This window comes from Neomonachus schauinslandi, chromosome X (genome assembly GCF_002201575.2).
Source record: "Neomonachus schauinslandi chromosome X, ASM220157v2, whole genome shotgun sequence".
In the NCBI taxonomy this organism is placed as follows: domain Eukaryota; kingdom Metazoa; phylum Chordata; class Mammalia; order Carnivora; family Phocidae; genus Neomonachus; species Neomonachus schauinslandi.
The window spans coordinates 100,593,771-100,737,949 of NC_058419.1; the positions used below are offsets into that span (position 1 = coordinate 100,593,771).

The 144,179-nt window shown below is 40.8% G+C and overlaps 1 protein-coding gene and 1 non-coding gene across 6 annotated transcripts; one reads left to right on the top strand and one right to left on the bottom strand.

Moving 5' to 3' along the window:
• Nucleotides 1-34,160: 34,160 nt before the first annotated feature.
• On the bottom strand, nt 34,161-110,927 carry GK (glycerol kinase). 5 transcript variants are annotated; one of them, XM_044911962.1, is made up of 20 exons: nt 110,707-110,927; nt 100,057-100,130; nt 97,881-97,987; nt 88,379-88,456; nt 75,043-75,119; nt 72,956-73,093; nt 69,801-69,910; nt 69,284-69,350; nt 68,189-68,206; nt 66,456-66,491; nt 66,010-66,077; nt 60,772-60,814; nt 60,219-60,299; nt 47,053-47,131; nt 46,156-46,252; nt 45,551-45,635; nt 44,674-44,794; nt 44,419-44,562; nt 42,014-42,094; nt 37,612-38,187 (listed from the first exon to the last, which is right to left on the bottom strand). In XM_044911962.1, the coding sequence occupies exons 1-20, from the start codon at nt 110,782-110,784 to the stop codon at nt 38,063-38,065; spliced, it is 1,707 nt and encodes a 568-aa protein (XP_044767897.1). In that variant the 5' UTR covers nt 110,785-110,927; the 3' UTR covers nt 37,612-38,062. The 5 variants fall into 5 exon arrangements, with proteins under 5 accessions (XP_021533608.1, XP_044767897.1, XP_044767898.1 ...); XM_021677933.1 differs by lacking the exons at nt 37,612-38,187; nt 68,189-68,206 and adding an exon at nt 34,161-36,220; XM_044911963.1 differs by lacking the exon at nt 68,189-68,206.
• A 32,105-nt stretch (nt 110,928-143,032) lies between these two features.
• LOC123323491 lies at nt 143,033-143,136 on the top strand. The gene has a single exon (XR_006539432.1). It is a non-coding gene; the product is annotated as a U6 spliceosomal RNA (small nuclear RNA).
• Nucleotides 143,137-144,179: the final 1,043 nt, after the last annotated feature.

Genomic DNA, 144,179 nt, shown 5'->3' on the forward strand with positions numbered 1-144,179 from the left:
CACAGGGAGAAGTATCAAATTCATGTTTGGTCACTATATCTTTTTTTTTTTTAAGTATAGATCCACACCCAATGTGGGGCTTCAACTCACAACCCTGCGATCAAGAGTCGCATGCTCTACCGATTGAGCCCGGCACCCCAAGTCATTCTATCAGCTTTTGTTGTGTAACAAACAATCCTCAAATCTTCATCATTTTTTAAAAGATGAGCTTCTATTTTTTCCTCACAATTCTGTGGAGCTGCTGGATAGCTATGGTGGGGCTGACTCACTGGCTGTCTGCAATCAGCCCCAAGTTCTGTTCAACGGGAGGGCCTAAGATGGCCGTGCGTGTCCGGCTGTTGTCAGAGTAGCTTGGGTAACAGGCATCAGCGGGGCAATCCCAGCCCTGCTCTCCATGTTGGCTTCTCTACCACTAGGTTAGCCCAAGCTTCTTCCCACGGTAGACTCAGGTTCCAAAGAGCAGCAGAGGATAAGCCGCATTGTACAACCGCCTTTCAAGCCTCTGATTGTTTCTCTGCTCATGTCCCATAGGGCCCAGCAACTCTCAAGGCCTAGAGTCAATGTGGATCAAAGGAGATAATGTTTTTTTGGTGCCAATACTGCAACAATCTAGCCCAGCCACTTAACTGGTTATGTGACATTAGTCAAGTCATTTACCCCACTGAACCTGAGTTTCTTTAATCACTAAAATACATGTACTATTTCTATCAGGGGACGCCTGGCTGGTGCAGTCGGTGGAGCATGTGACTCTTGAACTTGGGGTGGTAAAGGTCCAGCCCCATGCTGGGTGTAGAGCTTACTTTTAAAAGTTAAAAATAAATAAAATTTAAAAAATTTTTTTAAGTAATCTCTACACCCAATGTGGGTCTTGAACTCATAACCCTGAGATCAAGAGTCACATGCTCTTTCGGCTGAGCGGCCAGGCGCCCCAATAAAATTTAAAAATTAACTATATCCAAGTCCTTGTAAATATGAATAGTTCAATTCTTTACCAGTATTTACATGTTAATTCTTTCTCTAGAAGTGCTTTATTCCTGTGCCTTATACTTAAACGCTTTCTCAGGCTACTTTAGGACCTATGGTGAATATAAACAAAGGGTGTCAATAAATATCTGTTTTTTTTTTTTTTTTTAAAGATTTTATTTAGTTGTCATAGAGAGAGACAGACAGAGAGCACAAGCAGGGGGAGCAGGAGAGGGAGAAGCAGGCTTCCCACTGAACAGGAGCCCGATGTGGGGCTCGATCCCAGGACCCTGAGATCATGACCTGAGCAGAAGGCAGACACTTAACCGACTGAGTGCACTCAGGTGCCCCTAAGTATCTATTTTTATAAATGAAATGATTGCTCTGAGATAGGGACTGGTTTAAATATGGCCTTTATCAAAGATATTTTCCATTTTACCATCTTTTTCTTCTAATTTCAAAATTTACCTTCATGGTAGAAAAATGTGAGTATAAAGAGCAAAGTAAAATTAGCTGAATCCCATTTGTGAAAGAAGCACTCAACATCTCAGACTCCAGTTCAACCTGGTTTTCTGTGAATATTTTCCTATAGATTTCAATCTTGTTAACTTTTAAGTTAAAATGTCTTCTGATAAGAGCAAACAGATTTAACTATTCCCCACTTTAAAAACTTATTAAAAACATTTGTGTGTTGAAATAAAAACAAACTTACTGACATACCATTTAATTTTTGTTAATAGGGTTCCAGGAATGGTGACAGAGATCACCAGGAGACAGAAAAAACATACTTGGTTGGCAGCTAACAAGAAGTCAGCGCCATAAAACTCATAGTTACTGACAAGTTATAAATAAGTATGCCCTATTTTCTTTCTTAAAAAAAAAATTCCTCATATAATCAAAAACATTTCCTTTACTTGACTCATTACAAGGGCCTTTAGCCAAGAGTACCTCTTGTATTCAAGACAGAAAAGCAGCTTCACTTTTTATAAGAGATTAAAAAGAAAACAACAGGCTATATTCTATTCTTTCAGCAATTTTAGTTTTTTCAAGCGCACCTATTTCAGCTCTTGGTTGTCCTGATCACCTTCCAATGCACTTTCTTAGTGAACTGTTACCAAGTGCATCGGTCTGTCCTTGGGGTCTTTCGCATTTAAAATTGCTACAAATACACATGAGCCACACAAATCCAATTCAAATGGTCTCAATTTACCAGATTTCTACTTCATTACAGAAACCTTACACATGGTTAAAAAAAAGTGTTATGGGCAAAAAGAACTTTAATTACAAATCCATCATTGAGGTAGTGACCCACTGCTTACCTAACAATAGCAAAGGCATTACATTTGTTACTTACGGGAAGGGAAGATTTAATGAAAGGAGAAGAGAAGGAAGGACTAGTAAGTGAATTCTAACCTTTGTATCGTGAGATTCCAGGTCATCTCTCTATATCATCTATGTCAATAAGCAGCTTTTTGCTATCAATTCTCAAAAGTAAGCCAGTGAGCGAAGACTCTTCAATTTTAGTGTAATAATCATCACAGAATGAGTCCAAGGAGTTCAGACAGGCTAAGGTGTAGGATCATAGGTCAGATTGATTTTAGAAAGCATGGAGAAAAAATTGGGGTGGGGGTGGCCACCATATGTATTATTTGGATGGGGCAAAGTTAGGCATAAACTTTCATAACACAAAGACATTTGCCAAATAGTCACCAAATCTTCACTTTAAGTTAATCAATTTCCCCCATCAAGAGATCTGTGAGGAAGTGAGGAGCATTCCCCAAAGCTTTTGTGCATTGTTGTTTTTAAAAACCAGTTTGAAGTGAAAACCCATATGCTATTTCCTTCCTCCAAGTTTTAATCCCATCCAAAATATACTGATTTGGTTCACTCTTTGGAGCTTTTTGGTAGGTTTTCCCCCCTCCTATTTTGTCGTGAGTTTTTAGTTTTCTTTTGAAGGGTCACTTTATGATGAGCCTACTTAGCAACAGGGGATGTGAACTCCTGCTCAACTACACTTGCTCAAAAACCAGGACCTCCATGATTCTGATTTTTGGGTTATGTTGGTATTTGTTTTACAGACCAGTTTTTTGGACCCATTTTTATAAATTTTGTATTTGAAAAAATGTACTTTACCCCTACTGAGTGTACTATTTCTATTAGATCAAATGTGATTGCATGGCTCAAATTGTCTTTTTTTTTTTTTTAAGATTTATTTGACAGAGAAAGACACAGTGAGAGAGGGAATACAAGCAGGCAGGGGGAGAGGGAAAAGCAGGCTTCCTGAGGAGCAGGGAGCCCGATGTGGGGCTCCATCCCAGGATCCTGGGATCATGACCCGGGCCGAAGGCAGACGCTTAACGACTGAGCCACCCAGGTGCCCCCACATTGTCTGTATCCTTAATGATTTTTATCTTCTTGATATATTAAACTAGAATAAGTTAATATCTCCCACTATGCATGTGGATTTGACTATGAGCTTTTTATTTCTGTCAATTTTTGCTTTATGTATTTGGATTCTATTAATAAATGCATATAAATTATAGTGATGACTCCTTAGCATGCCAAAACTTATAAAGATCATTTAAAAAAAAAAAAGCCACCTTTGGGGGACAGCTGGCTGGCTCCGTCGGTAGAACATGTGACTCTTGATTTCAAGGTCAGGAGTTCAAGCTCCACACAGGGCATGGAGCCCACTTAAATCTTTGGAAAGGTGGGGGTTTTTTTGTTTTTTTGTTTTTTTTTTGGGGGGGGGGAGGTTTGCATTATACTCTGTTCTGTGAGTTTAGATCTCTTGGCTCACAACTACACCATAGATAATAAATGTATTCCAGATCAAATCTATATTGCTAGAACAAGGATCATTTTGGGGAGGTGCTCCTCCCTCAGTAAATCCAGGTGTTTCTAAACCTGCCAACTGTAGTCTCTCCTTCCCCTTGTCCACACTTGGGAGTCTGACGGAGAGGCAAATGGCCCCAGCTGGGGTAAAGTTCCTCTCCATACTTTTTGGATGGCAACTGAAGAGGAAGTTTCCTCCCCTGCTAGTCAAAACACTGTACAGATGGGTGGCTAGGACTGCTCTGTCCGGTAGTTCCTTTTGTGGAGAATTCATTCTCATAGCAGAGAATGAGACAAGCAGGAAGAGAGCAGCAACATAAGGGTGCACGTGCACATGCGTGTGTGCAGGTGGGAAGGCCCACCTCACTCATGTCTACTCACTCATGTCTATGTGTCCGTGAATCTGGCTCCACTGTTGCTTGGTTACAGGAGATGAATTTCTGCTCCACCTCTCCGCGCCCTCCCCCCCCCCCCCCCAGTAAGGTAGTTTGTCGGGCTCCACGCTCAGTGCACAGTCAGCTTGGGATTCTCTCTCTCCCTCTCCGTCTGCCTCGCGACTGACCCCCCACCCCCACTCAAGCACACAAGCTCTCTAAATCAAGAAATAACATCTTTAAAAAAAAAAAAAAAGATTTTTCTTTTTAACACACAATAGCAAAATCAAGAATAAGTTACTAAAGGAAATGAAGACTCCTTGGTAAATGTGTGGTAGAAAGATATTTTCTTATTCTTATCTATGGTCATGGTATAGGACCACAGATTTATGAGCTTGGTTGTCATATTCTAATGATTCTTGCTTATAATCCCATTCTCCCTGCCCTTTTTTGAGGAGCCTTCTATTTTATCTCAATTCAAGAGAAAGGAGATCCAGAGAAGCAAGTTGCTAGACTAGAGCTAGAGTGGAGTATTGCTTTGAGTTTAGTCAAATACATGACCTAGAAGGGCTTCTAAACCTGGTCATTTCCATCCATTTAGTCCTTTTAAGTAAACTGAAACCAATGAAATACAGGTAATTTGGTATTTATAGTCCATTTAAAGCAACACCTGCATTAAGTTATTCAAATCTTAAATGTATGAAATCAAACTTTTTTTTGTGTGTGAGCTTCCAGATACAGGCACACCTTTTTTTTTTTTTTACAGTAACCTCTATGCCCAGCATGGGGCTCAAACACTCAACTCCAAGATTAAGAGTCGCATGCTCCACCGACTGAGCCAGCCAGGCACCCCAGGTACACCTTGTTTTAGTGTGCTTCCCTTTATTTTGTTTAGCAGAAATTACATTTTGTTTTTGTTTCTTTTACAACTTGCAATTTTATGGCAACCCTCCATCAATCGAGCTTATCAGTGAGATTTTTCCAACAGCATTTTTCTCTTTGTGTCTGTTACGTTTGGTAATTGTAGCAATATTTTTAACTTCCACCATCACTTTTTTTATGGTAGTCTATGTTGAATGATTACAAAATTCAGATAACGTTCAGCATTGCTTAGCAATAATTAAGTATGCACATTTTTTAGACCTAATGCTATTACACACTTAACAGATGACCATATAGTATAAATATAACTTTCATATGCACTGAGAAGCCAAAAAAATTGAACTAGCATTTTTCCATTATTTGCTTTATTGCAGAGGTCTTGGAAACAAACCCACAGTATCTGAAGTTTGCCTTTACTGTTTTGTTTTTTTTTTAATATTTTATTTATTTATTTGACACAGAGAGACACAGTGAGAGGGAACACAAGCAGGGGGAGTGGGAGAGGGAGAAGCAGGCTCCCTCTGAGCAGGGAGCCCGATGCGGGGCTTGATCCCAGGACCCTGGGACCATGACCTGAACCGAAGGTAGACGCCTAACGACTGAGCCACCCAGGCGCCCCTTCCTGTACTGTTTTTTAATAGGCAAGAAAATGCTCTAGAAATAATATTCTATAAACAAGAAAACTCATTTTCAAAAAGAGATTGTTTTTCCTTTTACCAGTTTTCAGCTAATTCTACTTCTGAGTTTGCTATTCACAGCATCAGGATCAGTAAGAAAGTAAGCTTTGATATAAAGGACTTTTTTTTGGGGAGGGGGGGCTAAGTTCTCTTTTCCAAACTTGCTCATGCGCTTCTATCATCAAAGGCTAAGGAGAGGATCTACAAAGGCTGTGACTCGCAAAGGTATTATTAGCCAGGACGGCTTAGGTTACGATGTGCTGACAAGCCCTACATGGTAGCAGCTCAACACAACCCAAGTTCACTTCCAGCCTCTACTGAGGCTGAGCGATGCTTCCTCAGGATGCTCGGTTCTACAGTCACTACAGCAGGGGCAGAATAGGGATTCATTTAATGGCTGGTGGTAGACACTGTAACCTAAAACCTGGGCATTGCCGGTAGTCCTCATTTACACCCCCGGAATTCGAAGTGATGATATGCAGTGTTCTTTGACTACAGAGGTATGAAAGAGCCACCAACTGCTGAGGGTGATCCAGGTTTGGCAACAACATAACCCTAAGGCTGAAATACCTTCCAGTCCTTGGGGTCCAAGATAGAACTTAAGGTTCTCTCAATAAATACATTTTTTCCTCTTGGCACAGCCAGTTTCTGTTGCTTACAACCGAAAGCTTTCACACTGAGTCCAAGTGTCGCCTTCCCAGCTATCCTAGGTTCAGGCGGGTCCATTACTGAGGTAGACACAGTCATTTCACTCCAAAGGAAATAAAGCACAGAGAAATGCAGCTACCTTTTTCTCTGAAATACCTTAACGTATATTCTTGTAGACTAGGTTTCCTTGTTACTTAATTTCAAAGACCAAAACTTCCTTTATGAATGCCCTAATTACAACAGTAGCTCAATGTACCGGGTATCTACTGTTTCAGGGCCTTCTGCTAAGTACCTTACAGTTTGCCTATAGCCAGTTAAGTACAAGGCCCAGGGTTGCAGAATTTGACAGTACCACAAGTCATCTTCAGCCTTATCTGACTTTAGAGCCTATACTTGAATTATCGTCTTCTAAATAGCAACCTAACCTAGACCGGTCTATCTCCAAACTGAAGACAAACGCCTTTTTTTTTTTTTTTTTTTTTCCAGATTTTTAAGCAATGTCTACACCCAAAGTGGGGCTTGAACTCACCATCTCTGGATCAAGAGTCGCATGCTCTACCAACTGAGCCAGCCAGGTGCCTGACAAATGCATTTCTAAATTTTATTTACTTATTTTTAAAAGATTTTATTTATTTATTTTGACACAGAGAGGGAACACAAGCAGGGGGAGTGGGAGAGGGAGAAGCAGGCTCTCCGCTGAGCAGAGAGCCCGATGTGGGGCTCGATCCCAGGACCCTGGGATCATGACCCGAGCCGAAGGCAGCCGCTTAACGACTGAGCCACCCAGGCGCCCCGACAAATGCATTTCTATGTTCTCCCCAGTTAGACTAATTTTTATAAGGGATTTCAAAGCCTGACAACTAGCTAAGATGTTGCCCTTTTCCAAGAAGTCGATGTGCATCCGTGAACACACTGTGCCGTTGTGCGAGTTGCGCGATCCGGCACCACACCCCAAGGGCCGAGGACAACTCTTCCCCACCTGCACGTCCGGGACTAGGAAGACACACCTCAGTACTGGCTGTCGAACAAGGGGAACAGCCCAGTTGCCACAATTCCTCTCATTGCAGTTCCGGAAAACCACCCAGAATGCTGACCCAGGCAGATTCCTACAGACAAGAGAGAAGTTGTGGAGATTCCCGCATGCCACTGGAGAGGAAAAAAACCAAACAAGACCAGTTTGGATCAGGGGAACCAGTAAGAGCTTCACCAGTGCCCTCCCTCCCCCTAGCCCTCCCACTGCTCCCAGGCAACACTCCACAGGGCTCAACTATCAGGCAAACCTTCCTCTCCCCACCTCTCATGGGGGAGGGGAGTGGTGATGTGGTGCCCAGGTGTTCCAGTGGCACGGGAGGCAGATGGAAAATCGGGGGCTCTCCAGCAGTACTGAGGGTCCGCAAGCAGAACCTCCCCGCCTGAGAGCAAGGTAAATATAGCAAAGAAGCGGGTAAGAGGGGAGCCCGGGTGGCTCGGCCAGTTAAGTGTCTGCCTTCCGTTCAGGTCATGGTCCCAGGATCCTGGGATTGAGCCCCATGTGGGGCTCCCTGCTCTGCGGGGAGTCTGCTTCTCCCTCTGCCTGACGCACCCCCCCTGCTCTCTCTCTGACCAATAAATAAAATCTTAAAAAAAAAAAAAAAAAAGGCAGGTAAGAATATCTGAAAGCATCAAAGAGACACTGTTTCTACGGACTACATTCATCAGAAGTGCGCGCCTGAGCCTCTGGGATTTTCACACCTGGGGGGTCTCCCTACCAGGTCAGGATACCCCCAATGTCCTGAGAGCCAAACACACACCTTCCCCCACTCTGCAACTGACTTTGTGTGCAGTCCGGAGTGCAGTAGTGCTAGAGAGCTGTGGTAGATAGGGAGTGTGCTCCGAGAACAGGTCCAGGTCAATGCGTGAGGGAGAAACCACAAACCTGAACTACAGTGCCACCTTCTGGGAAACCAGGGGGATTACCAATCGTCAGCCTAGTGAGTTCTAAGAACACAAGACAGGAAAACTTAACAATTCTGCTATAAGAAGGAGCAAGAATAGGGCGCCTGGGTGGCTCAGTCGTTAAGCGTCTGCCTTCGGCTCAGGTCATGATCCCAGGGTCCTGGGATTGAGCCCCGCATCCGGCTCCCTGCTTGGCAGGAAGCCTGCTTTTCTCTCTCCCACTCCCCCTGCTTGTGTTCCCTCTCTCGCTGTGTCTCTGTCAAATAAATAAAATCTTAAAAAAAAAAAAAAAAAGAGTATACAGCACAACCAAGGGGGATTTATTGCTGGGATGCAACGCTAGTTCGACATACACAAATAAATGTGATTCAGCACAATAGAATGAAAGGTAAAAATCCAATCATTTTAATACCAACATAAAAACCATTTCACAAAATACACTGTCCTTTCATGATAAAAACCCTCCACGGACTGATTATAGGAGGAACATCAAGGACATGAAAGACAAAACCCATAGCTCCTCATACTGCAAGGGTAAGGGACTAAAAGCTTGTCCTCTAAGATCAGGAGCACAACGCGGACGCCCCCCCCCCCCTCCTGCACCGGTCTTACTGCATACAGTACTGGGAGTTTCAACTTGAGTAACTAGTCAAGACAGGGAAATAAAAGGGAGGCAGGGGGAGATGGCAGAGGATCCTGAGCTCACCTCCTCCCACAGAGCCAACAACTGCACATAATTCAGTTCCCTCTGCAGATGACTGAAGACTGACCCGACAGCTCTCCTACAGCTGAGGACATCAAGAGAAGGCCCCAGTGGTAAGGGCAGAAGGGGCAGAGGTGCAGTGGGGAACCAAACCTCGGCACAGCAACCCACCAGCAGGAGGGGGGTGGGAGGCGGACATCCCAAGTGCAGAAGACCAAGGGGTCAGGCCTGCACACCAGGATCCCTCGGCCCTGGGGGTCTTGTACCAGGCACATGTGGCCCTGTCAGTCTGGCTTTGAGAATCAGTGGCGCTGAACTCCGGGAGACCTGCAGAGCTGTAGGAAAGGGCATGTGCCCACTTAAAGAACCAGTATACTCTAGGAGCTGGTCCAAGACGCGGCACAGAAGGAGCAGTCTGAAGAGAACCTGGGTTATATGTGAAGGAGACTTAGGGACCCATTTTAGGATGTTTGCTGGAGGAAAAGAGATGTGCAGCAGCTTTATCTAGGAACAGAAGTGCTGACAGATGGCGCTTCTCCTGCCCGATTTCAGCCTAGCTGGCCAGACACAAGCACCAGGTGACACCTTCGTTCCACCTTGCTTACACTGCTTGCCCCACCCCAGCATTCTCCTGTGGCCCTACCCCACCCAACCCTCCCACTCTCTAAAGCAGCTTCTGCACCACCATACCCGGTCTCTGTCACTACAAGTGTCTCCTCCTCGTCCCCCCAGTGACTACCGCCCCACCACACCTAGCAGGTGTTGGATTAGGTTGTACCCCCAAAACTAATATCACACTGTAGGTTAATTATATTTCACTGAAGAAAATAAAATAATAAAGGGTTGAGGAACTGAATAGACTTTTTTTTTTTTTTTCCAAAGAAGACATAGATGGCCAGCATAGGCACATGAAAAAATGCTCAGTATTACTTACCAGAAAAATGTACACTGGGGCGCCTGGGTGGCTCAGTCGGTTAAGCATCTGCCTTCGGCTTGGGTCTTGATGGCGGGGTCCTGGGATCAAGCCCCCCATCGGGCTCCTTGCTCAGCGGGGAGCCTGCTTGGGATTCTCTCTCTCCCTCTGCCCCTCAGACACATGCAAGTATACTCTCTCTCAAATAAATAAATCTTTTGAAAAAAAAAAATCACAATTAGCTATCACCATATACCCATCAAGATGGCTACTATCAAAGAGGCAAGAAATAACAAGGGCTAGCAAGGATGTGGACAAAAGGGAGTGCTCATGCCCTGTTGGTGGGAATGTAAACTGGTACAGCCGCTGCCGAAGACAGTATGGAGGGTCCCAAAAGTTAAAAATAGAAATACCACATGACCCAGCAATTCCACTTCCGGGTATTTACCTAAAATAAACCTAACACTGTGAGAAGATTTATGAACCCCTATGTTAACTGCCACATTATTTACAATAGCCAAGATATGGAAGCAACCCAAGTGTTTATCAATAGATGAATAAAGATGTAGTATACATACAGAATGTGGGATTACTCATCCATTAAAAAAAAAAATGAAATCTTGTCATTTGCAACAACATAGGTGGACTTGGAGGGTATTATACTAAATGAAGTCAGAGAAAGAAATACTGTATGATTTTACTTCTTTGTCAGATCTAAAACACACACACACACACACACACACACACACAGACAGACCCCAACACAGAGAACGAACTAGTGGTTTTCCGAGGGGTGGAGGGTGAGTGGGGGGGATAGGTCAAATAGGTGAAGGAGATTAAGAGGTACAAACTTCCAGTTATAAAGTCAGTCACAGGGATGAAAAAATACAGCCTAGAGAATACAGTCAATAATGTTGTTCTAACTGCATGGTAACAGATGATAACTGTCCTTACCACGATGAGTAGTTCATAATGTATAGAAATGTTCCATCACTATGACATACAGCTGAAACTAATTCTACATTAACTATACTTCAATTATAAAAGAAATAAAAATCATGCAAATAGCAAAGTAAGTAAAATGGTCATTATTTGCAGAGGAGAGACCAGATAACCTTCAAGATGCAACAAAAAAAATGGTTGGAACGAATCAATTCCAGCGGAGCTGCACAACACATCTATAGAATATTACATGATATATATTATTTATATATAAAAGTTAAAAAAAAATCAGTTATGTTTCCATAAACTAACAGTGAAACATCAGAAAATAAAACTAACCCATTTACAAAAGCATCAAAAACAATACTTAGGAATACACCTAACTAAAGGAAGTTAAAAATTTGTGCCATGAGAACTGTAAGACTTTGATCAAAGAAATTTTAGATAAGCAAATGCCAAGAAAGATACCAGAATTCATGGATTGGAAAAATATGGTCACTATGTCCATACTACCCCAAACCACCTATAACTGCAGTATAATCCCTATTAAAATGCCAATGGCATTTTTCAAAAAAGAGTTAACTTCACTAAAATTTGTTGAGAGCCACAAAAGACCCCAAGTAGTCAAAGCAATCATGCCCAAGAACCAAACTGTAAACTTCACATGTCCTGATTTTTTTTTTTTTTTTAAAGATTTTATTTATTCATTTGACAGAGATAGACACAGCGAGAGAGGGAACACAAGCAGGGGGAGTGGGAGAGGGAGAAGCAGGCTTCCCGCGGAGCAGGGAGCCCGATGCGGGGCTCGATCCCAGGACTCTGAGATCATGACCTGAGCCGAAGGCAGACGCTTAACGACTGAGCCACCCAGGCGCCCCGCACATGTCCTGATTTCTAACTATATTATAAAGTTATGGCCATTTTAACAGTATGGTGCCAGCTGTAAAAAACAAAACAAAACAACAAAAAAACCAGATACATGGTAAACGAGGGGGTTTATTTCTGGGTACTATTTATCAGTCAACTAATACTTCACAAGGGACCCAAGAACACTTAACAGTTTTTTCAACAAATGGTATTAGGAAAACCAGATAACCACATGTCGAAAATTTAAGTTGGACCCCTATCTTGCCCCAGTCACAAAAATTAACTCAAAATGGATTAAGAACTTACAACTAAGACTAATACTGTACAACCCCCTAGAAGAAAACAAAGGGGAAAAGCTTCTTGACATTGGTTTTGGCAATGATTTTTTTCAGGTAAGACACCAAAAGCAACAAGCACCACTACCACCAAGTGAGACTGTATCAAATAAAAACAATTTCAGCTCAGCAAAAGAAACAAAAAAATGAAAAGGCAGCCTACACTTAGCATTATACCCTCTAGGTCTATCCACGTTGTGGTAAATGGCAAGATTTATTTTTTTATGGCTAATATTTCATTGTACATAATATGTGTATGTGTATACATTTATGTACACATACACAATACATCTTTATCCATTCATCTACTGATAGACACTTGGGTGGCTTTCATATCTTGGCTACTGAGCTAGAGATTATTAGGCTGACTGAAATAAGTCAGAGAAAGACAAATACCATGTGATTTCACTCATTGTGAAATTGAAGAAACAAAGAGAAAGACAAACCCATTAAGAGATTATTTTTTTTAAAGATTTATTTATCTATTTAAGAGAGCGAGAGAGAATGAGAGAGGACAAGCAGGGAGAGCAGCAAAGGGAGAGGGAGAAGCAGACTCCCCACTAAGCAGGAAGCCTGATGTGGGGCTTGATCCCAGGACCCTGAGATCATGACCCGAGTCAAAGGCAGACACTTAACCGACTGAGCCACCCAGGTGCCCCAAGAGATTCTTAAATACAGAAAACAAACTGGTGGTTGCCAGAGGGGAGGCAGATAGAGGGATGAGTGAGATAAATAAAGGGGATTAAGAGTACATTTATCCTGATGAGCAAATGTATGGAATTCCTGAATTCTTATATTGTACACCTAAAACTAACAACACTTTACGTTAATTATATTTGAGTAACAAAACAAGGCGACCTACTGAGAGAAAATATTGCAAACCGTTGATCAGATTAGGATTTCATATCCAAAATATATCAAGAACTCATAGAACTCAACACCCCCAAAAAATTCAATTTCAAAAACGGAGGGGCACCTGGGTGGCTCAGTCAGTTAAGGGTCTGACTCTTGTTATCAGCTCAGGTCTTGACCTCAGGGTCTTGAGTTCACACTCCCCTGGGTGTGGAGCCTACTTAAAAAATAATTAAAATACGTAATAAAAAAATGGGTAGAGGACCTAAATAGACATTTTTCCCAAAGATGTACAGGTTGCCAACAGATACATGAAAAGATGAGTATCACTCATCAGGGAAATGCAAATCAAAACCACAATGAGCTATCATCACTTCATACCTGCTGGAAAGGTGATCATCGATGAGAAATAGATGTTGGCAAACATTTGCAGAAAAGGGAAGCCTTGCACACAATTGCTGGAAACATAAATTGGTGCAACCACTGCAGAAAACCATATGGTAGTTCCTCAAAAAATTAAAAATACAACTAACCCGTGATCCAGCAATCCCACTCCTGGGTAAAAATCCAAGCAAAATGAAAACATCTTGCTAAGAGACTAGAACTTAACTGTTCTGACCACTAAAATGAAAAAGTATGTAATGTGACAGTTAATTATTGCTACAATTAGAGTCCAATTTCAATATGTAAATTTATCAAATTGCCATGTTATACACCTTACATTTACACATTGCTGTAGGTCAAATATATTCAGTACTAAAGGAAGAACATTGGAGGGATGCCCAGCTGGCTTAGTCAGTAGAGCATGTAACTCTTGATCTCGGGGTCAAGAGTTCAAGCCCCATATTGGGCATAGAGCTTACCCCCTCCCAAAAAGCATTCAAAATGGAAGTAAAAACACTTTTTCTTAAAAATACACAAAAACAGTATCTAAGAATTACCTGCACTCACATGTTCATTGCAGCACTATTCAAGATAATCAAAATTTGACAACACCTTACCTTTCTATAATGGGATGAACGCATAAAGAGGATGCGATGTATATATACACAATAGATTATTCAGCCATGACAAAGAAATCCTACCACTTAGGACAACAAGGACAGACCTTGAGGACATCAGAGAGAGTAAGTCAGATCAAAAACAAATGATGTACGGTATCACTTGAATAAGAAATCTAAAAAACCCTAATTTTTTTTTTTTTTTAAAGATTTTTCTTTTATTTATTTGACAGAGACACAGCGAGAGAGGGAACACAAGCAGGGGGAGTGGGAGAGGGAGAAGCAGGCTTCCCGCGGAGCAGGGAACCCGATGCGGGGCTCGATCCCAGGACCCTGGGATCATGACCTGGGCAGACGCTTAACGACTGAGCCACCCAAGTGCCCCAAGCCTAACTTGTAAAATCAGAGTAGAACAGTGTTTATCAGGGGTGCGGGTGGGGGAGTGGAATTCGGGGAGACGGTGTTTAAGGGTACAAGGCAACTGGTAGCGATTACACTCATCCATGTCACGTTATAACTCTAAGTTACTAGACTAGCTCTTCATTGTTCCCACCACCAAAGAGTTATGTGACATGATCAAGAAGTTAGCTAATACTATCGTGTTATTCATATTGCAATATATAAATGTATGAAATCAATACATTGTATACCTTAAACATACACTGTTGTATCAATTATATCTCAATAAAAATATACTTTAAAAAATACAGGAGCCTTCACTCTTCAAAACATTCACATTTATTACTAACATAAGTTTTATTTTTCCATTGAGACCTTTTTTTTTTTTTTTTTTTTTAGCAGCCTACATGGCACATGTAGTGACGGATACTTAGTAATAAAGATCCAGAGGGAACATTCTGATGGGCCAACAGCTTCTGCACCTACCATGTATTTGCCTTTGATGAAAACCCAGGCCAACATCAGGACCCCAGAGTGGTTAAAGTTGCAAATGCTTGCTTGCTCTTCTCAGGCAGTTCCTGCATTAAAGCAAAGTGTTTCTTTTGCTGTAGTCAAGCAGGGAATGTTTTTGAAGATTTTATTTGACAAAGAGAAAGCATGAGCGAGGTGGGGAGAGGGAGAGGGAGGAGGAGAAGCAGACTCCCTGCTAAGCAGGGAACCTAATGAGGGGCTCGACTCGGGGCTGAATCCCAGGTTGCGGAGATCTCGACCTGAGCTGAAGGCAGATGTTTAAGGGACTGAGCCACCCAGGCGCCGCAGGCAGAGAATGTTTTTAAAGGTGGATCTGGAGTTCTATTTGGGTAAACACTGGACAGCTTTTTAAAAAATTAATATTGCTTACCAGCTACATGCACCTTTGAAAGTTCTCTTCATCCCAGATGGCAGTCAGTTTTATTTTGTGTTGATATTCAAGTCCTTGGTACGGGATGGGTTGTTCTTGAGGCTCAAGTTTATCTTGTCCTTTCCTCAACTTCCTTCAGCCTCAAAACACACAAGGGTCTTCCAATGAATCTTTTCTGGCTGAAGCTATGTAGCAGTTAGCTTTTACTGCTTAACTGCTGCCAAAGTCAGCAGCTTAAAACCAGCATTTATGAGCTCACGGGACCACGGGTGAGCCGGCAGACTCTGGGTGAGGCTTCTTGTGTTGACGTCACTTGCTTTCACGCATGGACCACTCCCGCGGTCAACTGGATGATGTAGACGATGAGCCCCTTATGTCTGGCAGGTTGGTGGCTGTTGGCCGGGGTGCTGTGTTAGTGACAGGGCCACGTGGCTCCTTGTCCTCTGCAGGACAGTTGGAGTTCTTCACATGGCATTCACCATGAGGTGCACGAGAGGGCAAACCCAAACTGTACAAACACTTCTCCAAACTGTGGTTGCATCGCATTTTTAGTGTCCCATTGGCCAAAGCAAGTCACATAGCCAACCCACATTCAAGGGGCGGATAAATCAGCTACAGGCTGGGAACGAAGGCTAAGATTTTGGCCATGTTTGCCATCTCCCGCAGTTAGTTCACATTGTTTCCAGCATCTAAATTGGGTTCCTAGCTATCACTGGTGTGGTCGAGTGCCAATAGAAGCTTGTTTTTATTAAGCTGTAATGTGGAATAACGCTTACAATCTTATCTCCTTGACGCAACCATCACATAACTAATCCGAGGACATCCTTTGGAGGAAGTGTATTTCAAGTTGAAGAACCAACAGTGACTTCCAAGCAATCGCCTACTAGCATTTTATCAGCGTAATCCCGTTTCCAAAATCTTTAGTGAAGGTATTTAATCATCTTAGAGACCTAGAGATACATAGTCCTGAAACTATTTCTTTTGTAAAGTTAGTAATACTCCCAAGTGCGATTCTTCTAGGAAGCAAAGAGGGACAGTTCTAGCCAATTGTTGTCAAACAGACACTCACAGCTCACTCATCCTGTTGCAAGAGAAAGCAGTTTTGATTACTCGGTTACACTTGGTGTGCGTTTCACCAGAAATGCCTGTGGCTTCAATTTAAAACCCGCCCAAAGCGGTAGAAGTGGCTCAGCTCGTATTATTTAATCTTCCAGCTCAACAAAACATTCCTATTTCCTCAAGCACTGATGAGGCCATCTGGAGCCCAGAATGACCAGACAAATGGCAACACTGGTTACTATTGCTTCTCCTCAAGGAACATTAACTAAAATGTCCTTTTAAAGTAAAGCATCTGGACCTATTTATCACTGTTTTAACAATGTGAAGAGCATTGCATCCTAGCCGGAGTACCGCATTAAGATGCTGTGTGTGCATTAGAAAGAAATTCAACAAGGACTGCTGACATCTCTCCTTCCCTAAGACTTAAAGCTCTCAGTCAGTGTCATGTGTGGCCAAAGATCCCCTATCCAGGATTCCTAATTTTAGAGTTGGTGAAATTTCAAAATACACTGAGAAGTGGCTCCTAAATCAGACTCTACAGAAGTGTATGTAATTCCACGGACACTGGGCCTTTTTCTGATCCACTGAAAGACAGAAACAGACACACAGACACACACACTCCTGAATCAATCTTTTTTTAAAGATTTTATTTGAGAGAGAGAGAGAGAGAGAGAGAGAGAAAAAGAGAGGGGACATGGTGGGGGAGGGGCAGAGGGAGAGGGAGAAGCAGACTCCCTGCTGAGCAGGGAGCCTGATGCAGGGCTCAATCCCAGGACCCTGGGATCATGACCTGAGCAAAAAACAAACAAAACAAAACAAAACAAAAAAAATCAAGAGACACTTAACCAACTGAGCCACCCAGGTGCACCTCCTCAATGAATCTTGACTTTTCTTCTGAGAAGCCTTCTCATCCAGCACCTGACTCCTCAGAGTTGAGGACTCCTTCCTCAAGGCCATTACTGAATTTTTTTTTTTTTTTTTAAGTTTTATTTAAGTTATCTCTACACCCAACAGGGGGCTCGAACTCATGACCCTGAGATCAAGAGCTGCCTGCTCTTCCAACTGAGCCAGCCAGGTGCCCCAAGGCCACTTCTGAATCTTGAAGGCCTGCAAGTAGTGGACTGACAGATCAGGCTCATGTTTAGAAAACTGTTAGAGTAGCAAGACTGGGGCCACTAGCTTTAGCTGTGTAAAAACAAAAACAAAAACAACCCCCTAACACAGGCTTAAATAGCCATCATTTTATGCTCTTCATTCTGTAGGTGAGGCAAGTCACATGGCCAAGCACTCAGTCTGTGCACACGGGGTCCACCGGTGTGCATACGGAAAGGCGTGAGCAACTTGGGGACCATTCCTGCAGCTATGTACTGCGGGAGGTCGTTTCATCTGTGAGGCACTTCAGAACCTGTGGATTTTCTAGGACACCACTTTTTTTTTTTTATATACTTGTATACATTTGAGATGAAGAGGCTTTCAAGAAGGTTAATAAGGAGGATGATCAGAGGACAAAATAATATATATCTTCTGTTCTGATTGCTACTTATGTTTAAGAAAAGTGGACTTGAATTTAGGCTCATTTTGCTACTGGTAAGAGTTTAGGGTTATACAAACCAAGAGAAATCTTTTTACAGACTGTACAGAGATGTTCAGTAATTGTGATCACAAGGTATTATCCATAGAACTTCACCACTGTTTATAGATGTACATCCATGGAAATACTCATGTAAATTCTGTTTACAAATTAGTGCCATAGCTACAGAAAGGAAGCCACATAATTGATTATTACAAGTATAAAGGAAACATTGTTGGTTTTTTGTCCATAGTCTTATTTACCTCTTCAAAATCCTCTAATTAGATTACTCATTCATTCCAAAAACACTTAGCTTATGACGCGCAAAAAACACAATTCGGGTCAAATAGGGTTTTCCCATTTGCTATGCCCTTCCTGTCCCAGGCTTATGCGTTCAGGAGTTCCTCATTCAGGGACTATCTGGTGATTTCATATGCCAAATGCAATCATAATTCTGCCTAGCGGAGTCATCCAATCAACAAATACATTCGGGGTGTCAGTTATGTGTCAGGCACTGTGCTAAGTCCTTGGGGTGCCAAGAGTGAGCAAAGCTCAGCACTTCTTACTTCCTGGCGTTTATAGTGCAGTTGGGAATACAGACATTCATCTTAGGCACCACACGACCATGGCCATACTCACCCACCAAATGGGACAGGAGGTCAGTACAGACAAGGAGGGTAGAACCTGCCCTAAGACAGTGGGAAAGCCTTCCCTCAGCAGGCGATGCCGGAAAAGAAAGGAGAAGGTTGGAAAAAAGTCCACGGGGGTCAAACAGAGCACAATTCGTGGTCAAAGCGACAGCAACCTGAAGGAAGAGCTCGGGCAGAGAGAGGGCTGTGGAGGTGAGGCCAGAAGTGGGGGATGGAGCGGCCCAGGCCGGGAAAGGGAAAAACAGGGGCTTTTCCATTAAGGTAAATGAGAGCGACTGAAGGAGGGGAAGTGGAAGGGCGGGGCATGGTCACATTTGCCTGAAAATGCTCATTCTCTTACATTGGACAGATCTGAATGGGGCCAGGGGCGAAGCAGGGAGAGGAGGAGGACATATCCCCATTTCCTCTGAGAGAGAGCCTAGACTAAGGTGCAACCTCTGTAAACACAGAACAGGGGAGGGATTTCAGATTTCTAGGAAGTAAAAACAAGAGACTTTGATGATGGATATATGCAGGCTGAGGGAGAGGAAGGCATCAAAGCTGACGCACAGCTCCCCAAACGGTTCAATAATACCTGTAATAAGGATTCTACTTGTGATACTGCACCCAATTCCCATGTGTGGGTTATCCCCCCCAACACACCACCAAGCAGTTCTACGACACCAGCTGGGCATCCTACAATTCAACTCAATTCTGACACCATCTACCTGGAGAGTGCAGGACGTACCCCAGGTAAAGGGCTCAATCCCACAAGACTGTCATCCCCCGACCCCAACCCCCCCCACTCAGATGCCAATCACAAATCCAAGTCGCCACAGAGCTTCTCACGGACCAGCTATAGATCAGAAGTTTTTAGAGTCCCCTCCTCAGGTTCAATTCATTTGCTAGAGCGGCTCACAAAACCCACAGAAACAATTTACTTACCAGGTCACTGGTGAATCAGAAGACGATGTAACTCAGGAACAGCCATATGGAAGAGACAGGCAGGGCCAACTATGTGGGAAGGGGCACAGGGCCCCCAGGCTCTTGGAGCGCGCCTCTCGCCCCGCACCTCCAACTGTTCGCCACCTCAGAAGCTCTCCCAGTGCCTGGCTTTTGGGTTTTTGTGGAGGCTTCAGGACCCAGGTGGGATTGATTAAATCATTGGCCATTGGTGATGGAGCTCAATCTCCAGTCCGCCCCCCTCCCCGAGGTCTGGGGGTGGGGCTGGAGCTCCAACCCTCTAAGAACATGATTGGTTCCACTGGCAACCCCATCTTCAAGCGTTTTCCCCCAAATTGCCTCATTAACATTACAAAAGACACTTGACCACTCTCCTCACAGCAAGGGTTTGAGGAGCTCTGTGCCAGGAACCAAACATATTTGTCTTATTATAAATCACAATATCACACTACTGACTTGTGAGAGAGGGAAACAAGACACTTTCTTTCACATAAGACTTGCCAAGGCAATCCAGGAGGTGGCTGACGTGGTGTATCTGTTAGCTTTTGCTGGGTCATAAACCATCCCCCCCCCCCCCAACATAATGGCTTAAAACAACAATCGTGTATGGACTCACAATTCTGAAGTTTGGCAGTCTGGGCTATGCTCAGATGGGTGGCTCCTCTCCTGCTGGGGTCTGGGCTGTCGCTGGTCAGCTAACTAAGAGCCCTCAGCTGAGGTGACTTACTAACAGTCCCACGTGCTCTCCTCTCCTATAGGCGAGCCCGCCTTGTTGACATGGTAGTCTCAGGGCTCCAAGCCAAAACAAGAGAAGATATCCCAAGGTGCTATCAGTTTGGGAGCTTTTACTTGCTCCCCATTTACTCTTGTCTCATGGGTGAAAGAAGTGACATATCAAGCCCAGAGTCATGGTCCAAGAGGATCACTCAGGGGCGTGGATAGAGGGAGCTGGAACCAAGCTGGTGGCAAGGCCTGAAACAGACAGCTACACGCGGTTTGGAAGGGAATGAGAAATTCTTTCTCTACCCTCAAGGTCTTCCAGCTGTAGTAAGAATTAAATGCACACGACATGCATTAACAGGGGAAAAAAACCCCAAGTTTTATTAAGTGTGCACGGAGGCCCAAGAATGAAATTGAGACCTAAATAAATGACCAAGGCAGGCAGTTTTTATACTTTGTAGAGAAAGACACAATCTGTGAGAAATTGACAGAACAAAGAAAGCTTAACTTTGGGAGTGTCAATTAGCCAGGAATTCCAAACAGAATTTGGACTGCCGCAGTAAATTAGTACAAAGTAACCACGGTTGTTTATACAGCCTTTGGGCTCTAAATTCCCCATGTCTGGCACCTTTCACATGGGAGACTTATTTCCTGCTTTCCTGGGACAGAGGAGGGTCTGAGTGTCCTTCTTGCATAGGCTGTCTCTTCAGTAACTTTTATTTAAAATCGTCAAGGGGCACCTGGGTGGCTCAGTCAGTTAAGTGCCTGCCTCTGGCTTGAGTTATGGTCTCGAGGTCCTGAGATCGAGCCCCTGTCGGGCTCCCTGCTCAGGGGGGAGTCTGCTTCTCCCTCTCCCTCTGCCTCTCCCCATGCTTGCTCTCTCTGTCTCTCTCTCTGAAATAAATAAATAAAATCTTAAAAAAAAAAAAAAAAAAGAGACACTCAACTGACTGATCCTCTCAGGTGCCCCTGCTTGTTTTTTCATTTGCTTCTCTATCTCCCACTTTCTTTCTCAATCTCTGTCTCTCCTTCCCTCTCTTCCCTTCTGTGTTTAAAATGTGGTTTTTAAAGTCTTAAGACACAGTAAATTATTTCTTTGGCTTTTTATTTTCATTTTTTTCCCTGAATGATTGTTGTTTATCTGAGATGCTTTTTTTGATCCATTCTTATGTTTATGAAATTCATAGAGATATTTTAGCTTGTTTATTATTTCCACACTCGTCACTTGCCAGAACAGGTGGGTAAGAAATTTGTACACCAAACTAAGTTATCAAGTGGATCACTCACTGTGCCCTTTTTATCCCCAGTATATCAAGACATTCTTTCCTTTTCTGGTATTATTATTCACAGAGGAATGATCACCTTCTGTCCTTAACTTGAAATGAAAGTTCTAGACATTTATCAAATATCCAGCACTTTCAAAGGCTGCTCAGGCTATTTTGCCAGTTATCTGAGAAGCAATGGCCATGAAAAGAGGCTCTGAAATCCCCCCAGAGAATCAGTGATAAAAAAAATGAATTACTCCTGGAACCAATAAATCTGCAGTTGATGGGCTAGGAATTTGCTAACTTAGGGTCACCTACTTAGGTCTAATTATGTGTGCTTTATGGATTAATAAATATTAATGGCAGAGGTTACTGAAGTAGAAAATAAACGCTTGCAAGTAAATACACTTGAAAATAGTCATCATGGCGACTTTATAGAGTGAAAGTGGAAACAAGCCTGTGTCATAGATTAGAATGTGGAATCAAAGCTAACCCAGTAGGAGTTCAGGGCAGACAGCAGAATTGCACATGACTGTCTCCTGTCCCACTACCATTTCTTGGTACCATTTCTTGAATGTATACATTAACCAGTTTGGGGGTCCAGAAATGCATATGGCAGGACAGCAGTTCATCATGACCGGAAGAAAGTCAACAATGTTAAGAAGTCTGGTAGAGTGGTGAAGAGCTTTGGCTTTGCAGCCTGACACATTTGGGCTTGAATCTCAGTTCTTTTTTTTAAAGAAGTGAATGCATTTCTTTTACAGTTTATTTATTTATTTGTCAGAGAGAAAGCACACGAGCGGGGGGAGGGGCAGAAGGAGAAGCAGGCTCCCCGCTGAGCAAGGAGCTGGATGCAGGACTTGATCCCAGGATCCTGGAATCACGACCCGAGCCGGAGGCAGACACCCAACAAACTGAGCCACCCAGGCGTCCCTTGAATCTCAGTTCTGTTACACATTTGCTCTTTGACCTTGGGCAAAGCATTCAACATCTCTGGCTGCCTCTAGGGATTTGGGAAGCTTGTCTCTTCCCGAGGAAGATTCTAGTCCTAAGATCAGCCTCCCTGAGCACCACCTCACTACCTGCTCCTTGCCACACCTGCTCACCTACAAGGCTTGTGAAATTTTCTCCCCGTCTTGGTAGGGAGAAGAGCCTGAGTCTCCCCTCTTGTGGAGATTCGGGGCTTGGCCCCCTAGGTTTCCTTTCTTTCCTCACTGGCCTTAGAAGCACTTAGATCTTTCTCCTCCTCCCGAGCCTAAAGCCCTCCAATCATTAAAAGGAAAAAAGCATACAGCAGGGAGGAAACACACTCTGATAGCTCAATAAATTATCTAGTAGAATGGAAGTAGTATATATTAACTTAAAGAGTATTTTTGAGACTTAAATGTGATAATGTATGCTAAAAGATGTAAAGCACTTATTAAGCTGGATATATAGTAACAACTCAATCATCATCATCATCATCCCATGTGAGCAACATTTTATAAACCAGGTCAATATTTTATATTAAACCTCTTAGGCATTTTGCCTTAAAGGAAGACAGATCTAGATTCAAATTCTGGCTCCTCTTTTTTTTAAGGACATGCAATATTTTTCAGGCTTTGGTGACCCACCTTCCAAGAGCATCTGAATTTAAAGTAGTCTATTCTTAGGTCCCCGGTGTCTCTTTCATGTGAGTCGGATTATGCTGATGAAGATATTGCAACAGGGGCTGTCGATTCCCCTATGGCAGCAACCCCCATTCAGGCAACGTCCGTAGTCTTTCTACAGAGCTCTGTCTTTCCCAGCTTGCTTTCCTTGTTCCCTCTTTATATTTCTTGCCTGGCCTCTGCGGACATTTGACATTTTGAGATGGGCACAGGGCATGAAGGGACCCTCTTCTCTTGTAGACCCTCCTGCTTGTGTAACATCTTATCATTACTATTTTCCCTTTAAAAATAAATGATCATACCAGTTAACATTTATTGTGCAGTCGTTCTGTGACACCCTTGTTCTAAGCAATGTGTATGTATTATTTAACTTAATCCTCATAACTCTAGGAAGTGGGGATTGTTATCTTTATTTTCTAGATGAGGGAATGATGCAAACAAGTTAGACAACGAGACGAAGGCCACACGACTCATTACTGTTCGTCAAACCCAGGCAGAGAGCCCAAGACCTTAGCCGCTATGTTCTTTCCCCCATTGATTTCCTCTGATGTTTTCAGAATGTATTTTCTTTTTCTTCAAGATTCCTGCAAATTTTGGGCGCCTGGGTGGCTCAGTTGGTTAAGCGACTGCCTTCGGCTCAGGTCATGATCCTGGAGTCCCGGGATCGAGTCCCGCATCAGGCTCCCTGCTCGGCAGGGAGCCTGCTTCTGCCTCTGACCCTCCCCCCGCTCATGTGCTCTCTCTCTCTCATTCTCTCTGTCTCAAATAAATAAATAAAATCTTTAAAAAAAAAAGATTCCTGCAAATTTTGATTTGCTTTCAATTTGTTCTCTGTAGCTGTAATTCTTTACTAAACCTTTTTAAAAAGTCTAACAATAGGGGGCGCCTGGGTGGCTCAGTCGTTGAGCGTCTGCCTTAGGCTCGGGTCATGATCCCGGGGTCCTGGGATCGAGTCCCGAATCGGGCTCCCTGCTCAGTGGGGAGTCTGCTTCTCCCTCTGCCCCCACCCCCGCTCATGTCCCGCCCAAATAAATAAAATCTTAAAAAATTATTAAAAAATAGTGTAGTGTAAACCTTTCCTAGGAACCTCAATAGTATTCTCACATGGTCACAGCAGGAGAAAATCAGTAGCATGGAGTTTATAAGAGGATAACTGTAATATGCTGGAGCTATGTCCCAGAATTGCTCTGAGTTGTGGTAATTTCTGTTAACCTTTCTCACTTTACCTCAACCTTTAAGGAAAATGCATAAGCAGAAAAGTGACAGCAAAGGCAACTCCTAGGATATAAAATGGCCAACGGGCCGTCCTTCTCACCAAACTCCATGGGAAGCTCAACACTCCAGTGACTGATCACCAGATACATGATGAAAAATCATTATCTAAGCCACCAGGAGGCCCATCATTCATAAAGTGGCATTCTAAAATGGCCATTCACAAACCACCAGAACAGTCTCTCTTGCAGCAAAAGGTTAATTCTTAGAATGCTATTCATTCATTCACTGATTCAACACATACATATTCAGCACCCATCATGTGCTACACACTTCCAGGAACGGAGGATTAAAAAGTAAACAAATAAAAAAAATCCTGTGTTCATGAAAAATACATTCCAGATGCAGGTAAGGGAACTAGACGACAAAGTCATTTCATAGAATCCATAATGTGTCAGATGGTGGACGAAACATAGCAGGGAAGAGAGTGAGAGTGTTGGATAGGCTTGTGATTTTGCTCTTGTACTTTTCTTCCTCATTTAAGATATTTCCATCCACGGTCTCTGTTAGATATTTTATATGTTTAGCCCGTTTTATTGTGAGATATGATTTATATGCAGAAGAGTATATAAAACATAATATGTAGTTGAAGTAGCTACGTATTATTATAAAGTGAACACCCATGTACCCATCATGAGCTAGAATGGCCATCATCCTGTAAGCTTCCCGTATCATACCATCTGCCATACACTGAATGCTTGTGTCCCTCCCAAATTTATAGGTTGAAGCCTGCCCCCCAGTGTGATGGTGTTTGGACGAGGGACTTTGGGGAGGTGATTAGGTCCTGAGGGTAGAGCCTTCATGAACGGGATTAGTGCCCTCATAAAAGAGATCCAGGAGCTTCCTTGCCCCTTCTGCCCTTTGAAGACACAGTGAGAAGTATCTAGGAACCAGGAAGCAGGCCCTCTCCAGACACCGATTGGCCAGTGAGTGCCTTGATCTTGGACTTCCCGGCCTCCAGAACTGTGAGAAATGGATGTTTGTTGTTGAAGTCACCAGTCTATGATATTTTTGTTATAGCAGCCTGAATGAACTAAAGACATTGCTCAACCATACCCTCTCCACACGCTCCCAGAAGTAACCACTAATCTGACCTCTATGGTAATCATTCCCTTGCATTTTTAAGTTTTACTACCTTTATATGCTTCCCTAAAAAAGAGAGTATAGCTTTTTGGATTTCCTCTTCAGTAGTCTCCCATGCAGCCATGGATAACTGATATACCCAGCTCACTATCAAAACCTGCAACTACCCTAAACTGAAATATTCACACTGAAAACATCACTAACTGAATTGTTATTCATGATTTTGAGAAGATATTCATGTACATTTTGGTAATAATCTAAGTATATTTTACATTAGTAATCAAATATTTAATGGCAGAATTGGATTTGAATTCTTTCTTCCCTTTGATGTCAGAAACATCTTTCAGCCTATGTGGTTAGAATGGCCAAGTTCACCTGCTTATTCTAAAGTCAGTAGATGACTCAAGCCTGGTAGGAAAAACCATACCTGCCTTTCTCTACACCTTTCCCCAAGGGTACTAAAGTGAGCTCCACTAAAAACAATTTTAGAAACAAAACTCATTATTCCTTAACCTAGAAACCTGAGTGCAGAGTAGGAATAACATAGCTCTAAGGCCATTCACTTTATTTCAAGTTAACATTCTACTCACCTGGTTTGGATTAAAACCTTTTTAATGTCTTTCTATAGCAGAGCTCCAAAAAAGAGTGCTGGCGTCAGTCTTTTGTTATGTTTTCCTGCTTATGCATTTTTAGCATCTATACATCCCCAACTAAGTTTCTAATAGGACAACGCAAAGCAAAATACCATTACTTCTCGAAGCTAAAAATTAATTTGGATTATGTGATTCCAAAGTTGTTTATGATTCTTCTTAGAGTAGTATATTCACAGAAATTTCTTTTAAAAATGTCTTATTTTAGGGGCACTTAGCTGATTCAGTCAGTAGAGCATGTGACTTTTTTTTTAGCATTAGACTTTTAATCTCAGGGTTGTGAGTTCAAGCCCCATGTTGTGTGTGCATCCTACTAAAAAAAATTAAAAATGCCTTATTTTATATAAAAATATTTCAATTTAAAATATACTTTACTCGGGACACCTGGCTGGCTCAGTCAGTGGAACATGAGACTCTTGATCTCAGGGTCCTGAGTTCAAGCCTCACACTGGGTGCAGAGATTACTTAAATAAATAAAACTTAAAACAACAACAAAAAAATACACTTTACCAAAAGATGTCAAGGAATTAGGATGCTAAAATTGTTGGCTCGGGGCGCCTGGGTGGCTCAGATGGTTAAGTGTCTGCCTTCAGCTCAGGTCGTGATCCCAGAGTCCTGGGACTGAGCCCCACGTCAGGCTCCCAACTCAGCAGGGAGTCTGTTTCTTCCTCTGCCTCTCTCCCCTGCTCATGCCCTCTCTCTCTCCCAAATGAATAAAATCTTAAAAAAAATAAGATTGTTGGCTCAATAAATGTTTTGTGATTAAAGGAATTTAATCCTATTTGTAGCTGATTAACATTGATATGAATCTACTGTGATTTTTTCTTTGTCTCATACAACTTGGGAAAGTTTTTTTTTTTGCTACAAAATACTCTATAAATTAGATTTTTCACAATTTTCTAAATTACTTGTTTTATTTTATTTGGATGCTAAAGTGCTTATGGTGCTTAGGACATATGATCTAAATGCTGATGGACTGTAGTAAGATTATTTTCTTCATAAGTTTGTAAAGCTCAATATGTAAAAAGCTAATGACAACCATAAGAGTTAAAAAAGATTTCTTTGGTATTGAGACAATAATCATATCAACATATGGCACAATTTTGTCTTGATTTGATCATGTTTGTGGATCGTTGTGTGATTATTTCTTTATACTTTTCTAGAACCGGGGTGGCTCAGTCAGTTAGGCGACCTACTCTTTGTTTCTGTTCAGGTCATGATCTTAGGGTCCTGAGATCGAGCCCCGTGTTGGCTCCACACTCAGCGGGGAGTCTGCTTGAGATTCTCTCTCCCTCTCCCTCTGCCCCTACCCCCCTACTAAAGCTTGGGCTCTCTCTAAAATAAATACATAAATCTAAAAAAAAAAAAATACCTTTAAAGAAAACAGGCTGTAACCTAAGATCTTTTTCGAATAAATTTAGGAAAGCATATAATGTGTAATTACCAGAGCTATTCCAGTTTTTAAATAATTGATAAATGTTAAAGTATAGATTGTGAAGGGAATTATAAATCTAATTTTATGATGACCTGAAAAAACTAAGGAAAATCAAAACTGCAGGCAAGTGTAAATGGATTTATGGCTTCGTTTAAGCCTTTGGTTTTTATGATCCTTGCATGAAGGCATCATGGACATCTCCCGAGGTCACCACAATGCTTTTATTTAACTAGGATTACGAGCAACGAGCAATGAGCAACGAGTACCCCAGCAACTTGGGCAGTACATTACAACAGAGGGGAAAGATGCCGGAGAAGACAGAAAAGCCTGACTGTGGATAGCAGCGCCACCTAGTGGTTAAATTTATTTCTAAAAAGAAACCAGCTTTGCAAGAGATAGCCAGGTTACTGGATCCTGTTCTACATGGTTTTTAGCAACATGATGAAAGACGTGACTACAAGTGATGGACTTGGAAGAGATAAAGGAATCTTGTATGGTACATATGGCTTCGTAAATTGTGATTGGATGTTTGAAACATTTCAGCAGAAATGGTTCAGCCTCTATCCGTGTTAGAATCACTTAATGTTGGCATTATGGTGTCTAAAATATAACTCAGTAAAAACTCGTTATATTTGAAATCCTGTCTACTAAGATCAGGTGAAACACTTGTAGCCTCACCAGTTCTTATTCCAGCTGTGGTAAACAAATCTTTGGCTTGAACTGAACAATTGCTTGGCGCAACCAAAGAACCTGGGGTTGCCTATGAAGACAGGATTTTCTTCCCTTGGTTTTGAAAGGCAACCTTTCTGGGATGCCCATGCAGTTACCAGGGAGTGCAGTTCAATTAGCCAGAGTCACTGAAGTTAATTAGGAAGCAGTAATAAGCTGCCACAGGCTTCAGAGCATACAAAGCCCCGTGTACTATACTCACGGCCCTGTCCAGGCCTGGCGTATATTTGTGCTTCTCTCCGAGGGAAGAAAAGGGCTTGGAATAGTTGTGCCAGAAGATCAGTAAGACTTCAGCCCTTTTAAGTGGGAAGTCTTCCAGGATAAACAAAATTGTACTAACACGGTGAGGGATGGGCTTAAGCATGCACAATTAGGAGAGCGATATGCCTTATCTTTCTATTATGAAATATTTCAAGCACAGAGAAGATAGTAAATACATGTGTATCACCATTCAGAAGTGTCAGATCTTAAGACTTTGCTATATTGGCTTTAGCTCTTTTAATTTTTTGAAGAAACACAACTTTTCAGGTTCTCTGATTGCACTGTCTCCCTTCCAGAGGTGACCACCATCCTAAACTTGGTATTTATCATCCCTATGCAAGTGTTATACTTCTAGTTCACCTGTATGTGTCCATACACATGACACCTCATGTTGTTTTGTGTGTTAACGTTTTTACATCAAGTTTATGAACATTCAAGATCTATGAAAACACTCCCTTAAAGTTTGGGAAAAAAATTAAAATAACCACAGACATCAGTACAGGATTATGTATTAGTTTCTACTCTTCTTTCTAAGCTATTTTCCAATTTTTCTAAGAGCAGTATTATTCTCTTTTTTTCTTAAGATTTTATTTATTTATTTGACAGAGAGAGAGACAGCGAGAGAGGGAACACAAGCAGGGGGAGTAGGAGAGGGAGAAGCAGGCTCCCCGCAGAGCAGGGAGCCCGATGTGGGATTCGATCCCAGGACCCTGGGATCATGACCTGAGCCGAAGGCAGTCGCTTAACTGACTGAGCCACCCAGGTGCCCCAGAGCAGTATTATTCTTACCTATTTCCAAAAATAACTATTTGATCTGAAAAAAAAAAAAAAAGCACAGGAATGCTCGGGTTTTTTTGTTTTTTAAGATTTTATTTATTTGAGAGAGAGAGCGAGAGCACGCATGAGAGCGCACAAGCAGGGGGAGTGGCAGAGGGAGAGGGAGAAGCAGGCTCTCCACTGAGCAGGGAGCCTGACAGCCTGATGCAGGGCTCAATCCCAGGAACTTGGGATCATGACCTGAGCCGAAGGCAGACGCTTAAACAACTGAGCCACCCAGGCACCTGTTTTTGTTTTGTTTTTAAAAGCAAGTACTAGGCTCAACTTAGAGCTTGAACTTGGGACCCTGAGATCAAGAGTCGCATGCTCTACCAACTGAGTCAGCCAGGCACCCCAAGTAATGGTCATTTTAAAAAGAGCTCCCTGGGAGGTACCTGGCTGGCTGAGTCAGTAGAGGACGTGACTCTTGATCTCAAGGGTCATGAGTTTGAGCCCCACGTTGGGCGTAGAGTTTAGTTTAAAAAAAAAAAAAAAAAAAAAGAGCTCCCTGAGCTGGGAAACCAGTGATGTAGACTGTGAAGTGGCAAATATTCACTGTCCTTTGAATTTGATTTACAATTAATTGAAGAGGTAGATTACAAACAGACCTATTGTTTCTTCCTTTAAGAAAAATGTGGTGGTAAATTAGTAAAGGGCTGAAGCTTTAAAATTTGCAGAGAAAGAGGATAATGAACATATGAAATTAAACTGTGTAGAAGCTGGGGCTCATGGGTGGCACAATCGGTTGAGTATCCGACTCTTAGTTTCCTCTCAGGTCATGATCTCAGGGCCATGAGGTTGGGCTCTGAGCTCAGTGCAGAGTCTGCTTAAGACTCTCCCTCCCCGCTTCCCCTCCCCTCTGCACTCTTTCTCTTTCTCGAATAAACCTTTTTTTTTTTTTTTAAAGAACTATTTAGAACCTTAAGAAATGACACAAAGGGTTCCACTTAGAGAAAAATCAAGTTACTGATAATTATGGTAATATATTTTGGGTAACACTTTTGAAAGACTGCTTTGGGAGAAACAGGTTAGATGCATCCTTTAATATTAGTATAGAGTATATTCTATTGGACAGACCATGGAAACCTCTGGGAAGGTCAATGGAAGGCCAGATCTTTCGTTCCATCATAGTCTTTTATGTATTAGTGACTAAAGCATTTCCCTTATTTCCAGTATTAGATGCTTAAAAAAAGTTAATGAAAGTGGAATAAAAAGGAGTTAAATTTATTAATCTCCATTTTTTCAAGGAGCCTTCCTTCCAAGGGTTCATTTCAGAGATTACAAACTCACATGCCATCAGGGACTGGTCATAGGCTGACTTTACATTAATGCAAATTAAAAATAATATTGTTATTTTAAACAAGCCTGTGGGCTGAATTTGGCCTCTGGGTAACTAACTTATGACATCTGAGTTCTTAAAGTTATATATTTTATTGAGATATAATACATATGCCATAAATGCACCCCTTTAAAGTGTATAATTCAGTGGTTTTTAGTATGTTCACAAAGTTGTACAACCATTACCACTAATTCCAGAACATTTTAATTACCACCCCCAAAAACCTCATATCCATTAGCAGTTACTTCTCATTTCCCCTCTCCCCCCAGCCTAGACTCAAGCAAACATCTTTTCCTCTATGAATTTGCCTATTCTGGGCATTTCCGATAAATGGAATCATACAATATGCGGCTTTTGTGTCTATCTTTTTCACTTTGTATAGTTTCCAAGGTTCAGTCATGTTACAACATGGATGTATCAGTGCTTTATTCATTTTTATAGCTAAATAATATTCCACTGTATGGATATACCACTTTTGGTTTGTCCATTCATCAACATAGACATTTGATCGTTTCCTCTTTTTGGCTATTATGAATAATGCTGCCATGAACATTCATGTACAATGACCTTTGAATTTAAATTCAAAAATTTTAAATTAGATTTTTTTAGGTAGGCTCCACACCCAGCATGGAGCCCAATGCGGGGCCTAAACTCACCACCCCAAGATTAAGACCTGAGCTGAGATCAGGCACCCCTAAAATTAGATTTATAAACAGCTAATACATTAACACGGTTCAAGATTACATACGCTAACAATTAATGTAGTTTAAATATATATAAACAGTGAAAAGGTTTTTCTCACCCTTGTCTCCCATATGCCCAATTATCACTGCTTTCTGTCCCACTAAGTAAACACTATTAACAGCTCCTTAGGTGTCCTCGTAGCATAGGCAAACATCCTAGTTTTCTTTTTTATTTTAAATAGAAAGAGAGCACACTTAGGCACTCCTCTGCACCTTGCTCTTTCATTTTTCCTAGATAGGTTTCCATGTTTCTACAGTATTCTTTTCTAAAGCCACACATCTTCTGTTATGTGGTTGTACCAGTTTATTTATTTATTTTTAAACATTTTAAAGTAATTTTTATACCCAACGTGGGGCTCGAACTCACAGCCCTAACATTAAGAGATGCACACTCCACCAACTGAGCCAGCCAGGCACCCCTTGAGCAACTTGTTTTGAACCTACCTTCTGCTTCTCAAGAGTATTTATCTTTATAGTCCCCACATGTAATGTAATGGGTCATTTTCACTAAATGTGATGAAAGGAAAACTTCAGGAAATACTTTTGAGTTTTTTCTCTATGGTGTTTGGCACATCTAATATTTTATCATAAAACCAGAATTAAGATACATACCTACAGGGGCGCCTGGGTGGCTCAGTCGTTAAGCGTCTGCCTTCGGCTCAGGTCATGATCCCAGGGTCCAAGGGTCGAGCCCTGCATCGGGCTCCCTGCTCAGCGGGAAGCCTGCTTCTCCCTCTCCTTGGTTCCCTTGTGTTCCCTCTCTGCTTGTGTTCCCTCTCTCGCTATGTCTCTGTCAAATAAATAAGTAAAATCTTAAAAAAAAAAAAAAGATATGTACCTATATAAAGTACAGGCCAAGTAGCAATGAAGTTGATTTAAAGGTCCATTTTCAGGGTGCCTGGATGGCTCAGTCAGTGAATCATGTGACTCTTGATCTCAGGGTTGTGAGTTTGAGCCTCACGTCGGGTGTACAGATTACTTAAAAAAAATACAATCTTTAAAAAAAGGGTTTTTTTTTTACAATTTTTTTTTTTTTAAGTAAGCTCTCTGCCCAACGTGGGGCTCAAACTCATAACCCCGAGATCAAGAGCTGCATGCTCTGCCAACTGAGCCAGCCAGGCACCCTGAAAGTCACCCAGTTTTCTAACTATTATGTGACCTTATGAAAGTTGTCAGGAAAAAAAAAGTTATTAGGTTGCAAAATAAAGGATCAAGTAGACTTCATTATTTAAATATTTTTAGTCAAAATAAGCTATTAAAATTAGTCAAGAAATAATTTTGGGAACCCCTGTACACTGTTGGTAGGAATGTAAAATGGTACAGTCACTACAGAAAACAGTATGGAGATTCCTTAAAAAATTAAAAACAATTACTACATGACTCAATAATCCCACTTCTGGGTATTTATACAGAAGAATGGAAATCAGGATCTCAAAGAAGTATCTACACTCCCATGTTCACGGCAGCACTATTCACAACATCCAAGATATGGAAACAAACCAAAAGTCCATCGACAGATGAATGGATTAAAAAAATGTGGTACATACATACAATGAAATAGGTCTCAAAAAAGGAAGAAACCCTACCATTTGCAACAACATCACTGGACCTGGAAGATATTATGCTAAGTGAAATAAGCCAGACACAGAAAGACAAATACTACATGATCTCACTTATATGTGGAATCTAAAAAAGAAACAAAAATGTCAAACTCGTAGTAACAAAGAGTAGATTGGTGGTTACTAGGGGTTGAGGAAATGGGGAGTTGCTGTTCAATGGGTTTAGTTATACAAGAAAAATAAGTTCAAGAGATCTGCTGTCTAATGTACTGCCTATGGTTAACAACATGGTACTGTGCACTTAAAAATTTGTTGAGAGGGTAGATCTCATGTTAAGCATTCTTACCACACACACACACACACACAAAGCTAAGGGACACAAGGAAACGTGTGGAGGGGATGGCTATGTTTATTACCATGATTGTGGTGATGGTATAATGGGTGTTTGTATATGTCCCAGCTCCTCTAAGTGTTTACATTAAATATGTGCAGTTTTCTGTGTATCAATTTTATACCTCATTAAAGCTGTAAAAAAATAATTTCTGCACTTCTATTTACTATTAGGTAGACACTATGAGTTAAACACTACCTACCATCAATGCTGTTAGTTTCTGTGCTATGACATCTTCTTCTTTTGCTGGTTTCTCATAAATAGCCATCATTCTTCATTCCCAACATGATACAAAACACTCAGAAACCAAAGACTTAAGTTTGGGCGCTTCAAAAGAAACACTAAAAATTCTAAGATATTATTACAGAAGCAAAGATGCATTTACTTCTTAACCAACTGAGCCAGCCAGGCACCCCTAAATGCATTTACTTCTTTTACTGATTAACTAAAGAACAAAAGATTGAGGTACTGGCATGAAATTGAGAGAACAATGGCACACTTGACTCCACCAGCCAACCCAGATAGAAAGAACAGAGAGAAACCAGTAGAAAGGCATGGTTAGCCATGAGAGACCCTAATTGATCATGATTTCTGACCTCAGCGGGTATTTTCTGGATGCTGAGATGGAACAGTGTAGTCTTATCCAATAGAATGATTAAGGTGCTCATCATTTCAGAAACTACTTCTTAGGCTCTTGGTTAATTCTTCAGAGTGTGCCTGATCAAGTGCTAACAGCTGAGTTACACCCTTCTGGATTTAACTTTGATCTTAAGTTCTAGTCTATAAATGAGAAATGCAAGTAAGAATGAGGGGTCAATTTATTTTAAGTCAATTTATCATTAAATACCAATGTGCACAGTTTCAAACATTTATAAATATCGCAATTTATAGAAAATTAATGGAATCTTAAAATTATTTTGAACAGTGATTTAACAATTATTTACAATTAACTCAACCTACTTTTGTAGAAACATAATTATGTTTAAAAGTACCCTCAACACAAAGTAATAATTTCACAGTACCTTTCTGTAATATTTTTGTCACGCAAGCGGCAGCTGCATCAATAAAACCCAAGTAGACTGAATAATTTAGAAACAGCACAATCAGAATTGCAAATGCAAGCTACCATTAATTCCAAACAAAACAACACCTTTTATAATAATATATAAATATTTTCCATTGTCAGCCCTGGTTGAAGAAAATATTAGGAGGCAGTATTTTCTTACTTGTAGTAAACAGAAATTAATTTTAAGATTTAAAAAAATTGACATTAAGATGCTAGATTAGGTAGGTTTTTATAACATGTAATACTAACCATTTTGAGAAATTCTTGGTTTCACTGGAAGCCATTTCTAATTACAAACCTTTCTTCAGTTGTACTAGGACAGTAAGTGGAGAGAATTGTCTGTGATCCCAAATAGAAATTATACTTGCTTACCAGCAATTAATAACATATTTGGATAGAAAGAGATTCTTGGCTTTATTCCTAAGGTTTTCTTCTACTTAAGTGTTTAACCTTTTTTGCTATTCCCTCAAAAGGATCCCTAATATGTCTAAATTATGTCAAAGGAAGGCAACTTTATATGGACTAGTGCTTGTTTGAAAACAGTATTTACCATAGTATTCCACAGTTTTGTCTTTTTCCTTTTTTTTAAAGACATATATCCAGCTAAAACAATTAAATAAAAAGATAAGGTATAAGAAATATAGTTGAAGTCACAATAAAGTACATTTTCTTTTATTGACATGGAACATATACTTAAGCTTTAAATGCTGGCTCTTTAAGAAAAAGTTTCTCCTTGTAAATATGCATAACCGTTGCCCAAAAATGTATACAGTGTTTTCCCCAAAATATTTATACACTTAGTGGTCCAGTTAAGACCAGCCCCATTATAACCTACTGAATACAATGTGCTCTGAATTTATAAACGGGCTACCCTCTGTATATAAAATATATAGGCATGTATGTTATACATACAAAGTAAGAAATATAAAAAGGAGAGGTGAAAAGAAAAAGGGTTCTTCCCTGTAAGATCCAGACAGAAATTCAGTGTAATTAGTGAGATCATGTAAAATGTACTCTTAATTTATAAATGGGTTGCCCTCAGTATATAAAATATATATATAGCCATGTATGTTATACATACAAAGTGAAAAATATAAAAAGGAGAGATGAAAAAGAAAGGAAAAAGCGTCCTTCCCTAGAAGACCCAGACAGCAATTCAGTGAATTAGTGAGACCATGTAAAATGTCCGACGAATTTCAGTTTTGGCAAATACCTTTCTGGAAAATATCTAAGTTTGAGAGTACTAAATTTCCATTTCAAGGATTTAGTAGAGGTGTCCATTTAAACATTCAGGGAAGATGTTGTGGTCTCCTTAATATGCAGAAAAGAGGACTTTTAAGGTCTGTTAAAGAGAAACAAAAAGCCACTCATTTTTAGCTGGTTAGTAATCACCCCTTAGTCAAGTGTGTGCAGTGCAGAGAATCAAATCCTAGACCATCAGCGTTTGAGTGTGTTTGATGAAAGATTCCAATGAAGGACCTGAATTCTTCCTAGATCTCAGAGGGAATGGGGCAGGACGCGATGGCAAAGGAGGGGTCAGCCCCCAAGGTGGCTGGTCCAATCTTAACTCTTGATGTTAAAAAACACACCAAATGTTTCTATAGCATTCTTTCTGCTGCATTTTCTTTATTTCAAGCCACAGGTCTACTTGGAGGGTCATGCAGCAAGTGGCTTATAAATAAAATCAGAGTCTACGAACAGTGTCATCACATTAAGAGACAATCGCTGGATTCTTTCATTAGGCAAAGAGTTTGCATCTTTGGAATCCATGAGTTGGTATCATTTATGGGATACCTAAAACGGGGGACAAAAACCACATATATGAGCAACAACATACACACAATTTAGGAGTTAAGGCAACGAAGACTATTTAATCATTTGAGCTACACATTCCACATGATTTCTAAATACTGCTTCACAGTTAAAATGCAACAAATATAACTAGGCCAATCCCAAAATTAGCAAATATTAACACTATTGCTAATTGTTTACCAAGGCAAGTGACTCCCACTGTTCTCAAATCTCAGCATATGTTACCAAGAGAGAGAACCTAAAGATGGTAACCATATCCCTTTGGGAGCCTAGGAATTCAGACAAATAATGTATCCCTTAGCTTAGAGATAAGCTGTATGTCTCATTTTGATAGAGAGTAGGCCTCTTCCTCCTTCACAGTACCAAGGGGGAAACAGGAGAAAAAAAAAATCAATGAAAACATTCAGGTGCAGTATTTTCCCTCCTTTTCCAAATCATCGTCATGCAGCCAAAACAACAACAACAAAAAACACCTCAGGATAATGAAAAAATGATATAACTTTTCCTAAAACAACTCAAAGTTTCTTTATAAATCTAAATGACTTATTTTTGGATTATCACAATATTTGGAAAATATTTTTGGATACCCATTTTGGATATTTTGGAAAATTATAATATTTGGACTTTTCCACCAAACATTCCCAAGAAGCAGAAAGAAAACAGACATCTGTGAATTCTGTATAGACTTGTGTATACAGAAGCCCTTCATAAGGTGGAAAGCACTAATACCAAGATAAGGTATTGTTTTTATGAAAGCAGATTTGAATAAACATCCCAAATATGAAGGATACGGAAAATGGTAGCCTAGTTTTAAGTTCTCGTGCAAGTAACTCATATTTTATCATTAAAAGATAATCTAATGTTCTGCTGATGTAAACACTTTTCATTCCATATTTATATATAGTGCTAAGCTAATGACGTCAAGCTGAGGTAAGGCTTGTTGGATTTCTATAATCAGATGCTCCCTCCATATCAATAAAGTTTACATTTTACATGTTAAAGCCAGGTCAACATCTGATTAATTACAAGAAATAATTTAACTCTTTCCCTTGTTATGAAGATTTAAAAAAAATTTCACTTTCTTGGTAACATATGGAACAAGTCATTGCCATGTAGTCCCTTAAGCCTCAATTGGAAGAAAAATCGAGCTGTCATCAGGAATAGCTCCCCAAAACGATTATTACATTTAAATCATCACAGGTTATGCAATGTATTTCATAACATGCTGAGCAGTTTTATTTTTCTAAGAATAAGCAGAAGTTAATGTGCAAAAAAATAATTCGGTTTTAAGTTTGACTCCCCTTATTTTAGCAGTAATTTTTAAAACTTCATCTCACAAAATATATTCTTTTAACTAAAATAAAAGCGACTATACATGTTCCCCAATTTTAGAGTTTTTCCAGAGACTCTGCTAACATACTCTGGTGGAAACTCTTACCAGAACTGAAATATTTAGACCCACGTGGCACGTTTTCTTGAGTATGAAGAACTTATGTACGTTTGAAAGCCAATTGAATTACTGTCAAAAATTAGACTTTAGTGTCCACCTGTCACCCTGAAAGTCCTCTCATGGAAGCTTTCACAGCACGCTACTTTCACTTCTGCTTCCTGCTGCGGCTGACAGCAGAACGCGGCCCCTCAAAGAAACTGTCATCTACCAACAATAAGAGAATTAAGCAGAGCCACAGTCCTCAATTCTGACTGCTCTGAAAGATTAACTGGTCTCACAAATTAGACCTTTCATGGATTTGCCAGGTTCCTCAGCACAGGAAGAATGAAAAACTCTAAACATTTTCTGCCAAGTTATACACAAATACATTAGTGCTAACTAATAAAATTGTCTAATTTAAAGAGTAACTGACCTGAGATGTACCTTGCTCCGATTAACATTACCATGCTACTCACTATAAAAAAGCCCAAGGGTAGACTACAGAAGATACTAGGGTCACCTGTGGTCATCCAAGTAGAAGGGAATTCCAGTCAAGCAAACCAAAAGAGAGACACATAATTACAATATTTGTGTTAAGAATCACATGACAGCAAAACAAAATTAAGTTATAAAAATAGTATATTCATAAAAGCTAGCAGAGTTATTACTTCAAATCAAAAATATAATCAATATTGAAGGCTTATGACAGTTAACGAACAATATGGGTAGCATGCCACAGGTAGCCAAGAACATAATACATATATAAACCCACATAAGCCTTCCACTGGCAAAGCTGAAGAGAGTTGATGGAGAACTTTTTGGGAGGCTGTTGATTTTAGCTTTTTTGATTCTTACCCCAAAGATACTAAATGAGCAATCCAATTCCCCCAAGATTCAAGGTAGAGATCCTTTAGTAATCAGAGAAGAGTTACACTGGTCTACTAAAAATGAACTTCAAACCCTATTTTTGCTAAGATACTGGTTTTGTTTTCTTTTTTAAACAGAATTTGCTATGTAAGGAAATGCACCTCCCAATCAATATTACTTTAATTTAAAAACTAAATTGTAAAGGGGCACCTGACTGGCTCAATCCGTGGAGCGTGGGACTTTTGATCTCAGGGTTGTGAGTTTGAGCCCCATGCTAAGTGCAGAGGTTACTTAAAAATAAAATCTTGAATAAACTGTATAAATCCATATGTTTTTTAAAAGATTTTATTTATTTGAGAGAGAGAGCACAAGCGGGGGTGAGCAGAGGAAGAGGGAGAAGCAGATTCCCCGGCTGAGCCCACGTGGAGTCCCATGCAGGGCTCCATCCTAGGACCCCGAGATCATGACCTGAGCCGAAGTCAGACGCTTAAATGACTGAGCCACCCAGGCAGCCCCATATTTTTTTAAATCTATATATGTATGTATGTATGTATGTATGTATGTATGTATGTAAACTCTACACCCAACATGGGGCTCAAACTCATGACCCCAAGATCAAGAGTCGCAAGCTCTACCAACTAAGCTAGCCAGGTGCCCTGTGAATCCACATTTTTAAAAAACTGCCTGAGAATATGGTTGTGTTGGTATTTTCTAACTAATTTCTGTCAAAATCCCTTCCTTTAAAGAAAATTCTTTATTTACATACGCTTTTCTTGAATTTAAAAATTATGTATCTCTATTATTTAATGCTCATTTAAAAAGAAACATATTCAAAATTAACCTCCAAGTTTTAAGAATATGCAACCACTGGATGAAAGGGCTTCATTGAAATGCAGCTAGTTAAATATTTGCTATGGGCATAGTTTTTGATATAATAAACTGACAACAGTCATTTATTTGCCTTTTTGGGAAAGGATTGTTTTTTTTTTTCCCTGCACCATACATTTCTTTCCCTTAGAAGGTAGATTAAAAGAGGGGTACAAACCATTTTCCTCCATTTTACCACTGCTTATGTTATTTTTCAGATAAAACCAAGGTTTCTTTTTGTTTCCATATTTGTGGAGACCACATTTTAATTTGATTTTAGGAAAGGGAACATATATTCTTGTTCTTTTAGAGCAAGCCATCAGTTACACTAAGTTCTTTTTTTTTTTCAGTTCGGCTAAGTTCTAATCACTAATTTCCTGATACGGCTACAGTGAGTTCTAGTTTGCAAAGAAGACCCTGAGGACTATCTGCATTTACAAGTCCTTACCAATTTAGGTGGCATTTATTTATTTATTTTTAAATTTATATTTTATTTATTTATTTTTTTATTATGTTCAGTTAGCCAACAGGTGGCATTTATTTAACGAAAATATATCCCTTTTGGTCACACACACACACACACACACACACACACACACACACTTACTTGTTATTTGATAGCTGTGCATTTTAAACCAATTTGACCTGTTTTCAAAATGTTGTTTCGGTGTGTTTGGAGTGCAAAGCTAAGCTTATCGTTTATGATAAGCTCTCTCTAAAAAGTATCAAACTCCCAATCACTTCTACAACATTTTAAACACATGTCAAAATGTATATTAAAAATTATTTATAATATATTCAAATATAGTTAGAAACAAGAAAATAAATATGACTGCTTCAAAAGTGCCAAACTGCTTTGGAGATGAAGCTAACATATATTTCCCCCATAAACTAAAGCAATTTAAAGAGCATAAAAGACCAGGTAGCAATTCTAATATCCTTTCAAGATTATTAAAATAGGATTCTATCTGTACTGCGACTATTATAGAGCTTATTGATATATAGTCATATATAGTTTATACTGCTTAAATAAATACAATTGGCATGTCACTAACTGAATATAATTCTGAGTTTATTACACAGCTTAGAGACTCAGTATTATACATTAGAGTGTGTTTCATAAATCTACTGAAAATCATCTTCAAACTCTTAAATGCATTGCAGTCTGAAACAAAAACAGAATGAAAAATCTAAACCTCTCAATAGCAGAAACTAAAGAAATCATGCAATTTTCTTTCATCAACTTTTTCTTATGTTTTAAATTCACTGACAGTGAGGTATTCAAACAAAGTGAAAATGATCAGTTGGTTTTATGGGAACTTTGCAATTAAAATTTGATCTTCAACTGCTAGCTAGTAAGGTGTGTGTGTGTCTGTGCGGTGCAGGGAGGGACAAACGGACGATTGTGCCATTTAAAAAAATCCAACAAGTCAACGAAAACATGGGACTCAACTGCTCATTAGCCATTGATTAAGGGCAACCAGAAAATAAATCAGGGTCCATGTTGTTATATCTTGCATAGCAACTAGCACCGGGCTAGGAAAACACTTATGATCGAGAAGTTTTGTTATAAAGGGTCTCAAAATCACAAAAGGTCTTAGTAAGAAAAGCTTTGCCACCATTTTGGAAAGAAAACGGAGTCTCAGAACAAAAGATTTAAAGAAAAAGGATATTAAGCTTATTTAGGAGGTAAAAAAGCTTCAGGTAGGAACATCCAGGACTGAAAATACAGATCAGTGATCTGTGGTAATGGATGGTTCCAGAAGTGTCTCCTAAAAGCCAGATACATTAAAAGTAATTTTATATTCACTTTTGGGTTGGAAGGCAGGTAATATTTCATTTATAAACTCTTCTCCATTAAAGTGTATGCTTCAATATATTATTGAACATTGTTCTATTTATTATGTTCTAAATCTTCATTTAGCAAAGAATTAATATATTATGGCATATTAAAGGCACGTTTAAGTCTGCTTAATTATCAAGTGCATAGTAAAGGCAGCTTAAGTCTGTCTATGACTGAATGGCTTACTTAAGCCCAATACCTTCTTACTTAAGTTTTCTATTTTCTGCCAAGAGCATTTCCCAATCGATTCTGACACTTCTAATTTACTATTTGGTACATTTCTTCCTCTTTGATTCCAATGAGCTCTTAAAATGTACATTCACTAAGAACTTGGAATCAGCCTAGGAAGTAGAGAAACAGATTCTGAAATTAACATAAGTTTTGGTTGGTTCAGGCCATGAAGACAGCCCCCCAAAAAGGTAAAAGGAGACACTTAAAAAAAATAAAGAAAAGGAAGACTCTAGTTGATTTTCTTTTTCATTGAGAAGAAAGAAATAATTTTACTTTTAGAAAGCTCAGTTACCCACTGAAGTACCAGGAAAAAACTAATAAGGAAAAGAGAGGGCAGGATAGAATTAAGTACGTTATCTATCTGATAATTTACATTTTATGTTTAGAACTTTAAAGTGTTTTCAAGATGTTAGAAACTCTGGACATATGATAATGCTTTTCTTCAGAGCAGCCTTGCTAAGTGTAAATAGTTAGATACTTAAATTAAGTTATTTAACATACTAAGGCAAAGCGGCAAGAAGAATAAAAACATTTTTACCACTTTCTGAAGACTGAGTTGTAACCCAACCCACTGACTTCATCACAGCTTTCTTCCATGTAGAGTAACGAATTTCACTTTCTAGAAATAGAAGGTAGGAAAAACACACATCTGAAAAGTAGTTTATGGAGATAGTCTAAGCACTGTACTTATGTTCGCTCAGCATTTTCAACAAATTGTGACACATATTCAACTGGCATGGGGCTTTACCAGAACTTGGATTTGGGTGAGATACCTGCTGGAAGGTGGAGGGGAAATTCAGCATGGTGTTCAGGGTGAAGGGAGACTGGGAGCCAGGCTACCTATGAAGACCAGGCCATTCACAAACAAGTGGTGATGAATTAGAAAGGGATTCCCATTGGATCTGTTCTCTCTTTCTTGTGGGGAGGAAGCGGGGGAAGCTTTGGATATAGGGAAGGGGTGTACTGTAATGTGGAAAGACTAGAAGGAGAACTGTTAGTCAGTCTAGCCAAAGGATTTAACAAGTATTGATTCTTCATAAGATTCAAATTGCATTCCTGTGATACAGGATTTTTTTTACGATGGAAATCCACAGTAAGAGGACTAAACAAAAATGGGCACCACTGGTGCGTCCACCCACACGCACTCCTCCTAGTAATGGGGAGGCTTGTAGGAAGGTGTCCCTGTCAGGCCTCCTGGCCTTGCCACAGCACCTGAAGCCTGTGACACCTGAGTGACACTGCTCAAGCATCACTTGCTTCAGAAAGCTTTCCAGGGCCCCACTTATGCCCCTCCTCCATCTTCCCACACCACTTCCCACACATCTCAGGCGACCAGCCACCACAGTGAACTGTCATGGCTTTGTCTGCCTCTCCCAACATACGTGAGTCTCCTGAGGGGCAAGGACTTCGTCTTAATCATCTCTATATCCCCACATCAGGACAATTTCTGGCCTGTACTCAGCTCTAAAAAAAGTCTGCTGGAGAATGAACTATTTATACCTAGATGCCTGTTACACATGTGCGCACGTCTGTGTTGTGTGGGGAGGCGTGGGGTTGGGGAAGGGAAGGACAGCTGATATAACCGACCAACTCTGGGCTGAGGCCTTAAAAAATGGCAAAGAAGGCTGTCCTCAGAAAACAGGAAACGCTTTGCACAGAACTTCCTTGCTTTAAGAGTGGGATTAGCATCTCGAGATCATATACTCACTCTGAACGTTATTTGTTTATTAAAAAATTGATTTTTTTCAGATGTAGAAATTTTTTCGAGCCCCCACTTAATCCAATATTAACAAATAAAAATTACCTACAGATAGAATATCAGATTTTGAAACACATTTCTATATCAAGTTACGTGGTATACTGTCTGACTATAAAATTACTAGTGTTACAATCCATTTTCTTGTACGTGGGAAGGAATAAAATTAAGAAGTGCTGGCTTAGTCTTCCAGAAAATTAAAGAGAAATGCATTTGAAAGCTTATTTCCCAGTAGTGCAAAATCTACTTTGATGCGATTTTTGAAAGGCTATAAAATAAAATTCAATATATATAAAGCCTTATTTTTGTACTCACATTTATTTCAATTTAAGAGATGCACCACTGTATTTTATAAAGGTGTCGGTCAGAGCCTGTGGCTTAGCTTAGCTGGTTAGGACAGTGAATCAGGTATTTGAGGCTCGCTTATTTACTGTTGCCGCTTTTGTCAGGCTAGCTCTGCTGGGCTTAAAAGTTACCAGGATGTCCCTTAGGCCAGCTAATCATGTCCTAAAACTGGACCACTGGCACCACAGATGGTCAGCTCCATGGCTGATCTATCTCCCTTCTTACTTTTATTTTTTATTTATTTTTTTTAAAAGATTTTATTTATTTATTTGAGAGAGAGAATGAGAGAGAGAGAGCATGAGAAGGGGGAGGGTCAGAGGGAGAAGCAGACTCCCTGCTGAGCAGGGAGCCCGACGCGGAACTCGATCCCGGGACTCCAGGATCATGACCTGAGCCGAAGGCAGTCGCTTAACCAACTGAGCCACCCAGGCGCCCTCCCTTCTTACTTTTAAAAAAGGCTATGTTAGCAAGTTAGAAGCAGTGTTATCCTTTTGCATGAAAGGACTGTGAACAGTAGAAGTGGATGGCAAAAAAAAGTGATTTTGGAAGGTTTTTTTCTTATAATAAGGAACTTTTTCCCTCATTCAGACTCAGTGCACCCCAACATGCTTAGTAGCCAATCTAAAACAGTAGCATTTGCTATTTTGCTTAGTTTCTGAACTTACAAATAAACAGAAAGGCAAACTCTCTTTTCCATGGTATACCATTAAAGAAATTTTATTTTTAAGTAATCTCTACACCCAACGTGGAACTCAAACCAATGCCCGCAAGATCAAGAGTCATGTGTGCTCTACTGACTGAGCCAGCCGGACGCCCCTAAATTTTCATTTTTTTAAACATACCCTCAGCATTGATCTGGGGTTCAAAGCGCTCCATTGTGACCGCAGACAGATCCTCGGGTTCGAGACTCCAAACACCAACTCCTTCTGCGGCCCCTGCGGCCATGGCAGCTCCCAGGGCGGTTGTTTCGGGCATCGAGGGCTTCACTGAGGGAAGACGGCAACATCAAGATCTTTGCAGTTACATATGCCTAAAAATACCAGTTCTTCAGAAAGAAATATTCCTCTCAGAATGCAAAGGAAGGAAGGCTTACTGACCTACTGGTATATACAGAATGTCTGCTTGCAACTGCATAAGAATTTTGTTGTTGGTCATTCCTCCGTCTACCTGCAAATGACTGAGCGGAATTCCACAGTCGCGGTTCATGGCATCCAAAATCTTAAATGAACCAATGCAATGCACGTAATTAAACTACTACTCCATAATGACATCTTTGAAAATGGCAGTCTTCTACTCAAAAACCCTCAAGAGCTTCCCAAAGCCTACAGAATCAAACTTAGATTTCTTTTTTTTAATGCCTTTTTAAAGATGTTATTTATTTATTTATTTGACACAGAGAGAGAGAGAGAGGGAGAGCACAAGTAGGCAGAGTGGCAGGCAGAGGGAGAGGGAGAAGTAGGCTCCCTGCTGAGCTGGGAGCTCTATGCGGGGCTCGATCCCAGGACCCCGGGATCATGACCTGAGCTGAAGGCAGAAGCTTAACCGACTGAGCCACCCAGGCGCCCCTCAAATTTAGATTTCTTATTCTCATCTTCCAAGCCTTCCTTCATGGATCACACCAACCTTTCTTCTCACTACACCTCTGCCCTCACCCGAAGAACCAGCCATGCCAAATACCCCAACTTTGCACCCTGGTTTCCTGCCCTGATGCCTATGCTTTACCTAACATGTTCTACTCAACATCTTCCCAACTGTAAAACACTCAGCGCCTGGCGGATGACAGGAACTCAGAAGGTAATAACAATTAACAAAAAGAGGAGAAACTTGTACTTATTAGAAGAGAGCTTAGGCAGGCTTAATTTTTGATTAGGTATTTAATAATGAAGCATTTAATAAATTTTCAGCATTAATATATAATTTGTTTGAAAGTGATAAAAGCGGACGAAGTACAAGAAAAAAAGCCCTTATTATTACCTCCCGGGTTTGGAAACAAACAGCTTCCAACGCAGCAAAAGCAATATGGCATTTATTGGTGAACTGAGTGAGCCCACAGATGATCCTAAAAACACACACAAAGATTTTTAAGATTAGAGTGGAGTACACGAGTCAATCTGAAATGTCCTGAATATGGAAAGGTTGACCTTGGTAGACAGAGAAGTTCAGGGAAAAAATGTGTATTAAAAAAAAAAACTGGACATAAACAATGAGCAGCTTGGAAAGTCCTTATGGTCCACAATCCTGCATCCACATAGGGAAAAGTCCAGGATCCAAATGAACAGATGACAATAATGTAACACCAAATCAGAATTCATCTAGACGATGTCCCCTGGATATATAATTGGCAGAGGCCTTGAAGATAAAAGATCCTAACACTGACATGGATGTGGCAGGGGCTTATTGTCAGATGATTTACAACTTCTTGCAATTTAAAGGTTCTGAAATTAATACTCTCCAAACAGAAAAGGTTTCCTCAACACTTTAAGATCATTTGAAAATAGGAAGCTAGAAACTATAAGCTATTAGCTAATTTAGTAAATAAATCAAGACCCGTAAAAGCATACCTCATATTCAATTCTTACCCTCTCGCGCTGGGCTCCCAGTAAGGTGCATATAACCCTGAAAACGCGGGGACGAAATAGCAGCCATAAGAAGTACCTACTTCTTTAGCAAGTTTTTCTAATAATAATAAGAAAAGAAGAGAAACAAAAATCATTCTAAAATATTCTATTACTCTAGTCAATAAACACATCTGTATAAAAAATTAGGATAGGGCTTTTGATTTCTTATTTACTAGTAGAGCAAAATGTTCTGAATTAAAGATGTAAGCTGGGAGCAACAGAAACAAACTTCCCCACATTGAATACCTCCCACTACAATGTAACCCAGGCCAAGAAATAAAGGACCTGGATTAGTTTCATTAAGGTATTTTAACTCATTTCCACTATTTCTAAGGTGGTTGACTACAAGATGAAAAAGTAGCCTCCAGTGCGTCCCCAGTAAGAAATGTGCTTCTGATTGTCTCACCTTCAGGCCGAAGTAAACAAGTAGATGAAAGAGTGGGTAGATGAGTTCAAAAATAATTATCTGTACTGAAAATAGTCATGTTAATAGTTAAATGATAGGCCCTGGGGTTTTAATGCTCACTCTAAGAGTTAAAGTTCTTTCTCATCAGGTAAATGTAACTAAACTACTTTACCTGCAGATCCTGGCCATCTTTGCTGTTCGATTTTACACCTGGGTAATTTTTATGCCCTACCTTGCCAGTTTGTTAAGTGGTGGCTACCACTAATTATGTCAATTTGTTGTTTTATAAATCTTCACAAAATAGTCTTTTTTATATAAATCCAACTCGTAATAGGAATCCATATCATTTAATGTCACGTATGGCTCAAAGTACAATTATTAACAGACTGCAAAGGTAAAACATTAAAAATTTTCATTCTTTAGATTCTAACGCTTTGTTAGAACATACTCACCAATCTCCTCTGAGGTCTGTATAATTCCAAGATTGTCTCTTAGCCAACGAATAACAGCACCAGCTATAGCTACAGAGCCCTACGAAGGAAAAGGAAGCCCAGAGAGAATATATGTTATCACTATAAAAAGATTTTGTTGAGCATTTCTCAATGTATGACACTCCAAGATGGACACAATTTAAAAATGTCAACTTTGGGGCTTTTACAAATATCATAAACGAGGTCTACTAGTGCAAACATAGTTTTATCTAGGTCATTAGAGAAGTTTTTTCATGACACAGGGCAAAGAAGTGAACCCTCCAGCACACCCTTGGACCTATCCAATCTGCTGTTCTATGGACTGCTGCTGAACTATGAGGTAGATTATCACCCAGAAAACATTCCCGCCCTATCTCCTAAGTTATCAGGAAAGGCCACATTAAAAGTTTTTTTCAAAACCATTTCTTGTATCTAATAGCATATTAAATCAAGCAACAGTAACAAAAAAGCGAAGAAGCTTAACTACAAAGTAATTATTCAACAAAATCACCAAGGGATGGGGAGGCAGGGAGGAGGCTGTGGCAATAAGGAAGAAAACGTACGATTTGGAGTCAGATAAACAGGCTGAGTCCAAGTCCTAGTTCTTAACTGCTATGTGATCTTAGGCCAGTTAGTTAGGCTTAGTGAGTCTCCATTTCATGACCTATAAAACGGTGGTGACTATCACAACACCTACTTAAACTACTATGAGGCTCAATATGAGCACGGAGGGGAAGGTTATTACCGAATGTAAGTATTAGCTTCATTAATTTTTTTCTGTGTTAAAAAAGTATAATCCAAATTCCACTGACTGATGAATGGACAAATAAATATAGTATATTCACACAATGGAATATTATTTGGTCACAGGAAAGAATGAAGTTCTGCTATAACGTGAACCTTGAAAATATTACGTTAAGTGAAAGGAGCCAGTCACAAAAGACCATAAAGTTCACCATTCCATTTATATGAAATGTCTGCAAAAAGCATATCCATAGAGACAAAGAATAGATTAGTGGATGCTTAGAGTTGGGGTGGTGCGGTTATTCTTTGGGGCGATGAAAATGTTCTAATGTTAGGCTGTGGTGATGGTTGCATGACTCTGTATATACTGAAAACCACTGAACTGTATACTTTAACAGGGTGAATCATGTGATATGTGAATTATATCTCAATAAAGCTATTATAAAAAGATCCTGAGGAGAAAAAAAAAAAGTACCAGCACAAACCATTAGGAATTTCAAAAAAAGTTTTTTGGTTCTGATGCTTTATTCATACAGATTATTAATGTAAATTACTTCCAGAGTCACCCCAAACCAAAACATCAGGTGAGATTAAGTACAGAAAGCAGAATGTTTTTTAATCTGTTGCCTACCTCCTTGCCTCCAATTCAATTAACTGAATTACAGATGGTCACCCCTTCTTGCTGTCAATTTCCAGGATATGACTAGACGTGGAATATGATGATTCATTCTATCATTCATAGCTTCTATGAGAATAAGTCACTATATGTTACTGGAAAGCTGCAGACTACCACAATCATTCTCTTTATACAGCAGCTTTTTAGCTATAAAAAATTACTAAGGAAGAGATCTGACATCACTGGGCAAACTTAACCAGGCTTTAAAAATGGGAAAAAAACCAATTCAACAAATACCTTGAAGGGACTCTAAACCCACTGTCTCTCTCTGGAGAAGTTTTCAGTACACTTCCTAACTTTGATATGTTACGTATTTAGGTACTTAGTGGAACCATCAAGGAAAACTAAAGACTTTAGAATTTTACTCTCAAATTTCCTTTGGAAGCAAACAATTCAAAGATGGTAGCTGTTAAAAACAAGTAAATGTGTAAGATGTTCTAGACCAGCACTGTTCAGTAGAAATATCATGTCAGCTACATTGGTAATTTAAATTTTGTAGTTATCATATTAAAAAAGTAAAATGAGACAAGTAATTGCAATATATTGTTGTTTACTCCAAAATATTAAAAATACTATCAGTGTAACATGTAATCAATATAAAAATTATTGAGGTATTTGATTTTTTGGTACTAGGTCTTTGAAATCAGGAGTATATTTTACACTTACACCACATGTCAACTGGGACTAGCCACATGTTCCTAGTGGCTTACCATATTGGAGAGCACAATTCTAGATCTAATTCAAAAAACAGGTGTCCCTTTCTCCTTATATTCTCAAAAGACACTGGGCCTAAATTGCATCTAACCAAGAAATGCAAATATTTTCAATATTTTTAGGTGAGTAAACTGATACCTTCAAACAGCTGCTGGGCTAGAAGTCTAGTGGAATGGTTTTGTGGTTGTCAGCTAGTGGAACTTTATACTTTGGGAAACCAGATGCTGATGAACCTCATTTCCATTGAAAAGGCAGTATGTTACAGGCTTATAATAATTTTTTTTTTTTTGGAGAGGAAACAATATTGTTTTAGCAAAAGGAGTATCAAGATTTTCATGAAAAAGTAACTGGTTGTGAGCCAGAGGGCATTACTTTGATTGAAACAAAAGAAAAAAAAAATACAAAGCCACTCTCAAGGCTCCAGAAGAAAATTATTTTAAATGTGGTCATCAGGAGTATATAGGAGTGTTTGGTTGTAAGTGAAAAAATAAATTCAATATTAAGAAAATAAAAGATAGATTAAAAACACTCATCTGGAATAAGAATATAATTTTGGTACCCGGATATAATACATGGTATTAGCTAGCCTTCTAAAAAATTAATAAAAGTGAAAGAAACCTCCAAATTCACAAAAGATGTGGTCTTCTGAATTCAGAGGCAGGGGATAAAGTGGAAAATGGCATAATGCTTTCAAAGTGGGCAGGAAAGAGTACAGGAACAGAAACCTAAAATGATAGAAGGTGATGGTCTACTTGCTATCAAATAAGTTATTGTCAATTATATCCTAAATATAAAGATCCAATACTTCAGTGTATCGTCTACACATATGAATGAATTCTCATTCCAAGGCATGACCTATATGTGAAAGGTGCATGCAAGTTGAATAGTTGTACTCTAAGAAAGACATAACAGAAATGAGAAGGTATAAAGAAAAATAAATGAAATGATGAACAGGACAAGAGGAGTAAATAACTTAAAAACTAGGGGTGCCTGGGTGGCTTAGCTGAGCTGCCTTCAGCTCAGGTCATGATCTCAGGGTCCTGGGATCAGGCACACATCGGGCTCCTTGCTCAGTGGGAAGTCTGCTTGTCTCTCTCCCTTTGCCCCTCCCCACCCCGCTCGTGCTTTCTCTCTCTTTCACAAATAAGTAAATAAAATCTTAAAAAAAACCCCAACTAAATACATAGCCTGGTAATTGGAAGGCTAAGAAACAGGCTATGGGAAGAGGAGATTAAAAATAATGACGTAGGGGGCACCTGGGTGGCTCAGTCAGTTAAGCATCTGCCTTCAGCTTAGGTCATGATCTCAGGGTCCTGGGATGAAGTCCCGAATCGGGCTCCCTGCTCAGTGGGGAGCCTGCTTCTCTCCCTCTGCCTGCCGCTCCCCCTGCTTGGGTGCCCCCCCAACACAAATAAATAAAAATCTTTATAAAATAACAAAAAAAAAGATTCTTTCTCTCCCTCTGCCCCTCCTCCCACCCCTGCTTATGCTTGTGCATGTTCTCTCTCTAAAAAAAAATAAATAAATAATAAAGTAGATCTGATGTAATGTCATAGAAGACAAATACACTTTTCCTCAAGAGCTCCTTGCCATGAACAGTATCCATATAAAGGAGACATTTCAGGATGTGGGGTAGTTGTATGATACAAGGCAGTTATGGTTAAAATCAGTGGGTATGGAGAAAAATTATGTAAAATTAAGATTATCCTCAAATTGCTTAAAATCATCTATTAGGCACGGTAAACATAGCTTTGTGTATGTGACAGTAATACGCATCTCTGTGTATATAATTTATACCGTACTTAATTTGTGTAAGATTATAAATGCAAAATCTAACTCCATAGCATTTTTAATGGCATAGAAGAGAGAACAGAAACCTAGAGTTAAATTGGGGGAGCATTATTTTTAAAATGTAATCTATATTATCAATACTTCAGTAATAAGTTAGGGAATTAAGATAAAAAGCATTTACTGCTCAGAAAGTATACTTTCCAGGAAAGTACATTACAAAAGTCCAAGAACAACATTCACAAAGGCTGTGGCAGACAGATTCATAATTAAGGTGGCCTCCATGGTCCCCACCTCCTGGTGTTCATGCCCATGTGGGATCCTCTCTCCTTGAGCACGGTGGGGCTTAGGACTTGCTGCCAAGCAACAGCACACGTCAAAGGCGAGGGATGCACGTGATGAAGTATACGTGATTAAGCTACGTAAGGTTGTCTGGACTCTCTCCGTTCCTTGCTGGCTTTGAGAAAATAGAGGGGGTCCTTTGTTGGGGTCTTCATGTGAGAAGAAACTGCGGGTGGCCTCGAGGAGCTGAGGGCAGCCTCTGAGCTGACAACTACCAAGAAACTGAAGACCTCGGTGCTATAACCACAAGAAACTGAATTCAGCCAATAATCTGAGTGAGTGCGCCTGGAAGGAGATGGAGCGTTGGATGAGACCACAGCCTTAGCCAACACCTTGACTGCAGCCTTGTGAGACAAGTGGTTGTAAGCCACTTACATTTGTGGTAAAACGGTTACACAGCAGTAGATAACTAACACATAGGCTTATACCAAAAATGGAACATCTGGCTTAAGAAGGGTGAAAACCTCAGGGCGCCTGGGTGGCTCAGTCGGTTAAGTGTCTGCCTTCAGCTCAGGTCATGATTCCAGGGTCCTGGGATGGAGCCCCGCATCAGGCTCCCTGCTCTGTGGGGAGTCTGCTTCTCCCTCTGACCCTCCCCCCTGCTCGTGCTCCCTCTCCCTCTCCCTCACTCTCTCTCTCTCTCAAATAAATAAATAAAATCTCTTTTAAAAAAGGATGAAAAACTCTAAAAAGGAAATGTCAACACCATCATCATAAATCATACCAAAGAAGAGATGGGAGAAGGGGCATTTAAAGAAACTAAGAGGGCCTATACAGAAGACCTCTTTGAAACTCTTATTTAAAAAGACAAAAATGGCATAAGATTGGGTATGTAAACGGTATTTACTGAGTACCTACTCCACACCAGCCTGCTCCAACAGAGTGGTGAAGCGGACAGACAAGTAGCATGGCCTCAGGCAACTTGCATCTCAGTGCCACAATACAGAACATGTAAGTCTCAAATCCTAAGTAATCTCAACTTCATCAGTAATTAAAGGCCCCCAAAGGATTTCTGTTTTGTGAAATAATATTTAGAAAAAGATAAACAACAGAAGGGAGAAGCACAGCTTAAGGAAGATGGCATCCTATTAACAGATGGCAGAGAAAACGCAGACCTACTCAACTGCTCTGTTTTGCGTCAACCTCTTCCACACTAAGAAAAATTTTCTAGTGGGGGCATCTGGTTGGCTCAGTTGGTGGAGCGTGCTACTCTTGATCTCAGGGTTGTGAGTTTGAGCCCTGTGTTGGGTGTAGAGATTATTTAAAAATAAAAAAAAAATCTTTAAAGAAAAAAAGGAAAATTTCCTCGTGAAAGAGTGGGACAAACTGAAGCAGTTTAATAGGACATTAAAGTTTTAGAACAACTCAAGGATCATGTGTTCCAATTCCTTTTTACTGATAATGAAAATAGGAACCTAGAGAGGTTAACCTATCAGGCCCGGATGAATCACATGCCAGGGAGGAAGGAGGGAAAAAAAAAAAAGAATTCTCTTGGTGATGTCCACATCAGAAATGATGAGTTTGCGCTTTAAAAATCCCCTCTCTCTGTTTGAGACACAGAGGATGAGAGGGCAAAATGTAAAAAGGGAACACTAAACCAACACCTGCTGACTCAAAGGCAGAGCGGTCGAGGTGGACAGAAACAGAAATGCACAACGGAGCAGGGCTTGAGACCACAAGCCTAGGAGGTTCTGCTTTGGTTCTCCGTATGCATCAGGAAGCAGGAGTGGGGGCCAGGAACTGGCTCCCCAAGAGGAAAGGGGTCTAAAGTAGCTTGCGCGACACAAGGGATAGAATCAGCTTCAGTGCTTGCAGGCGGGGGCTAGGTGGCGCTCTCCTGCTTTGTGCGGAGAACTATTTGCTGACAAAGGCTGTGGCTTTAATAGAAGATGGGACTGGAAGTGAAAATTCCAAAACACATGAAGAACTCCATCATCACGAAATCAGCCGACAAAACTTAACAGATGGAAGAGAATTCACTCCAATCTGGCAAGGAGTTTAAAATAAGTCAGTGCTGGAAGAATTCAAAGAGAGAAATTAAGGCATGATTTCCATTAAAAAAAAAAAAAGCCATGAAATTATGAATCAAAAGAAAAGCGAAATCAAACAAGATCTGGGGGGATACGAACAAATAGCCAGTTAAAACTGGTGGAAATGAAGTCACAGAGTGAAATTTAAGAGTGTAATAGGCAGGGCCAACTCTAGAAGAGACAAGATGAGAAGACATACACCGCAGGTGACTGTAACTTGCTGCCTCCACTGTGAAAGGTGGTTTGCGTCATCCACTCCAAAGGGAAGATACACATAATCAGCTGCGTACAAGTCCTACTCCTACAGCAGCATGTGTACAGGAGAGCCACACAAAAATGTTCAGAGCAGCATTTTTCATCAGAGACGAAAAGAGAGGACAACTAAAAGGTCACCAACAGTTGCATAAATACTAAACGGTGGCATTTTCATATGGTGATGAAAACGAATGACGTCAAAGCTCTACGTAACAACACGGAGAATCTCACAGATGTGATGGTGAGAGAGAGAAGCCACATTAAAGATTACGTACTGTATGACTCAGTCTCTCTCACTTTCTCTTGTCTATTTTTATTTTTATTTTTTTAAAAGATTTTATTTCTTTATTTGACAGAGAGAGAGAGACAGCGAGAGAGGGAACACAAGCAGGGGGAGCGGGAGAAGGAGAAGCAGGCTTCCCACTGAGCAGGGAGCCCGATGCGGGGCTCGATCCCAGAACCCTGGGATCATGACCTGAGCTGAAGGCAGATGCTTAACGACTGAGCCACCCAGGTGCCCCTTGTCATTTTTAATATACAAAGTATTAAAAACATGAAAACTCAACTCTGGTGTTGAGGGTTGCACTTATTTTTTAATAAACATTTTATTTATTTATTTGAGAGAGAGCATGCACAGGCAAGTCGGGGGAGGGGGAAGGGAGAGGGAGAAGCAGACTCCCTGCTGAGCAGGGAACCGCCCACCCGGCAACGTGGGGCTTGAGGAAGGGCTCGATCCCAGGACCCTGAAATCATGACCTGGGCCGAAGGCAGGTGTCTAACCGCCTGAGCCACCCAGTCACCCTGAGGGTTGTGCATATTAAGTGCTGGAACTATAAAGTAAAGTAAGGAAATGATAAAAGCCAGGGCACTGGTGACCTTAGGGGAGAGGGAGAAACTGTGAGTGCGAGGGGCGCACAGGTTCCTGGCTGCTGGCCCTGTTCTGTTTCCTGCCCTGGGTAGAGGATACATGGGTCTTCCCTTTATAATCATTTGTCAAGCTGTACATTGATGTTTTATGCATCTTTCTGTAGGTGTTTTATATTTCACAATAAAAAAGTTTTGGGGCGCCTGGGTGGCTCAGTTGGTTGAGCGACTGCCTTCGGCTCAGGTCATGATCCTGGAGTCCCTGGATCGAGTCCTGCATCGGGCTCCCTGCTCAGCAGGGAGCCTGCTTCTCCCTCTGACCCTCCCCCCTCTCATGTGCTCTCTCTCTCTCTCATTCTCTCTGTCTCAAATAAATAAATAAAATCTTTAAAAAAAAAAAAGTTTTGATTTGCTTTGTTTTATTTTTTTAAAAGATTTTATTTATTGGGGCGCCTGGGTGGCTCAGTTGTTAAGCGTCTGCCTTCGGCTCAGGTCATGATTCCGGGGTCCTGGGATCGAGCCCTGCATCGGGCTCCCTGCTCCACGGGAAGCCTGCTTCTCCCTCTCCCACTCCCCCTGCTTGTGTTCCCTCTCTCGCTGTGTCTGTCAAATAAATAAATAAAGTCTTAAAAAAAATAAAAGATTTTATTTATTTATTTGTCAGAGAGACAGAGACAGCACAAGCGGGTGAGTGGCAGACAGAGGGAGAAGCAGGCTCCCTGCAGAACAAGGACCCCAATGCAGGACTCGATCCCAGGACCCTTGGATCATGACCTGAGCCAAAGGCAGGCACTTAACCAACTGAGCCACCCAGGTGTCGCTGTTTTGTTTGTTTTAAAGAGAGAATTTGGAATGTAAGGTAGGTAGGGAGGAACTAGTGAGGGATGCAGGACAGAGAAGCAAGGGGATGAAAATATATAAAAGAACAGTTCAGAGTCAGGGAGGATGGGTTTAAAGGTGCCAATATTCATACAATAGCAATTGTAGAAGAGGCCAGGGGTAATGGTAGAGTAGCAATGCTTAAAGAAATAACTGCTGAGGATTTTCTAGAATTGAAGACAGACTTATATCCAATTTATCTAACAGGGTAAGTAAAATCAAATCTAAACCCTGGCACATCATAGTAAAAGTGCAGAACATCACTGATAAGAACATGTTAAAACCCCCCCATCCCCAGAAAATAAGCCAGATTATAAGAGAAACCACATTTAGATCAGAGGTCTCATTAGCATAAACACTGGCCAGAAGGGGGTGCCTGGGTGGCTCAGCTGGTTGAGCGACTGCCTTTGGCTCAGGTCATGATCCTGGAGTCCCAGGATGGAGTCCCCCATCAGGCTCCCTGCTCAGCAGGGAGTCTGCTTCTCCCTCTGACCCTCCCCCCTCTCATGCTCTCTCTCTCTCTCATTCTCTCTCTCTCAATTAAATAAATAAAACCTTTAAAAAAATGACCAGAAGGGATGTAGGAGAAACAATGGTTTCACCTAAGATTTTATACCCACCCCAGAGAGAGGGCAAAATAAAGACAAATCTAAAAGGAATAGGCTTACTACCCGAGGCTCTTATAAGAGAACCACAAAAGGATGCCCCTCTGCAAGAAAAAAATGGGGGGAGAGCCATAAAAGGTTTGACCCCAAAGAAATGATACTGGACACAAAAAATGATAAAATAAGCCATTAAGTATGATTTACTATCTACTGATAAGAAAACAGAACTAATTACCACCTGCTTAAGAAAAAGGGGAGGGGCACCTGGGTGGCTCAGGCAGTTAAGTGTCTTGTGCGTCTTATGCTGAGACTCCTGATCTCAGCTCAGATCTTGATCTCAGGGTGGAGTTTGAACCCTGCGGGCTCCCTGCTGGGCAAGGAGCCCACTTTAAAAAAAAAAAGAAAAAGAAAAAGGGGAAACGAAAACTTTAAACTCAATGACAGGATTGCTGGTGGAGGTCATAGAGGAAAAGTATTTGAGGTTATCATCATGGGTGGGACATTCAAATTACTAAACAACTATCAACAGTGCTAAGAAAATATATAGTTAAATAATATATTTTTTTAAAGTAGGCTCCACACCCAATGTGGGGCTTGAACTCATGACCCTGGGATCGAGTCGGATACTCTACCAACTGAGCCACCCAGGCGCCCTATGGTTAAAATAGTATCTTCAAAATTTAAAGGTACCCAGAAAAGAAAAGAAACCCAAAACAACAACAACAACAACAACAACAACAACAGGAAATGCATGATTTTGCTTCCAAATCAGCAGAGGGAGAATGCAAAATTAAAAGACTTAAGATGTGCTGCTAGTTTCAGTTTTTAAAAAATGGAGAGTAAATTTTTAATACCTCAGATTGCCAATCCTAACAATTTGTCAAATTAAAGAAATGATTATTAAATATACACTTTGTAAGCACTTACAAAAAATGGAAGTGGTGTGACCATGTGGGATTACCAGGAATTGACTGAGAAAAAGTTTTACCAATGTAGCTTTATGCTTTGCCCTCTTTTTTGGTTTGGTTCAAGTTTTTTACATGTCTATTAATTGAAACAAAGTGAGAAGATACAGGAAAAAAAAGAAAGAATCTCATCTCCTACTGTGAACATGTGTGTGTGTGTGTGTGTGTGTATAAGTGTGTATGTTGTGACTCAGGCAGGCTGCTAGGTTAGCAGACGAAGCAAGGGACAAATCTGAGATGCACTGAAAAGAAATGGACTCGGGAGACTGGAGATGGCAGAGGGGTGGCCAGGTGTCTAGATTTTGATGTCCAATAACCTGAATTTGCATCCTGGATCTGCTACTAACTAGCTGTCAAAAGTTACCATGGCCAAGTGACTCCAATTTCACTTCCTACTCTCAAATGCCTTGCGAGGACATAGCGAAAACTGTTTGTCAGTCTTATCTACTGTCCCTCTCAGCTTTAAAATTCTATGAATCTTTTAAAAAATTACATGAACTGAAACAAAATCTTAAAGCATATGCTTGTTAAGTTTCCAGATGAGGCAAAACTGGAAAAGTAACAGAGTAAAGCGTGAAAAAGAATCTAGACTGTGTCACTGTAGGTTGAAATCACTATCATGAAATTTGACAGGAAGAAGCAAAGACCTGAATATAGATTAACAAAAGATCTGCAGGGGCACCTGGCTGGCTCAGTTGGTAAAGCATGTGACTCTTGATCCTTGATCTCGGGGTCATGAGTTTAAGCCCCAGCTTGAGTGTAGAGATTACTTAAGAGGAAAAAAAAAAAAGATCTGCACAAATACGGAATGGAGAGGACATGGCATGACAATGAGTCATTTGAAAAACAGCCAGATATTTTAACATCTGCTTCTAGAGCCAATGATATGATGGGGTTATTAGACTAATTAATGAACTCTCAGGCTAGAGTAGCAGAAGCAGTGTTTGTGGTCAGAGAGGAATAAATCACACTAGTAAGTACAAGTCAGATTACATGTAGAATATTCTATTCCATTCTGGAAGAGTCTGACAAATTGGAATGCATCTAACGAAGGGAGTCCAGAACTAGAAAGCATCCAGAAACCATATGACATCAGGGCACTGGGGAAGTTTTTTTTTTTTAAAGATTTTATTTATTTATTTATTCATGAGAGACAGAGAGAGAGAGAGAAAGAGAGCAAGGGGGATGGGAGAGGGAGACGCAGGCTCCCCGCAGAGCAGGGAGCCCGATGCGGGACTCGATCCCAGGACCCTGGGATCATGACCTGAGCCGAAGGCAGTCGCTTAACCAACTGAGCCATCCAGGCGCCCCGAAGGCAGACGCTTAACCATCTGAGCCACCCAGGCACCCTGGGGAAGTTTTTCCTGGAGTAGAAAGACCCAGAAAAAGTGACAGCCGCGGGGCGCCTGGGTGGCTCAGTCGTTAAGCGTCTGCCTTTGGCTCAGGTCATGATCCCAGGGTCCTGGGATCGCGCCCCGCATCGGGCTCCGTGCTCCGCGGGAAGCCTGCTTCTCCCTCTCCCACTCCCGTGCTTGTGTTCCCTCTCTCGCTGAATCTCTCTCTGTGAAATAAATAAATAAAATCTTAAAAAAAAAAAAAGTGATAGCCGCCTCCTAGTATTTGAATGCTCTTGACAGCTGATCCAGGTCTAGTGGTAGAGGTGTTAAGAAGCAGTTTTTGGTGCTATCTTCAAACAGAAGTTGTAGGGCTATCGGTGAAGGAAAGAGAAGGCTCTTTGTACTGGGAGGGAAGTTAAGACCTGGTAAGCCCAATCCCAGAAGCCCTTTCCAGGTCTAAGGCATCTCTAATTCTAAACGACTGACTGTCTCCAGTATAAGGAAAAAAGAGAGCTGCTTCCTCAATTGCTATAGGTAACTTTTAACAGACGGTACATATTCGACGTGCCCAGCTCTGTACTAAGCACTTTCCACAGGGGGAAAGAGAGCAGGACAGGGCTTATAGGAATTCACCTTTTGAGAAATGATATGATACCATTATTACACAGACCAAGTGTTTCCCAAATGCTTCTATTATCCATAGAGAAGGGGTTGGGGGAGAGAGAACACAGTGCTTATGTCAGGAGGGGTCAAGAAAAAAATGGAAATAAATTCTTCATACTCTAGGCAGAGCAACTAATAAAATGTCTGAACTATAAACAGAAGTCTAATACTTATGACCAAATTATTCTCGATACTTTAGGAAACAAGCCTCAGTAAGCCTTCAGATCAAAGGGAACCATTTAAAATGAATTGTAAAGAGATGCCTTTAAGAAATGTATCTAAGGGGAGGGGTAGGGAATGGGCAAAATGCATGAAGGGGAGAAGGAGACACAGGCTTCTAGTTATGGAATCAATAAGTCACAGGAATAAGAGGCACAGCATAAGGAATACAGTCAACGATACTATAATAGCTCTGTATGGGACACACGGGAGCTGCATTTGTGGTGAGCAGAGTCCAATGTGTAAGCTTGCTAAATCACTAAGCTGTATACCTGAATCTAATGTAACATTGTGTGTCAACTATACTCAACAACAACAACAAAAAGAATGTGGGGGGCCTGGCTGGCTCAGTCAGTAAAGCATGTGACTTGGGGTTGAGTTTGAGCCCCACATTGGGTGTAGAGATTACTTAAAAATAAAATCTTTAAAAAAAAAGGATGTATCTGATTTGATAAAAAGAATACTGCTTCTTTGACCTTACCAATAAAAGTTAGTAATGTTTCTAATATAAATTCACCATGCCCTACAGACTTAGACTGATATATTCCTACTAGAATTTACAAATGTGTTTGAAACAAATACTTCTGCTGAAAAAAGGCATAAATCTCCTCACTTTCCTCCCCACACCAAAATTGGACACAAAATTTATTTTTATGGGGAGACACGTGAAGAGAGTTCCTCTGCTTTTGTGCCCAGTGGTTCTCTTTGGAACACTGGGGTACTGTAGTTATAAAAACACAGAATTTTCCAGCTGACAGAAATACTTGGGAGAGCAAGTCAACACCTTCATTAAACTTCAGAGATAGAAAACCTTACACTGCCAAGCGACTACAAGGTGCCACAAGGGACTGGTAAAGAACCAAGGAGCCCATACACTCAAGATCTCCTGGGAGTCCTGACCCCAGCTCAGTCCCGGGTTCCTTCCACTCAACCAAATGCCAAGAAAAAAACTGAGTTTTTTCAGTCCTGTGTATTAAGATTTACCAGAAAAGGTGTTAGAAAGCACCACGATTTTCACTGGCTTTGATTGTTTGCCATACTACCCATATTGATTGAAAAGTACTTACTTCCAATGCATAATACACTGGTTTGTCTCTGCCAAGCTTGTAAGCCACTGTGGTCAGAAGGCCATGCTCAGAAAATACACACTGTAGGAAAGACAAAAATATTTCAGTAGCCAGGAAAATGAAAAGATAGCGGAAGAATATTTTTTAAAGCTAAGATGACCTAGGTACAAAAATAATCAATAAATATGTAACAATTAAAAAATAAATCTTAAGTCAAAATTACCAGTATTAAGGACAATACATTTAAACAGTACAAAATGTTTATCCCTTGTTCCAAATTAGATTTGCATTAAGACTCTGACATGGTCCTAGCATAGATATCCCACCAGCAATCAAAATCACACATGAAAAAATTCAAAGAACCTAAAATAGTTCTTACTAGAACCACTTAAATTTAGTGATTTTCATCATTTTTGGTGAGCTCTAAATTAAACCCTAATAAAGATTAAATAAAATCTATAGAATCATAAGTAACTTAATAGCAAATTATGCTCAAGCATTATTTATATGAAGTTAAAGATGACTTTTAATCTTTTAATTAGGAAAAACCAACCTTGCGGCCTGTATTACATAGTAAGAAACAGCCTGTTCCATACCTATAGTTGGGGGAAGAATGAACAGTGTGACAATTTTATTAAAAATAAATCACGAAACATCAATAATACAAGTCATTTAAACTGACGTACAATAAGTCATTATCTTAAAGTTTTAGAAAAGTTCCAAAAGTTAACAAGCATCACACACTCCTTTTGGAATAACGTTTTAAAGACTAAGTCTAGGGACACCTGGGTGGCTTAGTTGGTTAAGCGACTGCCTTCGGCTCAGGTCACGATCCTGGAGTCCCGGGATTGAGTCCCACATCGGGCTCCCTGCTCGGCGGGGAGTCTGCTTCTCCCTCTGACCCTCCCCGCCTCATGCTCTCTCTATCTCATTCTCTCTCTCAATAAATAAAATCTTTAAAAAAAAAAAAAAAAAGACTAAGTCTAGAAGAAAACGTACTTAGTGCAATCCTAAAGGAAAAATGCAAGCATGGTATTTAGTGCCTAGTCACAGCCCAGGACTGTGTTTATAAAGTATCACCAAATGACAACAAATTCTACGTCCAGTCACATTGCTACTAACCCACGTGGAATGAAGCACTTCACTGACGGGGCAGGCTGCTTAGCTCTATCATTAGTCCAATCATGAACTGAGAAACACTGCTATCTTCTGGCATGGAGGGGAGGCTTGGTCCAGAATGCCGGAAACTGGAGATGGACCTCGGCGAGGGGAAAGCTACTGAAGGCCTCGCTTTCCTGTTCTCTCTGCAGGCTAGGCTATTCTACCAGGTGGGAGAGTCAGAGCGAGAATGGAACATGGCCTCCACGGAAGACCTGGATTTATTTTACAGCAGCCTTAAAAGTATAAGCTTTGGACTTTGCAACAAGTCTGGACATGAGTGAGGAGTTTTGACGTGTGCCAGGCAGAGAAGTACTCCAAAGTGATACCAGTAAGGGTCACAGGGAAAGTTTTCCGCTGTGAGCTGTGACTGTCCCCCTTGGCTCTCTACAAACCGTTCTGCCCAAGCTTGGGATTCCCTCCCCACGGGCCTTGCTGCTGTGCTCTTTGATATTCTGGCAGGTGGGAGAACAGGGAGCACTCAGTTCAGGGGCAGGCAGAAGGATCCCAGCAGAAGCCACTACCAGTAAGCACGAAGGCAGCAGGCCCCATCATGTGGGTGTGAAGCAAATAGAAACCAAGGGCAATTTTTTCTTCTAGCAAACATTTTTCCAGGCACTGCTGTTGTGAATAAGAATTAACCCAAGACATCCTATCTCTCTTCACTCAAATATATATTCTCTGCCTGTAGACAAACAGCCAACACATTCAGGGAGCACGTGATTAACGAATATCTACGTTTTTAAAGATAACAGTCAACTAACACTAGGTACAGGTAATAATACATTTATGAATGAAAACACAGAAATCACTAAACCCTTTTACTTTCACAATGCTGAAAAAGCTATATATTTGTTAATCTCCTTTAATAAATATTCTTAAAAATGCATTACCTGTTTCATGCTTTAAAAAGTTAATTATTACCCATTTCACTGCTTTTTAAAGGAGAAATCTGTACCAATTTAGCCCCCATATAAACACCCTGCATACCGAAGAGTAGTGTACGAATCTTAAAGTAGCAAACTGACACAGAGGCTCGAGGCATTTAATAAAAGTGAATTCTTAAGTGAGTGTACTTCACAAGTAATTAATGAGCATTATCAATGTACGAAGAGACTCTTGCTACCTACAGGCCACAACTTTCAAAGCAGTATACAGGCAGTTATTTTCCTCTGAAATTTTATTATTTTTTCTTCCCATACATCAAACATATATGGGGCTTTCAGCGTTTATATGGTCGACCTATCCTTTCTCAAGACTGCACTGTGTTTGAACATCGCGGAAGGTTGCCTGACTTTTCTAACCTCGGTGAGGGTGAAGGCTGCCCACTATCCCTCATGGAGGAGTGTGAGTGACCCCGGCCGAAGCCGTGAAGGTCAAGGCCTCCTTTAGAATACCTCATGCCTCTGGGGAGAGAGGGCATCTATCTTAGGTTCTCATCCTTAAAAGCAAAATTAAATGCTCAAATAATCCATGTTCATTCAAGAAAAATCAGAAAATATAGAAAAGCTGAAAGAAAAATGAGAATCACATAATCTGTTCCTCAGCACCAAAACAGAACCGGGCTTTCTGCTGAATTCTGAGCTGGCCCTCATGTGCTCCCTGCTGAGCTTTGAAGAGACTGACCAATTCTCAGTCCCACCCTCTCCAACCTCTTAGGACTTCATCCGGCCCATCACTTCTCTCTCATTCATTGTACAACTCCCATCTGGTCTCTGCTCGGACTCCAAAGAAACATTCTCTGCTCTTGTTGTAACTTAAAAGCACAAACAAAATCCCCCACACTTGGCATGATCCTGTCAACTTAACAAACTGCCTACTTGGCTCACCATTTCTGGATGGCCATTTTTGCAAAGTACATTCTGTCTCGCTGTCTCTGTTTTCTATCTGCTCACATCTCTTTTGGCCATTTGCAACCCGGCTTTCATCTTGAGCATTCTCCTAAAGCTTCATTCTGAGAAGTTACCACTGAAGGCCTACTTTCTGTGTACAATGGTCTCTTCTCATTCTCAGCCTCCATAACCTTTTTGTAGCAGTTTGCACCTCTGACCAAGGCCCCCTCTGTTAAGTGTCTCTACCCCGGATTTCCACATGAATGAATAATTGCAGTCCATTTTTATGAATTTCCCATCCCTGTGTCTCTTACTTCTCCTAACTTTTTCTTGGTAATTGTGTCTATTCCTATTGCTTCAAAAATCACCTCTAAATAAGGAAATGCAAAATCTCTACTTTCATACTGAACTCATTCCATATTTACAAATGTGTGCAATACACAGCTTATCAGAACCACAAACATGTCCCAAACAGAAAGTATACTATTCAGACCTGTTCCTGATAGTGGGCTAAGCCTACACACTGGGCTGAGGTGACTAGACTCCATACCTACTTTCTGTCTCTTGTCCCTCCACAGTGCCATGAACACCCCCCTACAGCCTCCCTCTCTGTCCCCATCCTTTTTAGTCCTTGTCCTTGTGACCAGGATGCCTGCATGGCGTTTTTGCCTCTAGTCTCTCCTCACTCTGGCCAAGGACTTCGGTATTATTAATGAACAGTTCTAGTCACTCTGAACACCAGCTCATAAACCCGCAGAAGTGTCCCACTGCCGAATCAAGAAAAAAACTCCTCAGTCTGAAATTTAGGGCTTCACGATATGATCCTAGCCTTATTTCCTACTACTGCCCTACCTGAATGGTCTCTACATTCTCTAAACAAAGTCTTCATTTCGCTCTTTGCGAGTTTTTCAGTGTTCCGTGCACTCACCAATATAGCTCCTTCTTCAAAACACCTCGTTATTAACATAATCTTTTGCGATTTTTCTCCCCATCCTTTGAAACCCAAGAGCAGTATTTCAAAGTTTCTTATGGCACATAAGTTCTGACTTCTCAGATGATTAAGTGTGTATTTGTCTTCTCTCCCCTCAGGAAGAGAAATACAAGCCCAAAGAACTTATGATTTTCTATTTCCCTCCTCCAACCTGCAGCGGCTTGGCTTAAATTCACCATTCCAGGACTTGGCTGATAATGCTTAAGCGGTAAGGGAGTCGAAAGAGAAGGAAAAGCCGACAATTTTATTGGAAACATCCCATGTGCTCCACACTGTGTTAGGTACTTGACGAATAGAGAGAGAGAGAGAGAGCCTCTGATTTACTAGCACTACCGTGCCTGGCAGAGGAGGAAAGGTGGAGGGGAAATAGCCTAGTTTTCCATTATTTCTCTTGACTCCTGGTGCAGCTGTCTGGAAGCCAGAATTCAAAGAGTCTGTTTCCAGACCCATGCTCACTCAAGCTCGCTTGGTCATAACCTCAGGATACCATGACCTCCAAAGATTACGTATCTCCCCTGCTCTCACACAGATGATGTCACACTCTTGCATGAGGACCGTCGACCATGCTGGGCCACAAGAACATGTCATTAAAAATGGGAGACATTCTATTATCCACAAAAGAAGAATTTAATCACTGAGGTTAACACTGATGAGAGAATTAGGAAATCCTCTAGAAAACAATAAATGTAGATAGTCTCCCACTCAGTGGATGGGACTCCTTCCTACACAGGGTATAGTAACGCAGAGAGGTTCAGAGCCCCGGCTAAGTGGAATCAGATGGATCTGGGGGCAAAGACTGCTCCTTTCACTTAACTAGCTTCACCACTCTGACATCTGTTTTCTTATCTGAAAATGCAAGAAATCTCATCACTCTTAGATATGGGGCTTGTTACAGATGCCCCAGGTCTGAGTAGTAAGGAGACAAGATTAGGAAACAAATGCACCAAACCTCTACTTCCATCATTCCTTCTACTTCTTGTCCAAGGAGAAATGCCAGATAATGAGGAGAAAGCACAATGCCAGGAAAACAGCACTGGAAATCCCACAAAAATATAACTTTACAGTTACAGTGAGAAAGTCTAGGGCAGGAACAGTATGTTGAGAAATACAGCTCATTTTTAAAAATTTTTAATTAAAAAATATTTTTTAAAGATTTTATTTATTTATTTGAGAGAGACAGTGAGCGAAAGAGAGCACGAGCTGGGTGGGGGGGGGGCAGTGGGGTTTTTGAGGGCCAGAGGCAGAGGGAGAAACAGACCACCCCCCACGCTGAGCAGGGAGTTGATGTGGGGCTCGATCCCAGGACTCTGGGATCATGACTTGAGCTGAAGGCCGATGCTTAACCGACTGCGCCACCCAGGCACCCCCAAACATTTTTTAAAGTATTCTCTACACCCAACCTGGGGCTCGAACTCATGACCCTGAGATCATGAGTCGCATGCTCTATGGACTGAGCCAGCCAGGTGCCCCTGAAACATAATTTAAATCATGGCTCTTCCTCCCATCTGCTCTGCCCTCCTCCACTCCCCACCCCCACCCCCAACCAAAACCATTAACACTTCAAACCAAAATTTAGTTTCTGGATGGAAAAGGTATTGAATTTTATAAATTAAGGTCTTTACAAGCCTTAGCATTGTGTTTACATTTATTTGAAGGAGAGAAAGAAAACTAAATGGCAAAAAACTTATTGGAACTCTTAAGCTATTGATTTTCAGCCTGGATGAACTTCAACAGATTTTCCTCATTCAAAGCACCAAAGGGAGAAACAAACAAAACACCATTGGTTTTGGGGTCTGTTTCTTAAACTTACGTATTTTTGGCTTGTCCATCCTGGAAGCACATTTGTCCCACCAATGCAGCAGACTGGTCCCCCAAACACTGAAAGCACAAGTGACAATAAAGAACACTAAGACAATGTTATTAATTTCCCTTTTAGAACAGCCATAGGATTTATTTTCCCTTTCTTTCATTTATCAAGGAATGAACTATCTTGATTTTTGCATTGCTTCCATTTGGCCACTTCCCCATTTCTTAATATCCCCTACAAGATAGTAGGTATGGGAAGGAAGAGTTAGAATTTGGTCAAAAGGTTCTCAATGGCCCACACTGTGTCACCTAAGAACAAGAATCAGCCAATTTTGCTGCTTTTACCTTTCTTCCATAGTTTTGAAAGGGGCAGGCTGATTAAGATAGAGGAAGAAACCCCTCACATGGAACCGGGTAGGGCTGGGGAGGTAGCAAGGAGATGAAACTTACCCCAGATATTGGCACACCTTCCAAGGCCCCAGCTTTCTAATAAAATTTTAAAAAAGGATTATGAGTAATCACCAACTATTGTTTCTACTAACACAACTGCAACAGGAATGAACACGAATAGCAACATGCCAGAGCATGTGGGCAGACAAGACAAAGCAAGTGTTTCAACTACATATGTGATTCAGAGACAGATACTAGACATATTTCTAGAATGACAAGAAGACACATGGTATTGGAGAATGGACATCAAACACTGGACTGGGAATCGGGAGACAAGGGGTCTACTCTTGGTTAGTTCGTGTTAAGCCACTGAGCAGGCTGCTGAAACTTCTCTATGCCTCAATTTCCTGATGTATAAAACGGAGTCCAGGTAACATGAATGCCTAGGTCTGATAGCTCTTTGTTATCGTTGCCATTAATAAGGAAAACTAACACATCCTTTAAAACAAACATATGAATAGCTATCAAACCAGCATGGAACAGCCTCATTTTGGAAGGCGGTATTTTACAATCTATCCTTCCTTACCCAAACTGCTTTTAAGAGAAGTAAGAAACCCAAGAGCGTTTGGGTACTGGGTATTACTTGTTCATAGCTGACATCATTCTTCAAGTTTAGATAAGCAAGAGTTAATTTAGGTCACGAATATGGCTACCATTCTAGGGAGAAAAACGAGATTTAAGTGGCTGTGTATTTTACCAAACTTCATTAAAAAAATACTCTAATACAGAGCAATTTGTACTGGTATTAAGGAATTAGGGGGAAGGAACGTGATCCGTGAAGTAGTGTGATGTGCTAGGAACAGGGCCAAACAAAAGCTTTCCACTGAGTGCCCCCTTGGTCTCCCATTTGTGATCCTCTAGGAGCTTCAGGTTCCCTATCTAGAAGAGTAAGGGAAAGAATAGAAGCTGCCTCACATGGCTACGATGATAAGGAAGTAATAGCATATATGTGGAAACCCTGTACAAAACAGAAAACATCTTCTAGATGGTGGATATTATTTTATTTCTTTCATGCTTTCTGCTTAATTCAAGACCTGCCTTTTTTATTTACTGGATATACTCTTAGGAAACCTGAACCTGGATAATAAGTGAAGGGTACACTTCATAAGGAACTGAAAGTGAATCCGTAGGTAACCGAGAAGCTATCTTCATATACTTAAGTATGAGAAGAAGCCTTTGCTGACACTATTGAAGGTATTATCAAACTACCAGCAGGATCTACTAATGTGCATTCAGGCACATAAAGCGCTCCTTTTCCTTCACAGGGAGGGGTCTCTGGAGGATTCCTGGCAATGTCCTCTGGTGAAGCATGCAGAAAAAGTGACAGTGCATTTCCAACTAACTAGTCTGAAAGGTTGGTCAAGTATCATTTAAGATAGGTGTTTAGGACATTTAAAAACTACGCCTAATTTCCCTGTTACGCCAAAGCCCAAAGCACATCACAACTGTACTTTGTCATGGGGAACATCAGAATTTCTCATTCCAGAAAACTAGCTTAGTCTTTTATTTTGAAATACCATTTTCAGTCTTATGGGAAACTTAAAAACAAACAGACATGACTGAGTTTAAAGAAAACCTAGAGCTTGTCTAGAGCTTATAGCAATTTGGAGGGTCATGGAGATTCTAGACAAATCTGCTTAGTAAATGGACTTCTGCTTGTCTAAAACTAAATGGAAATGCACTGTATCTTTTCCAAATGAATGGGTAGCATAATTGGTGGGCAACCTACTCACCAGACTATGAGAGATTTTCTATAGTCAGCAAGGGGGAAAAAGGAGGACAGAAGCATAATATTTTAAACGCAAGAAAAAAACTAGGCCAGTAAATGCTTTTTCAACCATTCTCTAAAACTGTTTCTCAAGGATAAGTTTTTTTCTCTGACCCAAGGCAGTCTTAGACAGCCATGAAGTCATCCAAGCACTTTCATTGTAGGTGAGCCGTGCTTCCCTTAAAAATTTCCATGATGCTTTAGAAGGCTTTATTATAAATGAAATATTTAAGGACTCTGCTCAAGCTTTATCCAGAGCACTTAGTATTCAACTCTGTTATTACTAACTCTGTAAGTAGTTTCTAATATTTGTCATGAAATGTCTAAACAATATATTTTTTTTTTTTGCAATTGACCTTAGATGTATTTTTAAATTTTATCATAAATTCTAGATTTTTGTGCTCAAATACCAGTTCAAATCCTCCTGGAGGTTTTCATCCCTGATGAGTAATCAGAGATACTCAGTGATGCTAATCACACTTTTTGCTGAAAGTACTTTTTCTCTCCGTTTCAGTGAAAGCAACAGTAAAATGTCCATTATGGAAACCAGTTTAATTAGCAATCACAAATCAGAAACAGACCCTTTGTTTTCAGTTTCTTTGCTAAAGTTTTGCTCAGGCTGACAAAGAATCTAATATAAAAACGTGGTTTAGCCATTAAAAGAGATTCAACAGGAAAAAGAACACTAACATGTGAAGAGTCCTTCCTATAAATTATAAGCACATACCACAACTACTAAAGTTATTTCAATTAAAAGAATAAACAGGCTCAAACATTCCCATGCCACCTTCTGTAGTTAGATTATTGCATAAATACCTTAAAAGTAGAATACTCAAAGAACAGCCAATGAAAGTTTATAAAATATAAAACCAACTGGTAAGAAGGATTCTAAAATTTAAGTTATAAAACTATTTAAACAGCACTAATTTCTTATTTTATATACTACCAATACTTACAGAAAAGTCAATTCTCAAACTAGAAAATGTAACACAACTGACTTTTGAATTCTGAATAGTAAAGCTTTTTTTTAAAATGAATTTTTTTTTTTTTTTTTTTTTACCATTAGGCCATAGATCTCAGAAGAACTCCGGACATTTGGAAGAATTTTCATCGGAATTTCAAAAAATCTGAAAAACAGTAAGACAATATTGGGTATATAACACTATTTTAAATAAATATCTAGAAACATTTATATGTATTTAAAGACAAAATTGTAAATAGCAATTAAAAAATGGACGTATTTGAGTGCAGAGTTAAATAAGCCAGCAGAACATAGTTGTGTGTTTGGGTATTTATCATTCTAACTTTATACAAGCCGATAAAAAATAAGAAGCACACAGAAAACAAAGTACTTTTCTAAAGAGACCTAATCTTCCTAATCAAGACAATTAATTTGGCCTGTTTGCTACATATCCAACAATAGTCTCTTCTTTGAATACACAGTATAGACTTGTATACTATAGTTGAAATATCAACAATTAAAGTTTGGTGCTCCACCAACATCTGAAAATAGTAAGATTTAGGTGATGAATAGCTAACGTATTGGGAAGTGCTTTTTAGGGCAAAACACAACTCACTCGCAGAGCTCTTTATCCCATTCCAGAGAGTGAATGTTGAAAAGCATTGTCCTACTTGCATTTGTTACATCTGTACAGTGGACACCTCCATTGGCCCCTCCTGTCAAACTCTAGACGGAATAAAAGGACGTTAGATTTGTACTAATTTGCTATTTTTTTATTTTTATTTTTATTTTTTATTTTTTTATTTTTTAGATTTTATTTATTTATTTGACAGAGAGAGACACAGCGAGAGAGGGAACACAAGCAGGGGGAGTGGGAGAGGGAGAAGCAGGCCTTCCGCTGAGCAGGGAGCCCGATGTGGGGCTCGATCCCAGGACCCTGGGATCGTGACCTGAGCCTAAGGCAGACGCTTAACGACTGAGCCACCCAGGCGCCCCTATTTTTATTTTTAAAAAAGATTTAATTTAGTTGAGAGAGAAAGAGAAGGAGAAAGAGTATGTGAGTAGGGGGAGGGGCAGGAGGAAAGGGAGAGAATCCTCAAGCAGACTCCCTGCTGAGCGCAGAGCCCAATGCAGGCTCCATCTCAGGACCCTGGGATCATGAGGTGAGCCAAAATCAAAAGTCAGATGCTCAACCGAGGCACCCCCTAATTTGCAATTTAATTTACATGTTGTCAAGGGCCATAATCAGTAGCAGAGTACATAAAGCAGGAGAATGGAATGTGTCAATCACTTAATTTTCTAGTTTTCAGCGGTGTCTAATAGAAATACAATGCTAGCTACACGTATAATTTTAAATTTTCTAATAGCTACATTTAAAAAGTATAAAGCAGGTAAAGAGTAAAACTCTTGAAATTAATTTTAGTAAATTTTGGTAAAGAGTAAAACTCTTTACTCTTGGAATTAATTTTAATAACACTATGTATTTTATTTAGCCCAATATATCCAAAATATCCTTTTATTTATTTATTAAAGATTTATTTTTAAAAAACTTTTCGGGGCGCCTGGGTGGCTCAGTTGGTTAAGCGACTGCCTTCGGCTCAGGTCATGATCCTGGAGTCCCGGGATCGAGTCCCGCATCGGGCTCCCTGCTCGGCAGGGAGTCTGCTTCTCCCTCTGACCTTCCTCCCTCTCATGCTCTCTGTCTCTCATTGTCTCTCTCGCAAATAAATAAAATCTTAAAAAAAAAAAAAACAACAACAACAAAAAACTTTTCAAGTAATCTTTACACCCAACATGGGATTCGAACTTACAACCCCGAGATCAATAGTCTCCAGTGGCTGAGCCAACCAGGCACCCCCAAAATATCTTTTAATATAAAAAATTACTACTGAGACATCTTACCTATGTATTTATTTATTTAATTTGTAAGTAATCTCTACACCCAATGTGGGCTTGAACTCACAACCCTCAGATCAAGAGTCGCATGTTCTGACTGAGCCAGCCAGGCACCCCAACACTTTACCTACTTAAGTACAGTATATTTTACACTTACAGCATATCTTGATTCACACTAGCCATATTCGAAGTGCTCAGCCACACGTGCTTAAGTGGCTATCATATTAGAATTCTAGTAAACTGGTCGTTAAACAAACAAAAATCAGTTTTGTTTTCATCCGTTATCTTTGGAAAAGGCAGTCTTAATTACATTTGGCAAAGTGAAATATATCAACATGTCTGCCTCTTCAGGATCTTACAGAACTCTGTGCTGCTGTTTCTCTGTTTGTGATTTAGTTTTTTGGAGTAACAATTCTCATTGGCTTGTGCCTTACCCAAGCACTATCCTGAAAGCAGAGTTTTAAATTCTCCCGTGTTAATACCCTCGGGCACTGCTGCTTTCTTTTGTGTGGGAGTGATAAGAGGTAAGAAAGAAACAACAGTGGAGGAAAGGCATCTCAGCATCCATCCGGGGAGTAGGTCCCCCACCCCGCAGCTAACTGAGCTCCCTCCTGCAGCTCACAGGTGCCACACCCTGTCAGAACTACTGTCAGAACTATTTCAACTGTGACAGGTATGAAAACTGTGGGCCAAGAGAGCACCAAGCACAGCGTGCCCTGGCCAAGCACAGGGAGGGGTGAAGAAAGTACTGCTTCCTGGTACTGGTTCTGGAAGATCTGCTCTGTGGATCTGGCAAGTGAGAATGGGGCAACATTCCTCTGAAGCTCTCTTGAATGTTGAAAAAGATAATCACATACTTACTGAAGTAATTACAAATGAAATTGTATGTGTGGGGATTTGCTTTACAATTATCTGTGGGGAGAAAGGGCATGTGAGTTTAGCTGAAACAAGATTGGCCACAGTTGATTGCTGTAGCTGGCATGTTGTTGCCGAGGTTCATTACACTAGGCCCTCTCCTTCTGGGTATATTTGAAAATGCCCATAAGAAAAATAACAGAGAACAAAAAAGAGAAAGGGGGAGAGAGAACATGTACTTTTAAGATAACTCTGGGAAATGTCAAAAATGTTAGTTTCTACTCATCTGTGTTCAGCTTAGGCAAAGAGATTATCCATCGAAATTCCACTATGATTTTTTCATATTATGGCTTAATAAGAGACAGCTGTGTCATGCTGAAAGCACATGCTAAAAGTCACACAGGTGTTCTATTAGGTTAAATAGTTACTTCTTTTAAGAAATGACCACTGGAAAAGAGCATGTGATAAGCAAGAGAAAAAGACTACCTAAATTACTAATTACTAATTAAATTACCTAAATTACTTATTCTAAAGATAATAAATATGAGATGTGGTTTTGGTAATCACCCTCCATTTTTATTGAAATAAAGCAAGAAAAATAAGGAGGAAGTAGGCAAAAATGCCTCTTAAATGGGAGGCTGAAATGTTCTGCTGTCTCAAGTGGGTTTTCTTAATAATTTTGCCAACTAACAAGTTTCAACTCGGGGTGCCTGGATGGCTCAGCTGGTTGAGTGACAAACTCTTTGATTTCGGCTCAGGTCATGATCCCAGGGTTATGAGATCGAACCCACATCAGCTCTGTGCTGGACATGGAGCCTGCTTAAGATTCTCTCTCTCCCTCGCCCTCCGCCCCTCTCCCAGCTCACGCATGCACACACATGCGCTCTCTTGCTCTCTCAAATAAATAAATAAAACCTTTAAAAAAAAGTTGGAACTCTTGGTAGAAAATAGAGAGCAGGCAAGCCAGTCTAAAAAAATTCTGAAAAACTTTCTCCATTCATCCATTATATTTAAACGTACCCAAATAAGCCATGAATCAATGGTCCCAAAAAGAGCTCTATCTTCTTCAACAGCCCTCTGAACTTTCCTCACATTGTCAAGGAGCCAACGAAGTTTCACGGCACTGAAGTAAGTGCTAAGTGGAAGGCCTGTCTTGGACTAAACACAGTTATGAAATTCAGCCAGCAAATTAAGTTACCAACTAGTCTAAAAAATAAAACACCAAACTGAGAAACTCAATAAATCACAAAATATTCAATGGCCCTAAAGTCAACCCCATGGTATTATGGATAAAAATAATTTTCCTATCTCATGGCACAGGAAGGCATGTTCATGAACAAAGATCAGCGTGATATGTTTGCAGTTCAAAGAGCATCCACGTTGCAAGGTAAAGAGAAAATTAAATGACACAACATCCTGTAATCTGGATGGTGAACACGCAGACGTTAGCTTTTGTGATGAGTATTACGTGCAGAACCTAGTCTGAAACTCTGCCTTTTCATTTTATATTTCATGAAAGTGATATTTTAAACTATTAAAAATCAGAGAGTATATCAAACTATAACCAGAAAATTTTAGGTTTTAAAACATGTAAGACTTAATAACAATATACTTATATGTGTAAAAAATATACTATAAATATGTACATACACACATACATATTCAAATAACGTAAGTGGAGAATAAAGTAGAGCTCAAGGACATGCCAGAAGGAAGCAACACTGAGTTGCTCCATATTAAGAAAGTAGTTGCCTAAAAACTCAGTGAGTACATTAAACAAAGGGAGGGTGTACTGAATAAAGGATAAATGCTAAATATAAAACACATATGGGCTTATCAATCTTCCTTGAGAATGGATCAGATCCAACTCCTATTTTTGTTAGTATATTAAATACCAAATATATTTATAAGGGCTGATGAAAGTGGTTAAGATGATACATACATCAAAATAATGCAATTATCTTTCCCCTCCCCTAATCCTTAGTTTCCTGATTTACCACCTACCTACAGAAAGTGATACCTTTTTCCTTCTTATCTGCTATGGATATGTTTGGTAAAAAAATTCAAACCAAACCATTTAATCCTTTACTGCACCCTGTAAGTTATGACTAACCCATGGTTTTCTAGCTTTCCTAGAATAAAAGTAAGATCAATACTCAAAAATAATGGGAGGAAATAATTTATGGGATTATTCCTCTTTGATTTGAAGGACCAAGGGTCATCCCATAAAGCCAGCAGTGAGGTAGTCGATAATATCTCATTTTAATGATTTAGGTAGCAAGTATGAAAGTTGCCTAAAATGGCCCTGAAGAGAAAAACATGCATCACTTGAAGCAAAGTGCAGCTGGAGGTGGGGGTGAGGGTTGTGCATGGTGACAAAGAGGAACAGAATAGGAAATGGGTAAGGGTATATTTAGGAGTAGCTGGAAGTTATTTGGGGGGTGAGGGTAGGGAATGGTTTGTTAAACTGCTACAGTTAATGGGATTTGAACCCTAGTTTCAGAACCAAGAACCACTGTTTTAAGAGTCCCACTGACAAATACAAAGGGGATATGCCAAAAAAACAGAACTTCCTTTGGATGCTAGGAGAGGTGGGCCTTGACCTTGATAAGAAAAATACCTTGCTTGTTTCAAAAATTCTCTGTCTCCCTTCATTTAACTCAAGAGAGCTCTACATATGGACTGAAATTTAGGCACTTTTTATCAGCCTCCTTCATATGAAGAAAGAGTTCAGTGAGGAGCTGGAGTGACTTTTAATTTCTCCCCCTAAATCCAGATGCCTAAAAACTCAAAAGCACCCAGAACTTTCTTTGACAGATAGGAGAAAACAAGAGGGAGTATGGTTTAAGCCACTGGGACACTTTATAATCCCCTCCAGCCTATCAACCTCAGAATATGAATCCTCTAATCCACTACAGGGCAAGAATTCTGACAGAAAGGTAAATACTTGAGTTGTCCTCAGTTGTCTGCAGAGAAATAGCCTATCAAACATATCAAATAACTATTGTGCAATAGGATGGAAGGCCCGAATAGTCTTTCAGGCGAAATCTCTAAATCTTTTTTAAAAACAAGCATTCTTACAGTATACTTTTGAAGAGATCTCTTACCTTGACAAAGTTATTATTTCCTGGAATTCTTTTACTAAGATTCTCAACGGTAGACTGGGTTCTCAGATCAAGCCACACTATAGACCAAAATATAATAACATATATGAAAAACTTCATTTAAAAAAATCAGATCTTAATGAAATCACTGTCAAGTATAGGAGACTGATTAGTTTCCATAAGCAATTAAAATGCTAGAGCTTTCAAAAGATTGAAATTAGAAATGAATGGGCATATTGTTAGAAAAAAGAATAAATTTATGAGGAAGAATTTAAAGGTTTTATGCAAAATTATAGACCAAGTTAGGAGAACAATACAAACCTGAGGGCACTTAATTTGTAACCTTTTTATAGAAAAAAAAAACATGAAAAAATGTTTGGGATAAGAAGTTTCTCAGAATACATGAGTACAGGGAAAATCTACGTGCTCGGCAGGCCAGTTGCCAAGGGCAGAACACACCGCTCAGGATCACCGTACTGGGTATAAAGCAGGTACCTTACAAAACTTGGGAGCAATTTGTGACAAAGCAGAGAACCTGGTACTATTTATTGAAGGAAAAAGTAAGATTCAGTCTCCCATGTATGAAATGCTTATGTACATTAAACTCTTCCATTTCAAAAGCAGGCTAGAAGCCAGAATTGTTAAAAGAATTGTTTAAAGGTCACCATTCTTGCTCCCTGCTGGACTGTAAAAAATCTATTTTAAGAGATCAACATTATTTACACTAAGTAAGTTTTGTCCACTTTCTGATCCTCTAGTAGAAAATATTTCTGCTCTGCTTCAGGACAGAAGGCCTGAGAAAGAGAAGGTATCACATAGTACATAAAGCAACTGCGAAAGGTAACCAATAGGTCAGCTGAGTTTTATGTGTCAGCTTTAAGTTCTGTGCTTAACTTCTATCACTTTTAATCTGTTAGTGGTCACTTGGTATTTTTAGGCACTGACTGCGCTCAGAGGCCTCCTGAAAAGCCTCAGGCCCATCGTTTATTTAAAGGGCACCAGGGAAGATTAAACAGGCTTGTCCACTACACACGAGAATGCTGGCCACTTCATTGCAAAGTTTGGTTCACCCTTTAGACTATTCCTTTCTGTTCATTTAAAAACCAGTTCTTGGGGCGCCTGGGTGGCTCAGTCGTTAAGCGTCTGCCTTCGGCTCAGGTCATGGTCCCAGGGTCTTGGGATCGAGCCCCGCGATCGAGCCCCGCATCGGGCTCCCTGCTCGGCGGGAAGCTTGCTTCTCCCTCTCCTGCTCTCCCTGCTTGTGTTCCCTCTCTCGTGCTGTCTATCTCTCTGTCAAAAAATAAATGAAATCTTTCAAAAAATAAAATAAAATAAAAACCAGTTCTTTTCGGTAGTGAATTTTAATCAGTTCTTTCTAATTACTTAAACTGTCATTTCTCCTGAGGGCTGCCTGAGCTTGATTTTGACAGTGGCTACTTCAGGACAATGGACTGGTTTCTGCAGGTGTGAAAAGCAGCAAGAAAAGGCTCATCACAACTGAGGGAAGAGGAGGCAGAGAGGAACACCAGGGGAATCCGTGGCCCATAGCACACATCTGCATTTGCTGCCCGCCACATATTCTTTTTTTTTTTTTTTTAAGATTTTATTTATTTATTCATGAGAGACAGAGAGAGAGACAGAGGCAGAGCGAGAAGCAGGCTCCCCGCGGAGCAGGGAGCCCGATGCGGGACTCGATCCCAGGACCCTGGGATCATGACCTGAGCCGAAGGCAGACGCTTAACCGACTGAGCCACCCAGGCGTCCCGCCCCGCCACATATTCTTCTTGCTCCTGGGAACAGTATCTCAAATTCTCTTCAGGAAATCGTCCCTCCCTCATTCTCAGCCATGTGGCTTGCCGGAGATCGACCCTACCCCCAGCTCCAGGATCACGTCCCCATCCCCATGACTGGTTCAGACAGTGTGGTCTAATCAGCCCAACGGAGATTTGTGCTCAATCTGCCAGAGCCCCTCTCCTCAGCACCACTAGGCAGTGTGTGGCTGGGCCTGCTGCCCCCACGAAGAGAGAGAGCTGAACTGGCCACATCTGGAGCCATCCCAGAAGACTTGCGGGGAATCCAGGTCATATTGTCCAAGTCTAGAGTGAAACAGCATCTGAACTAAGCTATTGTTGCATTGCTGGTTCCATGAACAAAATAATTACTTTTTTTAAAAAACTTGCACTTTATTTAATTAGGGCTGAGTTTTCTATTACTTGCACTGTGACTGATATAAGCCATTAGCAGCAACAGCATGGAGTTGGTGAGAACTCCCCTGTCCAGGGCGCCAAGGCAGTCCACTTCTCACAGAGGAGCGTACTGCAAGACTGTGATCAAAGTAGACCTTCCTCATAGGCAATCCCAGCAGGTGTTAACAGCAGTAATTGGGAAAAGGAGAGGAATTCAAGAGAGAAGTTTTGAGTGGTGACAGGTAGAATTAACAAACACGTCTCAATTCTCAGTGTTTCGAGCTACACTGGGCTGGGGGTTAAAAATCAATTGAGTGTGTTTTGACTACCTACTCTTAAAAAATGAAATAGGATGGATTAGAATGGAAAATAACAGAGTTCACTGAACTCAGTAAGGTAAGTACAGACTTGTGAAACTTTTTAGTTATGTGAGTTTGATGAATCATGATGGAAAATATATTTCTCATCAAGGGACATGAACAAAGGACCTGAAAGTCATTGTTCTGGGCTGTTTAATGACTCAAAGCCTCCTAGATCATGGCTTTTCTGTATTTTAATGTAAATAATCACTAGGGAGCTTAAAGATGGACCCCATTCCCTGAAATTCTAGAGTACTAAGAAGGTCCAGGGAGGGAGCCCAGAAATACGCCTTTTAAATAGGTGCCTGCCTTTTAAGAAACACTGCTATACTCCACAGCAGTGGTCCTTATCCAGAAAGCACAACGAGAATCCCCTGGAAAAATCTGAAATCACACATTCCAAGCCCTACCTTGCAGGATTCTGGTTGCAGGTCTAGGCAAGGAAGGCCCGAGTCTTTCTACTTTTGCTATAAGCATCCCAAGTTATTCATATTCTAGAACTTGAGAAGCTCTTTTCTAGGGCATGATCTTTAGGATACGCAATTTGTTCCAATCATTTCTTTAAAAACCAAATGACAGACAAACTGATGACCAGGTGGCTCCCCTGAGTCCGTGTCTCTGTGACTCGATTGCTCCTGGACAGTGACCACTTACATAACTGGGCACTTCACTCCTCACTTGAGAGCTTGCAAGTATCCACAGTGGAATCCACAGAATCAACCCCTCAGCAAAATGAGTCAAGACACCAGACGTGAAATTGGGATGACCAAAGTTCTAGATCTTCCAATTTTGCCACCAACAAGCTATGTGACTCAAGCAAGTCATTTCACCCCTCGTGGCTTAGATTTCCTGACTATAAAATAAGGCAGTTGGACTAGATGGTCTCTGTAGTCCCTCTTCTGCCATTATTCCATGATCACAGAAGGCTGGCAGATTCACTTTGTTTTTACAGCCCAAGAGATTAAAGCAATTAGAATACATGGAATGGAATTAGTATAACTGCCAAAGAGAAAAATGTCAGTGGTTGATACACTACCAAACAATTCACAAATGCTCAAAATTAATTGAATTAAGAACAAAAACATTAGAAAACTCATTAAAGAAGCTAAGATGGCAGAATTAGATTTGCAGGAAAAGAGACCAAAAGCCAAAGAGAAGACCCCAAGCTGGAGGACGAGCCCCTTGCGGAGGTAATTTCCGAGAACAATCAGAAGAAGTGCCAGATCCACATCCAGCAGCGGTGGTCAATTTCCCCCATTGTGTCTGAGTCGGAAGGCCGGGAAGTGAGCAGGAGCCGGAGCACCAATACCTGAGGAAGTGCCAGCAGCTGGAACTGAAGAGCCAGAGGGAACAACGGCAACTGGATCTGAAGGGCCAGGAGAGACTGGAGAGACTGGAGCGGCTGGAGCATTAGGAGAAATAATGGCAATTCATGCTAGAGGTGGCCCGATTCAAGGTCTGTGTTCTCTCGTGGACCACTGGGAAAATGGGAGACCACTTGGGCAAGTTCCCCAGAACGAACATTTTCTACGCATGTGAGCACAGAAAGAGCAAAGGAAGAGACATGGAGCGGACAGGAAACGAAGACAGGGCAGTCTGAGGCTCTGGTTTGGTGGACTTCATCCATGTGGACAAAGGCCAGGGAAATACGTGCTTCTACTTCAGGATGACTCTTCCCTACCTTGCCACGTATCCGCGCCCTGCTTAGAGAAGTGGCTCAGCTGGTTACTGACTGCTCACCCAACCCGTGAATCGAAAAAGGCTGTGTGCTGTAGCGAGTGAGCCTTCCCTAGAGAGGGACGCGAAGGAGCGTGCCACAGTCTCTGTTGTGGCAATTTACAGGAAGACGGGAAAAGGCTGCTCTGGGAAGGCATGGCCCCAAGAAAGCACTTTCCTGATAGGGTGGCAGGAGGTGAAGCCCACCACCACAGACAGGAGAAGCATGTCCTGAGGGAACAGGGGATTGCTAAGTTCCAGAGTCATTTGGAAAAAAAAGAAGAAGAAGGAAAACAGATGCTCGGGAGTCCAGAACACTATACAGCCTGCTTTTATAAGGCATGTCCCTTATTTAGACCCAGTAAATCTGATTTAAATGGTTCAAACCATGAAGTAAGTAAGTTTAAAAAAACCCAGTTGGATGATGCGATAAACTTTCATTTGTATTAAATAAAGTCACATCCAATGTAGGTCCATTAGATTTGGTCTGGTCTAAAAAACAAAGTTTTAAGAGTGAAGAGAAATGCGGTTACCTCAATGCCCACAGACCAGGGCCAGTTTGGTGACGTAGTTACAGTCCAGAGGAGGAGATGATTTTGAGAATATTTAGAAATTTATATCATTTTTGGTTAGTCAGAACAACAAAAGGGAAAAGTACCTAAGAAAAAAATTTAAAAATAACTAGAAATAATCGGAATTATTTTCAATGGACTAGAAGCAAAGGCAAATAATACATCCCCTCTGGGAGGGCTGATTGTGAGCAGCTACAGGGCTGGCAGGGAGGTGAAAGCGAGGCCCCAGGTTCCGGAGCACACCCTAAGCAAGGACTGCTGACAGTTACACAAAGTGTTATCAGGTTGCTTCCTCCACAAGAGATAGAGTAATAGTCAACCAGATTGCACTGCTATGTGTTATCACTTGCCAAAAGTTAAGCTATTAATTAAGCTGGGTAAGAGGTCACTTGCAAAGGAGAAGAGGCTATAATTGATGACTGTCCCTCACCTGATGACATTTTCAGAAATCACATGGGGCCAAAGGAAAAATGGAGAGTTAGGGAGGGGGGTGATTTAAAACATATATATGCCCCAGTGTGGGGGCCGAAAACTATTTCAGCTCTTAGGTGTATAAATGCCAGAACGCCAATGATTCACATGAGTGTGTGTGACCCAGGTAAGCTCTGCATTTCTCCTAAGAACACTTGTCATGTATAAATCAATCATTCCATCTGGCATTCCTGGATTAAAAAAGACTATCAGCCCATTCAGAACAGTGGCCATGGCTAACACTACTGAAGCCTTCTAATCTGCTAGGCACTCCAAGTATTCTACATGTATTAACTCACTCATTTTTACCTCATGCCTAAGAGGTCCACACTTTTAATTTCTCCAATTTAACTGTTGAGGGAACAGGCACAGAATGGTAGTAAGTGGAAAAGCCATGATTTGAACCCAGAGTCTGAATCCAGCATGAAACCCCTACAACACAGGTAAGCCAGGATGAATTCAAAGTCTTAAACGGAATATAAAGAAACACTGAAGATCAGAAACCTTAAAGTTGAAATCAAAATCAGTTTCTTTTTAAATTGGCCAGAGTTGAAGAATTCATTAATTGCAAACTACACAGAATTTTTTTACCCCGGATTGAAGGAAATGTAAGACATTCAAAGAATCTTGTAATAAAGGACTTGAAATAAGGAGAAATTAAGTATATCTGGATCAAGCTGAATATTCTAGATCTTACAAAAGTAAAAAAAAAAACAAAACCCTGCTCCCTTCCAAAGCAAAACAATAAAAACAAAACCACACTTTTGTTGTTTAAAGACAAGTGTGCTTCCAAGTTTTAGGTAGCTTGTCATTTATGGTTTTCTTTCGTGCTGATACTCTGAAATATAATCCAGTCCCAGAAAAGGTTAAAAAAATTGAGCTCAAGGTTCCTTCAGATCTTGATAAATTATTACACAGGCTTAGTCACTGGCTCAGGGTTTAACCAGTACATAAAAAGTAAAAAAGGCGAAGAGGATGATCAATGTTTACAACTTCAATACTCTGCGTAAACAATTATATGTCATAGGGAACTATATTTTTTTAAAGATTTTATTTATTTATTCGAGGGGGGGGGGGAGAGAGAGAGAGAGAGAAGAGGAGCAGAGACAGAGAGGGACAAGCAGACTGTGCTGAGTACGATCCTGAGATCATGACCTGAGCCGAAATCAAGAGTCGGACGCTCAACCAAATGAGCCATCCAGGCACCCCTATTTTTATTTTTATTTTTTTAATATTTTATTTGAACTAATCTCTACACTCAAGTGGGGCTCGAACTTACAACCCCAAGATCAAGAGTCACCGACTGAGCCAGCGAGGAGCCCCACAGGAAACCTTAAATCCAACATCTTAGAAAAAAATGTTTGCCATACCATTTAAATAAAGAAAAATGGATCGAAGACAAATGATTTTTGTTGGTGGTTTTCTTACATACACTAGAGGTCTTAAATCAGTGACTCTTGCCTCCCTGGATATTAGTCTTTAATATGAATAATATTTTTATAGTAAAGCATGAATTGTGCTCTATAGAAAGCACACCCATCAACTGTAACAGAGAGTGACAAAACCTGTCCAAGAAGGAGGGCAACAGTTGGGCCACTGTCGTTAGGCCAGAATGTTCTACTGGTTGTGTCAGTGAAACGTGCACATGAAGATCTTAAACATCACGGAATCAAGCCTTTCCCTCCCACTTCAGTGCTTTTGGCCTTGGTTGTGCCATTGTAGTTGTGCTCGGTTTCCTCTGTGGTGTATTTGTAAACCTCAACCTTTCTCTCACTCAATACTTAGGAGACCGCAAGGTGTGTAGACCTTAACTAATAATAAAAGTTGGTTTTAGAAGGAAAAGGCTTAGAAAAATGGCAGCAGTTGGGGGTACAGGGAAGTCCGTGGAGGGGCGCCTGGGTGGCTCAGTCGGTTAAGCATCTGCCTTTCGGCTCAGGTCACGATCCTGGGATCAAGTCCCGCGTCGGGCTGCTTGCTCAGTGGGGAGCCTGCATCTCCCCCTGCTTGTGTCCTCTCTCTCGACAAATAAATAAATAAATAAATAAATAAATAAATAAATAAATAAAATCTTAAAAAAAAAAAAGAATACTGATGAAGGGAACACTAAGAGGGGGAGAGAAAAGCACCACCACGGGGGTAAGGATGAGTGAAGCCAGGCGAGAGAAGCCAAACAACCCAGGGCCACAGAGTTCTTGCAATCCAGTCGGGAGGCCCATCTGAGTCAATGGCTACATCAGGGCCCAGTGACAGCAAAGTGGTGATGTCAAGTGACACTGCTCTATTTTAGGTACCACACCAATGTTTACCTCACTCACCATACAACACATACATTCTCAAACTATATGAAACAGGCCATCTGCATTTGCAACGACGTGGATGGAACTGGAGGGTATTATGTTGAGCGAAATAAGTCAAACAGAGAAAGACATGTATCATATGACCTCACTGATATGAGGAATTCTTAATCGCAGGAAACAAACTGAGGGTGGCTGGAGTGGGGGGTGGGGTGGGAGGGATGGGGTGACTGGGTGATAGACACTGGGGAGGGTATGTGCTATGGTGAGCGCTGTGAATTGTGCAAGACTGTTGAATCTCAGACCTGTACCTCTGAAACAAATAATGCAATCAATATATGTTAAGAAAAAAAAGAAGAAGAAGAAGGTAGCAGGAGGGGAAGAATGAAGGGGGGGAAATCGGAGGGGTAGACGAACCATGAAAGACGATGGACTCTGAAAAACAAACAGGGTTCTAGAGGGGAGGGGGGTGGGAGGATGGGTTAGCCCGGTGGTGGGTATTGAGGAGGGCACATTCTGCATGGAGCACTGGGTGTTATGCACAAACAATGAATCATGGAACACTACAACTAAAACTTATGATGTAATGTATGGGGATTAACATAAGAATAAAAAAAAAAAAAAGAAACAGGCCATCTGTGCCTCAGTGGACCGATTTAAACTTTTTTTCTGTGCTTGTAACTGTATGTGTTACAAAAGACATCAGTAAACACACACACCTTTATTGCAAGCAAGAAAAAAATTGCCTTTCTCAGTCTTCAACTTCTACATCAAATGGATTTCAGGTCCACTAACAAGACGGGTACTGGGGGTGAGTAAGCTGATTACTTATTAAGGACCCCTGGGCCATAAACCAGCAGGCCACATAAAAAAGCAATTTTTAAAAAAGAGAAGTGTAGACTGCTTCTCTCATTGGCTTGTCTATAACAAACGCTGCTAATTAGTTACATAATTGAGTAAGTAAAGAGAGAGATGAAGAGGACAGGCCTACAGTGATAGATTTATAAGAGAAAGAGACAAAGAGGAGAGAGAGAGAATCAAACCCACAGACTGATGGGTTTGATTTATTCTTTGACATAAACAAAGAAGCTCAAAGACAAAGGTAAGTGAAAATCTAATTCTATTTCCACCAGTCCTACCCTGTGTTAAGAGAAAGCTGCTGAAGGTTTAATATTATGTTGATAGTCTCAATTGCGACTTGCATGGAGATATGACACCTGAGCCTTTTCCTGGGTGACATAAAATTGGAGGCAGAATCTATCCTTGTCATGACCAAGTGGCTTCCCTTTTCAGCTAATTAGTCCTTCTCTCTACTACTTTTCTATTCGCCTTCCTCCTTCTCACTTCCAGATTCCTCTCCTTAGCCTTCTGAGTCACAAAGACAAGCACGGTGCCTGCCTGGTTCGTCACTAGCTGCCCAGGGCTCATCACAGAACCTGTACCCAGACGGGCACTTGAACTTTTGTTGAATAACTTACATTCATTCCTACAGTGAAGTCATCTATAATAAACTGAGAGACTCACCTCTCTGGTGCCGACTTTAAGTCTCCATCTTACATTTGAACAATCTCTTTATACAAGAGCCACAAGCCTAATTGCCCAGAAATGAGCTTTGATTACAAGTCCAATACTCACCTTGTTCGAAGCAGCAGGCTGACACCCCTTAAATCTTAATTTCCTTCTGTTCTCGGAGGCTAAAAATCTTGCAGCCCTGTTTCCGCCCCTCCCACCCCCATTTATCTTTATGTCCTATCTGATTTACAAACATACAGGTTGTGACTTTCCTCTGAAAGGTCTCTCTGGTTTGCCTTCTCTCCACTGTCTTGGCACTAATCCCACCCATTGATTAGTAGTCTCAACACCTTTGCCAGATTTTACTGCAGAGAAATGAATCTCGTCCTTTTTAATATACTTACTTACATATTTGGATTTAAATGCCTTCTATTTGTCCTTCCTTCCTGTTTCACATTCCTTTTTCTTTCCTTTCTTGACTTTTTTTTTTTAAATCATTCAATATTCCCCCTTTATAAGCTTGTTAATTATACATTATTTTACTCTCATTGCTTGGAGATTATTACAACATGCATCCTTGACAATACAAGGACCTCAAAACAGTTTAGACTCATCTACTCTAAATTCGTTTCATGTACAACTGCTGTTGTGTATTTTAATTCTTAATAAATTTTGAACATCGTAAGATGTTGTTTTATGCCATCAAAATTCAGTTTTTGTCTGTCTTTGCCTTTATATTTCACCTTAATTACTTAAGAATATTTTCACGGGTATAGAATCCTAGATGGAAGTTACATTCATTTAGCACTTTAGAGATTTCATTCTATTGTATTCTGACTTACTTTGTTTCCATTGAAAAATCAACTGAAAGTCAGTGTGGCTCTCTTGAAGGTCATATCCTCCGGCTATGTAAAAATTTTTCTTTTTATCTTCGGGTCTCCACATGTGTTTACATATGGCTTTTTGTGTATTTATCTCGCCTGGGAATCACAGTGCTTCTTGAATCTGTGATATCTTTCATCAGTTTTGAAAAACCGTATCATTTCTCTTTTCTTTTCTCCTGGGGCTCCAATTATAAATATGTTAGACCTCCTCACGTTACCCCATCTTTCTCCCAGATTCTTTTCTGTTTTCTAAACCTTTGTCTCTCTGTGCTCCAGTCTGGTATTTACTTCTGATCTCTCTTCCAGTTCACTAATTCATTTTCAGCTGTGTCTAATCTGATGTAAAACTCAACTGAGTTTTTAATACAGTTCCAGAATTTCTATTTTTAAATTCCCAACTCTTGGCTAAGGTGACCAAACTTGTCAAGGCATTCCTTGAACATGTTGATCATGATTACTTTAAAGTCTGATAACTCTAATATCAGGATTTCCTATGGGTTGGTTTCTAAGGTTATTTGTTTCTGTTGGTTTTTAGTCATGTCTTGTTTTGTATGCTTGATTATTTTTTTATAGAAAACTAGAAATCGTATATGAAGAACTCTAGAGATAATTTTCCTCCAGAAAGGGTTCATTTTTATTTCTGAAAGAAAGTCAGGCTAGGAGCATTAGCAATCTTAGATCACCATAATCCACTCAGTGCTTTAAATTACTTGAATCTGGGCTTTAACTCCTGTGATGGGTAGTGTAGTCTCAGTTTACCTCACTTCTAGGGTTGGCCCTACACAGTCGCAATCAAAAGTCTAGGATTTTGCCCATATTAATCTCTACCCCTGGCAGCCTGACTACCTTTTGCCTCCCTATTTCCATGAACCTATGAAAATGCTGCTTAGCCTCAGATACTCCTCATAGAATCTACGAGTATTTCTAGGGAATAAGCAGCACCGAATGCCAGGCTTACTTCTCTGGGCTTTCCTTCTCTCCTGGATCTTGGTCCCATAATTCTTCACTGCCTTGGTAGCCTTCTAGTCCCTCAGACAGTTTTATTTTGTTTTGTAATTTTTGAGCTGTTCCTGGTAGACAGGTGCATTTGAAACAATCCATTCCACCATATGGGAAAGTAAACTCTCCTTTATTACTCACTTTGTCCCATGTTACCCAGTGTACAGCTTTCAGCGCTCTCTATATCCGCACCAACCCCTTTTTATCCAAATAAGAACATAGGCTTTGGGGTTGGAGAGGTTTATGTTCAAACTGTGGCTTTACCTCTACTTACAGCTCTATGGCGTTGGACAAGTTATGTAGCTGTTCCCCCCATAATTCATTTGTAAGATAAGGCAAGTAAAACCTGCTTCAGGCTCATTGAGATTAAATAATATGAGCAACGTGTTTAGCACAATCCATAGCACACAGTAATGTTAGCCCTTATTGAGCATTATTATCACTGCTAGTTCTATTAAAACTAATAAATAAGTCACCCTATCTGCGAATCTGATCAGTCTCTTCACTCTTTGGTGAAATATGTGTAGACATTTTCACCTTCATAGCTTGTTCACACTAGCCTTCATTTTTCCCTTTTCCTAATGTAATCCAATACATTCTTCAAGCCCTAAGATGGAGTTCAAGCTCCCCCAAAGGTATGCCCAAAATTCAAAATCCATACTAACATGTACTTGCTCTAATTCCTATTCATTTTAGCAGCATAGTTTATCAACGATTCCCTAATTCTGTGTTAGTCTCTTACCAAAAGTAGATTACAAAGTGTTTATAAAACTGGCCAATAATTCATATCCTCCATAACACACTCAGTATAGCACCAAACACATAAGAGCTTCTCAAGACATGTGCATGGTTCAGTATTGAAAAAAGTTCTTCATATCCCATAGATGCAGTAGAAATTAATACTGGAAAGCACATAGGATGGGGCACAGAGGGACAAAGGTAGAAGAAAAGGAAATGAGTATATAAGCACATCAGAAAAGAAAGTATTTCTGGTAAAAGATTAACTTAAATCTTCTACTTTAAGTATAACTTCAACTAACCTAGTTGCATTATTTTAAAATGACAACTCAAAGTCCAAAGTTGCATTTTTACAATTCAAAGGTTAGAGTTTAAAAGGAACTTTTTGGTTCCTTTGAGAAGGTCCTTCCTTTTCCCTAAGGGGGAAAAAAAAGTAAAACCCTAACTAGTTCAAGAAGTTGGCAAATGGTGATCCATGAAAGAATACCCCCTAGGTATCAGTCATTAAAATTGTAATATCCTGCATTACTTGTATTCAAAATGATTTGCTCATGAAAATGAGAACAAAATAAATATTTAAAACACGTACTTTTGTGTAACAGGACCTATGGTTGCAATTCTTTGACATTTTTTGAGTCTTTAATTTTTTTATCACAAGTACAAAAGACATACTAAATGGTCTCTGATAACACAGTAACTTTAACTACCTTAATTTTTTATAAAGATTATTTCCAAAGGTTTCATGCTACTCTTACAAGGCACCGTTTTAGTATATTTTCTGCTTGAATATCACTTTCTTCCAATCAATACTAAAGCAACTATACTACTAAAATAACTATCAAGTAAAAATAGCTCACTCTAGAAATCATCCCATCTCTGACAATTTCTGCCTCCATTCCCCATCTCACAACCTGGTATTTTATTGACAAAAACTTGTGTTTTGCCATTTGTGAATAGAACAATGCATTTTAGTGACTGTATATTTACAACAAAATTTTCCTTTTAGCAACTGACAGTGTCATTTAGTGCCCAAATATCATGTGTGAAGAGTATGCTACATTATACTCATGGTCATTTACATTTAAGTAAGATGTGATACCTAATGTTGGTATATTTGAGATTTTGAGTTTTTGAACCCCTGCTGAAATAGCCAAATGTGTAGCAGAAGGAGCTAAAATGTTGAGACTTTATTTTCATAACCTCAGATGAGTCAATTCAAATTACTAGATGGGAAGAACAACTACCCAGGTACTTTATAGAGAGATGACTGTGCACACGAGTAATTTTGATTTTTGAGGGGAGGAGGCGAGATCTCTTTTAGGTGTCAGAAACAGCAGGGACTATGAAACAACTGTGGCAACACTGAACCATTTGTATAATACAAATAATCAGGAAAAGGAGAAAGCAAGGGAAAGACTTAATTCAAGATGTGAATAAATACATGAGGATGGTAAATACAGAACAACTAATTTCTTAGAGGACTATTCTGCCCATCCCATCTGAGTATAGGAAACACGACTACATGCTTTCTCAGCCAGACATTTCAGGGTGACAATGTTTGCAAGTGGAGAAAGGCCTTGCATTTGACATACACAAACAACAGCTTACCCACAGCATTGTAGAGAGGCTCTCCAGTTAACTTGTCCCAGACTACAGTGGTTTCCCTCTGGTTACTGACACCAATAGCTTGAAAGAGAAGATTAAACAGAAGGGAATACAAGTCAAACAAGTAGAAAACTACTTCAGGAGAATAATTCTCATGGGTTTTTTTTGTTGTTTTTTACAGGCATAACTAAACATAACAATTCGAAAAAACATCTGGCACTTTTATAGTGGTATTGAATATACTGTCTGTGAGTGGCTCCAGGAAAAGTAAATACCCACTGTCAAAATACCCACTGTCGAGTGCTTCTTTTTATTTCTGCAAGACTGCTTCCCACTTCACTATGAGCACACGGACAACATGGATTCAGATCAATATCTCCCAAATGAAAGGCTCCCAGGTTACCTTATAAAAAAGGGAATGCACTAATTCCAAATTTACAATACCCAATTTATAATTCTTTGGAGACCAATAATCACCTCATCCATTTATTTACGAATTGCTATAGGCAATTTCCGTCTGGGGGCACACACGCGCGCCTGCATTTTAAGAAAACAGCTACAGATAAAATCCTTCACGCTGGGCAACCTCCTACTGCGGTTCTTTAGAAATTGTTTTGTTTCGGGCGCCTGGGTGGCTCAGTTGGTTAAGCGACTGCCTTGGGCTCAGGTCATGATCCTGGAGTCACAGGATCGAGTCCTGCATCGGGCTCCCTGCTCGGCAGGGAGTCTGCTTCTCCCTCTGACCCTCCTCCCTCTCATGCTCTCTGTCTCTCATTCTCTCTCTCTCAAATAAATAAATAAAATCTTAAAAAAAAATTGTTTTGTTTCCATATTGGAATATGTTCTAAGACATATGAATTTGAATAAGGCATAAATACAATATGTGATAGCATTTACATTATACTGACCTTCACACGACTCAAATGCTGTAGTTACAGTTATTTTAGGTAAAAATACTAATCCATTCCATTTTATTCAACAGCTTGATTCAGCCAAATCAGAGGTTCTCAGACTTGGCTGTACATTCGAATCAACTGGAGAGCTTTTAAAAAAAAGTATCCGTGCCCAGGCCATGACCCAAACATTCCAATTTAACAGACAGGGGTAGGATCTGAACGTTAGTATTTTTCTTTCAAACTCCCCAAGTGATTCTACCGTGCAGCCTGGGTCGAGCACACTGGCCTGCCTGAAGGATAGAACTCTCTTCTCTCAGAATGTAAGGTGAGGACCGACTTTAAAGGCTATATAATCAATAACAGGTCTTCCACTTAATTTCCCCCAAAACCATTCATCACGTGACCATTCAGACAGCGCTTCTAGTGACAAAATAGTCACTACCTCTCTTGAGGCAGACCAATCTTTATTCACAACTTTGTTATTTAAAAAAAAATCCTCTTCCTTGTAGCTTTCACCTATAGATCTTAGCTGTAGTCTTTGGAGATACATGGAAGAAGGTTAATACTTCTACATGCGAGCCTTTCACAAACTTGAGGCAGCTACATTGTCCCCCGGGTCTTCTCTTTCCCTGTGTAAGCTAAACAGTCCAGTTTCCTTCCACTACTCCCATCATATGGCATGGTTTATTTATTTTTATTTTAAGTAATCCCTATGCCCAGCATGGGGCTCAAGTTCACAACCCCAAGATCAAGAGTCAGATGCTCTCCCGACTGAGCCAGCCAGGCACCCTTCCATGTGGCATGATTTAAAATCCCTTCACCACCCCTCCTAGGAATACGCAACTTTGTCCATACTGTTCAAATTGTACACCCAGAATAAAACACAATAGGAATGTTCTGACCAGCACAGAGCTGATGGGGACCAAAAGTTCCCTTGTTCTAAATAATCTTCTTTTTAAAGCTCAAAACAACAGTTTATCTTTAAAACAATATATTAAAATCTAAATAAAAAACATAATTACTTAGATTTTACTTTAAGGAGATTTTATGTGTAATAGAGAACAATGAAAACTGGCCTATGGAAAATGAGCAATATGTATTTTTTCTGAGGTCGATAATTGACATTAGTTTCAGGTATATAACATGATTGGGTAGGTGTATATACTGTAAAGAGATCATAGCAAATCTAGTATTCTCCTGTCACCGTACAAAGTTACACACTATGCAATACAATATTGTTGACTATAGTCACCATGCTGTACAGTATATCCCCATGACTTATCTATTTTATGACTGGAGCTTGTGCCTCATCCCCTTTCTCCCATTTTGCCCCCCTCCCACCCGCAAACACGGCTCTGTTCTCTGCATCTATGAGTTTTGTTTGTGTTGTTTTTTAAAATTCCACATAAAAGTAAAGTCCTACAGTGTTTGTCTTCCTCTGTCTGACATTGCACTTAGCATATGCTTAAGGCCCATCCATGTTGTCACAAATGACAAGATTTCATTTTTTAATGGCTGAATAATATTCCATTGTATATTCCACTCGGATATCCATCAATGGACACTTTGGTCGCTCCTATCTTGGCTATTGTGAATAACTGCAATGAACATAGGGGTGTATCTATCTTTTCGAATTAGTGTTTTCATTTTCTCTGGATAAATACCCAAACGTGGACTTGCTGGATCATGTGGTAGTTGTGTTTCTCCTTTCCTAAGGAACCTGCATACTGTTTTCCCCAGTGGCTGCACCAGTTTGCATTCCCACTGACAGTGCACGAGGGTTCCCCTTTCCTCCACATCCTTGCCAACAGTTGTCACGGTCTTTTTGAGAATAGCCATTCTGACAGGTGTGCTGGGATATTTCATTGTGGTTTGGATTTGTATTTCCCTGATAATGCGTGATGATGAGCATCTTTTCATATGCCTGTTGGCCATCTGTAGGACTTCTCTGGAAAAATGACATTTGGGTCCTGTGATCATTTTTTAATCAGACTGTTTGCTACTGAGTTGTAGGAGTTCTTTTAATTTTGGATATTAACCCCTTATCAAATGTAGGATTTACAAATACATTTTCCCATTTAGTAGGCTGCCTATTTTGTTGATGGTTTCCTGTACTGTGCAGAGGCTTTTTAGTTTAGTTTTTGATTACTGATTCAAACTTTTTGCTAATGTTCGGCCTATTCAGATTTTCTATTTCTTCATGATTCAGTCTGGGAAGATTGTAGGTTTCCAGGAATGTATCAGTTTCATCTAGGTTGTCCAACTTACTGACCTAGAATTGTTCATAGCGTTCTCTTACGATGCTTTGTATTTCTTTGGTATCAGTTGTAACTTCCTCCCTTTCATTTCTTATTTATTTGAGCCCTTTTTTTTCTTAGGGAGTCTAACAGTTTATCTAAATAACCTTTATCAAATGCAAATTTACTTACTAGAACACCTTTTCTAAAGGTATAAAGATGACTGATGGTCTACTTCAAGAAACTTAGGAGACACAGGGTAAAAGGAAGAGATTTGGGGGCATTTCCTTAAAAACAGAAGACACTAATGTTTGTAGGAATAAAGATGCAAGACCAAGGAGAATGTGCAGAGGGGGCAGGGGAGCTGGAAATCAATGGGACATGGTCTTGATTCTTGTAGTGACAAGAGGGGATGAGATTAATGCACAGGTGGAGGGAGGAGCCTCCAGAAGGACAGAAGGCTATTGCTTTCCTTGTGATGTGGGGAAGTGGGTAAGAGTTCTAGTATTAAGTACAGGAACAGGAAATGAGGAATTAAGCCCTCAGAGCCTCAACGTTCTCTGTGAAGTAGCACACAAGGTTATCTGCTCAAATGGGCTCAAGCAAAATAGGATCATGAGTTTGGGGCACTATTCAATTAGAGCTCAGGCTCTGAAGCCAGACTGTTAGGGTTCAAATTCGAATTCCTGTTTCCTAGCAGCATGATCCTGGATCTCAATCTGTTTTATATTCTGTAAAATGGAGGTAATAGTTCCCACCTAACAGGGTTACAATGAGGAATCCCTGAGTTAATGCATACTACGACAGTGCCCGGCACATAGTAACTGCTTAATAAATGTTCCTTTCTGCTTCCATTCATTGTCATCAATATTATTATTTCCAAGTAATTAATTTATTTTAGAGAGAGAGAAAACACAAGCAGGAGGGGCAGAGAGAGAGAGAGAGAGAGAGACTCTAGAGCAGACTCCACACTGAGTGCGGAGCCCAACTCAGGGTCAATCCCACGACCATGAGATCATGACCTGAGCCGGAACTAAGAGTCGGTCACTTAACCGACTGCACCACCCAGGTGCCCCTCATTGTCATCAATATTATTGAGGACAGAGTGGACTAATAGTTGCAGAGAATGGGACTGAGCTAAGCAGGACACATAAAGGAATTGCCCAGCAGTACTGGGCGCACAACAGAGGCCAGAGAACTCAGTGGGACCTCAGCAATGGACTGCTAAATTGGAATACCATTAACATGATAGTTTTAGGACAACTTCACACTGGGGGATCACAATGAATTCATGGTCCAGTAAAATCTCCTATTCTTCCCCACTACATTAATTTTCCATAAACAGACCGGCTGCTCGTTTAGCTACAGTCTCGGAGTCACTCTCCTCTGCCCTTTGGACTCCCTTCTTTATTGGCTCATTTTAACTTCTATTCAGAGTATAATCTAGGGCTATTTTCTAGCTGACTCATTGGTCACAGGTTCCTCCCTGACCACTCCTTCTTTCCCTTCTATCTTAATTTGATTCCTTTGTGCCAAGTAAATTGATTTTCTTGCAGACAAAGTCCAGCGAGAGAGTTTCTCCGGGTTCTCCTGCAGCCATAAACGTATCTCCATTACTGGTTTCTCCTCAGGCCTTATGCGGTACCTCTGAACTTTTTCAGTGTTCCAACTTCTTGTCATTTTTACCTTAAAATCCTCTGTATTTTTTAAAGATTTTCTTTTTTTTTTTTCAATGTGGAGCTTGAACTCACGGCCCTGAGATCATGAGTCACATGCTCTACCTACTGAGCCAGCCAGGTACCCCCGTGTTTTGTTTTTAAAGAAAACTTTTCTAGGGCACCTGGGTGGCTCAGTCAGTTGAGCATCCGATTTTGGCTCAGGTCATGATCTCAGGGTTGTGAGATCGAGCCCCATGTTGGGCTCCCTGCTCAGCGGGGAGTCGGCTTCTCTCCCTCTCCCTCTGCTCCTCCCCCGCTCGTGCTTAAAAAAAAAAACAAAAACAAAATTTTACTAAATTCTACCTCTGAAACTAGTAATACAATATATGCTAAGTTGAATTTAAATAAAAGATAAAAACAAAACAAAAACAAAACTTTTCTGACTGCTGATTCCAGCACACATGCTTCTCTTAATAGTGCCTAATTTTCATTCCCTCTTTCTCAGAATTACACATTGAGGTTCTGTAATTCTTCACCCTGGGTTTATCTCCCATTTAGGAGCATATGAGAGTTACATGCATAAAGTATATATGATTTCCTGGCCCCACAGTCTTTTAGTTACAGATACTATCATCACTGACATATATAAAACCCAATTTAGTACACTGTATCTAGGAGGTTCATGCTTCACCTGTACACTCCTTCTCAAGAGGTATTTTTCTCAGCAATGAGCACTTCCAGTAAAATTAACTAGTTAAATGCTAACTTCAAAATCTCTGGTTCAATTTTGCTTAACATGGCCTGCGAAAAGTTATAATGACAGTTAAGAAAATATACTCAGAAAAAGCCTTTGGAAATACTGCAGGGTGTTATAACTGTTGTTGGTAGAATTATGGACAGTAGGTATCCTTATTTAAAAATAAAATCAGGAGCACCTGGCTGGCTCAGTAAGTAGAGCGTGCAACTCTTTGATCTTGGGGTCATGAGTTCAAGCCCCATGTTGGGCCTAGAGCCACTTAAAAAATTAAAATTGTAGCTTATAGTTGGAACACGTTTTTAGGGAAAAAAAAAAAAACCCAACCCTAAAATCACCCAAAGCGAAATAATAAGAGCCCCGTGGGGAGACTCTGGGGCTATTAAAAATGCCACGTGGAAAGAGGTCTAAAGCTTTGTAAGAAAAACAGTCTCTGGAAAATGTGTGCTTGAGGCATCTTATAACAATTGGAAATGAGATGCACCACAGCTGGGAAGCTATTTTGGAGAACAAGGTGTCTTTCTGAGACCCCCTGAGAGTAGATAGAAGACAGAAATATGTGTGGATATGTTTGGCAGGGCGAGGTAGTGGATGTGGGGGGTTTCCCTTTTCTCTAACAGTGTGGTAACTACTTTTGATACAAGAGAATTTAATCACTGAAAATTTTATGCTCTTGGGTTTTTTAAATTTATTTTTTAAAGTAATCTCCATACTCAACCTGAGGCTCGAACTCACGACCCCAAGATTAAGAGTTGCATGCTCTACCAACTAAGCCAGCTAGGCGCACCTATGTTCTCAGGATTATAGCGGTGTATGTTATGTTTTGCTTCTATCACATGAGGATGAATAAGAGTATCCGGTACTTTAATTCTTTATATACTCTGTAGCTCCTTCAGCCCAGTCACAGGCAAACACAGCTTCCCAACTCTTTCTTTTTTTAAGATTTTATTTATTTATTTGACAGAGAGATAGCGAGAGAGGGAACACAAGCAGGGGGAGAGGGAGAAGCAGGCCTCCCACTGAGCAGGGAGCCCGGTGCGGGGCTCGATCCCAAGACCCTGGGATCATGACCTGAGCCGAAGGCAGACGCTTAACGACTGAGCCACCCAGGCGCCCCAAGCTTCCCAACTCTTTAAGGAAAGAAGCAGCCTATTTACTTGTCTTGGACTCCTGTGTGCGGTTGAGCTGGAGAGTGAACTTTAGTTTTGGTGACACTGTTCATCCAGACCTGAAATCCACAAAGCTTCTGGTGCAGGACAACTAATACCAATCAAACTAGAATTTGCAAAAGAAATACAACCAGCTAGGGGCACCTGGCTGGCTCAGTCAGGGAACCATGCGACTCTTGATCTCAGGGTTGTGAGTTGGAGCCCCATGCTGGGTGCAGAGAGGTGTAGAGATTGCTTAAAAATAAAAATAAAATCTTTAAAAAAAATAAATAAATAAGGGACACCTGGGTGGCTCAGTCAAGCGTCTGCCTTTGGCTCAGGTCATGATCCCAGGGTCCTGGGATGGAGTCCCGCATCGGGCTCCCTGCTCAGCGGGAAGCCTGCTTCTCCCTCTCCCTGCTGCTCCCCCTGCTTGTGCACGTTCTCTCTCTGACAAATAAAATCTTTAAAAATAAATAAATAAATAAATAAAATCTTAAAAAAATACAACCAGCTATGATAAACTCTTAATGATTTTTTTAAAAGATTTTATTTATTTACTTGGGGGGGGGAGAGAGAGAGAGAGAGAGAGAGTGCGCGCACACAAGCAAGGAGAGGCAGAGGGAGAAGCAGCCTCCTGGCTGATCAGGGAGCCCGAAGCGGGGCTCATCATGACCTGAGCCGAAGGCACACGCTTAACCGACTGAGTCACCCAGGTGCCCCTAAACTCTTAATGATTAACAGATAAGACTATAAATAAATTGCTCTTCAGCTGGAAAATCTGATTTATTTGCTACACGGGAAGTAAAAAGTGAGGTGGTTTGAAAAACCAAAAGTGAAGTGGTTTGTGAAGTTACCAGTGTGGCTCAGGAAAATGAACACTGGCCCAGAAGACAGGGAGCTGTGCTTTAATGTTATCCAAAAACAGACAGCTACCTGACCTCCAATAAGTCCTTTTCCCTCATCTGCAGCTAGGTTTAGGCTGCAAAAGCTGTGAGAACAATTAAAGGACACAACCAACCACCACTTTGATGCACGACTCATCTAAAACTTGATGAATGCAGCTCTAAAAGAAGTCTGAAGCACTTCCACATAGATGTAGGGACAAACAAGGGTAGGATATTCCATTCATTTGTCATTGCATTATCACGTGTCTCCCTCACTTGGCTGTTAGCTGCACAACCCTATTTGTGCTCCATTGTTTCCCCAGCATATCCAGCACGTGAAGTCTGCTGAATGAAAGGTTTTGATAACATTCAGTCTTTTTTTTTTTTTTTGAAGATGTATCCATTTATTTGAGAGAGAGAGAGAGCACAAGCAGGAGCGGCAGAGGGAGAGAGAATCCGAAGCAGATTCCCTGCTGAGCACGGAGCCTGAAGCAGGGCTCGATCCCACGACCCGAGCTGAAACCAAGAGTCCTATGCTTAAACAACTGTGACCCAGGTGCCCCTGGTCCAGTCTTTTTTAAGTAAGTTTTATTTATACAAATAGAGGAAAGTCTGAAAACAAGTTCAAAGGTTCTCCTCAGCATCTCCACCAAAATAAATAATCAAAGTTTCAACTCAGGAGTGTTGGTAAATCTCAGAGCCAATTATGATGTGAATCAAGGCACCATCACCACCAACTGATGGCTGCCCTTATGTAGAGTCAAACTAGCTAAGGGGGCGCCTGGGTGGCTCAGTGGGTGGAGTCTGCTTGAGATTCTCCCTCTCCCTCTGCCCCTCTCCCTGCTCATGCTCTCGCTCTCAAATAAATAAATCTTTAAAAACAATAAAACTACTTGTAATTAATAGAGATCTGTAATAATCTAACACTCTCAATTATTTTGGGGGAGATTCTCTTAGTGAAACACCTTGATTCCAACCGCCCTCCCCCAGCTGTTCCCCAGTCTATCTGGGAGCTCCAGCAAAAACCCCAAGCATCATCTTTGACCCATCACTTCCCCTGACAGCACTACTCTATTACCCTGACTTCCAATCTATCAACTTCTGCCCCCTCTCCTCACCTCCCCCGCTACCACTGTCAGTCAAGTCACCATCCTCTTTCTCAGGACTTCCACGGCAGCCTCTACACTGGTCTCCCTGTGTCCACACTCAGACCTTCACGACTTCACCACACCGCAGTGAGGAAGTTGTCTTCAAACTGCAAGTCAGACCCTGTCATCCTGTCACCTTGCTTAAAACCTTCTCACGGCCGGCCCCCTGTAATACTAAAAATAATAACACCCAAACTCCTAACCATGGCTGACAAAGCCCTATCCGTTTCCCTGATTTCTGCTCCTACTGAAACCCCTGATGCACCCCCGCCCTCACCCTTCTTTTACTCCACTTTTGACACGCTGGCCTTTTTCTGACCCAGAAATAGGCCAAGCTTATTCCCACCTCAGGACCGTTGCACATGCTGCTTCCTTTTCCTCAAACATTCTTCTCCCAGCTATTTGCATGGCTGGCCCCCTTTGGCTTGTGAGACCTCAGCAGAAGTGTCACCTCCTCAGAGAGGCCTTCTCTAGCCATCTAAACTAAAGTAAGCCTCTCTAGGCACACCCTACTGTATCACTCAGTTTTAGCTTCTGCATGGTACTTCTCAGTATCTCAGATCAGCTTGTATTTGTCTGCTCTTATTGTTGGGCTCACACCCACCGGAATAAAAGCTTCATGAGAACAGGGACCTAATCTTCCCATTTATTGTCACATCCTCGGTTCACATAGAATTGCTTGCCACCGCACAGGCACTCGGTTATGTGCTGAATGAAGGAATGAGTGAATTTGATTGAGATAATCATACATGGAGAAAAATATTCTATTAAAAATACCTTTTATGTTGGAAATATCAATATTGAGCTGTCCAAGTTTCTCACATGTTTTCTCTATACACTCATAGACAGACTGCAGAATCTCCTTAGGGTCTTGTTCCACCCATCTTTGAACAAAAGAATGTATCTGGTTAGTCCACAAGAAAGCAGTACAAATGTAATTTATTTCTCTAGAAATGTGCACTTATGAGGGTGTGGCTGGTGCATAAATCAAAGAAAATTATATTAGTAAAGGAAAGCATCGCCAATATTCTAAACAAATGATTTAAACAAAAGCCCATTTCCCTTACATTTTTCTTATTCTTCATATAGTAATTAATCATTTGAAAGAAGGCAAGTAATGACCACAAGTAGCAGATACTCTACCTACTTTAAAATAATTTTTTCAAATTCAGTAAGAAATTAGTTCCCCAATTCTTTATATCCTGTGGCTTTGATGAATTTTGATAAACCATCCACATGCCTTCACTAGTCACTAGCTATTTCTAAGTAGACTGAAATATATATATTATTCTTGGGATGGATGGACTGATTGATCTACTTATTTACTTATTTGTGTATGTGCTTATTTATGAAGCAAAATGAATTCTGAAAAGTCAAAGAAGTATACTAATCTCTTTTGCCATTTTTCTCCCAAACTGTTTTGTGAGAATTTAGGGAAAAAATTTAAATTTCTTCCAGTAATTATTTCATGTAGACAAGGGATTGCTTCCAGTTTTCAGACCCAATCCTGGTGCCATTTTGGTAAGGTACAAGGACCTCAGAAAGATCAAAGGCTCATAATAAATGACAAGGAAGAGAAATGTGGAAAAAACAAATGGCAACTGAGGAAAACCACAAGTAGAAAGGACCCAAATTTTAAAAGTCCTACCCTACAATCTGCAAGTACAAGGGAATTCCAAATGCCTTTCTTCTCGGCCTTCCTTGAGCCTGACTGGCTTTCCTGAGCTTTGAGTTGTCTCTAAATTCTTTTTCTAAAAACCTAACCTCCTTCCACGTATTTCTAACTTCTGTCCCTTCAAGACCCAGGTGCTTTCTCTCCAAACTGCACTGGGATTAGGTCTGTGGACAGTCATTCTAATGCTAGTACCACATCAATAGCTTTTATTATTAAAGTAATTCTCTAAAATGCAGGAGAACATTTTTCATGGAAAGAAAATACCAAAACTTGGTAGGGCATCAAGTTTTTTTTTTTTCTCTTTCTTAAATGGAATTAAATTTTAAAGTAAAATAAACAGATTAAAAGTATACAATTTGTTGAATTTTAACAAATGTATGTATCCATATGTATTCCTGTCACTCCTGAAAGCTCTTTCATGCCTCTTTCCAAATCAATCACATACTCCACAGACAACCAATTTTTGGGTTTCTATCATCTTAGATTACTTTCGTCTCTTCTTATATCTCAGACACAGCCATGTAGTATGTACTTTGTGTTCAGCTTTTTTCATATTTCATGGTATTAATACGAATCTACCATGTTGTTGCATGCATCAGTTCATGTTTTAAAATCTGCCTCATGGTATTTCACGGTTATTCATTCTACGATGACAGACATTTGGGTTGTTTCCAGTTTGGGCTATTATGAGTAAAGCTGCTATAAACATTCATGTGTGTCTTTCTATAGCCATATGCTTTCTTCTTTCATTTCTCTTGGATAAATTCCTAAGAGCAGAACCTGCAGATACATGGCTGATTTCCTAAGAAACTGCCACAGTTTTTCAAAGTGGGTGTATCATAAACGTCATTAAATTTTAAATAATATACTTAACATCCTATTTAATTACAACTACTACATATGCACATTATTCCCAAGAAGGATGACTTTAGCATTAGATGGTAAGAGATGTGAATGCTTATACTCCAATCAGCAAAGCAGTGTTCACCAAGGATGGACACAGAACTAAATGCCTTCAAAGTCAATGTGGAATTTCCGATATTTAATACTCCTTTGCCTTACTACTTTCTTATCCCTTCCTTTCCTGTCACTGAATTCCCAAGCCATCAATCACCCACGTGTTTTTGCTGAGCCACCAAAGTATTGCCTCTTTCCTTGTCTCTCAAGTCTTCTCAGGAGGGGTTTGGTGAAGTTTGCTTTACAAGGCCAGAGGGCTGGTAAGGGGAGATGGATTAATAAACATGAGGTATCTTTTACATATTAAATCAGGAAACGTACCCTTCTCTTGGAAACTCTTGTTTTATTTCCACTTGATGATGACTAAGTAGTTCGGCTGTTTTTGAATTGAAAACCTGAAAAACATATTGCAACGTTAGGGTGAAAATGCACGTAGAGAGCAAAGGTGTTCAAAGCTATTCAGCAACTTAAGTTCTCAGTCACTGACAGAAAAAGTCCGATCAGATAAAATGCCACACAGGATGTTCTACCTTCTCTTCTCATAGAATCACGATAAAGAGAAATCTATTGAACATGAAGCTAAAGGGACAATTCCTTATTCTTTAAAAAAAAACAACAACAACAAACGACTGGCTCCAGGTGTAGAAAATTGAATACACCAAGCAATTAATAGCACAGATCTCAAGAGAGAAAGGAAAACCAAGAATGAGAGAAAGGCGGCAAAATGCTGATGATAATGGTGTAAGGTTCCGTTCTGCTTCCATCTTGGATATAGAGACACAAAGAGTCATAGATGCCCAGGCAGAGAAGGGCCCTGCATAAATTCCTTCAGAGGGAAGTGCAGCAATGCATCTAGCTCTTTTAAAGGTAAGCAGAGCCCTATCAACAAGGGGAAAGTGTTTCCTGCCATCCATCCGGCTGAGGGTGCTCCCTGTGACATATAGTGTCATGGATTGTTGACCTTTGGTATAAAACATTTAAACCAATGGATGACAGCTACCAAAGAAGTGCTGTACAATCCTCCACAATTTTAATACTACTAAAACAATACTTAAAAAAAAAAACAAAACAGGGCGCCTGGGTGGCTCAGTTGGTTAAGCATCTGCCTTCGGCTCAGGTCATGATCCCAGGGTCCTGGGATCAAGCCCCGCATGGGGCTCCCTGCTCAGCGGGGAGCCTGCTTCTCCCTCTGCCTCTGCCTCTCTCTCTCTGTTTCTCATGAATAAATAAATAAAATCTTAAAAAAAAACTTAGCCACTTTTTCTCATAGACATTCTTTTTCACCTGTGTGTACCTACACTTGAGTACGAAAGTCCTTAGGCCTTCAGAGTCAGGATTCATATTTTAATTAAACTCAACTTCCGAAATCACTGTAATTACAGTGGTAAAGTTACATCCAATTAGGTAAGAAAGTGTGTCCATGGCTAGGTTTCCTGTGGGAGAAAATTACCTGCTCAATGCGGTCTGTGAAAGGGAAAGTACGAAGAGAAAACACACCATGAGCAGCTGCCGCCCTCCCTCCCCAGCACACTATCTCCCTTTCCGGAGGAAGTGATAAATATGATGAAAGGAAGAAGGTAAAGTCTCAAGTCCTTGGAGGAGATAAAATATCTTACAAGTCAAAGGTTAACTTGACGTGTCATAAATAAAAGGCACTTGACAGAACCCCAATTAATATCCCCCTAATTTATTTATTTATTTCTTTTAAAGATTTTATTTATTTGACAGAGACACAGCTAGAGAGGGAACACAAGCAGGGCGAGAGGGAGAGGGAGAAGCAGGCTTCCAGCTGAGCAGAGAGCCCGATGCGGGGCTCGATCCCAGGATCCTGGGACCATGACCTGAGCTGAAGGCAGACACTTAAGGACTGAGCCACCCAGGCGCCCCCCCTCCCCCCGCAATTTACAACTTAGCACTGGGGTGTATCTCTAGGATGTTCACGCCATTTGTCCTATTTTTAATTATCGCTAGGGCCTAGAATAGTGCCTGGCATAGGGCGGACAATAAATATGTTGAATGTCTGAAAAAAATATGGTCTACCAGATACTTATTGGGAGAAAAATTATCAAATCAAATGAGAAATGGTTATGTGACAGAAAATCTCTAATAGGAAACCACAGTTGTATTACTTTTATCCATACTACTTCTGCTTCCAGGGTCTACTCACAAATCCCCAAAGGACTCTGAGTTAAGAGATAAGGTGTTCCTTCTGGTCGGCTGGATTCATAAACACCTCAGTAGCAGACCTATGGGGCTCTGAATGGAGTAGGATCCCTGTTCCATCATCTGGTAGTTTTTACTAGGCTAACTTCAGAACCCTTATACTAATAATGGATTTGTAGGCCTTTGGAATAGGCAGAGAAAAGGGAAGAAGTTTGGTAAATTCCGTTTGGCTTATCAGACCATGATGCTGGTGATCACACAGCATTTGGATGTAACAGGATGGAGCCTGGACCTCCTTACTTTTTCAGAGTTCTGAAACTGTGCAGAATATAGACACCACCTTTAGAGGTTTAGGAGCTGACCCTGTGCAACACTTTCAAGTTTATGGGACACTTTCTAGGTATTTTTAGAATCATCAACTTTCTTACTGCAGCACTGTCCAACACAATGCAAACCACTTATGTAATTTTAAGTTTTTTCTTTTCTTTTTTTTTAAAGATTTTATTTATTTATTTGACAGAGAGAGACACAGCGAGAGAGGGAACACAAGCAGAGGGAGCAGGAGAGGGAGAAGCAGGCTTCCTGCCGAGCAGGGAGCCCAATGCGGGGCTTGATCCCAGGACCCTGGGATCATGACCTGAGCCGAAGGCAGACGCTTAATGACTGAGCCACCCAGGCGCCCCTAAGTTTTTTCATAAAAAAAAAAAAAAGTAAAAAGGGGCAGGTGAAATTAATTTTATTAACTTTTATTTAGGCCAATATATCTAAAAAAATTATCATTCTGACATGTGATCAACAGCAAAACCTATTAATGAGACCTGCTACTTTTTTTCGAAGTAAGTCTTTGAAATCTGGTATATGTTTTATGCTTACGGTCCATCTCAATTTGGACTAACCACATCAAAAGTGGTCAATAGACACATGTGGCTAGTGGCTATTGTACAGGACAGTGAAGTTCTGCAGTACTGTTTTTCTCGTACATCTAGGTTCCTGGGAAGAGTTTTAATGGCTGTCCATTTGTCTGCAGATGGACAAATGTACAAAGAAGGCTAATGATGCTTCCACAATACTTTCTGCCTGGAGGGTTACGAACTCTATATGAGAGCACAGTGCCCAGTAGCGAGAATGCTAGTCTGATGTTTTCCAGCAGATTTCAAAAGCCACTGTCAACTAAAGATGGCGGTGGCTATATAGTTTTATAAAAGTTCTAGCATGCTCATTGTTTAAAACTCATTAGGTGGCAAAGGAGGAAGACCTCAAAATTACACAGAGGTTCCTCACTTTTTTCTCCCTTTTCAGATTTGAAATTCACCAAATTTAAAAGTCAGTTAAAACTTCAGATGCACAACAGCACAGAGTCGAAGGCTCTCTTTAAGAAAGTTAATTAAAAGGCATATTTGAAGGCACGAGGAGTCTATGCTTCTTGGAAGAGATCTTTGAGATCCTGTGGGTCAGCATTTTCAAAATGTGCTCCTTGCATCTCCAGGACCCTTCAGAAGCTGGGAAGGAAGGACAGGGAGCTCCAGCTGAGCCTTTGGGCCACGCCATACCTCAGAGTTCACACTTTATCGACTTTAGCTTCCAGATTTAGGCCCTTTCAGAAAAGAGCTTAACAATGGAGTCCTAAGGCAAAAAACAAATGATTACACAAACTGAAACCCATGGCCCTAATGTAATGCTCTCATACATTCCAAAGTGAACTCCAGAAGATTGGATAATACTCACAAATAGGACTAAACTCTTAAGTTTTCTAAATGCCAGTTCCGTGCTTTTCCAGTACAAAATCATGCTAATACGAATTATGATCTTTTCATCCTCCATTAAGTGGCAGCAAATACGGAGTTTTAGGACATAAAAGGAGAAAGGACACCTCACCCAGACTCGTAGGAGTCAGAGGGAGGGGCTATCAAAAGAGGAAAGTTTTAGGCTAAGACTTAAGATGGACTGGAAGGGAGTGCGTGTGGGCCTGGGAAGGGATGGGAGCCCAGGCTGAGGCGGGGAGAGCAGCTACCACGTGTGTGGGGGGATCCAGGTGAGAAAGCTGAGGGCTGCGGTCAGAGGGGGAGCAGCAGTGGGGATCCAAAGAAACTGAAGTGCATTGCTGAGAGAGATTTAATTTAGGATATAAGCAATTAGATGCATCAAGGGCTTGGAGGGGGAGGAGTAAAGGAAAAGGAGGGACATTCATGGATGACGGGACAGGTTAGCAGAGGCAGTGTTTACAAGACACAGGACAGGGTGGGAATAGTCGTTGTGGCACACAAAGGGGTTAAGGAGATCGCAGAGTTCATTTTAGATAATGTGTTGTTTGGGGTGTTATTCAGGCATAGACGTAGAGATGCCCAGTGGGCAGTTGCTTATGTGGTAGGTCATAAGCTTAAAGGAGGAGATCTGTTCAGGTTACAAACCTGGAACTAGTAGATAGGTAAGTCCTGGAGATCTAACACACAGCGTAGTGATTAGAGCCAACAACATCGTATTATAAACTTCAAAGTTGCCAAGAGACTAGATCTTAATTGTTCCCACCACAAAAAAGAAATGATAACTCTGTGACACGACAGAGGCATTAACGCGACTGTGGTCATTGTATTACAATACATATGGATCAAAACAACACCTTGTATACCTTAAACTTATGCTGTGTTATATGTTGGTTGTATTTTAATTTAAAAAAGAGAGAGAGAGAGAGAAAGATCTGTTCGCAGAATTTTGTGTTGGGCAGAGAGGTGGATGAGAACTTCACGCTTGGTGTAACACGGAGGCAAAGAGCACTGGCCTGGGAAGCACACAGAGCTGGGGGTGCGGGGTCAAGCTCCAGTCCTGCTCGCATCAGCGGTTTGACTTTAACTTTTCTGAACCTCGACTTTTCCAGCTGTCAAAGGATTAAATGGAAGAATTTATGGAAAGTATTTCACACAGGGCAGGCACATAGTATGCATCCAAATGACGAGGCCACTGCTGGTGCTGCCATGACTATTTTCATTACTGTTACTGCTGTGGTTTTTTGTTTGTTTTTCAAGATTTTATTTATTTTTTTGACACAGAGAGAGTAAGCACAAGCAGGGGGTGAGTGGCAGGCAGTGGGAGAGGGAGAAGCAGGCTCCCCGCCGAGCAGGGAGCCCGATGCGGGGCTGGACCCCAGGACACTGGGATCATGACCTGAGCCGAAGGCAGACGCTTAACGACTGAGCCACCCAGGCGCCCCCGTTACTGCTGTTACTACCACCACCAGCCGGCAGCACAACTGACTGGTGGGAGTGAGGGTTCAAAGCCACCCGTGCTATGCTCATCTCTAAGCCCAAATCACTTATCAGTTCTAGGTTGTTTTATGGGGAGGGCAATTGCAAACTGAAGAGAGGGTAAAAAAAAAAAAAAAAAGGGAATCGTGACCATCTAAGTCCTGAACGATACTGAAGGGACACCTGGGTGGCTCAGTTAAGCGTTGGACTCTTGTTTTCAGCTCAAGTCATGATCTGAGGGTCCTGGGATGGAGCCCATTGCAACGGGCTCCCTGTTTCGCAGGGAGTCTCCTTGAGATTCTTTCTGCCTCCCTCTCCCTCCCCCTCTGCTCCTCCCCCTCCTCCTTTGTGCACGCATGCGTGTGCATGCGCGTGCGTGCTCTCTCTCAAGAAATAAAATCTTAACAATAAAAAAAACTGAAGAAAGAAGTGAATGCAGGAAAGGAATTTAGCAGTGCAGGCACATAGCATACACCCCAAAAATGTCATCACTACTGCTGCTGCTACTACTAATGCTTATTATTATTATTATTATTATTATTATTAGGGCTACTACTACTATTACCTTCAAGTGGTAGAATAGTCACCAGCTCTATAGTCACCGCTAAGCCTAATTCATGACTCAATTCCAGCTTTAGGGAGAGGGATGGCTTAAAAAGCAAAGACACAAGGAAAATTATCTGTATAAAAAAATATTTAAGAAGGACTTTCTGAAATATTGCAGGCCTTCCTTGTCTTAGAAGGAGACCAGTAAAGGGACGACATGCTGTCCTTACTAAGAAACTGTCCCTTGGGGTTCCAAAATGAATTCACTTATCCTTGCTCACTCATCCTATGACTAATTCAGCCAGCCCATCATAAACATGCACATTCATTTCCCTCCTCACGTGATTTCCCCACTAGCCTACGCTTTTACACCACTCAGCTTCACTATGTGATAAAACATTTTTCAGGAATGTAAACTCCCTCTCTAGAACTCTATGATACTACATAAATTTGAATGACCTAAAATAAAAATACTAGCTACAAATATATTATATTGCCAACTTGACCACAAAAGGCATACTGGCATCTTCCAACAAGCTACAAAAGGAAGGAAAACATGGCAAATGACATTATATTTTTCTTAAAAAATGAAACCATATTAAATAGCATATACTATATCTAACACAGCTATAGTTCCCAAATTAGACTTTTTCCAAGACTCCACAAATTTTACCCTTCCTAAGTCTTCCAATCCTAGAGTTCTAGTCAACACATCTGAAGGGCTCAGCTGTCATCATGTAATGAGCACCCACTACATGCGAGGTGCTGTGTTAGGCTTTGGGGAGGAAAAAACAAATACTGTCTTGCCTTCTAAGGAGCTCAAAACTGAAAGCTCTTAACATGCAATGTTTATGGGAAACAAGAGAACTAGTAGTATAGGGGGGTGGCAGCCTATGATGAGATAGTGTTCTTGCCATTTGTGTAAGGTGATGGGCTAGAAAATAAGCCAACCTAGTGGAAAAAAGAAAACACAAAAGAAATACAACTGCAGTGATCACTACAGTGGCCTCATTCTACCCAGGAGCCAGATTAGTTTTTACCAAATTTACTGTTCATTAGTTCCCGGCCCCTCATGGGTGCTTAATGAATATGTGTCGAATAAAAGAAGGAAAGCAGAAATCCGTCCCTAAGCCTTATGAGATCTCGAAGTATGATGGAACAAGTGGGGCCAAGACAATGGTTCCGGCCAAAGCAAGCACAGAGCTACAGTTCGAGCCATGCTTTGGAGATGCTGGCTATTGGAACAAAATGGTTGTGCAACCATTATCCATGGTGACTACACCTGAGCCCTGCCCAGGACCCATTGAATCTGAGTCACAAGATGATCAAAACCAGCAAGACTTATTCAAAGGGAATTTTTTTTAACGTATTGCGAAACCAACGTTTGCATATGTTTGCCTTGGTGAAGATTCATCTGTGATTGTAATCAGAACAGACACCTGAAAGGTGGGTAAGTGGCCTTCCCCAGCCAGGAAGCCTAGGGCAGGAATTAGGAGGACAGGCTTCTGAAATGTCACAGACCTGGCCTTGAATCCTAGTTCCACTGGTTACTCTGTGACCTTGGGCACCATCTTCAGCACAGTCCAATCACCTGGGGGAAGGAGCTTAATAATACTACCTACATCACGGTTGTTAGGAGGATTAAATGAGATAATGCTGGAAAAAATCCTCAACTGCTGCATCCAACACATTTCAAGTCACAACACATTCCAAGCCTTTGCTTTTTGTAACATCCATCTTAACGGGGGGGAAAACAAAGTTACCAAATTAAAGAAGGAAGTTGACTGTTTTTACTGAAACTTCGGCCTTCTAAAGAAATGGCCCCTCCTTAAAACCTGTTACACTGATTCTTTTTCCAAGAAGTTCCTATTCTGTAATCTGAGTAATCATGTGCCAACCCCAGTTCACTTTCCTATCAGACAAGTATGAAATTTTTCCTTTGGCACAAAGCCTATGCATAGGGTCGCAGGGGGTACTCTTTGACAACTAGAAGTGAACATGTTCTAAAATGGCAGGTCTACTACTAAAATAGAAGAATTTAAATAATCAAACATACCCAAGTCAGGAAGTTTTAAGATTTTTTGGCAAGGTTAAAAAAAAAACAACAACCTGGAATCAAAATTCAGTTAACCTATTAAAGAGAAATAAACATCTATTCGATAAATATGTATCAAGTGCTCCCTGCAGACAAAACATGCATTCATTTGCGGTGTTGACCAAGATGTTTTAAGGAATAGAGACCTAGACTTCAAAAGAGGTCCCTGCTCCAAAGTACAGGTATGTAATTATAATACAGAGCAGTGATAAGAGCTAGGACTAGAGGTGTAAGAAAAGTAGTATAGGAAGGGGTGGAAATTCCAAGGGTTTGAGGAAGACCTGCTAGGAGATGGCAGCTGAGGCATTATTTGGAATTTCAAGCAGCAGGTCTGGGGAACAGGGGAGGAGGCAATTCACTCAGATGAAAGAGCACGAATAAAGAAATCTTGTGTCCATCATGGGAGAAAGTTAACATTGTTAGTACAGAAAAAGGAAGAAGAAAGCTTGCAGAGGTTATGGGTCTTGTAAAAGTTGAATGAGGTATGCAAATTTAATGAATGGTCAGGAAATTATTCAAACACCTTTAACTTTATAAGGTTCCTTATGACAGTTCATATCCCCGTATTCTTTCCTGAGAAGGTAAGCAATGAGTTTTGAGTCATAATTATAACACGGAACAAAACGACTGGAACAATTCTTGGGAATCACCTTGGGATTGAAGCACTTATTCAGCAAATCTATTACCTGCATTTTGCAGGGAGTGGTTTAGCAACCGCTTTCCTTATAACCAAAGAAGAAAAACACCTCGCTAAACTGTTCCTAAGTTCTGTTCGACTTCACACATGATCTCTAAGTCTTTTATGTACCTGTGAGGTATGCTTTCATAGTTGTTTCTCAAGAAACAGAAAACTTAATTGATCAACTTTTATGCATCATTCTATAAGCAGGATGGGAATCTTCTGAATTTGCCACCTTAGCTTACTCAATGAGATCATGCCATACAGAGCCCAGTAAAGAGAACCCAACTTCGGGGGGCTTGTGTTGTTCATGTCACACACTGAACAAATGAGTGTGGTAACATGAAGTTGATGAATTCTTCCCCTACCAATGCAGAAAGATGCCTCTTGGGCAGAAGAATCTGAGGAACAACCTGCAGTAGATAAAGAAGATTGCGGGCTACATGGACAGCAAGAGTGAAGAGTCAAAAGGAAGACAAGCACAGTAAGGCTGGCTCCTAAAAAGGAAGCCTACAAAGTTATGAAATATTTTACCCATATTCACAGAGGGCAAAAGCCGTATAAACTTGAGAACAATCGCCATGTTGAGTCTGGCCCCCACCGTGCTTTATGAACTAGTTGCCAATATTTAAGAATAGAAGGATTTCACTGAAAACTCTAGACTATCAGCTTTTCTTAAGGAATTGGAAGATCTGGCAACACCGGGCTGGTGTTCCTGCTTGGCAACTGTAGGCTGTCCCCTTGGCCTGAGTCTGCTCTCCAACTTCTACCTGGCTGGCCCCTGAGGGCTTTTGTGTGGGCAATTCTTTAATAGGATTTCAAAAATTAACCCACAGTTAACACACATGTCTTAATGGTCTTTCTTAATTTGGGGAGATGGTAATGATGACTGTGTATTTTATATATTAATCAAATCCAGTTAGACAGACTATCTTACTTATGATTCAGGATTACTTTACAAACATTTATATGAAAATAAGACAAAGTGAAACCTGCCCTGGGTGATCAAAAGATAAGCAATGTAAAAGACAGTAGAACTACATCTTGGCAGCTCAAACCAGGGTAAGTCATTAAAGAAGATTCAAACTAAAATTGGACTGAAAGCTTTTCACTTTAGACAAGAGAGACAAGTATCAAAATGAAGACACAAATGCAGGTTTTAGTCAAGTGGTCAGCTCAACAGGACTTGGAAAAAACGTATCAACTTTATATATAATGTATACATATATGTACATATATATATACACATACAAAATAGCGCACGAAAAAATGATTTGAAGTGAAGACAGAGCTAAATAATCATTCAGTAATTATATCAACCTGTCAAATGAGTCAAATGTCCACTGAAAGCTTGAGTTCTTAACCACTTATTTAAATTACTTTTAAATTAAATCTTACTAAACTCGGTGTATATCAGTTTAAGAGCAAGTTTCCTAATTGCACAAAACATACTAATAAGCAGAGTCCCTTAAATAGCACTCCGTTGTGATAAAACTGCTGTCATCCATGGTAAATAAAAAGAGAAACAGAATTTTCCCGTCACTTTATGCTGTGAAGCACGGAGAAAACCATCTGTTTGTAACCCGCAAAGTATCCAGAACTGAAATTTTCGAGTCTCCGAAATTAAGTAAAGATGCTGGTAAAAGCAGTGTAGTGTGACTTTTTCCTAATGTGTTCAGTGCCCCCCCCACCCCCCCACGCCGGCATTCCACCTTCTGCAATTTCTGTGGGAGAGGATGACAACGCATCATCACGCCAATACTATATTCATATTCGTTCTACTGCTCCAAAGGACGCTGTGTTAGGCTACCAAAGCCGTGACACAGCTTTCGCCCCATCCAAGGACGTCCTGCGCCCCGCAGGCCAAATGCTCCTGGGGAAGCCCGCAGTAGCGGTCAATGTGGCCACCTGTCCCTGGCTGCAGGCGGGCCGCTCTGCACGGATGCTAGGCGAGTCCCAGCTCCCTTTGGGGGTGGAGTCCCCTATTAGTAGGTGACCCGGCTCCACCACCAAGGCCGGGGCTGCTCAACTCGGCCGCGGGGGTCCCGAGAGGCCGAGGTCCCCCAGGCCCACGCAGGACAGCTCCAGCGTGGCAGGTCCCGCTCTGGGGGCCTTGGCCTCCACCCTTTGCCTAGAGACCGGGGGCCCGGGGTCGGAGAAGGCGCAGGATGGGAACTCGACAGCCAGCCCCGAAGTCCCTGGGCTCCCGCCTCGGCTCAGCGCCTCCTCAAATGTCACCCTGGGCTCACCAAAAAGCGCGTTGAGCTGGTGCCCTGGTCCACTGCCCCCACCAATGGCCCCAAAACTGCTTTCTTCGCGGCTGCCATGAAACCAGCTTCGGGTCAGCGGGCTATCGCGGCCCGTTTCCCGGGTGACGGCGGCGGGAGGGGGAGGGGCAGGCGGCGAGCCGGGAAGGCGAGACGGCGTGCGAGGGCAGAACGCTCGGACCGCGCTCCAGGCAGCCCCTTTACCCGCGCGGAACCTTCTCACCCCGCCCCTCCGACCCAGGCCCCGCCCCCAAACGCGTCCCCCACGACTCCGGGGGCGTGGCGGGGGGGGCGGTGGCTGCCTGCCGGGCCAGCCAATTAGCGAACGCGGAAAGAGGCGGAACGTTCCGACAATCAGAGGGCGGTGTGACGTCACGGGGGCGGGGCCTGGGCGCGGCGGAGGCGGTGGCCCGCGCAGCAGGTCACGTGGGCTCCTGCGACCCGGCGGCCGAGCCATCCAGCTGCAGGGCCAGGGGCGGAGGCGGGTGCTGTCCTTTGGCTGGGAACGCCGCTTGTCCGTGGAAAGGGCACAACTCCCAACCCGCGCCCTGGGGCTCCCTCCCGCGAATGGGTCCCAGAGTCCAGAACTGTTTCCTCTGGTGGGCTGTGCAGAGCACGACGTGAATCGCTCTTAAGACTGACCTGGTCAGGCCTTCCCGCGCTTCCCACGCCCCGCCCACCTCCCCTCTCCTTGCCCTGGATAATAATTCCCTGTGCGGGAACTGGTCCAATGTAGTTTGACCTCCGGGAGCACGGCGAATCCCCATCTTTGTATGCTTTTCAGGGACGAGGAACGCGGAAGTTCTTTCGGTTTAGCATTTAAGGGAAGAGTGCAGAATCAACCTTCCCGGGTTCCTCAGTTGACAATTAGGCATCCGGCACCTCCCTGTCCTGATGCACCCTTCCTCCTCGCTTGACCTCACTCGGGTGTCCCCTCCCTTCCACGCAATTTCCTCTCCCTCCATTAACTGCTCTACGAGGAAAGGGGCTCTCTCATTTGACCTTGAATTTACCTTGCCAGGATCCTTTTGAGTCCTATGTTTCAGGGGCTTTTCAAACTTTGAATCAAGACCCACTGCGAGAAACAGTTGACAACTCCAGGTGTGGGTGTGGGTGTCTGTGCGCGCGCGCATACATTTATTTTATATTTAATACATATATTTATACATAAATATATTTTATGCATATTTACATTATTGAAAAGTATTTCCAAAACAATTTCTTTCCATGCTATGCATTCTGCATTGTTTTATTGTATTGCATATCATTTTATCAACTGAGTAAAGGAGGAAAAAATTAAAAAGAACAAAGGCCTTTATTTGGGGTCTCAGAATTGCAATTCAGGTGCACAGACTCTGGAGAAATCAGAAAAGGGTCTTGGTCATGTAGGGAAAGCAAGGGGTTTTTATGAGCAAGAAGGAAGGGGTGATTACATTCTTTAGATAAAGAAGTGAAAAAAACTGCTACTTTGGTGCTGACCAGTGGAGCTGCTTCTGATTACTATCTTATTATTTGATTGGTGCCATCAAACAAACCTGTCTCTGGTATGTATGAATTCACTTGACTGGCCGCGTAGGATCTGAACGCTAGTTCCTCTGTTTAAACTTTATGACCAACTGTTTCTAAAATGATTGCTGCTCCTGGCCTAGTTCAAGAGTTCATGAATTGGAAAGAAAAATGGAGCTTCAAATTGAGAACGTTATGTCCAGAAATTTTATACAATCCCCCCTTTTGATCAAGATTTTTTTTTTTAGAAAAATGTCAGAGATCAATATTATTCCCTGCTAACCGGAGTTTTAATGTTCTGTTCTGGATCTTAAGAGGTCTGCTCCATATCTCAGGAACTAGTCTTTTGAAAATAGGTCAATTCAGTTAAACAGTTGTGTCTCATTACAGGAGATGGTCTTGCAACGAGGTTCCCAAAGTTAGGCCCATATTGTGCAAGCAATCAGGTAATTAAAAAGAAGCATCTCTACGGAAAAAAAAGAAAAACAAAGGGAACAAATGTCATTGGTTGGAGCAAATTATAAACCCAGTGTGGTCCTGAGTGCAGCCACTGAGATTTCTAGATGTCAGGCTCATAGCATCTTCAGAGAGAGTGCGAGCAGGCAGTGGTAATCTGATAAATTTTCCTGGTTTGCAGTCTGAATATCTCTGGTGATCTTTCTGAGTGGCCCATACAGCAAAAGGCACGAAGATTGTTTAGACATGGGCTGTTGTGGCAATTTCTCTGAAGTTTATCTCAAGTTGTCTAGCTTCAGTGTGCAGGGCTTCAGGAAAAACGGCAATTTTTTAAAAAAGATTTTATTTATTTATTTGACAGCGACAGAGAAAGCACATGGCGGGGAGGGGCAGAGGGAGAAGCAGACTCCCCGCCGAGCAGGGAGCCCGATGCAGGGCCGGATCCCAGGACCCAGAGATCATGACCTGAGCTGAAGGCAGACGCTTAAGCGACTGAGCCACCAGGCATCCCCAAAACAGCAATTTTAGTTCTGAGTGACTCCAAGTCAAAAGAAGGAAAGAAAATTAGAAACCTTAGTTGGAGAGTCACAGCTAGATATTTGAGGATACCAGAATTTAGGATCCAGGCTGGTTTTATAGGGAAACCCTCAATCAGAACTAGAATCTAACATCCACACTGTGTGTTATGAAATATAATTTTTTTTCTCTTTTTAAAAAGAAAACCACAGGCCCAAAATGGTGTTACTTAGGCCGAGTTCTCAAACTGGAACTTAGTACCTAATTTAATTTCAGTTTCAATCTCCTCCAGAAATGTAGTATTTAAAATTTAAATTCAATTAATTAATTAATATATATTATTAGTTTCAGAGGTAGGGGTCAGTGATTCATTCATCTTATATAATACCCAGTGCTCATTATATCACCTGCCCTCCTTAATTTCCATCACCCAGTTATCCCCATCCCTCTACCCCCCTTCCCTCCAGCAACCCTCAGTTTGTTTCCTATGATTAAGAGTCTCTTACCATTTGTCTCCCTCTCTGATTTCGTCTTGTTTTGTTTTTTCCTCTTTCCATATGATCCTGTTTTGTTTCTTAAATTCCACATATGAGTGAGATCATATGATAATTGTCTTTCTCTGACTGACTGATTTTGCTTAGCAAAATAGCCTCTAGTTCTATCCGCCTCGTTGCAAATCCAGAAATGTAATCTTAACTGGTCAGTCAGGAATTTTCCTCATCAGCGCCAGAGTCTGTTACAGGGGGCCTCTCCATCCCCCAAAGGAAGATGAAGTAATCTGCATTATAAGACCCCCTGCTTCTTCCCCGAAGGGAAAGTGACCTTGCCTAGAACAATCCTTTTCTTTTACTAATAACTTTCAGGCCCCACCCTCTTTCCTATAAACACCTTCCATTTTGTACAATTTCTCAAAGCTTCCCTCTATTTGCTAGATGGGATGCTGCTTGATTCACGAATCATCTAATAAAACCAATTAGATCTTTAGATTTATTCAATTAGGTTTTGTTTTTTAACACTCTCTAAAATCACCCTCATTTCCACCAAAGATAGCCAAATGAATACTAATTTGTTTGTGAAATAAGTCCAATTTCAACACCTTGGCCTGATTATTTTCAAAAGTGTAGCAAGAAGAGTGATTGATTCTATAGCTTCTTTTAAATCTGCTTTGCTGAAACTTTTCGTAAGGAATTTTAGATTGAACTTTCAACAGCTTCCTCAGGCTAAGAAGCCAACCCAAATACTTGCCATCAGAATTTTGTGTAATTAATAGTTATGGATTTGGGTGAATCCTCCCTTCTTGAGGTCCCCCAAATATCCTGAGGTTCCTGCCCGTGCCAGGGAAGTGACCTTCCTTACTCATCTGGTAAGGCTGCTGGGAACCCTGTAAGCAAGGTATCGGGCTTACTGTTCCAAGGGGCTTCATTGGCTCCATGAAGTCAACCTTAGTTCCCTAAAGCTATTTGGTCATATCTAGTCTATGCACTTCTCTCTCAAATATAACATTCCAATCCAAGCCTTGGTAATATAACCAACGTTTGCAATGGTGTTCTGTTACAAGGAGAGCAGATTCTTAATAAATTTTGCAAATAACTATAATTGCCATGAAAATAGGAATATTCACTGAGAGCTTCTAAACTCTGGAGGGGTCAGGTAGGGAAAAAAAGACAAATGTTTCATATTTATTCACAAAGGAATATTTTATCAAATTTCTGTAAGTCATAGATAGCTTAAGAGAGAAAGTTTCCTTAAATCTGGAAGAGCAAACATTAGAAAACCAGCAACATTTCAAACAAGAGTCATAAAAACTATGATCATCTTCCTCAGTTTATTCGGGCCCATGTTATTAATTCTTGTTGTTGGAATCCAGGTTTCTCACTAGTTACAAACATTCTTATTCGGTTCAGTTTTCTGATCTTAAGGTTATCAGAAACCTCTATTTGTCAAAAGTCCTTTCCATGAATCTCCTTGAAGCTGAAACACATTTGCAAGAGCATCAAGTATAAAACAAGAACTGTAAATGACAAAAGACTCAAAATGGCCATGGTTCAAGATCCGATGAGAGTTCATTACAATGCAACTGACAAAGAAATGTGGTTATTTCTGTGACACACAACACTTCAATAATTTGAATTACAAGTGATAACATTGTACCAGAACATATTAAAACTTTAGGAATTTCCTATTATTTCTAGAGCAGTTATATTAATAGCAATTCACCCATACAATATAACCTAAGAAGGTTTATCGTCACTTAACCTGACAGTGCTTTGGTAATTTGACAATTTATTCAAAAAGACTTCATTTAGAATTTGAGTCGGGGGAAGTTTGTTAAAAATATCAGAAGTTTTGGGCGCCTGGGTGGCTCAGTCGTTAAGCGTCTGCCTTTGGCTCAGGTCATGATCCCAGGGTCCTGGGATCGAGTCCCACATCGGGCTCCCTGCTCTGCGGGAAGCCTGCTTCTCCCTCTCCCACTCCCCGTGCTTGTGTTCCTGCTCTCGCCATGTCTCTCTCTGTCAAATAAATAAATAAAATCTTTAAAAAAAAAATCAGAAGTTTTTAAAGCACATGTCTAAATAGGATCACAGATAATTACAAAACTTAATACTTTTATTTATTATCCAAGGTGACAAAAGATTCTAAAGGCAAATATAGAAGGTTACATAGTCGTTAGCAAAACTTAGCTCTTTAATTATGGGGAGATTCAGTTTCCTTAAGTAATCAAAGACCTGATAAAACATCTCAAAACTTCGGTTTTCTTACCTGGAGTACGGTAAAGACAAAAATCTTTGTTTATAATTTCTTATTAAGAGTGGACCAATAATCTAAGAAAACTTTGTTGTTTTAACAGTGAGAGGAAACCAATTCTAATCTTGACCAGTGAACCTGTGACATTAAAACTCATTTATTCTAGGGGAACCTGGCTGGCTCAGTCAGTAGAGCATGCGACTCTCTATCTCAGGGTCCTGAAAAAGATTCATTCATTCCAATTGTAGTCCTGACCACACATAAAATTTTTTCAAAGATTCCCTTTTCACAAACTTTCTACAACATTCATTCTTACATTCAGATTTTGTCTATGTTTTCCCTCTTTAAATAACCGGCCTTGCTTTAGGACAAAACTTTCTTTTCCCTCAACAAGAAACACATCTCTATTTCTCTTATCTTTTCTTACCGAACACATTAACATCCTACTTTCTTGGCATACGAAAATGTTTCCTTATTATTTCTAGTAGCTTAATTATGTTTACTAGAATTCCTAACCTTTAAAAACCTTATTTTTCTTTTTTAAGTGACCGCTACACCCAACATGGGGCTCAAACAAATGATCCCAAGATTAAGAGTCACATGCTCTACCAACTGAGCCAGCCAGGCAACCCAGGAAACCTTAATTTCTTTTCTTCTTCTTTTTAAAAAATATTTTATTTATTTATTTGACAGAGAGAGACACAGCAAGAGAGGGAACACAAGCAGGGGGAGTGGGAGAGGGAGAAGCAGGCTTCCCGTGGAACAGGGAGCCCGATGAGGGGCTTGATCCCAGAACCCTGGGATCATGACCTGAGCCAAAGGCAGATGCTTAACGACTGAGCCACCCAGGCACCCTCTTTTTTTTTTAGAGAGAGTGTGCGAGTGAGGGGTGCGCAGGGGGTGGGGGGCAGAGGGAGAGGAGAGAGAGAATCCTTTTTTTTTTTTTTTTAAGATTTTTTATTTATTTATTTGACAGAAAGAGAGACAGCAAGAGAGGGAACACAAACAGGGGGAGTGGGAGAGGGAGAAGCACTCTTCGAGCAGGGAGCCCGATGCGGGCTCCATCCCAGGACTCTGGGATGACGACCTGAGCCAAAGGCAGATGCTTAATGACTGCATCACCCAGGCACCCCAAGAAAGAGAACCTTAAGTAGGTTCCACACCCAGGGCAGAACCGGACGTAGGACTCTATCTCACAACCCTGAGATCATGACCTGAGCTGAAATCAGGAGTCAGACACTTAACTGAGCCACCCAGGTGCCCCTGGAAACCTCAATTTCTAATGAAAACTAAGAAGTAAGCAATTGTGAACTGTTATACTAGCATTCTTTTTCTTTTAAGATTTTATTTATTCTTTATTTTTTAAAGCAATCTCTACCCTCAATGTGGGGCTCGAACTCATGACCCTGAGATCAAGAGTCGAGTGCTCTACCAACTGATCCAGCCAGGTGCCCCTCTTTTTTTTTTTTTTTAAAGATTTTATTTATTTATTTATTAGAGAGCGAGCGAGAGAGAAACAACATGAGAGGGGGGAGGGTCAGAGGGAGAAGCAGACTCCCCGCCGAGCAGGGAGCCCGATGCGGGACTCGATCCCGGGACTCCAGGACCATGACCTGAGCCGAAGGCAGTCGCTTAACCAACTGAGCCACCCAGGCACCCCCTCTTTTTTTTTAAAGATCTTATTTTTAAGCAATCTCTGCACCCAGCGTGAGGCTTGAACTCACAACCCCCGAGATCAAGAGTTGCACACTCCACTGACTGGGCCAGCCAGGCGCCCCTCTACTAGCATTCTTTAGACTGGCAAATTTATGAATACATTTCATAAGTTTTAGAAACATATGCCTTCTTATAGTAAATTTCTCAGAATGGCACAAAACATGTTTACCAGTAGACCTAAATATCTTTAGTTTCTCTGTAACAGGAAGTCAATTAAATAAGCTTATGTTTTAGTAATTAATGTTTTAGTATTTTATCTGATTTGGAAATGGATCTAGATATTTAAAGACTATCTATCATGTAATTTAACTTAACAAAACTCTAAGGTTTTAAGTTACCAAAAAGGATTTGGGGAAACTATTTAAGTAGACATAAATATTGCTGAAAAGTTTATTTACAAACTTTTATCTTACTTACATCTATTTAATTCACTTGTTCTTAATAATTATGTTTAGATTAGTCATGAAAATTTCACAAGACACTAAACAGCTAGCCATCACTTTTAAGTTATATTCGTTGCTGACAAATTCTGTAACAGAGATAACATGAGCTAATTTGACTTTTAGCAAACCTAGGTAGAATAAAAGTTTTATATTTAATGCTAGCAACTCTAAAAACATGCCTGTTTTAATTAAACCAACCAACTTCAATTAGCTTTTATATATTAAGGATTAATCTTAGATCACATGAATTTGAAACATATTTGGGTTCATTTCTATTATATCTCTGAGAATTTAATTTATATAAGCACTAATTTTCTTTAAGCCAATTAAACAGAGCTCTTTTTAAAATTAATTCTGGCAATAACATTCAGAGGTAGTAAATCCCATACATGTATAACACCTATGAACATAAAGACAGACATAAATGGTAACCTTAAAGCTACTGTTTTAAATTTTTTTTTTTTTTTTTTTTTTTTTTAGCCATGAGGGGCACCTGGCTGGCTCATTCAGAAGAGTGTGGGACTCTTGATCTTGGGATTGTGAGTTTGAGCTCCACGTTGGGGGTAGAGATTACTTAAAAATAAAATCTTTTAAAAACATAGAATAAATTTTTTAGCAATGAGACAAGTAGGATAATTCAGAACTCACTAGTTTATAAAAGAACAATTGGAACCATAGTGTTTTTCTGGCAAATGGAATCAGTTAACACTTCCTGCTCAAATAACTAAAACTTCTTCTACTAATATTTGTGGAGAAGGCACTTATCATTTGTATCTATCCTTGACAAGTAATGTTATGGAAGCTGTGGGTTAGATTTTGGGCCAGGGTGCTTCTATAGCCATTTGTAATTTAAAAAAACTCCCCCCTGCCCCCCCACCCAAGTTTTAGGAATAGAGGCTGATCTACATCTGAGTTCCCAGAGACATTATAAGACTTTTGAGATGAAGAGTGGATCTTTGGGTAGCCCGGTGATGGGTATTAAGGAGGGCACATACTGCACGGAGCACTGGGTGTTATACGAAAACAATGGATCATGGATCACCACATCAAAAACTAATGATGTGGGGCGCCTGGGTGGCTCAGTCGGTTAAGCGTCTGCCTTTGGCTCGGGTCATGATCCCAGGGTCCTGGGATCAAGCCCCATGTCAGGCTCCCTGCTCAGCGGAGAGCCTGCTTCTCCCTATCCCTCTGCCTGCCGCTCCGCCTACTTGTGCTCTCTCTCTCTCTGTCAAATAAATGAATAAATAAATAAAAATCTTAAAAAAAAAAACTAATGATGTATTGTATGGTGACTAACATAACATATAAAATTTAAAAAATTTTTAAAAATTAAGAGTGGATGTTTGGGGACTGGTGAAAAGGAGAGGTTGAAGGATTTTCAGTTGTTTCTGGGGCTTTATTTCTAGTTTTGCAAAGATTTGTAGGATAAAGACAGTAGCTTTTAATCCCTCAAGGAATTGGGTTGCAACTTAAATGATATCATAGGTTGATCTACCCATCTGGCTATGTTATCCTCAGTTTGCTTCTTTCCCTGTGGGTATTTAGTTCTAATTTTAACTTAGGGGAGAGGACTTAAAAACATTCCTATCAGATGCTGAATATCAGCTTCTAATCTGGCCAACTTTTGACTACAGAGCTACTTTTTCTAAAATTCTTGCCAGTTTTCAGCTGGGACAAACAGTATTTCTGACAGTATTAAACAATTACCCTTCGAGTGTAAGACGTCCCCAGAGAGCGTGCAAACATACTACCTTCCCAAGAGCCCGAGTCACCCCCAAAGACAGCCAAAGGAAAGAACTGACAATCTGCATGTCGCAGAAAGGCAGACAAAACGAGTGGAGCAGGAAGGTAACAGCTATTTCTCTTGAGCTCACAGGGTCTCAATTGCCTTCAGCTCAAAATAATTCACATGCTGAAGTGGCCCACCCTGGGGAGACTTGCTCTGAGCCCCCTCGGCCCCCCCTTCAGTCTTAAAGAAGTGTCACAATCCAGAAGCTAAGTTGAATTTTCTCTGTGCTGTTCTGCTATTGCCAAAAACATTTGCCCCTTCTGAGGGAAAGAGATGTGTGCCTGATACCTCTCAAGAAAACTGCAGCCTAACGGGTGAACGGGGTCTGAAGGGACCAGAAGGAATGGATGAGTGCCTTGCAAGGGCCCCAGCTGAAAAGGGATAGCTAAGAATTTCAAAACTGTCATGGGGTATTAGACACTCCCACCACTTACGGGGTTTCTGTGTTCCGAGGAAGGGGGAAAGGAAGGTTGGTGGGGCTTAACATGCCACTGTTGCTCCCATGTCTACAGGGTGCAGGGGACAGGGAGATACGGGCTTCCAGGTATGGAATGAATAAGACAGGGGAATGAAAGGCACAGCGGAGGGAATACAGTCTTTCATGGTGACAGGTGGTGGCTATATGTGTGGGAAGCACAGCATCATCTCTAAACTTGAGTCACTATGTTGTATGCCTGAAACTAAAGTGACATTGTGTGTCAACTTCACTCAAAAAAAAAAAAAAAAAAAGAGAGAGAGAGACCTCATCTCACCCCATTCCCACTAACCTCCACTTCCCCTAAGGTATGGGTAGAAGTAACGGGAAGCTCCTCTGTTGTCCTCCCAGCTGCCCTATTCTGTTATATGAGCATTTGCTCCCCCCATTGTTCACGTCCTTAGAGGGGAAAGTGCTCTTAGGCTGTTTGAGCCAACTTTGTCTTTTAGGTAACAAAGGTGGAATTAAATTTTTTTAAAAAGGGTTTTCACAATTAATTTTGTCAATACCAAAGTATTGTTTAAAAATTTTAATCTGGGGCACCTGGGTGGCTCAGTCGTTAAGCATCTGCCTTCGGCTCAGGTCATGATCCCAGGGTCCTGGGATCGAGCCCCGCATGGGGCTCCCTGCTCAGCGGGAAGCCTGCTTCTCCCTCTCCCTCTCCCCCTGCTTGTGTTCCTTCTCTCACTCTGTCTCTCTCTGTCAAATAAATAAATAAAATCTTTAAAAAAATAAAAATAAAAAAATTTTTCTCTAACCTATCATAATAATCAAAACCAGATGCTTTTGGCCATTGAGTACATTGTTGATTTGCTTCTCCAATCTATAGTCTTTTGAAAAATCTTAGGGATAGTTTTATGTAAATCTTTAGCTAGCTTAAAAGCTTCTGTTTTACCTATAGCTTTTCACTTGGAAAAATCATCAAAAGGCTTTGTCCAGCCTACTTTGCCCATTCATCCCTCTATATTCTCCTCACTTATAAGCATGTGTATAAGTTGATAAAGGTCAAAATTACTAGGTTTACAGGTCTGAATAACTAAAATGAATTCCTTAGTGAACCCTAGAGAGTCTTCAAGGGCGTTGGGAAGGTCCTTGGTAGCAGCTCACAATCCTGCCTTGGTTCAAGGAGTATAAATGACTGATGAAGTCTTAGAACCTCCTTCATTAGGTTTAAGTTTAGAAGGAGTTTGGATGACTGGAGGGTCCAGAGGAACCTCCAGGTTGATATTATAGGTTGGAAGTTTTGTGAAACTAGGATATACAGGACAGCCTGGGTGTTACAGTGGGGTAACTCTCTGACTCTTGGTTTCAGTTCAGGTCATGATCTTGAGGTCCTGAGATTGAGCCCTGCATCAAGCCCTGTGTCAGGCTCCATGCTCAGCGGGGAGTCTGCTTGAGATTCTTTCCCTCTGCCTCTCCCACTCATGCTCTCTCTCTTTCTCTCAAAATAAATAAAGCAATATATCTTTAAGAAAATCCTAGGATATACAGGTGAAGAGCAGGAGGGGGAAGGTAGAGAAGAGCAACAGCTGTAGCAGTTTCTGATAAATTTTTTTGGTTTAGATCATCTCTGAGGGAGGTCAGAGTCGGCTTTAGAAAGTTTAGTTATTTTTGTGTAAGGAAGCAAGTTTAGAATGATTTAATTTCTCAGAGGCCTCCAAATACTAAGTGAACTATGCTTCCTACTCAAGCTGCTTGGTTCTCTTTTCTTTTTCCAATTGTGCATGCAAATAAACTAATTTTGGAATCTCCAAAGATCCCCAGAGTGACCACTGTAATGACAAGTAAGATTGAGCCAACAAGACAGAAACTTACAAGAAATGGACCCATAACACACACCCAGCTGTGGTGCCAGGCAGGGGCTGCTGTCGAGCAGCAATTTTCCAAACCAAAAGCCCCACTGAGTATTCACCAGACAGAAGAGAGTAACTCTGTAGTGCAGACACATAGACAGACAAAAGCCCACACGGGAAAGACACCCCAAACCTGGGCCTGAGCCTCAACCAAAAAGAGGAAGTTTGGCGGGGGGTGGCGCTCCCGGCTGGCTCAATCGGTAGAGCATGTGACTCTTGATCTTGGGGTTGTGAGTTCGAGCCCCATGTTGGGCATAGAGCTTACTTAAAACGAAATTATGAAAACAGTGAGGTTTAGAACCAAGAGAACTCGCCAACAGAACCCCGAGCCGCCTGCTCAGGCAGGTACCATGTTCGAGTCCAGAGTCAGAGGGGTGCATCACTTCGGATTCCATGCTATTCTCACACCATTTATGTCAACTGAGAAAAGGAGGCAAAACTGAAAAAGAAGACAGGCCTTTGTGATCTCAGAATTGCAATTCGGGTGCACAGATTCCAGAGGAGTGGGAAAAGTGTCCTGTTCATGTAGGGAAAGCAAGGGGTTTTTATGAGAAAGAAGCAAGCGGTAATTACATGATTTAGACAAAGAAAAAAAAAACCCTGCTAATTTGGTGCTGAGTGGTGGAGCTGCTTCTGATTACTATACTATTGATTATTGTATTGGTGCTGTCAAACACACCTGTCCCTGGTATGTATTAATTCGCTTGACTGGCCTCATATAATCTGAATGCCACTTGTTCTGTTGAAATTTTATGAGCAATTGCTTGTAAAAGAATTATTGCCTCTGGCCCAGTTCGATAGTTCCTTAGTTGGACAGAAAAGTGGAGCTTCAAAAGGGAGTCTCTTGTGTCTAGAAATTGTGCACAATTCCCCAATTTTTAAAAGATACTGATTGAAAATCACTAAATTAATTACGTAAACCACCATGCTGTCTGTCCATTTCAAAAGCACCCTACTCTTGTCGATCTCTCATTTCCTTCCATCCTTTTCCCTAATCTCTCAGGGTTCTGGGACATCATTTCTATTTTTTCCCCTCTAGTCCTTATTCTACACCATCTCTGTGTTTATAGTTTAACCACACTTGCTCCGGAAGGAAATTTTCCTATACTCTGTAGATAGCAGACTCTGGTGTTCCCCATGAGGCCTGCTTATAGAAATGCTGGACTTAATAACTGCTGATAAACTGGCCTGCTTAGGAGAGAAGGGCAGATGAATCAGTATTTCTGAATTTCCTGGAAGAAGACACAGACAGGCATTCCGGCAAATGTAAAGGAAGTAGGCTAACTTGCCTCTAAACACCATAGAAGGCATTAATTAAATGATATAGATAAGGATTTCCTTGATTCTAGAAGGCAGTAAAAAGAAAGCCACCAGACCTGCCACATCGATCCATTTAAACAAAACAAAAAAAAAGTGACCATGTTCCAACTCTCACACACTTTTGACTCTCAGATTCTAAGAGGACAGCAAATTATTTGCTTACCAGTATAGTGGGATCCGAATTCAAACATTTCAGAATAAGTGGGGTTAGATGTACATGAGAGATTCTTAAATATATTGATCCTGTGGTTCCCACAACAGTCTGTATTTCACATCCCAATTACTTTCACCAAAACAAAACTGAGAGGCCAAAAGATGATTTAAGGTTTCAGGAGTCACACACATCTAAGCTTGCTCTTGGAGATCAGGGAAGGGCAAAGGCAAGGCTCTTGAACAGAAGAGTCTCGCTTGCTTTATCTAATCTCCGCACCTTAAATATGTACTCTGAACCTCCCAGTCCTGTTTCCTCTCACCCAGTTGGAATTACTCCCATCTGCCTGCTCTTTCTCAACCCTTCAAACCCTAGCTGCAGTCTGAAAACTCAAATTTATATAAATGTAAAGATCAACCAATAGATACTCTGATTTCCTTTTCCATACTATTACTGAGGCAGAGTTGGAAGTAACAATGGGGCCCGGGAGGCCCAGAGAGCATGAGTGACTTGTCTGAGATCAGCCAGCCTTCTGTGGCAGAACCAGCACTAGAATTTCCGGCTCCTGACATCAGGCTTATTGCTATTTTAGAGCAGTCTGAGGGAAGGGAAGCCAGGAAAATAAGTGAAAAGGAAGAAGGTAGGATTCTGGTCTGCCTTGCTCGCCCCCCGACCCATTCCAGGTCTGAAAGTACAGCAGTGGAGGAAACACTGGATTGGAAAGCTAAGGATCTTGGTCTGATCTTGGCCCTGCCATTCAACACTTGATCTTCCTGACCTTGAGTAACTAATTTTCTCCCCTGGCTTCCTTTTGCTCATCTGTCAAATAGGGCAAATGTCATTGACGTGGATGGGAGGATGTGTGAATGCGCTCTACGAGCAGAATGGTTAATCATGAAAGGCAAGATGCTCTCACTGGCAAATCTGTTTCCACCAAAGAAACCAGGAGGTGAACACCGAGGCACTTCAGGCAGATGATTTAAGTAGCTTGAGTTCTTACAAGTTCATTGTGATGATTTCTGACTGGTAGAATAAGAAATCAAAGTCAACTCCCACTGGACAGTCTCTAGGTGTTTCAATGATTCCTCCTCTGGTGTTCCCTGTTGTTAATTTATATAAGCAGAAAGACGACATTTCTGTTGAGAATCTTTTTTTTTTTTTTTTGGTGGGAGTGGGAGGTCCAGTAATGCTTCTTGGTCTTCCCATATTTGCCCTATTTTTTCTAGTCTATTTGGAAAGCTCCTTTCCTTATCTCTTCTTGCTATTCTAGCAACTATTACTTGGATAGGGATTGACATGGGTATGGAAAGCATAAGAGGGAAAGTTAGTAATGGAAAGGATTGCAATAAATAGCTCAGACATTCCTTTATTTTATGGGTCTGGGATGATTTAGGCAGATATAAGAGGTGATTTGCCCAAGATAATGGAGTTAAAGTCAGATTCAGAATTTAAACATACTTTTTTAAAAAAAGATTTTATTTATTTGACAGAGAGAGACACAGCGAGAGAGGGAACACAAGCAGGGGGAGTGGGAGAGGGAGAAGCAGGCTTCCTGCGGAGCAGGGAGCCTGATGCGGGGCTCGATCCCAGGACCCTGGGATCATGACCTGAGCCAAAGTCAGAAGCTTAACGACTGACCCACCCAGGCGCCCCCAGAATTTAAACATACTTGATTAAGAAAGCCAAATTAGGAGTTTTCCTCTCCCCTGACGCAAACTAGAAAATCCACTCAAATGCATGTTAATAATCTTATTGTAGCTACCTAAAACTATGTATCACTCTATGCAATGTTGCAACTGTAATAGAATTAGGATATGGTAATGATTTGCTAATTCTACCCATATCAGAACCACCCATAGGACTTGTTAAAATGCAGGTTGCTGGACCCCAACCTCAGAATTTCTGGTATAGTAGGCGAGGTCTGATAATTTGCATTTCTTTTTTTTTTTTTTAAAGATTTTATTTATTTATTTGACAGAGAGAGACACAGCGAGAGAGGGAACACAAGCAGGGGGAGTGGGAGAGGGAGAAGCAGGCCTCCTGCGGAGCAGGGAGCCCGAGGCTGGGCTCGATCCCAGGACCCTGGGATCATGACCTGAGCCGAAGGCAGATGCTTAAGGACTGAGCCACCCAGGCGCCCCTGATAATTTGCATTTCTAACAAATTCCCAGGTAATGCTGATACTGCCGATATAGAGACCACACTTTGAGAACCACAGGACTATGGGAATGCTAGGGTCTCCATTTTTCTAGGATTTGACAAAACTGTGTTAAGAGAAATCTGTCTTTTATCTTGTGTTAGTGCCCTTTTCTCCCAAATCTTAGTTCTTTGCTAACAAATAATACACTTAGAATATTGGTAGAAAAAGGCTTAAGGCAGAGGTTCTCAACCATTAGTCTGTCCGAGTCATGTAAGGTGCTTGTTAGAGATGCAGATTCCTGCCACCTTCTCCCTACCCTGCCCCCTCAGAATAAAATGACCTAGGCTCTTTGATGCCAGGGATTTTGTCCTGATCATTGTTTTAGCACTAGGGTCTGGGTGTTCTATAAGGGACTGTTGAATGAGTGAATGAATGAATCAGTCAATCAATGGAATCGTACCTTCTGGTAATAACGTCATTGTGCTGTACCCTCCCACATTTCTTTCATTGTTTTAAGGTTTTACTGTAGGCTCTGCTGCTAGATACAAAATAAACACATACAACTGTCACAAGTAGGGCAGTACACATGGAGTCTCAGCTGTAAAAACCATTTCAAAATATAAACTTGTTCTTTGGAGTACATTGTGTCAAAGGCTGCCCATATTAATAGCATTGTGATAAAATAGTAACATTTCCTTTGATAAGCAGACAAAACCCATCCATGATCTTACACACATTTCCATCTCCTTGCAACAGTTCCCATCTCTACCCAGTCTAGGCTCAACCACCCATACCCATCACAAGTCACTTGTATTCCTTCACAGGTGCAGAAGAGACTGGGCTTGAGCCAGGTGACTTGTACGGCCAACAGGACATCAGCAAACATGATGCAGAGACTTGATAAGTGTTTGCACAAAAGTGAGCCTTTCCTTCTTGGAACCAGCTGCCACACTTTAAGAAAGCCAATCGAACCTGTCAGCAGATGAGAAACCATGTGGAGGAGAACTATGCACTCTAGCTGACCAACACCAACTTCCAGAAATGTGAATGAAACCATCTTGGATATTTCAGCCCCAGGAGAGCTCCTAGCTGATTGCAGCTACTGAATGAACGACCCAGTTGAATGACTGACCTTAGGCAATATCACCTAGAGCAGAAAAACCACCCAGCTGAGCCCAGCTAGTACACAGAATCATGACAGATAATAAATGGTTATTCTCTTTAGCCACTTGATTTTGGAGTTGTCATGCAGCAACAGATAAATGACACAACGAGTACATGTTGGTGTGATCTCTCTTCCTCACAGAATTTTAATTTTTGGTCATATTTGGTTCTAACCAAGATGCTGGGTCTTTTGGAAAGATCAAAATAGGAATATCCAGAAGTTTTCTCATTTTCTAAACATGTTTGGAAAACTTGCAGTTGATGTACGTTGACAGGTCTTCAGTTTGAACACCTGTTCCTGATAGGGTTCTGAGGCAGGGGGATGCTGGGAAAGCCCTTGTTTCCATAAAGGGCAAGGTGATGCATAAGTTGGACCACTGTCACTTGACTGTTTTTATTTTCTTCCCTCAGCACCCATTTTGCTTTCCAGTCTCACATTCCTCTTATTTTCTTCATGCTTTCTCTTTTGTGTGCCTGTTTGCCTTTCCCTTTCTATGTGCCCACCTTCAAGTCTCCAATGCCTAACAGAAGAGAGACAAAGACGTATGTTCCTTTTTATAGTTTGCCTTTTGCCACTATATATAGAGATGTAAAAAATAGGGAAACTGACAAAATTGAAGCGAAAGTACCCACAGTTATGTTCACCATTATGTTTAAGTATGTTCATGATTATAAATTACGTGTTACATTCGTAATCATGGGGCGCTGACTTTTCAAGGGCTGCATTCACACAGTCATATCATACAAAGAAAAGAAAATGTATTTAGTGCCTTCTTGGGGCACCTGGGTGACTCAGTCGTTAAGCGTCTGCCTTTGATCCTAGAGTCCTGGGATTGAGCCCTGCATCGGGCTCCCCGCTCTGTGGGAGGCCTGCTTCTCCCTCTCCCACTCCCCCTGCTTGTGTTCCCTCTTCCGCTGTGTCTCTCTCTGTCAAATAAATAAATAAAATCTTTAAAAAAAAAAAGAAAATATATTTAGTGCCTTCTCTGACAAGTCACATAGTTGGCACAAAATAGATGTTGAATGAGGGAATTCACTACTTTCAATAGGATTATAATCATTCATTTGCAGATTTTTTAAATTTAATTTTATTTTTAAAGATTTATTTATTTATTTGAGAGAGAGACCACACGAGGGGCAGAGGGAAAGGGAGACAAACTCCCCGCTGAACAGAGAGTCCGACATGGGACTCGATCCCAGGACCCTGAGATCATGACCCAAGACGGAATCAAGAGTGAGATGCTTAACCGACTGAGCCACCCAGGCACCCCTTGCTGATTCTTTTTTTTAAAAAGTATGCTTTTGAGAAGAAAAGGTAACTATAATTTACTTGTTTAGGCTCCATAGTTAAACCTGATTAGGAAAAATTTTGGAAGAAAATGTATCATTTATCACTCAGGAATGGCATGTAAGGAAAGAGGAACGATGATCTTAATTTAAGTACATTCATTGCCTTTTTAATGGGAAACTCTCCTCTCTTTGGAAACACTCCATTGAAAGCACATATCTTGGGGCGCCTGGGTGGCTCAGTCATTAAGCGTCTGCCTTCGACTAAGGTCATGACCCCAGGTCATGATCCCATAATCTTGGGATCAAGCCCCACATCCCACTCTCTGCTCTGCAGGAAGCCTGCTTCTCCCTCTCCCACTCCCCCTGCTTGTGTTCCCTCTCTCGCTGTGTCTCTGTCAAATAAATAAATAAAATCTTTAAAAAAAAAAAGAAAGCACATATCTTTGGGGGCACTTCTTATTTGTGAAGAAACGTACAGATGTAATTTCTTAAATTAAAGGACTGGGAAGAACTTTTCAAATTGTCTAGCTCAACTCCATGTATTAGAACTGAAGAAAATAAAGGCAAGGATCTGGGTTACTTGTCCCAGGTCACTTAAATGTTTGAAATTGGTCACCAAGTGGTGAGGTGCACATGTGTGTCTTATGAATTCACCGCTATTGATGAAAAAAAAAAAACCTCAGAGCATAAGTCAACCTACAATGAATCAATAGTGCTCTTTTCTGAAAGATACTGTAAACATATAAACATTATATATATATAGATAGATATATAATTAGGCCATCACTGAAAAAAAGTGCTGTAGTCTTTTTAATTTTATTTTGTAAAGTGAGCTCTATACCCAACATGGGGCTTGAATTCATGACCCTGAGATCAAGAGCTGCATGCTCTACCAACCCAGCCAGCCAGGTGCTCCTGTGGTCTTTTTTCAGAGTTTTCTACTATACTTACTGTTCTCCATTCTCCCAAGGCCCCATTCCTCACCACTGTGCACGAAACCTAGGTCTTTATTTCTGTCATCAATCTCTCTGTGTTAGAGAATGAGGAGTTAAAAACTATAGAGAAACACCAAATGCTGGCAAGGATGTGGAGCACCAGGAATTCTCATTCGTTGCTGGTGGGAATGCAAAATGGTACAGCCACTTTGGAAGACAGTTTAGGGTTTCTTACAAAACTAAACATACTCTTACTGTATGATCCGGCAATCATGCTCCTTAGTATTCACCCAGAGGAGGTGAAAACTTAGGTCCACATAAAACCTGCACCAGATGCCTATAGCAGCTTTATTTATAATTGCCAAACTTGGAAGCAACCAAGATGTCTTTTAGTAGTGAATGGATAAATTGTAGTCCATCCAGACAATGGACTATTATTCATTGCCAAAAGGGAATGAGCTATTAAGCCATGAAAAGACATGGAGGAAACTTAAATGTGTATTACTAAGTGAAAGAAGCCAATCTGAAAAGTTTGCTTACAGTATGATTCTAACTAAATGACAGTTTGGTAAAGGCAAAACTACAGAGACCGCAAGATCAGTGCTTGCCAGGGGTTGTTGGGGGTGTGTGGGGGAGACTTAGGGATGAATAGGCAAAGTAAAGAGGATTTTTAGTGCAATGAAACTACTCTGTATGGTACCATAATGGTGGATACATGTCATTACACATTTCTCCAAACCCATGGAGTGGAAACACTAAGAGTGAACCCTAATGTAAACTATGGACTCTGGGTGATGATGTGTTAATGTAGTTTCACCAGTTATAACAAATGTACTACTCTGGTGGGGGATATTGATGATGGGGGAGGCTGTGGATATGGGGGCCAGGGGTATATATGAAATCTCTGTTCTTTCTGCTCAATTTTCCTTTGAACCTAAAATTGCTCTAAAAAATAAAGTCTATTTTAGGGTGTCTGGGTGGCACTGTTGGTTGAAACACCGACTCTTGGTTTTAGCTCAGAGTTGTGAGATCAGGCCCCGTATCGGGCTCCGCGCTCAGCACATAGTCTGCTTGGAATTCTCTCTCCCTCTCCCTCTGTCTCTCCTGCTCGTACTGTCTCTCAAACAAATAAATAAATCTTTAAAAAATAAAGTCTATTTTAAAACCTGTAGAGATAGTTTCGATATATTTGAATGGTTCTGTCCTCTACTCATGTTCCTTGGCTGACTGTGCATTACTGAGCATTCATTACCTAGGTTGAGAAATCACCTGCTTCCCTCCCATTGCCATTTCGATTCTCTGATCTAGACCTTCTTTACTTTTGACCACATGGCTTGTTTTGGCCTATTTCCTTGCTTATGATAAAATAAATTTTATTAGAATTCTTTCTTGTTGTATTTAAATAAGCTCACGTTTAATTTTTTAAAAGGTCATTTAAAATTTTGTAAAATATTGGCACACATTAAATCACTAACTTCTGGGGAACAGAGGGTTTTTTTCTCCTTTTCAAAACAGTTGGTCCCTTGGGGGGGGGCGTGGCTGGTTCAGTTGGTGGACGATGTGACTCTTGATCTTGGGGTTGTAAGTTTGAGCCCCACATTGGGTATGGAGATCACTTAAAAATAAAATCTTAAAAAATATATAAAAACAGGTGGTCCACAAATCCCTGCTCTTCAGAAATTTGTCATATATACTTCGTACTTACATTTTCAAATACTGTATACCTTAACTTCTCCACTCCCCTTCACGTCCTTCTCCCTAAGTGCTGGTTAATAACACTGCAGTCTACAAATGGAAATTTTCTCTTTGTAGCTTGTGTCTGGCTGCCTGGAAATGATCGTGATGTCACAACTGTCAGTTTGCAGTTAGGCAACATAGCAGGAGGAACATAGAGGAGAAATAACCTCTATTTGTAAGTTAGCGTTTGTACAATGAGGAAAGCATGAATTTGTATGGCTCTCCCTTCATGACGCCCTCTTCTTCTGGATGGGGTAATATGACACCTCTGCCTATTCAAGAGAACTTGCTGTAATCTAGTGCCCATGTCTACACACTTTGGGATGCTTGCATATTCCACAGGTGACAGAGTCCATACTGCTGGGTGACCTTTGGAGGTCTCCAGTCTGCCAACCTTGTAGATATGGACACCCAGGCTGGCATATGTGTTCAGGAATAGGGAACAGAGAGATCACTTTTAACTTATGATTCACAGCTATGTGGTTATGATACTTAAAGGGACAAGCCCCATTTCAAGTAAGGGTTTGGTGCCTTTGGTGGTACCTCCAGTGAAGTGTTTGCAACAGAATAGTCCCCCCCAATAATTATGTTTATTATTTGGGAGTCTTCTCTGCTATCAAGTATAAGAGAGCTTATTATGTAAACTATATTCAGGAAACACTTTATTTTCAATCTTTTGATATTTTACCCCTGTCAAAATTCTACTGAAACACTTCTTTTCTAAAGGAGGCAATGGAGATTAGGCATTCCAGGGAGGATGAAATACTATAGATGCTTATGGTATATTTTATAACTATTTAGACCAATGTTTCCATGACTGTAGAGTAACAGTCCTCGGCTTAAAGTCTTGTACTCTTCCAAAGGTATATAGGTCAAGTTAAAGCAAACTGGAGGTTTTCCTAGACTCATTCCCTTAAAAATACCACACCCCCGGCTTTTGGCCCTTGCACTCAGGCCCTTCCTGGCAGTATTCCTTTCTCCCTCCCTGTCCATTGTAGTTTTGCTATGTTGTTGCAGTAAGGGCTTCCAAAGTGTTCACTCCACCCTGCATGTAAGCCCTTGCTTAGTGTCCATCACTCTGGGTTTATACTCCGTGATTTGTCTTGGCTAAGGGACACTAGTAACCATGACACGAGCAGAGACTTAAAATGAGCTTCCTCATTTGGGCTACTGCTCTTTTGCTTCTTCTTTGGTAGTCCACAAACCACCATGTGGGGAAGCCTGGGCTAGCCTGTTGGAGGATGAGAGACCCCATGGCGGAGAGACCAAGTCATTGCCACTAGGCCCTCTAGAAAAAACAGCTTAACAATCACTAGACATGTGAGGCCATCCCAGAACATCCAGCATCAGCCCATCCAGACAAGACCAGAAGAGCCATCATTAATGTCCCAAATATCCCAGCCATCACATTCCACAAAATTGTCAGCAACGTATTTTGTTGTTCAATGTCCTTCAACTTCAAGGTGGTTTCTTACGCCGCAAGAGCTATGTGATACACGGTCCCACCTGCGGTCGGTGTGGTTTTCTATCACATGCAGGGAAGCCGACCACACAATTGGCCGCTCTTCTTTCCTCTTCTTCCTCTATGGAAAATATCTTAGTCCAGTTCTTTAGTTACAAGGAACAAAATCCACTTGAGCTACCTAAAAATAAAACGCTATGTGTGCCTACATGCGTGTGCGCACGTGCACACACTGAGTGGGAGATGACAGATGGTTTTGATGACACGACTGACAACTTAGACACAAGACCTGCAGCTCAATGAGGCTTCATGTCTGCTGGTGCTGGAGGCCTCTGGGAACCGAGTTTACTCTAAGCATCTTTTTGTTTTTGTCTTTCTGGGACTCTTCTCCGAAACTCTTTGAACATGTGCCCGGCTTTCTCACTTCACTCTCAAGACTGGCTTTCCCTATCTATTTATCAAGTTGCCCAGGACTCTAAATGATACCTCAGACTCTGAGGCTACCTGACTCTGTCCCTTACCGATTACAATTTGTTTCCATATACAAACCCTCGAAAAGATGCTTTGATTGGCTCATCTCATGTACCTTTTGCTTCCCTTTAATCAAGTGGTCACCCTGATCTGGTCAGCAGTGGTGACACGGGACAGATAGGGTAGACAAGAAGTCTTTGTGCATCTGCTATTTGCCTGAGGTTCTACTGATCAAGGCCGGGCTCAGCTGGATGTCACAGCTTCAGGATGTGGCAGCTAGGGTGGCCCTTTTTCTCACTGCATGTCATGTACTAGATAGGGTGGTTCTGTTCCATGTGTGTTCTTTTTTTCTCTTGGTCAAGATGGCTTGTTCTTAGGCATGTTCATCTTATGGAGATGGCATAAGTGCAAGAGAACAAATGGAAACATGCAAGGCCCATTAAGGCCTAGGCTCAAAATTGTCACAGTGGCACTTCCATCCAGGTACCATTCACCAAAGCAAGTTACACGGCCAAGCCCAAAGTCAAAGTGGCAGGGAAATTACTTCACCCAGGATGAGACCATAGCAACTGTCTGCCTGCTGGTAGGGGTGAAAAATTGGGGCCAGCACTGCAACCTAGTATGCTTTTCCCTTTTCATGTCTTTGACATGCTCATCTTTGGCCCAGCAAAGATGGTCGTGGTGGTGACAAATGGTGATGAGCTGGAAGAGAGGAGTCCAAGGGCCAGAGGAACTAACTTATCTATAGGCATCTATAGGAATGGCTATAAGATTGTCAGCAGTCAGAAGGGCAGTTTAAAGAGAGATGGCAGATAGTGGCTGGCTCTGGATCAAAACTATTATTCCAGAACATCTGATATGGTGACACAGTTGCAATCTCTAGGCCATGTTATGGCCCTACAGTGGAGAGGGCCAGCCAGGTTGTTCAGGGAAGAGCTGTACTCCCTGGAATAAGCAAACTGCTGTGCACATCGAGAAAGCAACACAGATATACAGTCATACATCTGGACAACATTGAAGAGGTCAGGGGCAAGGTGTTAGTACGACAGCAAGCATTGGTCCAAGACGAATAGGACAAGACTACTTCAGGCCCGAGGCCCCAGAAGGTCTGCTTTGGTCAGGCTTGGCTAGGGTCAGAGATGCAAGGTTATTGATGGTCCTCAGGGCATGGCAAGAAAGAAAAAAACCCATGGACCGATCCTGCTAGCTTGCATGGCTTTTTTGTCTTGCAAACCCACTGCTTGCTGCACCCAACCCACCATACCCCTTGTCCAAGTGACTCAGTTGGCGATTTATCATGTTTCACCTTAGCAGTTTATTTGTCACATATGGATCACGTCGAAATCATGTCACCATTAAAAAAAGTAAAATTCAGAGCAGCCTGATGTCCGTAGATTCTGATTGTTTAAATCAGGGTGACAAAGTCAGAAGACCCAGGAAGTAAGGATGACAACAGAGGGTTTTTTTTTTTTTTTTTTTTTTTTTTGATGCCAAACAGATGGTAGGAGGAAAAGGCAATGAGAGTAAATCACTGGCAGGGGTTTACTCTGATAGTCCCAGAAGAGGCTCCTGATGTGAGCTAGTTACTAATGGCAGAAAGGAGGCTGGGGCCTGACTAGAAGTGTTAGGGGGAAAGGGGGAGGAGCTTGTTCTGAGCACTTAGGGGAAGGCATGGACAAGGGCCCAGCAGTGGTGGGAACTCTTTCAACTTCCTCATCTCGGAATTCAGAGTAAGCTCTTGTTTACCTTTCCAGCCACACCCCACCCCCAACTTCCCCATCTGTACTCTACTCCTGCCAATGAGCGGGCTTTCCATTCCCCCCAAAGACGGCCTGCTCCTTCCCCGATTCTGTGCCTTTGACTGGGCTGCTCTCACCATCTAGGACGCTGTCTTTTCAGTGTTTGCCTGTCAAATTATTCTCATCCTTCAAAGCCTATCTCCAGTTCCACTTCTTCCATGAAGTGGATTCCTCAAGCAAATATGACCGGTTCCTACTTTACCTCCCAGAGTGCATCTCATAGTCTGTCTTGTATTATCATTTTACCTATATTTGTCCTATCCATTCTTAATTTCTCCTCTTCCCTGTGTGATCAGTATCTATTGGATGTCCTGTATTTTATCTGGACCTATGAAAATGCATGTCCTCGGGGCACCTGGGTGGCTCAGTTGGTTAAGCAGCTGCCTTCAGCTCAGGTCATGATCCCGGGGTCCTGGGATCGAGCCCCGCATCGGGCTCCCTGCTCGGTGGGGAGCCTGCTTCTCCCTCTCCCTCTGCCTGCCTCTCTGCCTACTTGTTCTCTCTCTCTATCTCTCTGTCAAATAAATAAATAAAATCTTTAAAAAAAAAAAAAAAAGAAAGAAAATGCATGTCCTCAAAGTGTCTGCTCTAATGTCTAGAGGGAGATGCAGACTGGTAAACGGGAACTGCAACATGTGATAAAGACCAAACAGAAGTAAGCATAAGTGCTACTGGAGCCTCTAAGAGGGGAATTTGAACCAGCCTTCTAGAACCTGAATCCTGAGGGTAAAAGGCAGAAGTCATTCCAGCACGGCCAGCAGCATGTGCAAAGACCCTGGGGTTATTCACAAATTGCTTGTAAGGAGCAATACATAAAATATTTATGTTCAGATCTTGGTACATTAATAACCTAAATGTATAAATTACATAAATACTTCCCTATTTGTTTTATTTTCTGGCAACCTTCAATAAGCGATCATTCATCCCCATTTATAAGTGAGGAAACCAGGTCAATCTGGGGTCAATCAAATTAAAATCAAATTAAAAGTAGCAGAGTAAGGACGACAACAGAGGTTTTTTGATGCCAGAGCTGTGCTCTTTCCTCTACATTTTGCCTCTCAGATCTGGCTCCTCCTGATAGAAGGAAAATGGGCAAAAGGTCAAGGAGAGGATCTGGAAGAAAAGATAGGAGCTGGAGGATAAATGACATAACCTTCACAAATTTTCCCCAAGACTACCTCTGCTTATGAAAGTATACAAAATCCAGTGTCTAGCAGATAGACCAGAGTATCTTAATCCTTTCCATGGACTGTACTTTTAAAGGTTCACACTGCTGGAGCCTCTGGGTGGCTCAGACGGTTGGTTGAGCACCCGACTCTTGGTTTTGGCTCAGGTCCTGATCTCATGGGTGGGGGGATAGAGCCCGCCCGACGGACTCCGTGCTCAACGGGGAGTCTGCTTAGATATTCTCTCCCTCTGCCCCTTCCCTCACCCACGCTCTGTGTAAAAATAAATAAAATCCTTAAAAAGAAAGAAAGGTTCACACTGCCATTCACATAGGCAATAAAAAAGGGGGTGTCTATGCGCAGCATGACCTCTAACCTACTTAAAGAACTGACGTGGATGCAGTGATGGCAGCCAACAAGAATGTCGTAACATTCTAATGTACAGAATTGGCTCAGAGTTGCCCAAATCACCTGACAGGAACTCTAACTTCAGGGCCAGGGCCATCCTAATGGGGCCCCTTAAAAAAAAAAAAAAAAGAGGCTATTACTATATTCTAACGTAAAACAAAGTTTCACTTCATTTCTACTTACAAAATACACACGTGCCTTATACATTATGTAGCCGACCTAATAAAGGTTTTGTGAAATCTAACAAGATTGTTGTAACTCCAAAAGTTTTGGTGTCTACAGAGACAAGCACTGCCATCATCAGTAAAAGATGGAAACTGCAATTATCAAGCAAGAATATTGTACCTTAAATTAAATGTAAATTGCTCCCCTAATTCACAGCCTTGAATGATGGAATATTTGCATAGGAAGAAAACTTGGAGGTCACTCCTCACTTTCTATGTAAAAATTCTGACTAAGGGAAATTTGGTGATTTTTGCCTTGGGAACATTTCTTTGGGATTTTCATATACATGCTGCCATTTTATCTTTAAAACCTCGCAAAATGGACATGACAGGTGGTATTCCGACTGCACAGATAAGAAAACAAAGCTCAAGGATTTTAAGCCTTGCTTATCAGCACAACAGTAATAAATGGATGCCAGGATTTTTGTGCTTTTTCCTGCACCCTGTGAGCCTTCATGAGTTTTTACTGATCTAAAGGAAATGACAGTAAGGAATAATAATAACAAAGAAAACATGTGGCATTTCACTGTGTTCTTTTTTCTTCTTTTTTAAAGATTTTATTTAGTTATTTGAGAGAACATAAGCAGGGGTGGGAGGGGGCAGAGGGAGAAGCAGACTCCCCGCTGAGCAGGGGTCCCACCAGGGCCTCAATCCTGGGACCCTGAGATCATGACCTGAGCCGAAGGCAGATGCTTAACTGACTGAGCTGCCCAGGTGCCCCTTCACTGTTTTCTTACTCAATCCAAAATGGAAATGGAGAGGGTTCTAGACTGGAGCTTGAGACTTATTTTCAGCAGTTATTGGCTTTGGGCTAATTTCTTACATGTGTTCATCTCTGGAGTCACAAGTCTGGAACTTGACCTGTCTCACAAGGTTGGTGTGAATCTCAAATGAGATGATGGATGGGAAACTGCTGTGTAAAGAACAAAATGTTAAGTGACTGGGTGGTGAAAACAAAGTCAGCATGATCCATGCTTCAGAAATGTTGGGGATAATAAAAACGTTAACTGTTTGCTACTAATCTGATGAGGGACATCTGTAACTTATAAAAGAGGAATGGACAACTTTAACAGCAGAAACAAGAATCCTGAGCACAAGAAGAAATATATATGCTCTTGTTTGGGAAGACAATATAATAAAAAAGGTATCTCACAAGTTAATTTTGAGATTTAATTCATTACTGATTAAAATTCCAACAGAGTGCTTAAGAGAACTTGACTATCTGTAAACTTTTTACGGAAAAACATGCAACCAAGCAATATTCTTAGAAGAAAAGAGAACAGTGTAGGATTTACTCTGCCAAACATTAAACGATTGTCATAAATTTCTGGTACTATCCTGAGAAAATAGAATGATAAAGTAGAATAGCATTAAAGAGTAGACTAACAACATTTTTAAGATGTCAATATATGGCATGTCAAGTGACACAAAGTAATAAAAATGAATCACTAATAAATGTGTTACAGAAAAATAATATGAAAACAGAGAAAAATAAATTTACATCCTAGAAATTCACATCCTAGAAATTTCAAATTAAAGAGTTAAATACTAAAAAGCCATCCACAGACAAAGCTAGAAGAAAGTGGAATCACAGATCTTAAGTCAGTTGTAGAAGGGAGGTAATTTTTTAGAATTAAAGTAATAAAAATAACTGTGGTGAAATAGACCTAATAAGAAGTGAAATGTTTTCCCACAATGAAGAATAATAAAATGAAAAACAACTGAGTGAGAAAGATACTTGTAACTGATGTGTAGGAACAGAAATTTTAGCCCCAAAATATGTAAGCAAGAGAGATACTGGTTTATAAAGGGAGTAACTATTTTCTAATGGAAGTATGGTCTAAGAATATGAATGCACGGTTATGCAAGAAGAAATATATCAAATGTTATTCAAAAGTTAAGCTTCCAGAAGAATTTCAAATTGTGTGAATTAGAGCAACTATGCGGTGTCATCTTAACTGTATTTAATTAGTAAAAATAAATCAATTGTTGACAGAGTTGTGTGAAAAAAAGCTATTTCTATACTTGGCTAATAGAATTCTAGTTGAAATTGGAAAGCATCTGAAAAACCACCATGGAGAAATTGCTAGGCAAATCACAATATGTTTGGGCAATGAATTAATATTCCCAAAAGAAATGACATGTTACAACTATATAAATATGTGGAAGTAAATACAGAAAATAATGTTATGTAAAACAAACAGTTGATACAATTGAACAATGTTGGTACCAGCCTTATAAAACTAACAAATCATTGAATACTACATCAAAAACTAATGATGTACTATATGTTGGCTAATTGAACATAATAAAAAAAATTAAAAAAAATTCATAGTATAAGCCACAGAGTTGGAAAGGACCCTGTTGCTAAAGAAGAAATAATTTTTAAACGAGGGTTTCTCCCCTCATTTAAACATTTTGGTTTGGCTCTATACCATTTAACTGTAAAGTTAAAACATAAAAATATGAAAATACATTTAAAAAGTCAGGGATAAATAAGACTCTCCCTGGGGCTGTGCGTTATTATTCTCAATTTTTTTAAACATCTATACATTGTGGCTTATTTATTGCTATAACTGAATGTTTCTGTCCCCCCCCAAATTCATATATTGAAATCTAATCCCCAATGTGATGGTGTTTGGGGGTGGGACCTTTGGGAGGTGATTAGGTCATGAGGACAGAGCCCTCATAAATGGGACTAGGGCCCTTATAAAAGTGCCCAGAGAGCTCCCTTGTCCCTCCTGACATGTGAGGTGTTAGTGAGAAGACATATGAACCAGGAAGCAGTCTCTTACCAGACAATGAATCTTGGTGCCTTGATCTTGAACTTCCCAGCCTTCAGAAGTGTGAGAAATAAATTTTTTTTGAATAAACTATGTCTATGGTATTTCGTTATAGCAGCCCAAATGGACTTAGACATTTACTGTTTGTAATTGTGATACCTTTGGTCCTTTTTTCTTTTTTAAAAATTTTATTATTATTTTTTAAGTAATCTCTACACCCAACATGAGGCTCAAACTCACAACCCTGAGATGAAGAGTTGCATGCTCTACTACTGAGCCAGCCAGGTGCCCCTGATCCTTTTTTCTTGTATCAACTCAACCTGTAGACTTGGAACTAGATGTATTCTTAGAGATCATCTAGTACAGCCTAATTATGAGAATGAGGACATTGAGGCCCAGGGAGATTTGCTCAAAGTCACAGAACTTGTCAGTTGCAAATTAATTTTTAGATTATATACAAACAGTACTTATTTTGTTATAAACAGATTTGTCATTCCTCCCAATGAACATGTGAATCATCAAACAGAGCAACTCAATATAAGAAGTATTATTACCTCAATCCTGTTCATAATTAAAGAAATGAAGATCAAAATAATGAAATGCTGTGTATCACTTATAAGGTTAGTAATAAATTAAAAATATATTCTGGTATCTAATGATGGTGAGAGTTTGGGGAAATGGGCATTGCCATATTGTGATGGAGAGAGTGTCAGTAGATGCAGTGATTTCTGGAAGGCAGTTTGGCAATAGCCAACAATCTTTTAAATGCACTTTTCATCCAGAAATACCACTGCTAGAAACATACCCTAGATGTATGCTTGCAAAAGTTCTTCAAAGTGTATTCAAAAGGATGTTCATTACATTATTATAGAGGGGAAAAAAGAAATCATGAACGCATTCGTTAATTAGAAACTGGTCCAATAAGTTGGGAATAGCCTTCAGATGGAATATTATACGACCACTAAAAATGAAATTGCATATGTCACATTGGGAAAGATCTATAACATAAACTAAGAGGAAAAAAGCAAGATACACAATCATGAATGGTCTCCGATATGTGTGGGAGAGACATACAGAAACACACACGCACACATATACAAACACACACACATACATAAATTCTAAAAGAAAACACAAGAAACCCTGAAGAGTAGTTACCTTTGGAGAGAGGAATATGAAGAAGGAAAAGAGGAAAGCTTTTACTTAGTATCTTGTACTAACCTGTACAGTATGGATTTTCTACCTAGATATTTACATTAATGATATTTTAAAATTATCAGCAGACTTTACACAGATTGTAGAGTCATGGGTTAATATTTTTTTTTATGGTTTCTTGTCTCAACTTAGTCCTTTTCTGTATATTTTCTTTAATTGCTTTGATAAAAAGAATAAACATTTAACTTTTATATTGAGTTACATCTGAACTGACCTGGAAAAACATCCATGAATTTTAAGGGAAAGAGGCAAGTTGCAAAGTGCAATTTTTCATTGAAAAAAAAAAAAAACCTGGGGAAGAATACATATTACATTATAACCTTAGATGGGCAGGATTGGTGAAGAAGGACAGAAAACCTCTTTTAAGTAAAAAAATCTAATAAGGTAAAAAAATTAAATGACAAATGTTGCCAAGGAGCCATGTGGGGCCTGTTTAACTTCCCTAAGGACTGCTGCTGTAACAAATTACCACAAACTTGGTGGCTTAAAGCAACTCACATTTATTACCTTACAGTAATAAGGTACTTGCGCGCTCTAGGGGAGAACCTGTGTTCTTGCTCTTTCCAGCTTCCCGGGGCTGCTTGCATTCCTGGACTCAGGCCATTTTCAAAGTGAGCAATGCCAGTCCCATCCTTCTCATATGGCATCATTCTGACACTCTTTTTTTTCCATTTTTAATGACCCTTGTGATTACACTGGGCCCACCGAATAATCCAGGAAAATTTCCCTATCATGGTGTCAACTGATGAGCAATCTTAATTCAACCCCCAAGCTCAATTCCCTTTTGCCATGTAAGGATACATAGGTGAAGACTCCAGAGGTCAGGACACGGACATTTGGGGACAACCATTATTCTGCCTACCATAGAATGTCAGGACACCAGCCACTTCCGGGACTACGCAAGGATGGTCCCAACATGAGCCACAGGGGCTGGAATGCTAGTAATTTATCTGGAGAGGATGAATGTGGCTTTATAATCTCAGTCTGACCGTATGTCTAGTATAGCCTGAAGGAAAACTTGTTAAGCTAGTTTTGTACCTACGTTGTTGAACCTGGAAGCAAAGAGGACTCCCAATTGTTCAAACCCTTTACTTCCCCTCCCCCATTTAAAATTTTTCAGGTGTATTTACCAGCCCTATGTCTGCATCAGGGCTTCTGCTCTTGTGTGGAGTTCTTCATCCACCAACACAACTACATCCCTAGAGTGAAAATAGGTCACCGCAGTACTCCATCCCCAGCACGCTTCCTGAGAAAGTTCTACCCCTCACGAAAACCCCTGCTGAAATACTCCTCATCACTCTTCACTGATAAATGGTGTGAGTGAGGAACACTTTTTTGAGGTGTATATGTGTGATACACACACAGACACGCATATACAAAATCTACTCTGGAGGTTTAGGTAGGAAAAGAGACAGAGAATACAATTTGACTTCAAATAGAAATCCCATGCAAAATTAAGGAGTAAAAGTTAATTTGAAGATAATAAGAGAAACTACCTGTACAACGAAACAAAACCATACCACTTAGGAATATCCATTCTTTTCTAAGGTCTCAAGTGCACCTTTTTTGTGAACAATTATATAATTTCCCCCCTAAAGTTAATCATCCCTTCTAATTTCGTGGCATTAGTAATATTCAACTTGGAATTTGAAAATGAGGTCAGAAAAAAAAATCACCATCTGAAATGGAGCTAATGTGAATCAAGATGGGAGAGATTAATCATGAACAAGAGTGGATCTGCTTAGAGAAGTGGTATGGGTTAGGAGGGAAATAAGCCAGAACTTAAGTACTTATCTTTGGACTCCCAGTTCCAAAAGTTATACTCTTTAAAGTGGAGACAAAATGCTGATTAGTTGCATTTCAGAGGGATGGGCAAAGCTTCAAGGATGGGGTGGCTGTCCCAAAGAGGAGATTCCCTCTTTGGCAAAGAACAGGATTAGAGTCTCCTGTTTGGGAGGGCACTTCCTGTATTTGATCTATGTGGTCTCAGGTAAAGGTGTGGGCTCATCACAGTCTCTTAGCAAATATTCACTTGCTGACTGATGTGGGGTGTTTCTCCAGTGTAATGTTCTTTTTGATTTGGCTTAAAGGTGAAAAACATTAGAAACCAGGTGACAGCCTCCACAGTAGTAGATTCACAAGGAAATGATGTCAGGAGAGCAGGGGATGAAGAGGGTTTGGAGTGGGCTAAGGCCTGGAAATTTTGCATGGCTTTGGGCACATAAATCTGGGGAAATGCAACTGAGAAACACACAATTCCTATGTCATTTTTTAAGGCAACATAAAGAGCTCCTTTCATCTGCATGGGGCTTTTTATGTAATGTGGGTGTGTGTACTGGGTTGGGACAATGAACAGGGAGCACATGCATGCCATTCTCCAAGCGGGCCTACTAGAACATTCCTGTCACCACTGCCTCTCTCTCCCATTTCCTCCCTCTCTATCCATCATATGGAAAGAAGGGGAGCAACAAAGCCTAAGTCAAACTACACTTAGTAAAAAGCCATGTATCCTTGGGCAGTTAGCATATATTATTTAAATATGTTGTACTTGCTTCAGCAGCACATAGACTAAAATGGGAACGCTACAGAGATTAGAATGGCCCCTGTGTAAGGATGACAGGCAAATTCACAAACTGCTCCATATTTTTGTATGTTAACTAACTGGAGTTAAAATAAAAACTAGGGGCGCCTGGGTGGTTCAGTCAGTTAAGCGTCTGCCTTTCAGCTCAGGTCATGATCCCAGGGTCCTGGGATCAAGCCCTGCGTTGGGTTCTCCGCTCAGCGGGGAGCCTGCTTCTCCCTCTGCCTCTCCTCCTGGCTTGTGCTTTCTTTCTCATTCTCTCTCTCTCAGATAAATAAATCAATCTTAAAAAAAAATAAAAACTTAAAAAAATAAATATGTTGCTGGTGCTGATGACATATCCCCAAAAGGTTATGTAATCTGCTTGTGAAATGCACAACAAAGAAAGGTTATATCTTTATTGGCAATTGTAAGTTACACACCTCTTGTTCCCCACGCCCCCCACCCCACACTCATAGTGACTGTATATCAACTTGTCCATCAACTTTGGAGTCCAGAACAAAAGGCACATCAACTAAAAGAGAGAAGAGTTTTATTCTGTTAAAGAATAAAAGAAGGTCAACCCTAATGACTTCTCTAAAGATTTCCTGAGTTAAGAGCAAAAAAAAAAAAAAAAATCTTTAGCATTCGAAATTTAATGGTGCCACGCTTTGTTTTCTCTTTGCCAAATAAGGTTTAAGTCAAGGCTTATCTTTCTTGTCTGTGGGTCCTTATTGTTGGAAATTTTGAGGGTGCACTAAGCTTATCCTGACTATAGGTCAAAACTAGTTAAATGTCCTTCAGCAAGAAGGAACATGTTGAGAAATCGCAAATGATTGCTCTGTTTACATTTCTATTATAAAACTTAAATATTTGTTCTAAGTCAAAGATTATTACTTTCAGTCACTTTTTTTAATGAAAGTCATTTAGTGAAGCTACTCCAAAGCTAGAACATGAAACTTCTTTTTTTTCTTATCTATTGTACAGAAGCAATTAGAATTCAGTCCCTGCTCTAACCTGCAGAGACCCCTAACTTAATACAGAACTAGATTTTTTGGTGTATTTTGTCTTTGTTGGACAATACTAATGGATTTTTTAAAAAAGATTTTATTTATTTATTTGACAGAGAGA

What these genes read in the sequence shown, in the direction of transcription:
- GK (XM_044911962.1), bottom strand. Translation starts at nt 110,784, where the DNA reads ATGGCAGCCGCGAAGAAAGCAGTTTTGGGGCCATTGGTGGGGGCAGTG. An exon ending in ACAGACCTCAGAGGAGATTG is followed by an intron (nt 46,253 to 47,052) that starts GTGAGTATGTTC and finishes TATTATTATTAG; the next exon opens with AAAAACTTGCTAAAGAAGTA. An exon ending in AACTCAGTCTTCAGAAAGTG is followed by an intron (nt 38,188 to 42,013) that starts GTAAAAATGTTT and finishes GGATGACCACAG; the next exon opens with GTGACCCTAGTATCTTCTGT.